This window comes from Rhizophagus irregularis, chromosome 27 (assembly GCF_026210795.1).
Source record: "Rhizophagus irregularis chromosome 27, complete sequence".
Lineage (NCBI taxonomy): Eukaryota > Fungi > Glomeromycota > Glomeromycetes > Glomerales > Glomeraceae > Rhizophagus > Rhizophagus irregularis.
This window is the reverse complement of record NC_089455.1, coordinates 2,788,543-2,932,721: the sequence shown is the minus strand read 5'-3', so window position 1 is coordinate 2,932,721 and position 144,179 is coordinate 2,788,543. Positions and strand designations below refer to the sequence as shown.

The window sequence follows — 144,179 nt, the reverse complement described above, 5'->3', positions numbered from 1 at the left end:
GAATTAAACAATTGAAATCATATATGAATATTATTTCAAAAGGAAATTCAAATGATTATTATAGTTCAGGAATATTTGATAAAAGAATTAAAATAACTAAATCAAATCCTAATAAATTAAAAGGATTTGTTATATTAGTAATTGGTTTTCGACGTATTTTATGGAAATCTGTTGAAGAAATAACATCTAATTATTTATATGAAAAAATTTAAATATTTTTATAATTTAAATTTATATAATATAGCAAAATTAATAAATTAATTTATAATTTAATTTATACAATTTTTAAATAATTAAATTTGCATATTATTATATATTTATTATATAATTTTTTAAAAGATAAAGGATTGGCAAAAATTTTAAATTATATTAATTATGTATAAGTTTGGAGTAGTTTAATATTAGAATAAAAAGAGTTAGTTTAAATTAGTTATATTATCTTTAGAGTGGTGTTAGTTTGAGTGGTTTAAAATTAAAATAAAAAAAATTAATTTAGATTAGATGCGTTATTTCTAAAGTAATTAGTCTGGAGTGGCTTAAAATTAGAGTAAAAAGATTAGTTTAAATTAGGTGTATTATTTTTAGAGTGATGTTGATCTGAAATAACTTAAAGTTAAGGTAAAAAAAGTTACTTTAATATATATTAATAAATCATTTTTTTTTATTTACTAGTTCCAATATCTTTTTTATTTTACTAAAATAAGTTTATATATGGGGACGTCCGTAGCAAAAGGAGGAATGGGATAATTCCGTAATTTTAAAAAAATCGCAATTTAAATCACGTGATAAATTTGGCAAATCATCACTTAATTGTGAAATAAATTGACTTTCAGACCTTTTTTTTTTTATCTAAAACTAAATTTGACAGGCAATTTACTAAGAGTATTGATTTTCTTTTAATAGGTTTATATTGCTTGTTAATTCTATAAAAGTAAAATGCAAATAATAAGAAAATTTCAAAATTAAACTTTTTTACTAATATATTATTAATAAAAACCCATATTTTCTTAATAATTAGACTAATAGACATATAATTATAATAAAATCTCAACTTTGAATTTTTTGGCCTATCCCCCTTTTTGCTACGGGCGTCCCCATATATAATTATAAATGTAAAATTGTATTAGCAAAAATTATTATTATTATAAATATTAAAATTACAGTTTTTTTATTTTAGCAATTTTTCATTACCTTTATCTTTGACTAAATTAATAAATTTTTCAGAATTAATATTTACTCTAGTAATTTTTTAAAAAATACTATTATATTTATACATACTGCTCAAATTATTTTGAGATATCATAATTCATTCAGTTTATATATAATCTACTATGTAAAGTGTTAAAATAATTTGAAATGCCATAATTGAATTTGGAATTTTACTTATAATTATGGCAGTTCAAAATAATTTGGTGTTATGTATAAATTTATATTTAACTGAGATAAAAATTATTTATTGACGTTTATTATATATTACAGTATGTTTTTCTTTTTTTGTATATATTATATATAGGAAATAAAATTTGTGCGCACCCGCGCATGTGCCATTTTTGGTAATTTTTATATAGTAAATTTGTCAATCATTATTTATCACGTGACTTTAGTAAAATCCCAATTTTTTTAAATATTCATGCCGCAACTCTTATGTACATATTATAGAGCCTTGATAATTTATTTACTATGCGTATTTTTGCCTATTTTACAACTTTACTTAATAAGCCATGAAGGGTTTAGAATGTCATTTTTGACTTTTATATATAATATATCCATAGCATGCAGTACGCGTATGTGCGTACAAATTTTAAACCCTTATATATAATAATATGATATACTTATCATCAAATTAACTATAATATATAAATTTTATATTAAATTACCATAATTCTTAATTATTTAATCACAGGTTGAAATGCTAAAAATCAGCAAAAAAAATGGCGTGAAAAGCAGTGGCTATTCTTGGCTATTCTTGGCTATTCTTAGCTGTTTTTGGCTATTTGTGAATTAACCTATACTATTTGTAAATAGTTTATATAAATTTGCGAACAGTTTATGCAATTCTAGCCATTTTTTTTGCCTGTTTTTAGTCATTTGACGTGTGAATGCCAAATATACAAAAATTACACAAAGAAAATTGTAATCCGTAAATTTATAATGCTGATCTTTAAAGATATTTAAATGGTAAAATCTATATTTTATAATACTGTAATTTTAATTCGTGCAATTTTGACAGCACTTATACAATGTGGATATGTATTTAATTTTTATTTTATATAACTAACTATATTTTGATACAGTTAATATTGAAAACTCATTTAAGTTAAAAAAAAAAAATATGTCTTATATGATATATATGATATGTAATAAAATTTGAAAATATCTTATGTTATTACATATATACTATAGTAATAATTACATAATTACTGGAATCATTGATTTCTCCCTTGCAATCTGAAATATTAAGACTTCATAGTGCAACTTATACATTTATTCGTTAATCTAATGTGCTTCAGCAAAATGGAACTTTTGCAATTAATGACAACTTCCTGTGATTCTATACAATGATTTTTTGGGAAGTAAGATATCATATCAATTAAAATATAATTAGGTATTTATTTTTTTTTAAAAAAAAATGAAAATATTTAATTTAGCAAATGTCGCTAAATTAAACGTGTCCTATAGCTAATAAGCATAGTTTTAGTTAATACTACGGCAAAATCTACAGAATCTGATCATCGATCATTTTTAATGTCAAATACTTTCGCAGTCAATAAATTCTTGAATATAAAATAGAGTAAAATGCGGTAAAATATACATATTATTTGTAACACCTACTGTATGTGTATCGTGTACAATATACTTCAATATATTTTAAATTGTTTCACTTTTAAACGTGGGATATGTTACTTTTGCAGTAGTATGTATTTGTCAAAATATATATGTTATTTGTAACAACTACTATACATGTATCATGCACAATATATTTCAACTCGTTTCAAATTGTTTCACTTTTTAAACGTGTGATATGTTACTTTCGCAGTCATTATGTATTTGTCAAAATATATCTATTATTTGTAACACCTACTGTACATGTATCGTGCACAATATATTTCAACTCATTTCAAATTGTTTAACTTTTAAACGCGTAATATGTTACTTTCGCAGTCAGTATGTATTTGTCAAAATATATATATTATCTGTAACATCTACTGTACATGTATCGTTCACAATATCAACGTGTTTTAAATTATTTCATCTTTTAAACGCATATATGTCAAAATGTGTCAAAATGATGAAAGTTGAGTCATTTGCTAAATAAAATAACTGAAATTAAAATGAAATTACCTTTAATCTTTTAAGCTATATATGTCTAAATTCTAATGACATGATTTTAATCAAGAATTATATTATACCATATTTGGCAAAATGATTAAGTTCTTGTTAATATGATAAATAATAGATTTAATTATTATAATTGTAGTGTTAATTTTTTTCATTTTGATATATCAATATGTCAGTCTGAGTCATACTATCTACAAAGGATTCTTTTTTTATTTAAGACATTAAACTCTTATCAATTTCTCTTTTTTTTTATATCAATCAAATTTTTTTTATATCTTAATCAATCAATCAACTTTTAAATTCAATTATCAATATTTTTTTACCAATTTCAAACATGAGCACATCTGAAAACTATATTGGTCAAAATGGTAAATCTTTTTTGTGAACTGTATTTTTTAACTTGTAATATTAACAACTAATCAAAATTTTCAATTTTTCTAGCCCTTATCTATTATTTATCAAATAAAAATAGGACAACAAAATCATATTGGAGGTTCTTAAAAAAGCACCGTGATACTATTATTGCTTCAATTGATATTACTTTTACTTCAACTTTCTTAGACAACTGGAAAAATCTTGATAATCTTTGGGCTGTTCGTTTTATGGATGAAGGAAAAGATTTCTCTAATTTAAAAAACAAGGTGTGTTTTTTTTTATTTTGCATTAGTTAGGGTAACCCCTAAGTTAAAGCATGCTTAACTTACGGAATTTACTGGATTTGACAAATGTTTGGTAACCACTCCAAGTTTCTCGGTTCAGGTGTCCTAACTTTTGTAGTTAATATAAGTCTGCTAATTCTGGAGGAGGAATTGGCTATGTACCTTCTTGTATTACTAAATAAAATTTTAACACACTACTAATAAACTGTTTCTTATAACAGGTAATTGCAGAACGATTTCGATATGCAAAAATATTAAAAATATTTTGGCAAGAAATTATCAAAGAATATAAAGAAAATTTAATATCTACTGAAGAATATAATGAAAAAGAAAATGTAATGCCTGCTAATTCTTCTGATAATGATCACTTTATTTCTATTAAAAATCAATCCATTTCTAATTCATCTCATTTAAGAAAGAATATTGAAATTCCTATTAAAAATCATTCTATTTCTACTGAAAATAATTCTAAAAATTTTCAACTTATTAACTTTTGTTATAATATTCTTCAAGAACTTGATATTAAATCTAATATTCATCCATTTTATGAAATTTCAAATGAAAATATAAAAAATTCAATGGATTTATTTACAATAATTTCAAAATTAGAAAATAATCAATATGCAAGTATTGAAGAATTTGAAAAAGATATTTGTCTTATATTTCGCAATTGTTATATATATAATGATATAGGAAGTGAAATGCATATTTTAGGAGAAGAATTGGAATCAACTTTTAATAAAATTTGGACTGAAAAAATTGATTTTCAAGTTAAACAAAAAGAAAATTTAAAAAGAACACGAAATAATGATACTGATTCTTCATCTGGTAAATTATAATATTTTTATTATTTTTTATTATTTTTATATTATTTATTAACTTTTTTTAATTATTATTTAGAACTTGTAACAAAACAAATTCGAATTTTAGAACAAAATAAAGATAAGTTAGTATATAGACAAGTTGTGAATGATGCTTTTCTTATTGTTTCAGCATATGAAAATCTTGTTGCAAATAATATTTTACCTTTTATTGAACTTTTAAAAACATTTTTATCAACAAGATCACAAATATCATTATCTTCTGCAAATGAACCTGTTCTTCAAGCAATTGTTGAAAATCTTTTACCATTAAAATATTGTATTCCTGAATTATCATTAGTAATGGATGGTACAAAATTAAAAGGATTTGGTCGATTTGGATATTCAGATATTTTTATTTTAAAAGGAATAGGAAATAATAATATTAGTTTAGAATTAAAATATATTCCATTAGTTGGATTAATTAAAAATCAAAAAAAGAAGTTTAATACAAATAATTTAGAAAATTTAGATAAAATTATTGAAAAAGAAGATGAAAAAATTCTATTAAAAAGATCATATGAATATTGGTCAAAAGAACATAATGAAACTAAAAAAATAACTATAGAAGAAATATTAAATAATGGAATTAAACAATTGAAATCATATATGAATATTATTTCAAAAGGAAATACAAATGATTATTATAGTTCAGGAATATTTGATAAAAGAATTAAAATAACTAAATCAAATCCTAATAAATTAAAAGGATTTGTTATATTAGTAATTGGTTTTCGACGTATTTTATGGAAATCTGTTGAAGAAATAACATCTAATTATTCATATGAAAAAATTTAAATATTTTTATAATTTAAATTTATATAATATAGTAAAATTAATAAATTAATTTATAATTTAAATTATAAAATTTTTAAATAATTAAATTTGCATATTATTATATATTTATTATATAATTTTTTAAAAAATAAAGGATTGGCAAAAATTTTAAATTATATCAATTATATATAAGTTTAAAGTAGTTTAAGATTAAGATAAAAAGAGTTAGTTTAGGTTAGTTGTATTATTTTTAGAGTGGTATTAGTTTGAGTGGTTTAGAATTAAAGTAGAACCCCGGACAATTATAAATTTATAATAGAGGTTATATCTGTGATACTAATAAAAATTTGAAAAAAATATACATAAATTTAGTCATTTTATTATATATTTTTATCCTATAACCTTTATATAATACTAAAATATACTTTTTTATCATATGACATTAATATATATTTATGTTAAAATTTTATTTTTTTATTTATGATATATCAAGATTATATATGTTAATCATCTTTAAAATAGGGTAAATTTAGATATCACCTCTATATAATGTTTAAAATCTAGCAAATCAATAAAATACACACAGTTTTATCAGGTAAAATTTATGCTGTATGATAAAATTTTATGATAACTATGTTATTTACAAGATCAAAATAAATATCAATTTTACAACAAAAAAACCATGTGTAAAAATCCCAAAATTTCCAAAGATTAAAATAAAAATTACCAAATCTATTATTAGAAATCAAAAGCAAAAATTGCCATCAAAGATCAAAAATAAGTTTGCTAAAGATTAAGAATGAAAGTTATACCATCAAAGAAGTACAAATTATTACCAAGATATGAAATCTAAGTACTTTCCAAGCTGAAATTTAGATTTTCCTAAAAAAAAGAAAGAAAGAATATTAATAATTATTCAAAATCAAAAAAAAAATAAAACAAAAAAAAAGCTAATTACCAAAGTCAATTAATAATGTTTTAAAATCAAAAAATACTAAAATGAGAAACATTTATTGCAATTTTAAAATCAATACTAAAGTTCAAGTTAAAATATCCCTAAATAAAAGAAAGAAAATCCATTAATAATGTCCTTAAATAAAGAATAATGCCAAAACAAAAAAGAGAAAAGAACTCAAATCCACTTGTAACTTTAAGGTTTCTTGAAGTTCAAGTTCATTCTAAAAAAAAAGAACATTAGTAAGGTTTATAGATAAAAAAATGCAAAAATAGTAAAAAAAAATTGAGAAATAATACCTTTATATATTCTCCATACTTATAATTTCAAAAATCTATACCAATATCCAGAATGTTTTGTCATAAAAAAAAAAAAGAAAGAATATTATATATTTCAAGTATGAAATGTAAAAATAATGAAACTTCCACTATTCCTATTTATTTTTATACTATTAATACTGTTCTAAAGAGAGGAGAGGAGAAAAAAAAAATTTTAAAATAAATTTTTTTCTTTATGCGTCACAAAATCAAGATCTCTACCAATGAAAACCTGTAATGTAATAAGTGATATTATCACAAGTACGATAAAAAGCAAAATACTAACTGTTAAAATATACATTTTTATAATAAATCTATATATGACATTGAATTTTTATCTGAAATTTTATACTTTTTTTTACTATAACCTATTTTTATAATATACTATTTTTGCATATAACATTTTCTTAAAATATACGTTTTTTTTATATAACCTGCTCATTAAAAATACAAAATTTTATACTTATTTTACATATGATCCCTATTATACTAATTATCCAGGGTCCTATTAAAGTAAAAGGAGTTAGTTTAGATTGAATGTGTTATTTCTAAAGTAATTAATCTGAAGTGGCTTAAAATTAGGGTAAAAAAATTGGTTTAGATTGGGACCCCGCCTACTATTAAGATAGGTCATCCTGTGGCCTAAAATAAAGTTTACATATAAAACTCTTTAAAGATCCTACTATAAAAGGAAATTTTATGTTACATTGTTATGATTTTTTTTTTAATCAATTAACGATAGAATTTAATAATCTGGGTATTTCATATGAAAGTGAAATTTCTACCGGTAACATATCTTAGTAGTAGGCGGTGTCCTTTTAGATTAGGTGCATTATCTTTAGAGTGATGTTGATCTGAAGTAACTTAAGGTTAGGGTAAAAGGAGTTACTTTAATATATATTAATAGGATTACAGAAGCATTTAGCATATAAGTTACAATGAAACTTTTTAAAAGAAAAGTCCAATTTGCTTTTTTATCTCCAGTAATCGATTCATACAATTTTTTTTATTTTATAGAGCTTAACAAGAACTACAAAACAGATAGAAAAAAGTTCGCATAAATCAAATTACTGGATATTGAAATAATCAGATTTGTTTTTTGAAATTTAGAGTTAATTTGTGAAAAGAAGTTATATATGTAATGTCCAGAATCTTATATTAATAAATCATTTTTTTTATTTACTAATTCCAAACTTCCAATATTATTTTTGTTTTACTAAAATAAGTTTATATATATAATTATAAATGTAAAATTGTATTAGCAAAAAATTATTATTATTATGACTATTATAATTAATATTTGCTCTAATTTTTTAAAAAATACTATTATTGCTGCTTAATTATAATTTAGAATGTCGTAATTCAATCAAATTTATATATAATTTACTATATAAAGTACCAAAATAATTTGGAATTCTATAATTGAATTTGGGATTTTACTTTATAATTATGGCAGTTCAAAATAATTTGGTGCCATGTATAAATTTATATTTAACTGAGATAAAAATTATTTATTAACATTTATTATATATTACAGTATGTCTTTTTTTTTTGTATATATTATATACAGTATAATAATATGATATACTTACCATCAAAATTAACTATAACATATAAAATTTATATTAAATTGCTGTAATTCTTAATTATTTTTAATGCCAAATATACAAAAATTACACAAAAAAATTGTAATTCATAAATCTACAATGCTAATCTTAATATTTTATTAAATATTTAAATAATATAAAATAAATAGTAAAATCCATATTTTATAATGCTGTAATTTTAATTTAATAATTTTAACACTTATATAATGTAGTTTTTATTTTATATAACTAACTATATTTTGATATAAAATTAATAAAATTGAAAATTGATTTAAATTAAAAAAAAAAATGTCTATATAGTGATATGTAATAATATAAGAAAATTTTAAAATATGTTATATTATTATGTATATATTAGAGTAATAATTAAATTATTAAAATATAATTAGATATTTATTTTTTTTTTTAAAAAAAAAAATGAAAATATTTAATTTAGCAAATTCACTAAATTAAATGCATCTTATAGTTAATAAGCATAGTTTTAGTTAATACTATGGCAGAATCTGCAGAATCTGATTATTAATCATTTTTGATGTCAATCAAGAAATTCTTAAATATAAAATAAAATCAAACTTGTCAAAATATACATATTATTTATAACACCTACTATACATATATTATGTACAATATACTTTAACATATTTCAAATTGTTTTACTTTTAAACAAAATAAAATATATATGTTATTTGTAACACCTATTGTACATGTATTATTAAAGTGTACTATCAATTAATTAAATCAAAACTATATATGGTCTTATATAAAATTTTATTAATAAAGATTTTTATTGATCATCAATTAATATGATATTAAATTCAGGAATTTTTTTTGTTTTTTACTAGAAAAATCTCCAAGTTTTAAAATTTGATAACTTTTGCATTTAATTAGGATTTAATAAATATTAAAAATTTAAAGAATATTCAATAACTTAAAGAATAACATAATATCTCGCTTTTTTAAAAAAATACTAAAGAAAAAATTTTATCTTATGGAAATGTATTTAAGAATAAATATTTATTATTGTCAAAACTTAAATAATTCTTTATTTGAAAAGCTTTCTATTACATGAAAGATGTAATTGTTTGAGATACTTTTGCTAAATTTCAAAAAAAAAAATAGTGAAAAGAATTCAGAGTTATGAGAAAACTTCTTAGAAAAATTCATTTAATAGTTAATATAACAATTATGAGAAAAAAATATTCAATAGTAAATTTTACTTTGCTGAAACCTCTAATTTTTTTAAAATATTTTTACAATATAGTTATATCATATGTGCCGATTTTTGGAATTAGTCTAAATTAAGATTTTTATAAAAATTTAATATTTTAGTAAGATTAACATTACACAAATCTAAATTAAATGTGTTACATATTTACGTAACTCAGATTTAATAAAAAATAAAAAAAATTTTTTTAATCAATATTCAAAAATAACGGTAATAACCACTTCTTTTTCCCCATCACTGCCCATCACTTTTCCATTATTTTTCTATTCACTTTTATTAAATATGACAAAAAAGTTTATAAGCAAATATAGCAGTTATTTTTAAGTGGTAAGTAAAAGAAAAAACTTAATATTTTATATACATAGATAAGATATATTTTTTCATAATTTTTAGCTTTAATTTATTGTTTTTTCTTTGTAAAAAATACATGCAAATAAAAAATAATTATGATGTAAAATAGTTGTAAAATGAATAATAAGATATTCTTTTTTTTCAAAATAACTAATTATATATTTGTTTTTTATATTTTAAAATTATTTTATTAGATTTATTCTATTAAAATCCTTAAATGGCAAATAAACTCTTTTAAATAAAGTAAAAGAATTTGGGATTCTCTTATGAAAGCATTTTTTGGTAAGAAATAAAATTTTCAGATCGGACTTTATGCAGGTGACAAAATCGTGCATTATTATTCCTGGAGATATGCTAACGTCATCATTTTACATTCATTTGAAAGCTGAGAATTTGCTCTATCGTAAGAATCAAAGATCAGGAAAATTGGATCACTGGATGAGGCGTAATTAACGATCAAAGTCAAATCAAATTTAAAAATTAAAAATAAATATATTAGACGTAATTATTCACAATCCAGTGATTCAATTCATTCGATTTTAGGCTTATTAGATAGACCTCAATTTTCTCTTTCAAATGAATATAATTTCATTCGTGTAGCTTGCATCTACAGGTATTTAATAAATTTTTTTATATCAGATTTTATCAAACTTATAAAATTTTATATTAATAATATAATTGATGATTTCTAAACATCTACATATATTAAACGAATTATTTTAAATTTATTTTAAAGATAAAAGTTGGCATCACCTTAGGGAGCAAAGATCATTCAAATTGAATCACTACATGTGAAGTAATTAATGATCAAATTCAGATAAAATTCAATAAATATACTGAACGTGATTACTGAACAACTAGTGATTCAATTCACTTGATTTTAGATTCATTAGATAGATCTCGATTTTCTCTTTCAAATGAATGTAAATTTATTTGTATAGCTTATTTCTACGAAGAATTATCAATGATTTTGTCATGAGAGTTATATTTGATCTTTTAAATTTTAATGATATCTTATATTAAAAAAAAATTAAAAATTATATAATTAATTAGTTTTTTTTGCATTATCTAGTATAAATTTATTATTCTTATATAAATGATAATTTATATTTGCTTTAATAAAATTATTTTTGTGTAAAAAAATTAGATTCCAAGGATCGGCCCATATGTAATAGTATGATATAATAACAATATTAAAACAATAAAAATAAAGATAATCTAAAAAACGGTGTCAAAATAAAATGCTTAAACAACATAAAAACAACATGATAAAAAGAATAATGAAAAAAAATTATTATTTTATGTGAATTGCAATACTAATACAATACTAATATAATACTAATACAATACTTTTGTAAATACGTTATTTATAAAATATTGTAAAAATATATATATATTTTTTACAAGAGTAAATTTATTCATCGCACGTGCGATGCATCGCCACTTTCCTTTTTTGTAAATTATTTATGTTGATCAACCTGCTTATACATCGCCACCCCCCTTAAAATGGCAATGATAAACATAAAAATTTGCATCGCACGTGCGATAAATAAATTATTTCTTTTTACAATATCTTTATAATATTATTTTATGATATTTTTTTTTGTCCGTCCAATTTTTTCTCAAGATCACACAGATCACAGATCAGTCACGAATAGTATTATAAAAATAATTATTGTATGGGGCTATGGGCATTATGCGATCTTTTTTTTAAAAAAATCAACCGCTTCCATATTTTTTTTTAACTTTGTAAATTGTGGCAAATTCGGTATAATTAATCTTGGAGGCAAAACATTATTACTTGGACAAAAAAAAACGGAATAAAAACTTTATTAATTTGAACCAATAAGTTAAAAGTCATTAAAGTTATTAATAAATTTACAAATTTATATTAATGAACTTTTCTTTATTACAAACGATCTTTGATACACAAAGTGCGAAAAAAAATTTATTTTATGGAGTATCCTGTAAAAATGTTGTTGTTCTGTGTTTTAAATTCCAAGGTACGTAATGAATGAATTTGTTTATTTCCATATTTTTTTCCGTGAATGTATCATTTTCATTAAAAATTTTTTATAGAGTGGTGACCGCAATTGCGATTTATCTTTGTGAAAATTATAATTCTGAAGAAAAATTACCAAAGAATGATCTTAAATTGAGAAGTCAAGTTATTCAAGTTATTCAATGGGTAAATATTTTTTTATTTGCACAAAAAATTTGATTAAAATGAGAAATGAACTATGGGCTTCTAACGAATGGAGAACCAAGATTCATATGAATCTTGGTTTTATTTATTTTTTTTATTATTATGGAACGGTTTACTAACCGTTCCTTTCTTTTTTTATAGATTCGGTGTCTCAGAAAGGCTTCCGAAGAATGGAAAAATCTAAAGTTTCGTAAGTATGAGTACGAATCTTTTGGGTTTTTTTTTATTTTTTAATATTATGAGAATGTGTAAAAAATATAAATTTCCCTTCATAAAAAATTTTTATTACATAAATAAGATTCTAATACTGTAATTGAGCGTTCTATATTGAAAAGCATTTGGAAGTGAAAGAATAAGGTGGCTCGTCTTGAAGATTCCGAAGACTAATTAATTTGATTAAAGTAGAAATTCGATTCATTTGTTTTTCATTTTATTTTTCTGTAATACTAAAATTTTTTATTTATTTATTAATACTTAAGAAAAACTAAAATTGGATTTGCATTTTTACAATAAAATGTCGCAACTAGCAATAAAAATATTATTTTTACTATTCTACTCTAAAATATATTACATTATTATTTACATTAAATTTTACATTAAAATATAAAAACATTTCCTATTTACTGTATTAAAAATAAACCAAAAATACTTTCTAGCGTATTATGGGAAGAATCAGCAATAAAACAACATAATATAGAGTTAATAGAATTGATCTATAACAAAATATTCGAAAACCCGAATAATAATATTCACTTATTATCACTGTAATGTAAAAATATGCCACATTCAACCCAAAATATGTTTTTTAAAAAGAAATACAACGTTTGATATCTTAATAATGAAGCTGTGAGGGGGGAAACAGTCTAATAATCAAAACTAAAATCCATCTCATTTGGCTGTTGAATTTCAACGCCATTGTTCTCACATGCTTGTTTGATACTTTGAACCCGATCGTATGCTGAAGACATTTTAAATTGCTTGTATCTGTTGTCCGCCTCATTATATGAGATTATTTCATTACTTACTATAATTTCGAGCCAGATTTCGAAATTAGTACATCCGTTGATCGTACTGGTAAAAAAACAAGGTGTAAGGGTGTCAATAGCATCTAGCACGTTCCACTTAGTTCCAATGGCGTTTAGAACTCTTTCGATGCGAAATCCTCGTTGTAAATTTAATGTCAAATCCTTTTCATTTAATCGTCCATCACTCCTCTTTAAAATTTTTTTTGTAACTTGTGATTTAATGGTTTAACCTTGTTTACGAGGTTTTAATGCACAAAGTAATTCCAATGTTCTGTAAGATTGCACCATGGAAACAAGGAACCTGAGCTGATATCTTCGAGCAACTTCTTGAGAAATTGAGTCCTTTATCAAACTATTGATTGAATGCCAAACGTGAGCTGATAAACTATTAATAGCTGCTTTCAACATAGAAATTCTTTCGCCTTCATTGACAGATAAAAATGATTGTAATGAATAGCTTGGCGTATTTAATATAGCTTCTACAGACGCTTGTCTGTCTCCAAAATCATTATTAGTCACAATGGATGTTGGTGTACCAGAAGGAGTCTTTTCATTTTTATGCAATTCTACCGCAAGAGCACCCTTAAAAATAGAAAATTCGTCCTTATGATTAATAAAGTTTAAGTAATCAATAAGTCAATTCCTGTAATCCCCGGAATGTTTAAATATTAAATTATCTCTCGTCGGAGGATTTTCGGGTAGCTTTTCGATATATTGAAGAAGCCGATATATGTCTTTGGCAACCAATTCAGCCGTAGTATTCAGCAGTTTAACAGATTTGTCAAAATATTCAACTCTAATCCCGAGATCTCTGGCTTTTTGTCTTTCCGAACCTATCTGACTAAAATTGTATGGAATTGAGATCTCGTTAACTTTCGCCTCTACAATCCTAAGATCACTAACTGATCGAACGTGCAAAATTCCATCTGATTTCGTATATTGCATCAACCTGGTTTCAACGTTCATTGTAAATGTCTTAATATTGGTTTCTTTTAGTATGCTCCAGAGCGCGAACGAGACGTTGAATACATTTGTATTCAACTTATCAGTGACTGTTTCCGCAAGTTTGGCATTATCTAAAGTTTAACAAATTATTAATGACCCAACCGAGTAAAATCTTTCATACTAATATTATACCTTTCTTATTTTTTTTAATATTATTGTTGTCGCTTGTACCTTAAAAAAAAAATCCAAATTAGTAAGATACTAATCAATATCAGTCATACAAATATATCAAAATCTTTCGTAATATTATATATACCTTTCTTGGTTTTTTTTGTATTTTTAATATCATTATCATTTTTTCTTTTTATTGTTGTTGTTGTCTATGGCAGCTTAAAAAAAAAAAATCAAATTAATAAAAATACCAATCAATATCAGTCATACAAATATATTAAACATACTTGTTGAAGAAATCATTTCGAGAAACCTTGTTGTGGATTAGATGGAATGAAGGTAATATGAGTTAAGGAAAGTAAGTATTAAATGAAACAAAGTAAGGTAATGAAACAAATTTTTTGAAAGAGAAATTCAGATTAGAATTCGTTCTTAAATAATGTAAAATTTTCACATAATCACATGCAAGTCAATTATCTCGGGAATGATTAATCACATTTAGAACTAACTAATTACAGAAAGTACACACCTAATTATTACACTAATTACAATTAGAATGATTATACATTTTTTATTTGCAACCAGTCATGTGACTTACAGTAATTACATTTGATTAATGTATTTTTTTTAACAAGATTTTTAAGATCGTTAAATTAAAATTTATATGAATTTAATTTCATCATTCAATCTCTTTATCATTGCGAATCTCGCTACCTTCAGAACAACTTGAACGATGTTATTACATTAAATACAGTAAGTCACGTTTTTAGGTATATTTATGAGAACCGAGTACGACGGTGTTCTACTTCAATCATTTCAGCAATCTTAGTTTGATCTTTCGCACATATAGTTGGTTCCATATAGTCATATGCACATCGCCATTTACTAATTGATTCATAAAATTTGAGGTATTAATTCCTAAGAGGTCACAAGAATTTTCACTGTAATTTCGCACTTTCTGAAGAAATCTTATTGTTGAACCCGCAAGGTTAAATGTGATCCACCTTACAGCAAGGGTGCTAATTGAGATAAGTATTACAAGTAAATCAACGAAAGTCCCCATTGTAGCGACATTACGTTATATTTTATCTAGAACTTTTGTAACTGATTGGACCATCCCAATAAATATAAGTTGTTTTTCATCCATAGTTTTATTCACCATATATCGATTACAGTCCAACATCCAACTGTAATTCCATGTTCTTCCACTTCTTCCAAAAGGGTTCTAATGCCAGATAAGTTTTACTAGTTGATGATATTTGGAATCAAGAACCTTCTTTTTGTAGTACTTGAGTAATTACTTTGTTTGACGACTTTCTTGTTTTTAATATGAGCGTTCATCAAAAGAAAAATTGATCCATTTATTGAAATTAGGCACCTGATTATATTCATGACGAATTGAATCTGTTATCGGCTGCACAGTCTTCGATATTATGGCTATCAATAGGGAGATCCTAAAATATGATAAGGAAGAAAAGTTCGTTCGAACTTTTCTTAATCGTGATTATTAAATGTGCCGGAGTTTTTTGATTGGTCTAAATGATTTTGACTAATATTACTGGATAAGGAAGAAAAGTTCATTCGAACTTTTCTTCAAAGTCTTGTGATTAAAGATCTTCAACGATAAGGAAGAAAAGTTCGTTCGAACTTTTCTTAATCGTGATTATATGAGGAAAGCACAAGTATACGATTACCACGTGAATTCTCCATTTGCATTTAATATTATGGCACAATCAATTTGAACAAGTAATATTTGTAACACCATTTTTTGGAACAATACCCAAGACATTTCATTCATGCTTTTGAAATAACCTTCTGCTTGATCTGACCCATCATATAAATCATCATTTCGGAGAATTGTATATTGAACTTTTGACTTTTCAAAGTGTCATATTTTGCAAAAATAGCATACTTTAATCCAAAAAATCTGTGTCATCTTTAAGGGTATTTGATTTGATTCGTTAAAAGAATTTTAGTTGGTTGATCCCCAGTCAAATCAATGATACCAGTATTCATTGTTGGCGTATTATAATTATCATTAAAAAATGATGTCAAAAAGGTGGTGCGCATTCTTTTTGATTCAATTTCTTGTGTTATTTTGGAATTTTCGATATGTGTTGGTGTAATAATATGTTCCTTTAATCTGGTTCCATCACTAAACGGTGCAGAGTTATTAATTTTTGACAACTTTGACAATAAACATGCTTATTATCACTAATAAATCGTAGGATTTATCCTCTAAAATCTTTTTAAATAAAAATTTTCCCGATAGAACAAGATTTTGAAAAATTTCTACTATCTTTTGTTCTGTATTTTCATCTCGAGTTCTTTTGGCTGATAAATTTTCACTTTGAACTACTAAAATTTAATATAAATTACTTAATTATTTTACACGTTTAAATTAATACATAAGAGCGACATTTTCACCAGTATTAGATGCAGTGCTTTTTCCTTTTCCTTGAATAAAGTTATTTGTTATTCCAAAATAATCAAGTTTTTTTTTGTTGTAAACTTTTTTTGGATGAACTTGAATTACTTACTACTTTCATTCTTTATGATTAAATTTATTGACAAAGAAAAAAGAGATAAATGATAAATAATAAATAATAAAAAGTACATCGAACATTCCTGATATGGATTTTTGTACGTCGAACCCCTTAATTCTGAACTAAATCTGTACGCGAAAGTAACGCCTTCAAACAAGCATTCAAGGTATAATAGAGATTAGTAATGCTATTATGTTGTCAGAACATAATTACCTGTTTAGAGAATCAAATTAGTATAAACCGGTTTTTATAGTATCAAAATGGTTAAACATTATGTCAGAAACCATAGAAACATGTGACAGAACTACCCGAAAATTTGGGTTCTATCTGTGTATTCAGGGGCTTTGAGAGAAGAAAAAAAAAATCTACAAATAATATAATAAAAAATGTTACATGAAGTGGAAGAGTAACACAATAAAATTACCAAATCAGTAAGATATAATAAATTCGGGGAATTCGTGAAATTTAAATTCGAACAAAATGATTTAGTAAAAAATTTAATTACGTATATGTCACGATAAAATCAAAGCCACATATATATTTGCACAAGTCATAGGATTATTTTAAAATCAGCATTCAGTTTATTTATTGAATTTCGTTAGTTTTTATTTTTTATATAATTTATATAAATACTACCCGGGTTCTAATACAAAACTTCAGTGAATTATATTCGGGTCTTAAGCCAGGGGAAATTTTTTATATCGAGTAAAATACCTAAAGTGGGTACGCCTAAAGGGTGATATTTTATGCAGTGCTTGTCATTTAATTATAATCACGATGGTGTACAATTTTGTATTAGTGCAGATACTTACGTTATCATAATATTTTAAAAATATAAACGCGACAGAGTATTCTCTACCAGGTTTAAAACAAAATGGATAAGGTAAAAAAGCAAATTAAACAAAATTTCATATTTTTTCTTTAAAAAAAATTACTAATTTTGATTATTTGATTAATAATATATTAAGGAAGAATTTAACAAAATTCTGATTGATGAATTAAAATTACTTTTCTTAAAAACAAGAAGCCCTTCAGACGATTTCTTAGAAATATTATTAAAATCAATAAATCCTGCAATGAACTATAGTCAAATTGAAGAATACATCAAAATTTGCAAGGGAAAATTTTCAGATTTTAGGTATAATTACAAAAAAGAAATTTTAAATAAAGCGCGAAATCTTGAGGGTTATTTTAGGTAATGCGAAATTAAAATTAATAACTGAAAGTATATTATATTTTTAATTTTAATTTTTTTTTTTATTAGAAATATTAAGTTAGAAGAATTCGAAAGTTTGTTAAATGATATTATTACTGAAAATGATTGCAGACAGATTCTTGCTTCACATCTTTCTTGTGTATATAAAGAATCTTTTGAGGGTAATGAAGTATCTTTAAATGAGCTTACTAATTTTGTTACAAAAAGTATGTTAATTGGTATAAAATCTTTTTACATACCAAACTTTAATGTAAAAGAGGAACTTAAAAAATTAGACTATTGTACTAGTTCAGTTAGACTACAATCAAGGTATCATACTAATATTGTATATAACATGGATTAAAATAAACTGAAATTATAAGTTACAGATTGAGCTTACCATATGATCAGAATTTTACTATGTAACGACAATTTTGTAAATAAAGTTTGTTTAGTAAAATTATCATTATATGACATTGACTGGATGATATATAAAGCTGTAAGATCAAATCCTTAAATAGTTCTTACACTCTTATATTGTAATAATATAATGTTCAAACAAATTAAGCCACGATGAATCAGTTGTACTACTCTATTTACCTGGATGCACATGATCGTTACGCGCATTACATCACATTTAAATATTTAATGTACGCGTCTAATATTTGATTTTTTCAATTTTTTCTCGTTCAATTTTTCTCTCAGAAAAAAAAATGCCACCCAAAAAATCTAATCAAAAAATACTACCTAACGCACAAAACACGTCAAAAGGTAAATAATATTACGATAAATAATCTCTTTTAAATATAAAGAGAATTCATTATATTCGTTATTATAGAATGTGAAAGTAACTCGAAAAGAACTTCAAATGTCGAAGACGAGGAAACTGTTAAAAAAAGAGGTTCAAAAAAACCACGACCTAATGCTGCTGAAAATAGTACCGTAAAAATTACAGTTCCCGAAGATCTTGACTATAGTGGTACGACTTAATTTAATTATGATTTTAATAATCTCAGAGTTAAACAACAATTTTTTTTTTTGTAGTGAGCGAAGAAAGTGATGTTGGTTTAGAGGAGGATAAACTTATTCCACTTAACCCGGATAACATTATTAATCTGGAAGAAAAAAGTGAGATTAAAAAAAACAAGTAAGAATATTATAATTCAATTAATGATAGCTTACAAGAAATGAATTTAAATTATATTTTTTTTTTTTAGTATTAATTTAGAATCATATAGCGAATTCCAAATCGCAAATTTCGTTGCAGATCATCTGTCAATTTTAAAATTAGCAAACGTACTTCGTGATTCAAAAGAAACGCCAGCAGGGAATTCAGTAAATGAGTCATTAAATATTCAAAATGAGAAGGTAATATTAATATTTTATTAGACTATAATGAATATGTAGTTCTCTAATACCAAACAGCTAGTGTGATCTTAAATAAATAAAATTTATTTTTTTTAGAAAACCATGGACAAAAATAAAAAGCTTTTGATTCAAGAATTGAAGCTGTTGTTCCTTAGATGTAGGATAGCAAATTCTCACATTTTTAATTCAATCATTTCTGCAACCCATCCACATTTACGAACCGAACTTTACAGAGATAAAGCTAAAGAACTTCGTCGTGAATGTGGCCTAAAAATGTCAGACTTTCGGTTCAAATTTATAGCAACTTTGACTGAAATGGCTCGCACTTTTATTGATAGTGGTGAAAAGTAAGTATTTGGAAGGTTTTAGCATTATCATTTAATTAATTAAATTTATTGATTTTGTCTATTGATTTTGTTTATTAATAGGGTAGAAGATTTTATTGGAGATTCGTGGAGAAATATTTTGGGCTTGCATCTTAAAGCCATTAATAAAACGAAGTTCGAAGCAATGAAGGAAGATCATAAAAGGCTCCGCAATTTTGTGCTGGAATCGTTTAAAGCTGTAGTAGATTATGAACAAAAAAAATCCACAATAAGTCCTAAAAACGTTATAAAAGATACTTTAAACCATATTACGATCAATATAAAAGTTCCTTCATCTTCGGGTCATGATATTGTAAACAATTTAAATATCGAAGATTTAATTAAGTAGCACCACTATAAGGAAGTGTTATTTGATTGAATCTTATGAAATTAATTAGTAAATAAACACAGAAAATATTTTTGAGAAATTGAAAAACATAGGAAAAAATTTTATTTTGTGATAAATTGCGCTACCTTAGATTTTCTACAAAAATTAAATTTGGTTTTTCTTACTAGATTTAAAATTTTGTATTTTAGAATTTTCACGTATTTCAATACCTAAATTTAAGTGGACACAATTACAATTTTGTTACATTCAGGGGTATTTATTCGTCACGAATAATCGCATATAATAGAGTTAAGAACACATGAAGACAGTAGATATTATGATCTGATCATTGTGATCATTATGTAAGGATTTGCAAAAATAGATAATCGATATTATATTAATATAACAAATTCGTATAATTGATTACATGATGATATATCGTTGATATCGTCTCATATTGATATCTTCAATATTGTTACTAGAACAACGAAATATTTATATTGTTATAACAAATTTAGAAATAGTTGACAATCAGATGACAAATCTATTTATTTTATTTATTTAGTACATTATATGAAAATATTAAATTTTTACATCAATCGGATAAAATGAAAAATACATTTTAAGAAAATATATACTAAACATCAATTAAAGCCCATATATTCAATTTCCAAAAATGTGTTGAACTAATTTAAATAAATGTCGACGAGTCACAAATAGATATCTAGATTTTTCATCAATCTATAGATGAAAATTCTTTATAAAATTATAAAATAGTTCTCTTTTGGCACATGAGTCGAATCAGTCGATACAAAACCAATAGCAGTTTTATTACAATTATTTGTTGTCACGTGTAAGTGGTTATAATCATATAAATAATGACGTAATATACTGTACCTTAAATAGCGCGTCATAACTGACAAAAAAAAATCTTCCCACTTGTTTTCGCTGTTTCTAGTTTTTGAAATAAATAAACAGTATTTTTCTTTAATTTCTTTAATAAAATGGAATTTGGAGGTGGGTTTACTTTTGATAAAGGTATTTTTTGAGGTGTTTACCTTCTTTTGATGAAGGTGTTATTTTTTACCTTCTTTTGATGAAGGTGTTATTTTTTTTACCTTCTTTTGATGAAGGTGTTATTTTTTACCTTCTTTTTGATGAAGGTGTTATTTTTTTACCTTCTTTTGATGAAGGTGTTATTTTTTTTACCTTCTTTTGATGAAGGTGTTATTTTTTACCTTCTTTTGATGAAGGTGTTATTTTTTTACCTTCTTTTGATGAAGGTGTTATTTTTTACCTTCTTTTGATGAAGGTGTTATTTTTTACCTTCTTTTGATGAAGGTGTTATTTTTTTACCTTCTTTTGATGAAGGTGTTATTTTTTACCTTCTTTTGATGAAGGTGTTATTTTTTTACCTTCTTTTGATGAAGGTGTTATTTTTTACCTTCTTTTGATGAAGGTGTTATTTTTTACCTTCTTTTGATGAAGGTGTTATTTTTTTACCTTCTTTTGATGAAGGTGTTATTTTTTTTACCTTCTTTTGATGAAGGTGTTGTTTTTTTTACCTTCTTTGATGAAGGTGTTATTTTTTTTTTGATAAAATAGAACCATGCCACCCAGATAATTGCTCATTATTTATTGGTGGTGATAATCTTGCCGGTATGACGTCATTAACTATTGAAAATTGGATCAAAAAAAATGAAACCATTCCACAAAATTTTGCGCATATTTTCAAAAAAAGAAAGGAGAAGTATGTATATACTTATTAATTATATTTTTTAATTTTAATATTAAATGAAATTAAATGAAGATTTAACTTTTAGTTATGGATTTATTCATTTCGTTGACGAGGAAACTAAAATTAATTTCTTTGAAGAAGTAGATGGAAAAAAATTTAAAATTGGTCAAGAAAGTGAGGAGGAATTAACAATCCATTTTTTTCCCTTAGTAAGAAAAAAGCAAGCTGAACATGTAATTTTAATTTATTTTTTTTAAAAAAAATGTAAGCAATTAATTTATTATTATTACTAATGTTTATGTTTATTTTTATATAGAAGACCGTAGATTCAAACTATGGTCCTTCTCATAATTTATATAATTTATATGATGACGGGTAATTATGTTTGTTTGTTTAACATGAAATTTTACTAAATATAATATTTATCTGATGTTTAGTTAATTTTTAATTTAATATAGAACGATATTTTCTTTATATATCAATATACCAACCATCAATAATAAAGATGAAATAAGTCTTTATGTAGATGATGATGATAAAGTTGTTATCATCAGTGGCGAATATAAGAACATCAATATAGTGGAAGGTAATCATTATATTAAAAAGTTAATTCCAACCGGCAGATTTGAAACTAAGATTCCATTACCATCAAGGTAGTAAGTAGTTGTAATTATTTTATTTAATTATATACTATAGTTATTCTAATTTTAATTGATATAATAGAATCGATCCAACAAAAAAAGTGAAAATTGAAAAAGTAGATGCTATCAGTTTATTTAAAATAACATTTACAAAGGAGAAGGGTATAAAAAAAGAAGATTATCAATAGAATAATAAAGAATAATAGTTTATTTTTTTAAAAAATAAAAAATAAGTATTTTAAATTATATAAAACAAGCAGTATCCAAATTTTGAACTTTAATTTCTTAAAATCGCACTTGAATTTATAAAGCAGTACCGATAGCGAATTTTTTTAACTATCGCAGAATTAATAAAATAAATATTGTGCAGTTCAACCGCATTTTTTTTTATTTTCAATTAAAGTCAAAGTTCTTACCTAAAACAGTCTTTAAACGCAAATGTATTCTTCTTGATCTGTGTAATAGTACAGACTAGACCACATTAGGTTTCCTGACCAACTGTGCTTTTTAATATATTCCCTTTAAAAATAAGGAAAACCAAATTAAGTTTTAGTTAATATTTTTATTTTTATGAATTTTCATTAATGACATTAATTAACGTGTACAATTAAGCAGGCTAGATATAAATTTCAGTAAATACGTTTACAAATTGCGTGAAGCAGGTCTCTTCTAACTTATTAAATAAAGACTTCTGGTAGCTACTGTATCTGAAATAAAGAATATTATTAATTTATTAAATTATTAGACCAAAAATAAATATATCTTGATAATACGCACTTTGACTTACCATTTATTTTGCTTATTAATTAAAGTTTTAAGTATAGTGCATTAAGAATTTTCATGATTTTTATTATTATTATTATAATAACAATGTCTGTATTTGAATGTTTCATTTTATCCGAATAATTATCGATTGATGTAAAAGCCTCACATTCAATTTCCAAATATGTACCAAATTGTGTTGAACTAATTTAAATGAATGTCGATGAGTAGTCACAAAATCAAGATCTAGATAAAAAGAAAAAAATTTTTTATGATTCTTTTTCAGCATATAGGAAAAAACATTTTTTTTTTAATAGAAACCGATATTATATTATTTAATTATTAAATTTTTAACGTACGTGATTGTAGCTAATACAGCCTCTCCTCACTATTGTTAAGACAAAATTTTTAACATGTCTTTAAAAAGAAGTATTAAGAGTAAAAGTAGAAGTTTAAATTTACGACAACGAGATGATAATTCTTTAAATAGTACTGAATTAATAATGAATGAGGGTAGGTAATTATATTGTGTAAACAACTTACTATAAGGTTGAGGAATTTGAAAATGCATCATGTTGGTTGACCATCCGTCTCATCCCTCTAATAATAATTTTTTATTAATATTCAGGTGATAGCGATAAAAACTATAACAACGATGATGTTGAATTTAATGGACCTATAGAGATTCCTTTTGAACGAGAAGAAAATGATTTTCCTGATAATATTGATGGGGAGCCTATAGAAATTTTTGAACAGAATGAAAATGAATTACCTGAAAATATTGATGAATATGAGAGTTTTGAAAACATTTCCGATTCTGATTCTGAAAATATATTTGAAAATAGTTCATTACTTAATTCTTCATTTGATGGCGAATTTGGTCCGCTATTTTTTTCGTTCAGAAATCTTTCTTCTGCCTCAATATTTGCTTGGATTACTAAACATATGATATGTAAGCAAATTTAGTAAATTTAACTATTATTTTTAATATAATTTTTTTTTAATTTAGTTGACTTTTTTCTTTAGCAACAAATGCATATGAAGACTTAATCAAAATTTTGAATCATCCGAATTTTGATATCAAAGATGTTCCTACGAATATTAGAAATTTTAAGGAAACAAGCCGAAATCAATTGCCATTATTAACCATCAAAAAACATACAATACCGATATCTGATATGAAAACGCAATCTACTTCACAACCTACTAGAGAAGCATATCCAGTATCATTGATTGATACTTTAACAAAAATTTTGTCTAATCCGTCTCTAGTTTCCAAAATGTACAATGGTCCAGGAATTGAAATAGAAAACAAAAGTGAATTTTGGCATGGCGAACTTTGGCAACAATCTCCATTATTTGGTGCACATAGCATCATAATAAATTCAGGTAATTATAATTCTTGGGTATTTTAATTAATTAACTATATATTAAATTATATTAATAGTGTGTTTTTTTTTAATAATACTTTTTAGTCAAATATTTTACAGGAGAATTTGTTCATATAATAACATCAAATCGTTTAAATTGCATGAGAATAACATCCATAATTTTTCATAATGAAAATGTAAAATTAAAATTGCAAAGGTTTTTAAGATTCGAAGAACTTCCAGATCGATTCAAAACATCTGAACGTGCTTCTAATATCAATACAAGGTGGTTATTAGAAGACAAACCAATAATAGTTGATCCCAGAGTTCTAGTTAATAAAACGTCAGTATGGTTGCGTGACCAACAAAAACCATCTTATTATTCATATGAAGTTGACGAAATTTTATACCGTTATGAAAATACATGGAAAATTAGAAACATATGTTACAGGATTAGGCACCCATCCGAATACTGTTCTTTTCCTCAAAATTCAAGTAATTTACCGATTTGGAAATTATTTATAGATCTCTATTATGATGATTTTGGTACTTATAGAAATGTTTATCACTCCCTTGGTGGTGTATATATACAAATTGGCAATATGCCATTTTCAATGCGAAAACTTTTGAAAAACTATTTTGTTATAGGTTTTGTCCCTTTTGGTGGAAAATTTAAAGATTTTATTCGCCCTTTCTTAAAAGAATTAAAGGAACTAGAAAAAGGGAAAATTATTAATATTCAAGGTGAAGATACATTGGTTGTAGCGGGACTTGGTCTTGTAACTGCAGACCTTCCGCAGGAAAATGACTTAGCGGGAGTTATGAGACATAATGCCAAAAAGGTTGTAGATTTTGTATGATTGAAGAACATGAATCTTTAAAATCCTTTGATGATTTATCTAAAGAACTACGTTATCACCAATTGATGGATCGTGAATTTGAAAAGATACTAAGTTCAAATTCATTAACAGAACAGAAAGTTTTATGTTCAGAACTTGGATTGAAAAATCAAAAACCTGTGTTAGATGATTTAATGTTTGATCGCTTACTTCAAACTCCTCATGATATTTACCACGCTATTGCTGGTAAAATATTAAGATTAATGGATTGTACTTTTAATATGTTTAGTTCAACTGGAAATAATGATTTTATCAAAACTTGGAAAATATTTGAAATGCCCATACAATGGCATAAACTACCAAATCCAGTAACACATCGACAAAGTTTTATGATGTCAGATCGGTTACGTTTGGCTATGATTTTACCACATATTCTTAGACGATTCTTAAAACTTAAACATTTAAAGCAACGTTCGATTGATGAATTACAAGAAAATCTATCTGTTAATTCTGGATTAGTAATCAACAGATTAATTCAATGTTGGGCAATCGTAGCAAAGTGTGCTAGATTTTGTTTTAATCTATCTTTTAATGATGAGTCATATGAAACTTTAAATAGTTTATTAAAGCAAGAAATTATTTTACTTACTAAGGTAATGATCATTGATTTATTTGATAATTTCACAATATTATAAAACGAACTTAACATTTTTCATATAATTCTTTTATTAATTGTTAATTTATCTTATAGATGTTCCCTCAAAATTTTACTCATCTTCCTAACCTACATATTAACGCTCATTTACAATGTCACGCTAAGACATTTGCTACACTAGTAAATAGTGCCGTTGGAATAAAGGAAATGGTTCATAGGACATTCAAAGGTGCTGTTCCACATACAAATGGCAAAATGATAGAAAGAGATTTGATAAAGAGATATAATACTTTACAAGCATTGCGTAATATTATAGATGGCACGTTAGATTCTCGTTACAACACTTTGGGAAACGGATATTATCAAAACAACATTTTTAGATCATTACTTTCTTCTTGGTATGCCACATCAGTAACTAATTATGACACTAGAGAAATAGGTATTATTATTTTATAATTTTATTTTATTTTCTTTTTTACTAACAATAAATCAATTATTTTATTAAATATAGACGAAGAAGAAATTAATTCTCCAGTTGATTTTATTTGTGAAATTCGTTGTCGAATTAAATGGAAATATTATGAAATTTCACAAAATAATTTTGAACCAAATATGTCAATTGATGGAGATATTTATAATGGACTAAAAATGGCTTACAAAGATTATTTCAATTTCTTAGAATATATTCATAATAAGAAAATTGTTTATTTTAATTATATCACTTACAAAGTGTTAAACGATAATGATGAATCATCAATAATACGAATACGTGTTGGAGATATAGTAGAAATTGAAGAAGAAAACGAAGGAACTTCATACGCAATAGTAAAGGCAATTTTTTTGCATACTTATAATAATGATAAAACATATCCTTTCTATTTTGTGAATTGGTTTGAAAAGGTTAAAGGAAGAAATGGGTTTGATACTTTAATGACGTGTCAAAAGTACAAAATATGTACAGAAAGAGAAAAATATCTTAATATTTTCCCTATATCTCTTGTAACTTCTATGCCAAAAATTCATTTTGTTCATCAATGTGTAGATAATTGTTTAATAGAAAGTCATGATTTATCGCAACCTTATTTGCTAAATGAGTTTTTCTATAATGCGATATGATTAATCAAACAATAAAATTATCCAATATATATTATGTAATTGAAAGAAAAACTAAATTTAGTTTTAGACAATGAAAAATTCTTGTAAATAAATTATTCATTTTTATTTTATTTCTAAACGTTGTCTGTTACATTAACAGGATGTTAAACCAATTTAGCGGTACTTTTAAGTTTTTTTTATCGAAAATTTTTAGTCATGTGGAATTTCGTGATTTCAATCACGTGTAATTTGTAATATAAACAAAGTAAACATTATTACTAATATTACTTAGTACATTACTTTTTTTCTCGGTAGGTTTTCTGGTTTTATTCCTTTTCGAATAAATAAATATGAGAAACATATTTATTTTTCTCGATAGGCTCTCTTTTGATATTTAAAAATGTAGTTTCAAACGTTCTTTTTTGTTTTTCTTTTTAAGTAGGTTTCGTTCCTTTATTTGGAAAAAAAAAATATTAACGAAAGTTTAAAAAGACAGTTATCACGTTTAAATATGTAGGCTTTCTTTCTTAGAAATGGTAAGCTTTTATTTTTTGTTTTATACTACAGGGGAACTCTTCCACCTTGGATCAAGTAATACACTTTTACGCTATTAAAGCTATAATATTGTTATAGGAAACAATTAATTATGAAGACTGATACACTGGCTGAACCTGCTTATTTGTTAGGTGGAGACAACTTTGAAGTTAATGTGTATTCCTACCTAGTAAAATAAAGAAACAAAAGTTAACTCAATATTTAATACATATAGAACAAATAGAACTTGATAAAGAAGGTGAAAGTAACACAAATATTCTTACGGGGTCTATTCTCTGGACGAAGCTGGAAGGTCTTGACTCAACACAATACCCTATGCTAAGTCAACCTTTGGAATTGTCCGTTGGTGCACAATTTAGTTTTTGGGAAATTGCCGAACACCATATAAGAGAGTATGGAAGGCAGAAGGGATTTGTGGTAAAACGATATAGAGTTTTGATTTTGTTTTTTCAGAAATAAAAATTTTATATTAAAAAGGAAACAGAAAATAAAGTTTCCAAAAAAAGAGAGAAAAGCAACGAAGTCGTAAAATTCAAGAGAGAACCTTCCTGAACCAAAGCTAGAAAAATCAATCAGTAGGTAACTGACATTAAATGATGCTTTTTTTTCTTACATACAATATCTAATAAGTCTTATTGGAACGGTCCTCACTCTTTAGACGTTAGCATGCTATCGACGAAAGCGTGATCAGAAGGCTTACTGCGTAAGGATCTATTAGGATACTAGATTTATGCATGACGTACTGTATATTTCTGGTCCAACTAAATATTATTTATCTAAATATGATTTTAAATTTACGAATTTTGTGTAATATATTATAATTTACTTTACAATATAATAAAGTTATTTCCACAATACTTTTATGATACTTTTACGATGTAGTAAGTTATTTCCGCAAGTCTTTAAAATATTTTTACAGTATAATAAAGTTATTTCCACAAGTCTTTAAAATACTTTTACAATATAATAAAGTTATTTTCACAAGTCTTTAACAATATAATAAAGTTATTTCCACAATACTTTTATGATACTTTTACGATGTAGTAAGTTATTTCCGCAAGTCTTTAAAATACTTTTACAATATAATAAAGTTATTTCCACAAGTCTTTAACAATATAATAAATTTATTTCCACAATACTTTTATGATACTTTTACGATGTAGTAAGTTATTTCCGCAAGTCTTTAAAATATTTTTACAGTATAATAAAGTTATTTCCACAAGTCTTTAAAATACTTTTACAATATAATAAAGTTATTTCTACAAGTCTTTAAAATACATTTACAATAAATGTACAATATAGTAAAGTTATTTCCAAAATATATTTACAATATTTGCAATATTTGTATAATATTACATGATTATAAAACTATATATATACTATATTAATACAATATTGTATAAAGATCTAAATTATATTCTTATGAGTCTCAATTATTTATAGTTTTATGATTGCTATTGTATAATTGCAATATCATAAAAATATTGTAAAAATATTGTAAAAAAAATTAAGGGTTACAGTAAAGTATTATATAACCAGATATAGTTTTGTTAAACTATGCTGCACAATATATTTCAAATTGTTCAAATTATTTTAATTTAAATATATACAGTATATATTACTTTTACAATCAGTATGTATTTATGTTATTTTGTAACACCTACTGTACATATATCGCTTACAATATCAACATATTTCAATATTTCATCTTTTAAATACGTATATATCAAAATGCGTCAAAATGATGAAAGTTGAGTCATTTGCTAAACAAAAATAACTGAAATTAAAATGAAATTACCTTTAATTTCTTAAGCTATATATATCTAAATTCTAAATGACATGATTTTAATCAAGAATTATATTATACTATATTTGGCAAAATGATTAAGTTCTTATTAATATGATAAATAATAGATTTAATTATTATAATTGTAGTGTTAATTTTTTTCATTTTGATATATCAATATGTCAGTTTGAGTTATACTATCTACAAAAAATTCTTTTTATATTTAAAACATTAAACTCTCATCAATTTCTTTTTTTTTTTTATCAATCAATTTAATCAATTATAAACTTCTTAATATGAATACATCTGAAGATTTCATTGGTCAAAATAATAAATCTTGTAAACTGTATTTTAACATATCTGAACATTTTATTGGTCAAAATGGTAAATCTTGTGAATTGTATTTTAACTTATAGATTATAATATTAATATTTTTTTCTATCTTTCTAGCTCTTATCTCTTATTTATCAGATAATAATAGGACAACAAAGTCATATTGGAGGTTCTTAAAAAATCATCGTGATATTATTATTGCTTCAATTGATACTACTTTAACTTTACTAGACAATTGGAAAAATCTTGATAATTTTTGGACTATTCGTTTCTTGAAAAAAGGAAAACATTTTCCTAATTTAAAAAATAAGGTGTGTTTTTTTTTATTTTGCAATGTTAGGGTAATCCCTAGAGTTAATTGGAACTTAACTTAGGGAATTTACTGGATTTGACAAGTCTTGGTAACCACTCCAAGTTTCTCGGTTCAGGTGTCCTAACTTTGTAGTTGATATAAGTCTGCTAATTCTGGAGGAGGAATTGGCTATGTACCTTCTTATATTACTAAATAAAATTTTAAACACACTACTAATAAACTGTTTTTTATAATAGGTAATTGCAGAACGATTTCGGTATACAAAAATATTAAAAACATTTTGGCAAGAAATTATTAAAGAATATAAAGAAAATTATGTATTTACTGAAGAAAATAATGAAAAAGAAAATATAGTGCTTGCTGATTCTTCTTATTCACAAAAAATTATTGAAAATTCTGATAATAATCATTTTATTCCTATTAAAAACCAATCCATTTCTAATTCAAAAAAGAATATTGAAAAATATAATGAAAAAAAAAATATAGTATTTGTTGAAAATTCTGATAATAATTACTTTATTTCTATTAAAAATCAATCTATTTCTAATTCATCTCATTCAAAAAAAAATATTGAAATTCCTAATAATCATTTTATTTCTACTGCTGAAAATAATTTTAAAAATTTTCAACTTATTAACTTTTGTTATGATATTCTTCAAGAACTTGATATTAAATCTAATATTCATCCATTTTATGAAATTTTAAATGAGACTAAAAAATTCAATGGATTTATTTACAATAATTTCAAAATTAGAAAATAATCAATATGCAAGTATTGAAGAATTTGAAAAAGATATTTGTCTTATATTTCGTAATTGTTATATATATAATGATATAAAAAGTGAAATGCATATTTCAGGAGAAGAATTGGAATCAACCTTTAATAAGATTTGGACTGAAAAAATTGATTTTCAAGTTAAACAAAAAGAAAATTTAAAAAGAACACGAAATAATTATACTGATTCTTCATCTGGTAAATTATAATATTTTTATTATTTTTATTATTTTTATATTATTTATTAACTATTTATAATTATTATTTAGAACTTGTAACAAAACAAATTTGAATTTTAGAATAAAATAAAGATAAGTTAGTATATAGACAAGTTGTAAATGATGTTCTTTTTATTACTTCAGCATATAAAAATCTTGTTGCAAATAATATTTTACCTTTTATTGAACTTTTAAAAACATTTTTATTAATAAGATCACAAATATCATTATTTTCTGCAAATGAACCTGTTCTTCAAGCAATTGTTGAAAATCTTTTACCATTAAAATATTGTATTCCTGAATTATCATTAGTAATGGATGGTACAAAATTAAAAGGATTTGGTTGATTTCACTAGTCGAAATAGGAATATTCGACCTCTAAAAAATTCAGCCTAAATTCGGCCAATTTTAAAAAAAATCGACCTAAATTAGTAATGATATACAATTCAATCTATATTCGACTCTGATTCGATCCTGCAGAATGATGGTCGAAATGCGTATAATAAAATTAAACTATATTCAACCTAACAGAATAATGGTCGAACTATAACTTTTTTTTTACAAAAAATATAAAAAATAATGGCCGAATTGCATGCTTTTTTTATTCACTTTTCTAGATAAAATAGTGGTTATACTATATTAATAATACTAAATATAATAAAAAAATAATTTGTTAAAAAATGTTTTGAAATTCGAATTGGTGTAAATACCAGTTCGAATGTTATATTAAATCAACGCAAATGGAACTTTCTATTTATAGGAATAACGGCTAAATATTCCCTGGCATTACATCGATCCGATTTTTTGTATTTTACAGGTATAAACCGACCTAAAATGTTGTGTATCGGGATTATATTGTCTCTACTGCTTGGGTAGAAATTATCTTCCCATAATTCGACGTTGCAAGTTTCGACATCATCGTCAATACTGAAATGGAATCGAGATGTCAAATTTGCCGGTTTGTACCATTTGATGTAAGCCAATTTGTGTGTCAAATTACGGGAAGATAAATGAACGCTATGTTCGAAAAAAAATTGGATTTGACCTGGGTAAGTATCAACGCTATTCCCATCACGATTAATAAATTTAGCTAAGACGAATGAGCTCTTAATATGTCGGGTTGCAGCAGCAGATCCAAAAGTTTCTGCACAGATTTGACATCTTCCATATCGATTCGCTCTGTTGATAATGATCGTTGAATTGGGTAAATTTTCTGTGAACGGTTTTCTGAATATAGAATCTACATATGTATCCTCGTAATATTCGATAAGTAAATCGTAGATTTGTTCCTCAAGATGAATATCTTTGGATTGCGGTGCTAAAAATTTACCTGGAAATTCCTCGCAACCAGTAATTGGTGACTCCGATATATTTCTGGAATTCATCAAAAATCGATACATTTCATCTGTTGGAAATTCGGAAAGAGAACTGACAGAAGGTCGTTTATCGAGTAATTCGAGTCCTATTACTTCTGAACTTGAACTATTAATAATATCATTTATTTGCGCTTCGGTCATCAATCGACGCATTAGTTCAGGTTCGATTTGGCGGTGGCTATTAGGCAAAGATCCTAATAAATAATTTATTATTAATCTTTGCTAAATGAAATAATATAATTCGAAAAATCGACACAATTAAATTTGAATTACCTAATAAGCCATTTATTCGTTCAAAGCTAAAGCACCAGAACGAATACAGAGGTCCGTAATCGTAAGAGCACTCGCATAGATGTAATGATAGGCACTGGTCAAATGATGAAATATCGGGTAATAACGTATTGGTCAAATATCAGGAAATAATCAGAAACCCGATATGGCATGATAGGCAATATTAAACATTTACAAGTATCGGTAATCCGAAATGTTTAATAATATTTTATGAAAAAAATCTGATTTTTTAAAGACATATCATTAAAATATCAGAAAATTTTATTATACCTATCAGTAGTCTGATAGGTCATTGGAATAATTTACGGCATGTAATTATTTCTATTCCCACAAAAATCTTCGATCTTTTTTTTAATCGATAAACTTTTTTTTTTTTACACTTTAAAGTTAATTTTTTTTTAACTTTTTTCTTACAATACTTTAAATAAATAAATTTTTATCACACCTTTTGAAGAACCAAATATTTAACTCGAAATCAAATTTCTAACTTCTGGCAAGCTCGTCCAACGTTCGGAATATAATCTGCAACATGCAGAAACGGATTAAAAAGTTTCACTTTAGTAGTCTCCGGACTTCTTTTCTTTTGAAGGAAACGCCGGACTCTTGGAGACTTTAAGGAAGCCGAAGACATATACCGGTATCTAAATTAGTTCCAGTCTTCCGGAGTAAGCAAAAAATTTTTTTTTATTTGTTTTAATGAACGTTAGCACTAATATTCTTTTTTATTTTTTAGGTCCAGAACGCCGAAGGTATAGGTTCGGAATTCGACATTTCGAAGGTATACTTCTTCGAAATAATTTATTTTTTTATTTTTTCGACTAGCGAAACGTTTATTAACGCTTCGTTTTTTTTGCTTTTTTAGGTTCGGCTGGGCAGCTCCTTGGAGACGGAACTCGATATTTCGAAGGTATACTTCGAGATACTTCGAAATAATTATTTTTTTGTTTTTTTCGACTAACGAAACGTTTATTAACGTTTCGTTTCTTTTTCTTTTTAGGTTCGGCTTCTTTGGGCGGCTTCTTGGCTTCTTGGACGGACGGAAATCAATAAGACATTTTGAAGGTATATATACTTCAAAATGTCTTTCTTTTTTGGGTTTTTTTTTTCAACGAAACGTTTATTAACGCTTCGTTTTTTTTGCTTTTTTAGGTTCGACTTCTTTGGGCGGCTCCTTACTTTCGACATTTCGAAGGTATACTTGAAGTATACTTCGAAATATATTTTTTTTTTGTTTTTTTTCAACGAAACGTTTATTAACGTTTCATTTTTTTTTCTTTTAGGTTCGGTTTCTTTTGGGCGGCTCCTTAGACGGACGAAATTAAATTCGACATTTCGAAGATATACTTCAAGTATACTTCGAAATATCTTTTTTCATTTTTCAACGAAACGAACGGTAAGTTTCGCAATGCGTTGCGAAACTTACAATTTTTTTTCTTTGAGAGTTTGAGAAACGTTATTCTGACGTTTCTTTTTTTTTTTTTTTTTTTTTTTTTTTTTTTTTTTTTTTTTTTTTTTTTGCTTTTTTTGTAGGTTCAAGTGGGGAGCTTCGAAATGGCAAACCTCGAATGGTAAGTTTCACAACGCGAAACTTATTTTTATTTATTTTTTTTTGTAAGAAACGTTATATTAACGTTTCTCTCTTTTTTTTTGTAGGTTCAAGTATTTCGGCCTTGTGAAATTCGAAATGACGGTGAGTTTCGCGACATTTAGTTACGTTACGAAACTTAAAAAAATTTTTTTCTTTGAGAAACGTTATATTAACGTTTCTCTCTTTTTTTGTAGGTTCAAGTGTTCGGCTCAGTGTTTCGAAACGGTAAGTTTAAACGTTGCGAAACAATCTTTTTTTTTATTCTTTTTTTTGTAAGAAACGTTATATTAACGTTTCTTCTTTTTTTGTAGATACTCTCTGGATATTGGATTTCGGTTAGGTTTCGAAGTTTCGTTTTGAAACTTCGATTCTTTTTTTTTATTTTTTTTTTAAAGAAACGTTACTAATGTTTCTTTATTTATTTTTGTAGGCTCCCTTCGACTTTTATACCGGACTGGGATGCTAAGGCCTAAGAGAGGGTAAGTTTCAAACTTTCAATATTTTTTTTATTTTTCAAAGAACGTTTCTAACGTTCTTATTATTTTTTTTTTGTAGAATCTGTAGGCTCCGCCGCTCCGGTACTCTAAGGTCGAAATGGTAAGTTTCGTAATGAAAATCGTTACGAAACTTTATTTTTTTTATTAAGAAACGTTTTAACGTTTCTTTTTCTTTTTTTTTTGTAGGATTTGTTGAGCTCGGTATTTAAATTCGGTAAGTTTTTTTGTCGAAACTAAATATTTTTTTTCAATAAATCGGATTTAGATATATGGGGGCTGTTAAAGAAACGTATCAACGTTCTTTTTTCAATTTTTTTAGGTTACCGGACTCCTAGGAACTTGGAAGTCTCGGTATAATATATGGGTGGCGTATGACGTTTGATTGTGTTAAAGAAACGTACTAACGTTTCTTTTTCATTTTCTTAGGTTACCGGACTTGGAAGAATCCGGTAAAATATATGGGAGGAGTGTATGGCGTTAATTGTATTAAAGAAACGTATTAACGTTTCTTTTTTTCATTTTTTTAGGTTACCGGACTCCTAGGAATTTGGAAGAACCCGGTAAAGTATATGGGGAAGTGTATAGCGTTGGTGTTTAATTATGTTAAAGAAACGTATTAACGTTTCTTTTTTTGTTTTTTTAGATTACCGGACTCCTAGGAATTTGGGAGAACCTGGACTTAGGTATATGGGATAATGCGGTGTATGGTGTTTAATTGTTTTAAAGAAACGTACTAACGTTTCTTTCTTTTTAGTAGGAACGCCAGACAAGATTACGAACTGGACTTTGGACGAAAGGTAAATAGAAGGGTTTTTCTATTTTTTTTTGTAACATTTTTAACGTTACTTTTTTTCGTTTTCTTGTAGGTAATTCGCTCAAGATGAAATTGACACAAGGTACCAGAACTTATTTTTTTTAATATTTTTCGTTAAGAACGTTTACTAAACGTTCTTTTTTTTTATAGAGAACGAAATAATATTTCACTCACAATTTTACCAAGTCAAAATCAACCTAATCCACCACAATCTAATATCCATCTTCTGCTTAATTCGTTTGGTATTAGTAGGCAATAGTTCGGAAGAGTTGGCATAAAAACTTTGGGAAAAATAGTTGTTTGTTGGAATCGAACCAACTGGAATAATATTCCAAACCATTAACAACATAATGTAGATAGATAGAATAGGATAAATTAACGAATATAATTTTTAAAAATATAATAATAAAATAAATATATATATATGTTATTATGTTAAATAAATAAATAAATGAATAATATATAGTATATATAAATGAATAAATAATAAGTTTCGGGTTTCGATGTAGCAAATATACATCTAATATTATAAATAGTTCGGAGAAATATCGGATTGCTGAAATTCTCCCGATATTCATATAGCACTTTACCGTTATGTTCTAACCTGAAAGTCACATGACTTATACCTGATCTGCGCCGAGAACCGGTCACAAATCGGGTGGATCGATCAGCTGCCATTCAGGTTAAAATCGAAAACATATAATAGGGCTATCGGGTATATGAAATTTACCCGGTAGCCCTTCATTCGACCAGTGAGGTGGAGGTTTGGCGTTATTTTTTCTTCGCCATAGCATTCTTCGATCAATTTAATTATCTTTATCAAAAGTTCATGGGCTTCTTTCATATCGTTAATCTCCACAATTCGTCTAACCAAAATCGTACAAACTCTTACGAAATACGTAAGAATTTTGCGATCTTTACCCGGAAGATGATTCCATAAAGCAACAGTGGCATATATTAGGAAAAAGTTGCGCCATTGGTCAGCGGTAAAGTTAGAAAACCCTTCACCACAATGGATTTTACCAGGAATTCATCCCAAATCTGATGGTACTTTAAATTCGTCCATTTTCTTTTGAATTGATTGAAGATCTTTTTCTGTTAATACACCTTCATCAATCCATATTCGTTTTGTTATCCATTTAGCGATTCCTAGAAAAAGGCAATGCATCGGATCTACAACAACAAAACGAATCGGATCAAAATACGGCAGTCTTAATATTTCAGACCACCTTACGCCATTCTCCTTGACGAATCTCTCTTTCTGCGTTAGATTTGCATCGTCGCCATTCTAAAGCCTTTTGACGATGCTCGACTGGATCTTTCATGATAAACCAGTCGCTCATATCCGCCATACCACCAAAATTGCGATTATTGGCCCTTTTTTCGCATCGATGGCATGATGCAAGGGCAGAGATGTGCCCGCATAATTTTCGAGCTCCAGGAATATCGCACGAAGCAATTATTAATGCAGCTCGAATATTTTTGCCATTTGGACATTCATAAGTGCGATTAAGAATCACGCCTTCCCAAAGTGATTCTAATTCCGTGATTATTGGTGAAAGGTAATGATTTACTCTATGTAATTTAACCTCATTGGGCCCCGGTAATATGCCGAGTATAAGCATATTTTCAGGCTTAAATCGAACATCCCGAGGTAGATTACATATTATTGCGTATATTACACCTGTACTGTAAATCGTTCCTTCGTACGGCTGGAACCAATCCAAATTTATCATTAATCCTAGATGAGTATCAGCCTTGTCCGGTCGGAAAAAGTTATTTGACTCTTGTTCGTTTGATTCCTTAAGATTTTGCCAAATTTGCCCGTCATATATGTCTGATAAAACATTATCAATTACTGAACGACGAGTTCAATGCCGCAATAATTCTTCAAATCCTGGTCGCTTGAACATACTAGAAAGCTGCTGTTGTATACTCGAGACCGGATAAATTAATTCAGGAACAATTGATATACTATTATTTAAAGAAATTTTCTTTCCTAAAGGAGTTTGACATTGCTTTAATCTCTTTGTGGCCGAATTTGGAAATTCGACATGGCTGCATTTCATAATAGTATTATCATCATTTGATATTATATCCTCTTTTTTGTATAATTTGTGGCATTTTTGGCAAGCTGCAAATTGCGTAAATCGATCGATAAGTCCTAACGCTTTTCTTAACATATATAATGAATTTGGAAATGATTCGGAATTGATATTTTTACACACTTTCAATATTATTTTAATAAATTGTATTAATTCTTCAATTGCGGTATTTGGTATGTTATGACTCGACCTGAACTTCATAATCCATATCAAAATCCCCTTAATTAGTTCATCTGTTGGTAATTCTGAAATATTCGGTGTGTCTGAAATATCTGGTATGTCGAACATAGGATGAGAATAATTCTCAAAATTACTTGAAAATTCGTTATCATCATTATTAGGAGAATCTTCTTGTGCCGAAGATTCACTAGTGTAGATATCATCCGTGTCATATTCAGTTGATTCAGCGACTTGCTCAACTTCAGTAATATGACGAAGTGTGCCTGTTTTTGACCTTTTTTTACGTGGAAGAAATACATATTGTTGTTCCTCATACGTATCATTATCAGAATATGTATCAATAGATATTGTCGTATCTTGTAGTTCTACTAACGGTATTGTCGTATTTTGTGGTTCTACTAACGGTATTGTCGTATCTTGTGGTTCTACTAACGATATTGTCGTATCTTGTGGTTCTTCTAACGATATTGTCGAATCAATCAGTTCTACTAACTCTTGAGATGTTGGAGCCTTATCGGAATTTAATGGTTCTAAAGAATTCGTTTGCTCGTGTCTCCTTTGTGCGCGGATCAATCATTTTCCCATTACAATTGCTGCAATAGCACGGAACCTTCGATCTTGGTTTTCTGGTCGTAAATTCGGCATAAGTTCGTTCAGAGGTTGAAGAACTCGAATTATTATATTCGTCCAAGATATTAGCAGCAATGCGTTTTCTTCTCCCTTTATTCATTTTTTGATAAAAGTCAGATATGATAAAGTTGTAATATGTTTTTACGTTGAATAAAATTGTAATTATTAATATCAAATTTTTAGTGATGTCGAATTTTTAGTAATATTGTGATTTTTTATATTCCGTTTTTAAAGTGATATTGATGGTATAATTAAAAAAACCATACGAAAATTGGACGAAATAGACGAAAAAATTGAACGAAAATTGAATAAGTATAGGAATTTAAAAATAAAACATACGTATCACCATACTATTTAATTTGATTTAACAGTTTCATTAATTGAAAGTCTAATTTGATGCGAAAGTTTAAGTCTGATTGATGAAAAAGTTTAAGTCTGATTTGATCTGTTTAATTAATTGAAAGTCTAATTTGATGCGAAAGTTTAAGTGTAATTGATCGTTGATTGTTGAGAGTCTAATTTGATACAAATGTTTAAGTGTAATTGATCGTTGATTGTTGAGAGTCTAATTTGATAGTAAAAAATAGATATAAAAGGTGGACCAATTTCCTCGTCCGTACAAAAAATCTCTTTCTTTTTTTTTTGAAAAAAAAAACCAATAATGACTCGTAAGAAACCATCGAAACCAAATACTCCTCCACCAAATATTGCTGAGTCGTCAACACCAGCACCACAAAATATTGCCACTTCGTCAACACCAACACCTCCAAATATTGCCACTTCAACACTGGCATCACGATCGTCAGCATCAGCATCACGAAATATTGCTTCTTCAACACCGGCATCACGATCGTCAACATCAGCATCACGAAATATTACCACTTCGTCAACACTAACACCACAAAATATTGCTTCTTCAACAGCAACAGCTCCAAATATTGCCACTTCGTCAACACCAACACCTCCAAATATTGCCACTTCAACACCGGCATCACGATCGTCAGCATCAGCATCACGAAATATTGCTTCTTCAACACGTAATATTACCACTTCGTCAACACTATCAACACGTAATATTACCACTTCGTCAACACTAACACCACAAAATACTAATACTACAGTTTCTTCATCTCCCTTTAAACTCGTTATTCTGCCAGATATTTCAGCCTCAATAGGTCGAACTCAATCTCAATCTCAACGAAATTTAACGGCTTCGGATATTATTAAAAAATATCCTAATATTAATGTACCAAAAAGTTATCGTTCACATCACGAAGAAGGAGCACCAAGAAGTGATCGACCAAGTAATGAAGAAGCGGGTAAATCGAATTTGTTATTTTTATATTTTGATATTTATTATATTACATCTGTTTGTTACATATCCTTATAATTTAAAATAGGTAATTTTGAGTTAGGAAATTTAAAAAAAGAAACCCTTCGACTACAGAACGAATTAAAACAAGAAAAGTCCAAAGTAGCCAGAATGAAACGAAAAATAGATAATTTAGAAGACCATGTTCGTAGGATCGAGGAGGAGAACTCCATGTTACGGGATTTTAATGAAATTTTTAGTAACGAATCGAATGAATTATGTGAAGAAAATAAAGCTCTCCGAGAAGAACTTCAACAATCCAAACAACTTCACATACCTCGAAAGATTATTAATCCTCCGCAGCAATATTCACCAAAACGTCCCAATAAAAGATTAAAATCGAGAGAGGAATCTCCTGATGAAGTTGCCGCTACAGATGCAAGAGTAAGAATTTTACAAGACTATTTGCAGCCGAATTGTGTTAATGTATATATACAGCTTTTATTATTTTATTATTTCCTCTTATTGTTTAGGCTGAAATGAAGAACCTCTTGAAAGGTCAAATACCCGAAGAATATCGGTTGGATTATGGTAAGACTTTCAGTGAACAGACAGCAAAGATATACGAAAAATTGATACCTGAATTAAAGAAGTTGATGAGTGGACATTATAATCCGTCGGTAACCCAATTGTCAGACTGGTTACGATTGATGCACAAGCATAAAAGAGATAGACAACGGAAATGACAATCAGGCCAATTAGACAAAGTAGATCGAAGAATGCACGTAAATGCGCGATTGTCCGAAGTGAGGAGTATTTTATTTTAATACACTTCTTTTTTTTTAGTCATTTGAAATTAATCTTTATATATTCGACAGAAAAAAAATAGACGAGTAAAGGCCGCAATAAAATTATACGAAAGAAATAATGCCAACATACAGGAATTCGATAAAGATGAATTATTACCAATGCTCCTACAGAATGATTGTCATTCGATTGAGCAATCGGATTCCGAAGACGAATCAAGACAGAAATTGCCTAATAACAAGCGGTTCCTGCATGTATACGATCGGGAATGGCGTTCGAACAAGGTATTAAAGTGATTATTGCTATTAACCTATTTTAATATTTATTCGATATATAAAGTTTATCTTTGTTTTAAATAGTTAAAACACCTATTACGAAACGTATTGGACCCCGAAGCAGAATATATTCAACACGCAAAAAAGCAAAGAGAGAGAATTTATGATGATGACATGTATTTTACGTCTAGTGAACCTTCAAGAATGCGCCCGAATGGGCGCTCGATAAAGCGAAAATGTACGAAACTGATGAAACCAACGAAACAAACGACGTTAGCGAATATGACGTGGCTGATGATGTGATTGATGATTTGATTCAATCTTACGAAGATTGTGAGCCAATGGAGCCGAATTTAACGGAGCCATATTCGGATTTCTTGTTAAATTCAGCGGAAATGAATTCGATTAGACCCGAAGATTTGGATGAGATTGGTGAAAGTTCGACGACAGTAAGTTGAATTGTTTTTAATATTTTTACATCGCAAATATCGCTAATTAATTTTGTTTATATCATATTAGCAACAAAGAGCCGAAAGGAGTCGAAAAGGCAAAGAAAAAGCCACAAAAGAAGCAAAAGAAGACGAGAAAATTTATGAAATCTTTGAAGCCGACGAATATTATTAGTATATTTTATATTTCTTTTTTTTGGTTGGTTTATTGGGTTTATTTTTTATTATATGGTATTATTAGTATATTTTATATTTCTTTTTTTTGGTTGGTTTATTGGGTTTATTTTTTATTATATGGTATTATTAGTATATTTTATATTTCTTTTTTTGGCTTAATATGGTTGGTTTATTGGGGTTTATATATTATTATGTACATGGGTTGATTTATATAATTACTATACGTCAATATATATAAAATATAAAATAAACGGGTTTTATTTGCTTATACTATGCTTTATTATTCGTCCTTGAAAACTCTATTTATCAATAATATTCGGGTTACATATAGTAGTCGAATATGGTTTTTTTTTAGGGTCGAACAAATATGTAATAACGTCCTAATATAGGTCTAATTTTAGCCGAATATCCTTTCCGAATTTGAGACGATTGGCACCCTAAATGCGCCCGAAAATTCGACCTTAATTTGACACAGGTTAGATCGTCATTCGACCTATATTCGACCTGGTCAAATTTAGGTCGAATTGTCCTATTTCGACCAGTGTTTGGATATTCAGATATTTTTATTTTAAAAGGAATAGGAAATAATAATATTAGTTTAGAATTAAAATATATTCCATTAATTGGATTAATTAAAAATTAAAAAAAGAAGTTTAATACAAATGATTTAGAAAATTTAGATAAAATTATTGAAAAAGAAGATGAAAAAATTCTATTAAAAAGATCATATGAATATTGGTCAAAAGAATATAATGAAACTAAAAAAATAACTATAGAAGAAATATTAAATAATGGAATTAAATAATTGAAATCATATATGAATATTATTTCAAAAGGAAATACAAATGATTATTATTCAGGAATATTTGATAAAAGAATTAAAATAACTAAATCAAATCCTAATAAATTAAAAGGATTTGTTATATTAGTAATTGGTTTTTGCCGTATTTTATGGAAATCTGTTGAAGAAATAACATCTAATTATTCATATGAAAAAATTTAAATATTTTATAATTTAAATTTATATAATATAGTAAAATTAATAAATTAATTTATAATTTAAATTATAAAATTTTTAAATAATTATTTTTTTTTTTTTTTTATATTTCAAGTTTATTAAAAATGACACAAGAGTCTATACAATATAGATGTAACTACAGTCAGAACTCGATATACCGATATTTGATATACCGATACATTATTAAAAACTTGATATACCGATAAAATTTTACATTCCCACTATATGTGAGGACATATAAATATTGGTATAATTTGATATAACGATATTTTTTAAATTTTTTCTTATGAGTCCCGACATATCGTTATATAAAGGTTTAACTGTACATCACAAAAGATACAGAAAATAAGTCAACTACCCCCGGATTGCAATGAGGATGCATTAATAAACCTGGTGCAAATGCACCTTTGAACTAAAGAAAAATGCAGGAAAAAATAAAACAAAAAAAAAGAATTCCACATATAAAACGAAAACAAAAAACAGTAAGTAACGAAACCACCCTACTACTATTACACTTCTAAAACTAAGACTATCTGACCATTCTTTCAAACTTATATCATGATGCTTCCAGTTTTTTAAGCATCGACCTTATTTCTGCTAAAATAGTAAGCTTGTCAATACCGCTCAAGGCCTTATCTATATTCTTGATTTCCTTGGTCACCTTTTGCTTCTTACTCGACTGAGTGTTAGTGTTATTTGTTTGAACTTTAGAGTCACCTTCTTGATTCATCTTCTGAAGATTTCTCCTTCTTTGCTTCAAGTTAGGGGTAAAGTACCTCATCCAATCACCAGTAAATTCGTCCAAGTTAAATGGCTTACCAATAACCTTATCCAAGTCAGCCTACGATTTGAAGTAAGTTATTAACTTGCAGGTGCCCTGATCTTGAATTAATTTAAATGCTTTACACCTTAAAGGTGCAAAAATAGAGTGAGCAGGATTATCCAGGTATAATCTAACTATGATCACTGAAGTAGGAATTCCTTTAACCACAGCTTGAAATCATTTTCGTTTTTTTCTTTGTTTGAGATCCCAATTAGCCAGAAACTATCGTACAGGTAGACCTTTAAGTGGAGCCGTCCATGCTCCATCATTTCATACACTGGTCAAATGATGAAATATCGGGTAATAACGTATTGGTCAAATATCAGGAAATAATCAGAAACCCGATATGGCATGATAGGCAATATTAAACATTTACAAGTATCGGTAATCCGAAATGTTTAATAATATTTTATGAAAAAAATCTGATTTTTTAAAGACATATCATTAAAATATCAGAAAATTTTATTATACCTATCAGTAGTCTGATAGGTCATTGGAATAATTTACGGCATGTAATTATTTCTATTCCCACAAAAATCTTCGATCTTTTTTTTAATTGATAAACTTTTTTTTTTTACACTTTAAAGTTAATTTTTTTTTAACTTTTTTCTTACAATACTTTAAATAAATAAATTTTTATCACACCTTTTGAAGAACCAAATATTTAACTCGAAATCAAATTTCTAACTTCTGGCAAGCTCGTCCAACGTTCGGAATATAATCTGCAACATGCAGAAACGGATTAAAAAGTTTCACTTTAGTAGTCTCCGGACTTCTTTTCTTTTGAAGGAAACGCCGGACTCTTGGAGACTTTAAGGAAGCCGAAGACATATACCGGTATCTAAATTAGTTCCAGTCTTCCGGAGTAAGCAAAAAATTTTTTTTTATTTGTTTTAATGAACGTTAGCACTAATATTCTTTTTTATTTTTTAGGTCCAGAACGCCGAAGGTATAGGTTCGGAATTCGACATTTCGAAGGTATACTTCTTCGAAATAATTTATTTTTTTATTTTTTCGACTAGCGAAACGTTTATTAACGCTTCGTTTTTTTTGCTTTTTTAGGTTCGGCTGGGCAGCTCCTTGGAGATTCGGAACTCGATATTTCGAAGGTATACTTCGAGTATACTTCGAAATAATTATTTTTTTGTTTTTTTCGACTAACGAAACGTTTATTAACGTTTCGTTTCTTTTTCTTTTAGGTTCGGCTTCTTTGGGCGGCTTCTTGGCTTCTTGGACGGACGGAAATCAATAAGACATTTTGAAGGTATATATACTTCAAAATGTCTTTCTTTTTTGGGTTTTTTTTTTCAACGAAACGTTTATTAACGCTTCGTTTTTTTTGCTTTTTTAGGTTCGACTTCTTTGGGCGGCTCCTTCTCGACATTTCGAAGGTATACTTGAAGTATACTTCGAAATATATTTTTTTTTTTGTTTTTTTTCAACGAAACGTTTATTAACGTTTCATTTTTTTTTCTTTTAGGTTCGGTTTCTTTTGGGCGGCTCCTTAGACGGACGAAATTAAATTCGACATTTCGAAGATATACTTCAAGTATACTTCGAAATATCTTTTTTCATTTTTCAACGAAACGAACGGTAAGTTTCGCAATGCGTTGCGAAACTTACAATTTTTTTTTCTTTGAGAGTTTGAGAAACGTTATTCTGACGTTTCTCTTTTTTTGTAGGTTCAAGTGGGGAGCTTCGAAATGGCAACTCAATGGTAAGTTTCACAACGCGAAACTTATTTTTATTTATTTTTTTTTGTAAAGCAAACGTTATATTAACGTTTCTCTTTTTTTTTTGTAGGTTCAAGTATTTCGGCCTTGTGAAATTCGAAATGACGGTGAGTTTCGCGACATTTAGTTACGTTACGAAACTTAAAAAAATTTTTTTTCTTTGAGAAACGTTATATTAACGTTTCTCTCTTTTTTTTGTAGGTTCAAGTGTTCGGCTCAGTGTTTCGAAACGGTAAGTTTAAACGTTGCGAAACAATCTTTTTTTTTTTATTCTTTTTTTTGTAAGAAACGTTATATTAACGTTTCTTCTTTTTTTTGTAGATACTCTCTGGATATTGGATTTCGGTTAGGTTTCGAAGTTTCGTTTTGAAACTTCGATTCTTTTTTTTTATTTTTTTTTTAAAGAAACGTTACTAATGTTTCTTTATTTATTTTTGTAGGCTCCCTTCGACTTTTATACCGGACTGGGATGCTAAGGCCTAAGAGAGGGTAAGTTTCAAACTTTCAATATTTTTTTATTTTTCAAAGAACGTTTCTAACGTTCTTATTATTTTTTTTTTGTAGAATCTGTAGGCTCCGCCGCTCCGGTACTCTAAGGTCGAAATGGTAAGTTTCGTAATGAAAATCGTTACGAAACTTTATTTTTTTATTAAGAAACGTTTTAACGTTTCTTTTTCTTTTTTTTGTAGGATTTGTTGAGCTCGGTATTTAAATTCGGTAAGTTTTTTTGTCGAAACTAAATATTTTTTTTCAATAAATCGGATTTAGATATATGGGGGCTGTTAAAGAAACGTATCAACGTTCTTTTTTCAATTTTTTTAGGTTACCGGACTCCTAGGAACTTGGAAGTCTCGGTATAATATATGGGTGGCGTATGACGTTTGATTGTGTTAAAGAAACGTACTAACGTTTCTTTTTCATTTTCTTAGGTTACCGGACTTGGAAGAATCCGGTAAAATATATGGGAGGAGTGTATGGCGTTAATTGTATTAAAGAAACGTATTAACGTTTCTTTTTTCATTTTTTTAGGTTACCGGACTCCTAGGAATTTGGAAGAACCCGGTAAAGTATATGGGGAAGTGTATAGCGTTGGTGTTTAATTATGTTAAAGAAACGTATTAACGTTTCTTTTTTTGTTTTTTTAGATTACCGGACTCCTAGGAATTTGGGAGAACCTGGACTTAGGTATATGGGATAATGCGGTGTATGGTGTTTAATTGTTTTAAAGAAACGTACTAACGTTTCTTTCTTTTTTAGTAGGAACGCCAGACAAGATTACGAACTGGACTTTGGACGAAAGGTAAATAGAAGGGTTTTTCTATTTTTTTTTGTAACATTTTTAACGTTACTTTTTTCGTTTTCTTGTAGGTAATTCGCTCAAGATGAAATTGACACAAGGTACCAGAACTTATTTTTTTTAATATTTTTCGTTAAGAACGTTTACTAAACGTTCTTTTTTTTTATAGAGAACGAAATAATATTTCACTCACAATTTTACCAAGTCAAAATCAACCTAATCCACCACAATCTAATATCCATCTTCTGCTTAATTCGTTTGGTATTAGTAGGCAATAGTTCGGAAGAGTTGGCATAAAAACTTTGGGAAAAATAGTTGTTTGTTGGAATCGAACCAACTGGAATAATATTCCAAACCATTAACAACATAATGTAGATAGATAGAATAGGATAAATTAACGAATATAATTTTTAAAAATATAATAATAAAATAAATATATATATATGTTATTATGTTAAATAAATAAATAAATGAATAATATATAGTATATATAAATGAATAAATAATAAGTTTCGGGTTTCGATGTAGCAAATATACATCTAATATTATAAATAGTTCGGAGAAATATCGGATTGCTGAAATTCTCCCGATATTCATATAGCACTTTACCGTTATGTTCTAACCTGAAAGTCACATGACTTATACCTGATCTGCGCCGAGAACCGGTCACAAATCGGGTGGATCGATCAGCTGCCATTCAGGTTAAAATCGAAAACATATAATAGGGCTATCGGGTATATGAAATTTACCCGGTAGCCCTTCATTCGACCAGTGATAGTCTTGATGCCTCTTGATTGAGTTCAATCGAAACAGTAACTGTAATGTATTTCTGTTGAGATTTAAATTTAATCGCAACTACTTGACTCCAGGCTTTAAGATGATTAAGCATATCAAGTTGAGACTAGGTGGAGGGGATATCATAAACTGTAATTTTCCGAATAAGGTCCTTGTTTGCAGGCACATATTCAGTCATAACGGTACTAATTGTTTTAGGTGAAGTAGCAGCGGGTTGTTTCTTGGTAATCTTAGAAGGACTTTAGTTCAGTTATTATTAGCTTTTAAAACAGACGCAATTTTTCTCTTTTTTTCCATAGAAGGTGAAGGCGAGTTCAGTCTGCTGACATCATCTTTCAGGTCCTGTTTAACCATATTAGCATATGAAACTCGCTTTTGTTTACCTTTAGACGTAAAAGGAGTGGCTTTTATTGAGAGACCGCTTATTGATTCCTCTTATTGTGCTGCAACTTTTAATTGGTATTTGAGCATTTTTGGCGCTTCTAAAATTTCTATTTCTATTAATTGATCCTCTACAGATTCGAACGCGTCTGGCATTTATTTTGGTGATATCATCTGTTATTGCACAAACTCTTTGCAAGCGCTTTCCATCCCTTTACTAACGCTGGTTTAGATAAAATCAAAAGATTCATAAAAAAGAAAGAATAAGTGATATAAAGATTGTATGTCACCGATATCGAAGGTTGAGAGCGCTTTATGATGTTCCATTAATAAGTTTGTAAGGTATTCTCCATCACCTGAAGATTTTTCAACAGTTCAAGCAATATCATCTTCAGTTAAACCGAAGGCGCTATATTTTCTCAAGGTGTGGCTAACTGGTTCAAAGTAAAGAGCTCTATCTATAGCTGTGTTAAGGTCATCACCTGCAGAAAAGACTTTGGAAATGTTTGGGATCGACGAGAAAGCCATAGTTTCAGAAAATTTTCCTTCAAAATTCCTATGTAAAAAAATGGTCCATGCGATCAGTGAAAAGAGTTTTCAATTTTTAAATAATTAAATTTGCATATTATTATATATTTATTATATAATTTTTTATAAAGGATTGGCAAAAATTTTAAATTATATTAATTATATATAAGTTTGGAGTAGTTTAATATTAGGATAAAAAGAGTTAGTTTAAGTTAGTTGTATTATCTTTAAAGTAGTGCTAGTTTGAATGATTTAGAATTAAAGTAAAAAAAGTTGGTTTAGATTAGATACGTTATTTTTAAAGTAATCAATTTGAAGTAGTTTAAGATTAGAGTAAAAAGATTAGTTTAAATTAAATGCATTATCTTTAAAGTAATGTTGATCTGAAGTAATTTAAGGTTAAGGTAAAAAAAGTTACTTTAATATATATTAATAAATCATTTTTTTTATTTACTAGTTCCAATATTTTTTTTGTTTTACTAAAATAAGTAATATTATAATTAATATTTACTCTAGTAATTTTTTAAAAAATACTATTATATTTATACATGCTGCTCAAATTATTTTGGGATGTCATAATTATAATTTAGAATATCGTAATTCATTCAATTTATATATAATCTACTATGTAAAGTACTAAAATAATTTAAAATGCCATAATTGAATTTGGAATTTTATTTATAATTATGCCAGTTCAAAATAATTTGGTATCATATATAAATTTATATTTAACTGAGATAAAAATTATTTATTGACATTTATTATATATTACAGTATGTCTTTCTTTTTTTATATATATTATATATATGATATACTTACTATCAAAATTAACTATAACATATAAAATTTATATTAAATTGCCATAATTCTTAATTATTTAATGCCAAATATACAAAAATTACACAAAGAAAATTGTAATTTGTAAACCTATAATGCTGATCTTTGAAGATATTTAAATGGTAAAATCTATATTTTGTAATACTGTAATTTCAATTCGTGCAATTCTAATGGCACTTACACAATGTGAATATGTGGATATGTATTTAGTTTTTATTTTATATAACTAACTATATTTCAATACAGTTAATATTGAAAACTCATCTAAATTAAAAAAAAAAAATATGTCTTATATTTAATATGTAATAAAATTTGAAGATATGTTATGTTATTATGTATATACTATAGTAATAATTACATAATTACTGGAATCATTAATTTCTCCCTTGCTACCTGAAATATTAAGACTTCATGGCACAATTTATACATTTATTCGTTGATCCAATATGCTTCAGCAAAATGGTACTCTTGCAATTCATGACAACTTCCTGTGATTCTATATAATGATTTTTTGGAATTTCTTTACAGTAAAATATATTAATTAAAATATAATTAAGTATTTATTTTTTTTTAAAAAAAATGAAAATATTTAATTTAGCAAATATTATTAAATTAAACGCGTCTTATAACTAATAAGTATAGTTTATGGTTAACTGAATACTACAGCAGAATCTGATCATTGATCATTTTTTATGTCAAATACTTTTACAGTCAAGAAATTCTTGAATATAAAATAGTGTCAAAATATACATATTATTTGTAACATCTACTGTATATGTATTGTGCATAATATATTTCAACTCATTTCAAATTATTTCACTTTTAAACACGTATATGTTACTTTCGCAGTCAAATATCAGCGGATTTGTTTCATCACATGTCATTTGCTATAACAAATTTATTATAGAAATGGAAAAATCTAATTCTCTAATTAATTCACTATGTTTAACTTAGAGTTCTGAACAGGTTGACCAAATTCAGGTAACCTGACAGGTTGACCTGAATTTATCAGGTCAGGTTATACTTGCCGCCCATTTACCAAAAAAGGAAATTGTAACATATACTATACTTGCCGATCATTTATTGTTATAATTTCCTTTTTTGAATATGAGCGGCAAGTATAGGTCAGGTTTAGCAATTGCAATTCAGCATCAGTTCAGGTTGTAACATCAGTATAACCTGAATGACCTGTTAACCTGAAACTATGATTTTATACACTGGCCTACAAAAAGTATTCAGATTTTTTTTTTATTTATAAAATTTATATGTAAAATTTATAATTTTATGTACATATAAAAAATTTTTTCGTACTTATTAATTGACAAATAAATTTTATTATATTAAAATATAAAATATAAAGTTATTATACGAAAAATATTATAGCTAAAAAATTAATATTTAATATGGCCACCTTTGGCCTTAATTACTGCTTTAACCCGATTAGGCATACTTAAAATTAGGTTATTGGCATGTTTCAATAGTGATTTTTCGCCATTCCTCTTGTACTGCCCAATTAACTTCTGTTTAGACTTAAACAAAGGCTTTCTTTTACGAACCTGATAATCCAAATAGTTCCACAGGTTTTCGATCGGGTTTAGATCGGGCTCTGTGCCACCCAGTCTAAAATCGGAATACTATGCGTTCTCATCCACCAAACACTGTAAGTTGAAGTATGACAAAATGCTCCATCTTGTTGAAAAATGGAGTTAGGTAATTGTCAACCCATGGGATAAAATGGTTAGCCAGAATATTAACGTATTCATCAGAATCCATATTTCCCTCCACTACAACCAAAGGACCAACTCCACGCCAACCAAAACACCTCCAAAACATTACCGATCCTCCCCCAAACTTAACTGTAGTTGAATACAATCTTTATTGTATGTTTCTCCAGGACTTCTCCATACTCTTGCTCGACCATCTGATTGAAAAAGAGCAAATCTTGACTCATCTGACCATACCACTTGTTTCCACTCCTCTATCCAATTTTTTTTTCTTTACACCATCTCAAACGGTCAGTTCGATGTTTTGCAGTCAAATGAAGTTTTTTTTGGACAGTATAACTTCCAAGACCTTCACTATGAAGGTAACTTCTGACTGTATTATGGTGTAAAGTTGCGTCAAGACTGGTATTTAGCCTGTTTGTCACATCACCTAGAGGAGAAAACCGGTCAGTTCAGATGATACATTTTAAAGCTCGGGTATCACGTTCAGTGAGAACTTTTGGTCTTCCAGAACATTTCTTAGGTTCTGTAGAACCTGTTTCTTTATACTTTTTTATAATATCATTTACAGTACTGGTCGGAATACCAAACTGAGTAGAAATAACTCTTTGCCTGATACCACTAAGATATGCGCCAATAATTCGTTCCCAGTGGGTCTTTGAAACTTCTTTTCCACGCATTTAAAACTAGAAGAGGAGTGAAAAATAAATATTTTGTTATCTCCTTTATTTATATGTGCGATAGGGAGAAATCGCCGATTGTAACACAGATGCGCAAAATCACGTGATGAAAATCCGAATACTTTTTGTAGGCCAGTGTATAATAAGTGAGTTATGGTATTATAATTCACTTTTTATATTGATTTTATATAATAAAAGTGAATTGCGATATTAGGATTCACTTTTTTATATCGATTTTATATATAAAAAGTGAATTGCGGTATCGGAATTCACTTTTTTATATCGATTTTATATATAAAAAGTGAATTTCGGTATCGGAATTCACTTTTTTATATCATTTTTATATATAAAAAGTGAATTTCGGTATCGGAATTCACTTTTTTATATCATTTTTATATATAAAAAGTGAATTTCGGTATCGGAATTCACTTTTTTATATCATTTTTATATATAAAAAGTGAATTTCGGTATCGGAATTCACTTTTTTATATCATTTTTATATATAAAAAGTGAATTTCGGTATCGGAATTCACTTTTTTATATCATTTTTATATATAAAAAGTGAATTTCGGTATCGGAATTCACTTTTTTATATCATTTTTATATATAAAAAGTGAATTTCGGTATCGGAATTCATTTTTTTATATTGATTTTATATTTAAAAAGTTAGTTGTGGTATTGTGATTCACCTTTTTATGCGATTTTAATATAAAAAACTGAATCGCAATATTTCAAAAAAAATGTTTTGCACCATTTTTTTTTGATATTTTAATATAAATCCTGAAAATTTTCAGGTTTCAGTTCAGGTCAGGTCAAACAGGACCGGGAAAACTTATAATAAAGGTCACCGGACAATAGTAAAATGATGGTTTTGCCCAAATTAATAAAAATTTTTCTTAAGTAATTAAACTAAAAATCTAACAAATCATACAGAAATGTCTGAAAAATAAAATGAATCATAAATTATTCTTTTAATATCAATATTAACTGAGATCATTAAATTTTCCGAAAAAAATTTTATAATAACGCGAACCACTTTTTAAAAAATTTACTAATTATGCGAACCACCTTTTTGTGTTATACAGAATATATAAAAATCTAAATTGAGTGTATAAATCATGCATTTAACTCTAAACTTAAACAGATAAGTTTAATCCACACATTTTGGCTTCATTAAAAATTGTATATATAAAAAATTCAATGGATTTTACTAGTGTGCCGGGTACTACAGTGACCTCCATTATAGGTTTTCCCGGTCCTGGTCAAACAGATAACCTGACCTGACCTGACCTGAAAAAAAATTTCAGGTCAGGTTTATCAATTAACCTGACCTGACCTGACCCATTCGGAACTCTACTTCAGAATAGTTAATAAATAATAATTAATATGTAATTAAAGTATAATATACAAAGCTATAAATAAATAAAATGACATTAAAGAAATTTAAAGCGAGTAAATAAGATTTTTATTAAATTTTTTGAAAAATTTTTTTATTTATATTATCCGTTATCTATTATAGATTTATTCAGATTTATTTAATTTTTTATGGATAGTCATCCGTATCCGTAATGTGACTCACAGATTAACTGTTTACAGATAAACAGATATCTGGATTGAACCACTAATGTTTGAAGTTGAAGTAATAGTAATATTTGATATGGAAAACATATCTAATTCTTTGGATTATATACAATTTGCTAATAGGATCTTTTTTCTCTCTCATTAATCATTATAGTTTCAACATTTATGTAATTTTGTTTCTTCTTTTTTGGCTAAATTAAACAAAAGGTGATTGAAAGAAGGTATAATAAAAACTGAAGAACTTTATCCAAAAATAATTGTAAGATCAATACCATTCTAGTAATATATAATATATATATCATATTGTTTTAGTGTTAATGGTATTTAATATAAGATATATAAGCTTCTATTGTCCTTTAAATATATATAAGAAGTTTATAATTCTTGTTGTTAAAGAAAGGTATGCTATATTTTGATTAGTATAATTTTTTTTAATTTTTATGCTAATTAAAAACCTTTGGTAAAAAATTATTAATCTGACTTTTATAATAGTTTTATACATTTACAAAATAACTTTTATCATTAACTTTATATATATATTGAAGAATTTTGCATGGATTTTATTTGCTGTAAGATACTATTAAAAACTAAATTCTTTTTTATCAAAAAAGTAATAAAATATAATAATCCACTTGATTGAAATAAAAATAATTGAAAAAATACTTTAAACAGCTTTTATTTAATTTTACAGATAGAAAAAATATTTCTACTGCAAAATCAGATTATATTAGTAATAAGAATAAGACTATTTTTTGTTATAATAAATTAATAATTAAGAATTTAATATAGATAGATAATCTATACTGTTCTAATTCCAATATAATATATTAATAAAATTATTTTTTTTAAATAAATATTAGAACATATAAACATTTTCGCCTATAAAGGTTTGTGAATCTTATCTAATTTTTCAATCAATATTATTGTTAATATAATTTCAATTATTATTTATAATGATCAATTTTTCATATCTAGGTTTTTATATGTATTTTTAAAATACCAAATGGAAGCATTTAAAGGTTTTCATTATTATGTATCAAACTGATTTTCTTATTACTAGATATTAAATTTTGGTGACAATCATAAGTTTAAGATGATTTTATTATTTTAGTAATAGAAAAGCTTTATTTTTATATTTCAATTACAGATAGTGGGATTATTATTTATGATTTTAATTTATTAATAGCTTTGTGAATTTTAGCAGTTACTTTCAGTTTTACTTGTTAAATCCTTCTTTTGCTGTTCTGCATTGATTATAGTAAAATGTTCACTAACTATTTATCCTTTCTCATATAAAAGATGCACAAATACTCAAATAGATAAGAGTACTATATATGTTTTTTCAATTATCATTTAGTTAGATAAATTAAATTTATCCTATAATTAATAGGATATTTTTCAGTAATTAAGTATAATAGACTTTCTTCTTCTTGTAAAATGTGGTTATAACAGGATCTCGAACAATACATATAACACTGGAATCCAGTTTTGTATAAACTTATTATATAATTTTCCAATAAATCATATGTTTGATTTTGTATAGCCTGTTGGTAATTTTTCGGTAAGTCAGATATGTATTTGTATAACAGTGATAATCTTTAAATCAAGTGAGATTTTTATTTTGTACAATGATACTTGTGTAAATAAATTATATATTATATATACATATATAAAAAATTTTAAAAACTTTGTAAATTTACAAATTAGCACATATTAAATACTTTTGTCTCAGTTTTTATTATCTGTATTTTGTGAAGATATGGGTATTTTATATAATTCATAATACATTTATTCCTAAATTTTTTTTTTTTACTTTCATCAAACTTTGGAGTGTAATTTTACTATTTTAGAAAAATGAAATTGACTTTCTTTATTAAGAGAAAGTTGTTTAGCAATATCAAAACTACTTGAATCTAAATTTTCATAGCAATTGGAGTAATACTTATAGAATACGCACATATTTTTATAATTATATTAATTTTAAATTTGCTTTTTTTTGTTTATTAATTTTGGAGCATAATTACGGCATTTTAGTCAAATGAAATCGACTTTCTTTATTAGAGAAAATTGTTCACAGAGGTCAGAACTACCTACACCTAAATTTTTATAGTAATCGGAGTAATGCTTATAGAATACGAGCCATTTTTGCACTCTTAATTTTTTTTTAATCACCTGATCAGTAACTTCAGAGCATAATTTCGGCACCTTTATCAAATGAAATCAACTATCTTTATTAATTGAAAGTTGTTCAGCAGGTTCGAAACTACCTAGATTTAAATTTTTGTAATCATTAGTATAATACTTGTGGAAACATTTGTATTTTTCACAACAGTACTAATTTTTGAATTATGACAAGTAAGTTTTTTTAAAATTTTTTTTAAATTATGAATTTTTGAATTGATAAATCATTATTGAAATAATTACATAAAATTAATAAATAAAATAATTTTTGTTTTATATAAACTCAGATTTGAAATTGTATAATTTGTAGTAAAATTTGAACTTATATGATAATTTTGTATAAAGCTTTTAATAAAATTAAGTGTATAAAGTTATATTAAAATTTTTGACCTTAGATCTGAGTTATGTATATAATGTTCGGGGTTCTATTATAACAGTACTTTTAATGATATGAATCAATTGATTATTGATAGTAATTAATAAGTATTAAATCATAAAAAAATATAATTTAAAATTTTTCTATCAATCAATGTTATCTAATATATTTGTATATAAAAACTTTTCATTTCCAATTGCAATCTTTGGAAAATTCTACTAATATTAGTTATTAATGATTTTAAATAAGATGAAAAATAATGTTAATTTCTTGTTGATAAAATTAAACTTTTTTAGATTAATTCATTTTAGAATAATGCTTTAATAATATATCAAATTTAATAGTATTGAAAACTTATATTAATAACTCTTCTTATAGACTTTATCTAAGGCTTTATTTATTGTTTTATCTTGTGAAAAAATTAGTTTTGCTTATAAAATATATAGTATAGGCATTAGGCAAAAAATAAAAATTTCAAAAAAATGTTTTCTAATATCTATCTATTATTTTAATTGTATCAATGAATTTTATTTATTATTAAAATATAAAATCTTGTTTGTGTTGAGATTATTCTTTTATTAGCGATTAAATTTGTAACGAACAATACAAATATATTGTATTGAGATTATTCTTAAAATTAGAATGAATGATGATCCCTCCAATATTTTGTGCTGCAATATTAATTTAATTTATTTTTTAAGAAGTATCTGTGAGGTATTTTCAACATATATACACTAACTTTTTTTGTAAAGATTGTAACTTGAGTTCTATATTATTCAATTTTGGGAATTATTAACATGTTGTAAATATGATATGGACTTTTTTGCTTGATTAAAAATCTTTTATTTGATATATTATATAAAAGATTTTTATTTGAATTAAGAATGGTTTTGCAAAGTCATCAGTATGGTTTTCTTAAGTATAACAATGCTTTATAGATTTCCATTTTATATCTGATCTATCAAATTCATTAATCTCCATTTATATTTATTAATTCTTGCATTTAGAATACTAATAATTGAAGGTGTGAGTTACTTATTAAAGAATTATTCCTTGAAAATAATCTTTTAGAGAAGTGATGCGTGTATTTAAAAAAGAACTTTAATAGCAGTCAGTCTATTTATATAATTAACAATTTAATGTAAATACATATGGAATCAAAAAAACATACACAGCCTATAACCATAGCCCACGGCCCACACAGCCCAAACTGATTTATTTCAGGGCTTAAAATCAAAACATCCAAGATCCTACAGCCGGTCGGTACGACACAAATTCGTTGTAAAATATGTAAAATATCAAAATTTCATGAGTTATTTTGATATTTAATTAGCACCGGGTGTAAAAAGGATTACAAGAAATTATAGAAAACATTTAAAAACTAAGAAACTAAATATAGAATGTAATAAAAGGCGCAATATGTCTTTAAAGAACGGAGTTAACAACTTTTAATGATTCATGAAGTTGTTTTGATATCTTCAAAAGATTTATTTCTAATTTTTTTTTTTTTGTAAGCCACATACACTAATTAGTAAGGTTTCGCGTGAAATATCATATGATTAACAATAAAAAATATTGATAATGCAAATTTATAAAGATATCACTTTTTAATAATAATCAATTTGTTAATGTGTTATTTATGTCACATTTAATATGGCTTTGTTGATCAAAAAAGTTTTTACCGAACTTTTAAAGGCAAGAGAGAAACTTCGAAAAATCGAAAATTAATTAGTGTCAGATTACAAATTAAAAATTTATTCTCACAAGCCATCAGCCAGGTATTACAATCATGATCCGGGGGCAAAGCAATAGGGGCTTTGAAATTTATATATTTCATAATAATTAGTTTATTTTAAGTACAAATAAATCAATTAGATACAAAACGTTTCACGCGATAATAAAAACAATGTTTTGAAACGTCGGAATTTTCCGTGAAAAAAAAAAGATATATCGGTAAGTAAAATATATGCATATTTAAGAAATGTTGATGACTTGATGATCAAAAAAAAATTTCCTATTCTTCGATCTAATTTTCACAGGAAAGAAAGAAAATTCGAAAAACAGTTAATTGATGTTTACAAAAGAGGCCATTGAGATTGTAACCAAGATCGGACACAATGCAATAGATTTATACATACCACAGGTTCAAAAAATCTAAATTATTATGTTATTAGTAACTCATCATGTATTGAAATCAAATTCTGCAACGAATTTGACATATATGTTGACAAATAATATAATGCATACAATAAGTTTCGTATTTCTTTTTTTCGTTTATTTGCTTATGTTATGTTAGATATTTTTTTTTAACTACTTTTGCTTTTTTTTTGTAGGATGACTGCGGAATGATTTAGGTTTTGCTTTTTGTAGGACGATTTCTTTTTTGTATGCTACGTCCTCGTCATGCAACCTGGGTATCGATTATATCGATAGCCAACTTTTTCAATTTTAATGGTCAGTGAAATGATTTTTGATGAAACGACTGTCAGTATACTTTGTGTTTCATCATCTAATTAGATCTGAGGAGATTTCAGTTTGTAATGTTCCACAAATTTCTTTAACGCAAGTTTGTAATAGTAATGTTTTATTAATATTAATTAATAGATAATAAATCCTTTCCCATTTTCGTCTTCATCATATTTTTCTTTGAAGTACAACTATCTTTGATAAACCAATATTTCATCTATGAAATCATCAATCCTTGAATCAGGCTACATATTTTAATATGCAACGCAATAAAAAAAATGCATTTAGTCTGTAAATGACAAACTGATTTTGCAGGGACTGAATCAATCTCTATTCCCTACCCAAATATTCTCAAAGCCTCCTTTTTCGGCTAAATAAATGCACGTCTTAAATTTTTTTCATTAGTTGCACTAAAAAGTCTGTATTACACGCATACGCGCAATTTTTATGGAAGATGATGAATATTCACGATAAATATTTAATTACAGACATTATTTTCTCAAGAAAAATAATTATAACAAAAAATAAAGAAGACCTTATTTTTTGTTTTTTGAGTCTCTTGGTTTTTCTCATCTCCGGTAGCTCTGCTGTTAGTAGGTGCATATCACGAAATGGTTGTGATTGTAATGCAACAAACATCGGAGGCTGTGATGCTACAGGTTTTGATACTGTACGTATCTCCTATGGTAGTGAACTTGACTGCGATCTTATAGGTCATCGTTATATGGTTTTCGCTGACGAGCCCTTTTGTCATCTTAGCTCTTTGTCATTTTTGGCTGTAGATTTGCCAACCCTAATAGTTTGTGCACTGGCCCTCCCTAATAGTTTTTGCAATTAAATCCAAAAAATTATAACAATATATAGAATTTTACAATATAAAATATATAGAATTTAACTGATCCCAAGTCTACATTTCATTTTTTATTTATTTATTTATTTGTATTAAATATATTTTAATGATTTAAACTTTATTAGGAAGATATTTAGTTATTATGTTATTTATTATGTAAACCTTAATATTGCTATCATCTATGTCCTAGTTTAATAAAATATTTTTTATTTCAAGATGATAAATTTATTTAATATACGTTCCCCTTAATTTCAAAACAAATTACATCATTTTATTACCAAAAAAACGCGTAATTTTGAATCTCTTTAAAATGAATATTTACACTTACAATTAAAATTACAGTGATAATGAGGGTTTGTCAAAAATATATTTTACGTGAATTGGTTATTTTTTTAACTAGCTTACTGTAAATTCGATTAACAGACTGCAGCAAAATTTCCCTTTGACACGTTTTACATGTAAAATTGTTTTAACCAATCAAATTTATGTTTACGGTGAAATTTATTATTTAAAATTCATTGGCGCATTTAATTCCATAAATTTATCATCTAAAACTGTAATCAGGTAATTACAAACTTTTAGAAAGAACTTCTGTTTTAGAGAAATTAAGCTTTAAATTCGATAAACTACTTGTTAAAGTCCGTCGCGTTTATTTATTCAGTAACATTTTATTAAAAAAAACAAAATGAAAGTTAATAAAAAAAAGATGTCTTGTATGTGATTGCGGTAATAAAAAAAAAAATTTGAAGATATGTTATTATGTATATAATAACATAATCATTTTGTTGTAAAATATACATAGTAACTGCATTAAATAATAAGTTATTAGTAAATATTTATATAAAATTAATAATACTATGTATCGATTCGAAATATTATAGGAAATGACAGTTTTATAAAAAATTTTTTGTATATTTTAGCAAAAACTTTATATGGTCAACAGTCATTAGGAAAACTTTGTTAAAGATAAATTATATAGTACTCAACCATGGTACGATGAATTGAAAAATATTATTACTGAAGATTGTATTAATATAAAACAGGAATTTGGGGAAAAAGATGATTCTCATATGAAAGGAAATAATATACAAGTGCTTCCCAACATACCATTTTTTAGAATCCTTTGATGTCGTTATATAAATATAATTAATTTCATTATGAAGACAATTAGAAAAAATTTACTAATGTCCTGAAGAGTGTCGTTATAACGGGAGGCACTTGTAGATAGAATATCACAAATTAAGTTAAATATGAGTTGCTGGAATAAAAAAGAAGATCGAATAGAAATAGGAATGTTTAATCAGTGAGAAGGAATAATTGACGAATGTAATAATATAGTTATTGATCATTTTAACATTCTGGAACAATGTTCGATACAAAGGAAGAATTATTCGCAGTTTTTTACTAATTCACAAAATATAATTACAGGAAATTATAACCGTTCGATACCTTCGTTTATTAATTGAAGAAATTTCTACGGTCGAAAAACGCAAATATAATTTTTTTGAAATTTATAGAACATGAAAATGTCCTTTATGTGAACAGGATGATGAAACGTTCGATCATCTATGGACTTGTAATAAGATTAAATTATTTAAATTATTTTTAAATAATCAACCAGAATATGAAATGGACGTATGGGATTTATTATATTCAGTTTACGTTTATTAACCTAGTTAAAGGTGCAAGGATTTGTGGTAACCCGTGGAATTTCCTCACTAATTACCTCTGCTCTTTCCTTTTTTGATCATGTATCACTTTTTTTACTGATAATCAACTTCTTTTGTATCCCCGTTTTTTTTCGCGAGAATAAAAAATATTAAAAATTTATTAAAAAAACACCAAACAAATCCTTATAGGAAAATTAATAATAGAAATTTTATTTTTAGAATTAGATCGAATATACTGATATTTTGGAACAAATGTAATTACTACGCCACATTTTCAGGGAGGCTCAGCGCTAAAAGGTACAGTCATCTGACCGCTGTGCTGTTGGGTTTTACTGGATTTTGGTTAACTATGATAATATTTTTCGTTCTTAGAGTCCTTTTAAGGACTTCTTTATCGTAAAAAGGCTTGTCCTTTTTTTTACCGAGAGGTTTTTAGGCATCCTTTCAAACTTAGGCCATGCTTAGATAGGTTAGTATCCGTTAATCGTACCTACAGCCAGTATTGTAAATTTACTTTCTTTACAATATGAATCGCATAATAGAAATAAAAATAAAAAAATATACTGTATATATATATATTTTTTTTTGTACATTTTTGAAATATCAAGGCTGACATAATATACTAAAAAGTTTTCTGCTGTCCTAAAGTGCGTATCAATAATCCGATACGATTTATATGGAAATGTCGTAAAATTTTTCTCTAAGTTCCGAATTATAACATTCATTACAGGTTATATGGGTTTTCAATTTCATCTATAAGATATAATTTAATATTCAGATATAAAAATAAACTAAAAATAAACTAAAATAAGCTAATAATAAACTAATAATAAAAATAAACTATAAATTAAATAAGCTATATTAAAAATGAAACTTTGCTGGATCAATGCCCCACATACAGCTAATACTGTAATAGTAAATTTTTTTTTAAAAAATAAACTTTTATCGTTTCAATTAACCGAATATGACAGTATCGTTTCTAGAATTCTAGAAATTTTTCTTAGCACCCCACCCTTGACTACCAAGACACTAAAACAGATCAATTCAAATTTTCCAAATAAGTGTACATAATACATAATGCAGCGCGGCCAATCATTGACTAAATCAAAAAAGGAATTTTGCGACAACTTTCATTTTGACAATCATTTTGATAATCATTTGACAATTTTAATCATTTTGACAATAGTTAGTAGTTTGTAACTTAATTAATTATTTGATTTTTTATTTAAAAGGATCGTTTCCTTGGGATCAAAAAGCATCATCAAAAATCATCATTATTATTATTCTTTGAGATCAAAATCAATCTTTTTTTTTAACTGACCGATCAACAATGAAGTTATCATCCATCATCACCACTATTTATACACGCACTGCTTCAACTATTTATAGTTTTATCAGCATTCGGAGCAGGTTATCAAACAATTACCGTCTTTGCTATTCTTTATTATCCTCTTTCCGTATATTATGTAAGAAATTGTAAACGATGGTGGTGGATATTTTTATTTTATATGATGAATAGTATAGGCTTTTTGTTGGCGTATTTGGAATCATTTAATTTGGGAGCTAAAATGGCAAAAGTTTATGCAGGGGTAATTTATGGTATGGGATTACTGATAGGTTTTGCATTGCTTATACCGTATATTTTTGATAGAATTGCTCAATATAGACTTTCAAGTGATGGATGGGCTAGAGTTATGGTATTTCCTTGTATTTGGACCGGAATGTCGACAATTTTGTTATTTGCAAATCCATTGGGAGATATTGTAGATTACGCGTAAGTAATATAATGGTAATGATTTTAATACAAAAATTAATATTTACTGTCTTTAATTAAATTAATTTTACGTCTTGGTATTTGTAGGTTCACTTTCTTAAATTACGATGAGATTATGCAATTTACATCATTTGCAGGATTAGGAGGAATAAATTTTATGTTGGCATGGTGGGGTACGGTAGGATGTGGTTTTGAATTTCGATGCGATATTAAATCAAGCACTATTGACAATCGATCGTCAACTGAAGATAATAACTCAGATATCATATTAAAAATGCCACCTACTCACCCTACAAGAAAGCTCTCAACCCTACCAACATTTGTTAATTCATTTAGCATTTATTTGTTTGTTCTATTTTTAGTGCTCAGTTATGGTAGTATTAGATTAAGTACTAATTATGTACCATTTTATCAGCAAAAAATTGAAGTACTTTCCCCAAGAATTAATAAATGTCGGTTGTGTTTTAAGACAAGAAAACATACTTGAAGTCAATTACTATGTCGAATTAACGCGAGAATTAGCAGCTTCAGCAGGAAATAAAATTATTCTTTGGTCAGAAGGGTTATCCGATATTAGTTCTGCAGAAAATCTCACCTTATTATATAATTCGATTCAAAATATCTTGACAAGCTATGGTGCAATTATTGGATTTACTTACATTGATTACACCACTCAAAATTCATATAATAAACAAGTAGTGTTTGATAACAAAGGAGCTATGGTTGTAAATTATAATAAAACTCATCTAGTCCCAGTCTTGGAAAATGATTTTGTTAAAGGTGACAATAAATTACAAACTTTTCAGAGTGAAGTATTTGGAAATATTGGTGCTGCTATTTGTTATGATTTTAATTTTCCTATATTAATCGGTCAAGCTTCTTCAAAAAATGTTAATTTAATGTTGGATTCTGGTAATACTTGGGGTAAGTAGTCTCAATTCAATCTTGAAATTTGTTAAATCAAATTGAAATCTCCTAATTTAAATTCTCCTTTTTGGTATATAGGCATAGTTGCAGTACCAAAAGCACGTATAAACATAATAGAAAATGGATTTGCAACATTTCGTTGTTGTTCGTACGGAATTTCAGGAGTATGGAATCAATTCGGACAACCGTTACTTATGCTCCTGTAAATACACCTAAAACTTCATTTCAGGTTCCTATTTCGATGTTAAAGTATAGAGTTAAAACTGTTTATTCGGTGTTTGGTGAAACTCTTGGATGGATTTGTGTTGGTAGTATTGGCGTCATTACTATTTTATTGGTGGTAATGGAAATAGGCGGTCAGAAATTGAGAGATAAAATTAACAATTGGACATAGAACTTATGACGGAACAAAATTTTCCTCCTAAAGCAATGCTTTATGACTTTACTATTTATAACAATTTATTTGTATTTATTATATATATATTTATTAAATAAATCCATTTTAATATATTAATGGAACATTGCCAAAGACTTTTATTAAATAAAATTATCTATAACTACTATCTGTTCGATCTTATTGGTTTTTTTTTTGCGCGATGAAAATCCAATCAGCAGAATCTGGTTTAAATCCGATATACAGTATATGCATCAAAAAGTAACGTATTTTCTTGACTTATAATCCGCAGATGAATGTGTACTTTTTCAAGAATGAATTTAGGAACGGGATGTTCTTGTGCGTTAAAAGAGCTCTGAATATGTATATTCCGTGAAGAGGTTTTGTTTCAAAACCGTTGAGCCTATACCTATAAGTTCAGTTATTGTGGTCTTCAACAGTTGACTTTCCAAACTCTGTTATCGGGAACTCGGTTTTTTAGACTTTTTCTTATTCTTATGCGGGTATTCACATATCTAAAAGATTGTATATAAAGATGGGGAATTTAATATTTATTGCACTGTATGCGACTCCTTAATATTTATCAGTGATATACTGAGGAATGTGGCAATTGATCACCTGAAGAAATGCATTAATAAAAGAATACGAAAAAGGAAGAAGAGTTATCGAAGGCAACTCTTCATTAAATATAATGTTTCGATCAAAGGTACTTTTACCACTAATGAGATACTATCAAGATCGGTTTAAAAATTTCTATGCAACAGCGCTTGGAAAAATTGCAAGAAGAGGTCTAATCATTATGGTACCCCTAGCGAGAAGAAGGCTATTCATAAAGGTTATTATTTCATTAATGGAAAAATAATAGAATTTTAATAATGTGGCTGATCGATTTCACGATTTGGCAGAAAAGAAGAATAGTCAGTTATCATTGTGGTTGTTTAATGTAACATTTAAGGTTATAGACTTAAAAATCCTTCAGGATGGGTTGATATGACAAAATGGGTACAGAATCCTGATTATCTTAATAGTACTATCCGAGAGACTCCCATAGTATGTTACGTATTCATGTATCTTATAATGCATGTCCGATTCTCTTAAAGTATGTATGATGTAATAAATAATAAACCGTAAATCTATTACTGTTTGTGCGACAAAATATTATCGGGTAACTTTTCACGTGAAACATATAGTGTGCATAATGATCGACAAGTAGATGTTAAAGTTCCTATTTCATTATCTGGTATGTGGTAATGTAGAGGAATCGATGGTATTTTCCGTATTCTCCTTCTCAAACTGATAGTTAAGTTGGGATTATTCCTCTCACCTAGGTAATATTTCTAAGTAAGATGCGCCTCTCGAAGAGATGATTTAGCTTTATGGGTGTTCCTATGCTTTTTAAGTTTCTGCAGGATCATTTCTCGTACTTCAATAATTTTAATTTTGCTTCGGCAATTATTAATAGGACAGGATTTTAGAAAAATTCAATGATGTAGTCAAATATATAACATGTGGTCACATTCTGAGACTGATTGGTTTCTAATAATAGGTTTGTTGCAAAGATAATACGATTCGTCTGGTATTAGCAGAAAATGATTACATATCCACAATTAAAATCCAACCTGATCAACTAAAAGATTAGCGATATTAATGATAATTTAGAGACAGGGATGTATGGTACAATTGGAAAAAGCAATCAGGAATATTCAAATATTTGATGATGGGGTCAATTAACATTTCTTCAAGAGATAACTTTAGTTAAGATGTACCAAACTAGAGATTATTGTGGTATATAGTTTCTTTATTATTGTATTAAATAGTTTATTTTTATAATATATTTATAATAAATACTTTATTTTTTAATCGTATGCATACATTTGGAAATTTACATTATACTATTAAACAATTTCAATAAAATATGTGTATAATTTTGACTCGATTTTCATAATTTTTTAAAAATAAATAAATGAAAAGAAATCATCTTAAATTCACAATTCGCACTTAGTTTATAACTTGATAACCGACATTAGCATTTCGTCTATTCTCACGATATCGGTAATAAATATGAAACAGAATAGCGCTAATAATAATACCCAGTACAAATCCAATTGATCCAGTAATTATGGGAAATCCTGGTTGATTTTCCAATAAATCCAATAAATGAATATCCACACGAGTAAAAGTCATATCAAAATAGTAGACATTATCTAGACCAACGCCTACAATGAAGTCGATAGGCTCATCTGCTTTTACAGAAATCCCTTTATCGGTTGTTTTGAACGATTTTGAATCTTCTGGACCGGCTAGGCCTGTTTCCCAAAGCGTTATTAGGTTATTATATATTATGTAAACTCCTGTATGTGATGCACTTGTATCAATATGTGTAAACGTTGCGTCTATGACATAATTTCCAGCCTTCGGTGCAGTGAATCTTATGACAGAGAATCTACCATCGTCGCTTGGATGCGTGGCTATACCGTTAGCAGGAAACATTACGGAGCCCATGAGAATATTCGTTGGCTTTGTGTTATAATAAACACCCAGCCCGTGAGTATACCATACGTTATCACTCCCAAACCAGGCGACAATTTCACTACAGCATTTTGGTTCCGGATCTAAGTGTGTAAATAAACTGAACATACCGGTTACGTGATAGCCGGCGGGCTTTGAGCCGTAAGACCATACTGAAGAAGGATTATGTATAAGAGAAAAGTCAGAATTTAATGACCACTTTGGCATTTTTTCAAATGATTGTAAATTTGAAGTTTTTTTTTTATATGTATATATCACAGATCAGTTCATCCGTTAACAAGTGATCGGCATCTTGCATTAGTAAAAAAGATGTAAAATGATTTTTTTTGCATAATAAAAAAATTTTAATAAATAATTTAAATAATAAAATCTTAAAAATAATCTTAAATAACTGTCCAATAATATATAAAATATATAATATTAGCATATAAATTGCATAATAGTAAAAGTATTCTCACTTGTATTACATAGAAATAAAAGTTTATTCAAAATCATCTGGGTTACAAAGATTTTGCTTATTAATGATTGGCATTTTGGAAAAATGAGAGATTTTTATTATTTGTAAAATTAATTGCTAATTTTGTGTAATACAAGTGAAAATATTTTACTAATATACAGTTTTATATTTTTTTTACATTTGTTATTAAAATTGAAATTTGCAATATACAGAAATTTATATATATATATATTTTTTTTAATCGCGGCACATTATTAAATTTATTAAAATAATTAAAGTAATACATAATAAAATTACTAAACTACTTAATTAAACTAATATTATTAATTTATAAACTGCTCATCATATTATTAAAATACCTCACGCGTGCACTGTTGAATGATCTATTATGCTTTACAGGTAAACATATGTAAAATATGAAAATATGTTTTCTTAGCCAAGGGCCCTGTAGTCAATGCAAGGGTGATTATGGGACCTACTATACTGCAACTATATTTTCCATATTTGTGAAGAACCTTTTGTTAGAAGTAAATGGATATAGTTTCTGCAGCATGTCATAAATTCAAGAAATTTATATTTGATAATTATATAATTTAAAACTTTATAGGATTAAATAAATAAATGGAAGACCAACTTATAAGTTATATAAACTATTAATAATAAGGTAATGATATATATTAGCTAATATTAGTTTTATAAGAAGTTTTACTTTTCACTTCAGAGAATCTTTTATAAACTATTAAGATTAATGTAAATATAAAAATCATAAAATAAATGTATTTTGATTTGTTCTACAAGTTTTATTTAGTGAAAAAAGTTGATTTTTAAATACTGTTTTTGATTTTACATATGAATAAATAATCTTTTTTGATCATATTTAAAAATGAATAACAAAAATGAAAAAAGTCGAATAAGTTAAAAATAGCTAAAATACATATATTATTATATATATTGTATTTTGCAGTATATAAACACTTTTTTTTGCATTTAATACTAGTTAAGATTCTTATGATTTTGGCTAAAATAACTATAATTCTGGTTAAAGATACTTATTTTTGGATGTTTATAGTAAAATATGGTAATTTAAAAATTTATATATTGGCAAAAAATTTTATTTATAAAAATAAATTTTTAAAAGTTATATGATTGAACCTAACTTTAAACATCTCTTTAATTATTATATATATAATACTAATTAATAAAAATATTTAATTTTGTATCATAAAGTCCACCTGAACTTATAAAAAAAAAGAAAGAATAGTTAACAAACCATTCATAATAATAATTAATAAATAAAAAATAAAAATAAAGATTTGTACCAAATCTTTTTTTTCTTATTTTCTATAATTTCAAATTTTAGCTCATTCTTTCTATTTCTTATATATCCACTATTTCTTATTTCATTATTTTATTATTTTGGTACTTTATATAGTAAATTATATATAAACTGAATAAATTATGGTATCCAAAAATAATTTGGACAGCATATATAAAATTAAATTATTTTTAACCAAATAAATTATCAAATAATATATTTGCTTTTTTTCATAATTATTATCTTCAAGATTTTTCTAAATTAAACTTTCAAAATTTATTTGTTTTTAACATTTTTTGGCTTTAATTAGTAATCCATGTACCAATCGGACCACCCCTTAAATCTGCATTTCCAATATAGGAATATCCACCAATTTTTAATCGAATAGATTGAAATTTTTAATGAAAAAACTTTGACATTTGCTTTATTTTATTAAAGTATCAAAAATAGCTCTTAAAAAAGTCAAACTTTCACCAATAAACTTTAAATTTCTTCAATTCGTAATTTGCGTAACCATCGACACAAAACCGAAAAATTTTTTCACTTAATAATTTGAAAATAAATACTTTAAATATGTTCAGAACTTATATTTTAAGATAAAATTACCATTTTTAAATTCCTAAAGATTGATTTATAAAAGTTTCATATAAGCATTAAAAATGGGAAAATGGATTATTGTTAGTTAACCTTAAAGTAGGAAATATTTTTACATTTATTATATCATTTTTTTTTAAATATTCTATTAATATATGTCCAAAGTATATATGTGTGAATTTTGAGACTTCTTGCTAGTACTTTTATTAGAAAAAAAAATGATAAATAATTTTTACTAAAATTTCGCTAATTGATGATATTTAAAAGCAATTCGCAAAATTTTGAGTTTTGAAATACTTAAATTTATATTTTTACAAAATAGATTTAATCTCTAAGTTTTTTTTAAAAAAAAATTTAATTGGTTTGGCTAAAAATTGACCGACTTTACTTTTTTTGGAAGTGGAGATTTGATTTTGCCGATCACTAGGTCCGATTCATTCGTGGATCGGCAATTAAGCTTTATCAAATTTGAAAAATTACAACCAATTTTAGTAAGTGTCATACTTGATAATTTTAATTTTAATTGCTATAGTAGGTTACTTGTCATATTTAAATAAGTTTTAAGATTCCATTTATTAAAGAGATCTTCTACTTATTATTATTAGTAAACAACAATATGCCAAATTCTATTTTTTACAAATTCAAATAGTTTGAAAAGCTAGTTTAAAAGTTTTTACTCTTGGATAAATTGGTAAAATATATAATTAAATGCTGAATTCTTAAATAATGCAACTGATAGATCAAAGTCACTATATTTATAAATTTTATATAACATAATTCTCACAATGAAGGTATTAATAGCAAAGGCATTCCTAAAACAATATATGCAAAGCTTTGTATAAACTCTTGTTCATATTTTTCACCTAGATGATAAAAATGCAATTAACAATTTAACCATTTTTGGTAAAGTTTTAACACTTTTTAAGCAGCACACTCAATATCCTAAATTAGTTTATTTATTTAGTAATTATTTAACAAATTAACAGGTTAAACACTTAAAACAGGATAAACAAACTTTAAAGAAGAACAATTATTCAGATTTACAGGAAGATCAAATTGCAGTACTTGATGATATTTCAATTGAGTTGGATTCAGTGCAGTCTGAAAATTCATTAAATGAAAATCACATTATATCAAAGTGTTATAGAGTGGGAAAAAAAGCTCAAGATCAGATGAGTTTACTAATTAGTAATAACTGGTGGTATAGCTGGGCATATAAGAAAACAAAAAATATTATTAACAATGTTATAATAGATCTAATAACAACATAATTAATTTTACTCTGAATTTAAATTCATTAATTTTGAAAGGAAAAAAAAAAAAAACCTCAAATCTTGTAGTTCAAATTAATTGGTATAGTATCAACTATCATTTTTCTTTTATTATCTATATTTTGATGATTGCATCCTGCTGGGTGGATATAGCTCATGATAATTTGTTTGTATGGTATATAAACTTAATATCAATAAAGCATATATAAATCATTAAAAAAAAAAAAATTATTTAACAAATTAGTATTTTCTAATAGTTCAGTTTTGAAAAAAGAGTAGATATCTTTATTAGCAATATTTCAAAGTTTTATTATTATATATAATACAATATCAGATATTTAATATACATTATTGATCAGAAAGAAGATTTATTGATTTAAAATTTTGAACTATTTGTAATTCAGAATTATATTCTATAAAAAACTTAGTTATTAAATAATAAAAGACATTTTTAAAATAAACTAGTAATTTAATTTAAATTGTAGTCTACTTAAACAACAAGATTTGCTAGAAATATGACTAAAAAACTTTACGGATGAGAACTGAGAATTGAGAAATTACTAGCTGAAGCCAATCCTGAAATAATTTCCACTTTTTAATATATACTTTTGGTGTTTTTTTTAGAATTTAAGATAAGATAAAAACTATTCTGTAAATTATTTATGAATATTCTTTTATTCTAAATATTATTTAGCACATATTAATTTATAAAGTCATTTTAATCAAATAGACTATTAATATTTTGTAATATTTTGTTAATTTATATCCAAATTGTTTATCATAAAGTCTGCAAATATAATCTGATTGAATTTGTCTTTATCTGTTTTATTATAATCATTATAAATTTTTCAAATTAAATGTAAAAAATTTGCTGCAAATTTTTTTTATGAAAATTTACTAATATTAAATAATTTATCAAAAGCAACTTCTTCAAAATTATTTATTATAATATATGTAACATAAAGTTTACAAAAAATTCAGAATAAGTTAGTACCATTCAACTTATTAAATATAAAATTGCATCTCAGTTTTTCCATTTATATAATTTGTATTATTAGAGATATATACAAAACATTGTTATGGATTTACTTTAAAATGATCAAAAATATTATATATTGCTTAAGCAACTGATTTTTCTATACAAGTTAGTAAATCTTTCAGTTCTAATACTTGAAAATTTGGTTTATTATTTTTTGAGTTTTAGAATATAATATATAGTGAAATATCTTATACTCATCTCATGTTAATCTATTATTTATCTAACATTATTCTAAAAGTAAAAAATTTTAAAAGATTATTTTGATCAAAAATCTAATTAATATGAATTTCACTAATTTCTTTGTTTTCTCGAATAATAGATTTATATACTGTAAAATTGAACTTTTTCCAGTTAAAAAACCTAAGATTATTTATACATCTTAATAGTATTTTAAAATGACATTTTACAAATTTGTAATACTTGTATAATTGATGTTTATTTTTTATAGTAATTGCTTGTATACTTTTAAACTTTAAGATTTAGTTGATAAAGATTTATTTTTATGCTGCAACATGTACTTTTAATATACATTGACATTGTTTACATTTGTATTGTAACATTATTTCTATTATTTTTTGACTTTGTGATTTTTTTTAAAATTGGAATGTTCTAATCACATTATTTGCTTTTAAAATTCTTAATTATTTTGAATTAATAAGCCTGAATCTTGACCTACTTTATAAAGAGAAAAATTTACAAAAAAGGTAAAGTAAATTACTCTTATTTGGTCCTTTTAAATATTGCATAATATCAAATAAATGAACTGCAGGTCATCTGATAAATCTTTAATTATTTTAGTTAATTTTTGACAATATGTATTGGTTGCCACCTTTTTGTTATTAGTTTCCACTTTATCATCATTAATATCCTTCTTATTGTTATTTGGTTGTGATATTTTGATAAATTAGATTAATATTACTAATTGTCTTTTTTTGCTGTTATATATTTATGGAAACTTGGTTTGCTTTATATGATTGAATTTTTCTTTTGGAAATCTTTGGCATTTTGAATATTATAATAGTATCATGTTACAATTGACACATTTTAAAATGTTTCACCATATGATGAAAATATAGGTTTACCTTCAAATTTTTATGATAAGTCTATAAATGGTTTAAGAACAAAGTTACATTCAAATATTTCTCTTTATCATATAAAACTTTAGAGATTTGGTGCTTTATTGGTTCAAATTTTCTTTTAAGCAAATATATAAAATCATTTTTAAAACCTTTGTAAAAAAAAACATAATTACTTTGAAATGGTTCTTAAGAACAGTTTTCAACCAAAAGAAAGTTGAAAAATGTACACAATATTTGCAAGAAACTTTTAGTCTTGAGTTTTATTTCATAATAAATTATTATAAAAAAGTTTAATAAATTTTATAGTTTTGCATAGTATAAAATCTGATTATAGTAAAATAATCAATGTTGCTGCATAGTTTTGATTAATTAGGCAACGTCTCACCCTAATTTGACATGTTACGCTGTATTTTTTGAAATCTGGCTAATTACATACTCAATTTTATCCCAGCTTAATTTCGCTAAGCTCGAAACAGAATAAGATCTTACTCGTTGAATCTTATCAGAACTTATACGACGAAACAGATCATAAATTTTTCGCGCCTGCTCTATTTTCTTTCAGAGCGTAGTTTTCTTATTATTCTTTCTAAGCTGATCCCTAACTTCATCGTTAACCTGTCTCTGAGCCTCGTGCTCTTCCATAGTCTTTTTGTGATGATCAAGGCGTCATGATAATGCTTCATTAAAGAAGTAATATGCGCGTATAACTTCCTGATTTGAGACTTCATGTTTATCTTCGGCATTGACGATTTTGACGTATAAAGTTAAAAAAGTCCTGGCGTTGTCTTCACTCCCTTCCTGTTGTGACCTCTTAAAGAGGTTTTCCTTTTCTCTAACCTCCGAAACTTTAGGCGAGCCAACACACAGCTCCTGTATAAGTTTTTTTCAACACAGGAGAGTCTTCATTCTTTGCCTGCTTAGCTTTCTTGTTAGAGGGAGGATTCGTAGCTTAGTTAGAGCGCTTCTTACTATTACTATCTGGCTGGACAAGTGGTACCTGGTTCCTTTGTCCTTTTAGGGTGCTCTATAGAAGCTGGGTCCACATCTACTTCATCCACATCCATGGTTGATTGCAATGATGTTACGGAGCCGGCTGGAGGCGCGGCATCTTGCGCTTGCGTGGCAAGGTTGTCTGACGGGACAATTGTTTTGATGAAGCAATACTTTTTCATTACACCCCTGTGAAACACATGAGCACAAGATAACACAGAAAGGATGTCTTTATCACATTGCGGACATTTCTCAAGTTCAGTAAATTCGATGTCCTTAACGATATCGTCTCCTAATTTCTTTAGGATGCTGTAAGCGAGGTTTCGAATGCTAATCAGAGACGGAAGCTATACGAAAAAAAGACTGTTAATATAGCACTTTGAAATCCGCAGGTGCCCTAGATCTCCGTCAGAAATTACGTACTGCATTTCGCGGATAAACAGTTTTTTCTTAGATGGTCATCGTAAGAGAACGGAGTAAATTTCCATATTTTTCTGCAAAAGTTTTTCCGAGTATTATACTGCGCATTTCAGGTGATGGTTTCACATGACTGACCGAGGAATGTCTTCCAACATTCAAACGATAAATCTGTTCTCCATAATGATTACCACACCCATCGACCATCTTATATTTTCGCTTCATTATATAGGGGAACAGGGCGGACATCCTCATATTATCACATTTTTGCAGATCATTTTGCCGATCATTTGTTAATTATCTATTCGATATTATCACTATTATGGGTTTTTTTGCAAATTCTGTTATACATAAAACTAAAATAATTTGAATTGATCATCTTGAGGGTCAAAATGGTCAAAATTAGCCAAAATTACATCATATAATTAGAAAAATTAAAAGTAATTTGATGATACTGCAGCAGCCAGTGATCAGAATTTAATGTTTTATGGCTTGTTGAATTCGTCAAATCAAGACGAACATTTTGATTATAAGTTCATAAATATTTACACAAAATTGATTGAGAAATGATATTTTAAAAACTTCTATTTATTATATAAATTATAACAATATGATTGCCAGTATAATTTCGGCCATAACTTTTGTGTTACCTAAAATTTTACTGTGTTACTTTGGCCATTAATTCTAAAGCTGTTAATCTATAACCCATAAAAGTTTCAAGTTTCGCCTGAACTTCTGTGGCTTCGCCCGAAGCCTTAAAGTCTGATATCACCAAATTACTATATGATCGGCAAATGATCGGCAAGGTGATATAAGGATGTCCACCCTGTTATATAGGGGGCAAGAACAGGGCGGACATCCTCATATTATCACATTATTGCCGATCATTTTGCCGATCATCTATTTTAATATTATCACATAAAAAATACCATTTTTTTGCAAATTTAACTATATAAATTTTATTTGTTATCAAAATTCATCCAAAGTCCGAAAATTAATGTTTTCAAATCCAAAAATTAACTAAAACCCAAAAATGGGCTGAATTTTAATAATAATTAGAAAATTAAATTATTTTAATGATATTGTGACAACCAGTGATTAAAATTTAATTTTTGTTAGTTTTTTAGATTCATCTCGTCAAGACAAACATTTTGATAGTAATTTCATAAAATTTTTACACTAAATTGATTGAGAAATTGCATTTTGAAAATTTCTATTTATTATATAGATTATAACAAATATAATTGCAAGTATAAATTTAGCCATAACTTCTTGATTACCTAAAATTAGGAATGATTACTTCGGCCATTGATTTTAAATCAGTTAAACTATGACCCATAAAAGTTTCAAGTTTCGGCCAAACTTCTGTGACTTCGGCCGAAGCTTTAAAGTCTGATATCACCCAATTTACTATAAGATCGGCAAATGATCGGCAAGGTGATATAAGGATGTCCGCCCTGTTGGGGGCAAGGTACTGAGAAATTTATCCTTACTGGACTGTGTCTCAAGGATAGATAGGAAACCGATCACAAGTGAAATAGGGAGTTAAGTATGTCTGAGGTACAATTGCTACATCTGATAATTTTCTAGAAAAATTTTCCGGATTATCAACCTGTGTTACCAAATGGATCAAGTACGACCGAAAAATTGCGTAATTCTTTTAATATATTAAACTTCGCATACTGATACACTGATGCTGATGATTCAATGAATCACTAACTTCTATTATTACGCTATTATATCAATGATTGAAATGATTGAGGTATTTGAAGTCCATATTTTTTTGTTCTTCCTCAAGAAATTCCAAAAATGTATACTTTTCAACTGCTACAAATTCTTTTTACCAGTTTTCAACAACACCACGAAATTCAGAACTCAAATTGTCCCAAGGACTTCTTGAATCAGCAAAGAAGCGTTTACTTGGACAAAACCCTCCTGAAAAAGGAGTGGTTCTTGTCAAAAATGTCTCTTTTGAAAGTTACGTGAAGTTTTGCGAAGCTGAAAATAATCTTCCTATTAAAACACGCTTAATTAATGGAAATGTTGTAGCCTACGAGTCAGCTCTATCATCTCATGGAACGGCAGCAGGTGAGGTCTTTGGACTGATGCGTGTATGGAGCGACCAAATGACCGGTACAAATAAAGAAGATCTTATTGTGGCTCCAAATAGCTACTTTACCGCCGACTTCTCTATTCGACCAAGAAATCTCCCTCCACCTCGAGCTGGTCTGTCGTGTAATTCAGATGGGCTTCCATATCCAAATATGGTAATTGAAGTAGGTTATCGTGAGTCGCCCCGAAGCTTACATGGACTGGCGCCATTTTACCTGTCTCCGCGTACAACAATCATGATTTATCTAGCTATAAAGATATATCCTGTTCGCACTCACTATCCCGGTCGTAAGCCGATGGTCGCAATGCTATATCAAAGGTCAGGTCAAACTCCTAACATCCCGACTAGAATGATTTCATTTGGGAATGCACCACTTGATAACAGAGTAGTAAATTACTTTCTTGGTATTGGCGTTAATGTCACTGGTGTTGGGATACTTGGTGCACCCCCTTGTAATACCCCTAACATTCCAACATATCAGTTACAAATCCCTGCAGCTGAGATCTTTAATCGTACTCCATTTATCCTCCCTACTATTAATTTCGATTTGATTTGTGGGAAATCCAAGACAGAGTACTTAGACCTTAGGATAAATAAGTAAACGGGAAAATATTTCTCCAACAACTATGCAACAAAAGTAATGTGCATTATTCAAGAAATTACTTATCCAGAAGTTATATTCAAAGAATTCGTTTAATATAACCTCATTATTTCTCAAAATTCTGAATTGTATTAAATTTTAAGAATAAATAAAAATAGAGCTATTTTTGCATTAAAAATTTCTTCAGATCTTAATGTTAAGATGTCGATCAGGTTATAAGTTATTGATCAAACCTTTTGGATGCTAGACAAACGAACTCCTTAATTTTTTGGATCCTTTTAGGAATAACGATTTCCGGTTTTTCGTCGTACCATACTTCAAGAAGGGAAATTCCATTATCTTCATTATCTTGACATATGCATCGTTTTTGCCGATCACGATTAACGATATCTTCGAGTTTTTTAACATCCTTATACCAGCTAGTGCTGTCGATGCTGAGCCCCTTGCACCTCCAATGCAATTCGATATTTTTGGAGAAGGTATCAAGCCCTAATCCATTCAAGAAAGGAGGGTGGTAAGTTTCTCATTAAGAATTTCCTTAGCTATTTTGATGCACCTAGTCTGGAACTTGTGATTTTCCTTAAGCTCATCGATATCATGCCTTAATTTTGCTATCTCAGCTTTAAGCTCAATATTCACAGCATCACGCTTGACGTTCTCGACATCGGTATCTACTTTACCTTTCTCCAACTCCTCGATTCTGCTCCAAGTTCTTCTGGTTCTCGTTTTTAAGGTCAAGAATTTCTTTCTCATATAGAGTAACACGCCCTCTCCACCTCCAAGTCCTGTCCCTGCAAGAACGAGATAAGTTCAGTCGTTTTATACTTTTTAATTTCGTCCGCCAACGTAAGCGCGTCTTTTCCAGTGGCAGTAGCGGAAGTAGAAGTGTATTAGCTTCGGACATAATGCTTTATAGGGATATTTGGCTCGGATAAAAAAATGCGTTACGTTCGGAGTGTTTGACCGATGTGGAATAAAAAATTTACCCCAGTATCACCGACACTTTTATAATTAAAATTCCACCCCCACGTGACCGGTGACATTTAATGGGATGTGAAAAAAATAATTTTGCGAGGCAAAAAAAAACTAAGTCCCTCAGATAAATATAAACAGTGAAAACGCGGTGGGGTGTGATGCCGGTGATGAATATTACAAAATCACGTGGGGGTGGAAAAAGTGTCGGTGATACTGGGTAAGATGGAATAAAAATGTACGGCGGGCTGATTTTATGTCGCACAGAGAAGCAAATGTATCGTTCTTGTGCTATTTTCTTCTACCACCTTACTGTAAAAATATATTATGCGGTGAAGATCGACATGCATATGGTAGAAGAAGATACAGAGAAGGCGGTGATTTTCACTAATACGTAATCACACGTGACACGTATCGCAAGAACAGTGTCAATGCTTTATTTAATATAATATATCATTGCCGGAAGTCGGCTTACAGTACATAAAAAATGCGAGCATATCGCGTTACAAGGTATATAAATTATATGCATCCTCCTCTATAATAACGTGGTAAGGTTCCGCGTTAGGACTGTCGCCGAAATATTGGGAAATCGGATCCCTTGTCGCATAACTCTGTATTCTGTGAGCGTAAAACGAAGTGCGCGAAGAAAAAATGAAATATTTCCGTATGAGTGTGGTAACAGTTGCTGAATCTGAGAGTGAAGATTATCGACCGAATCTTCGTTGGAGATTGTAATAGTTCCTTCTGCAACGCTGCGCGGAGTTCCAATAAAGCGCCCAGTAAGGTATGTGAAAGTGATAATAGCCATTTTTTGATTTCCTGAAACGAGAACCACCGCGGGCAGTGAGAAATTAATTCACTCATTCGCACGAAAGCATAACTTCTGGCATACACGCACCTTGATTTTTAAGCACGCCCGTACAATAACATACAAATAATATAATTATTTTAATTAATTAGGATATATAAGCCACATATATTTTACAAGGTAATTTAAATATTAAAAATATTTTTATGTAAATAAATAAGAAATAAAAAATTTTATTAAAAGTCTAATACCCGACAACCCGACATGTTTACGGTAAATGACCAATGTGGAAAAATATTAAAGTCATGTGATTAAAGTAAACATTATATAAAAAAATTCATTTTCGAACCAAACCAAATAAGAAATACAACTTTTTCTTAAAATACAAGTTTTTTTTTTTAAAGAATTTTAATTCGTTTTTAAATAAATTACAATTTTACTTTTTTAATAATTCTGCTATTTTATTCCAAACTTCGATTACAATATATGGTAAAATTATATTACAATTACGGTAAAAATTTGTTAAAAAACACATTTTTTCTTTATGCATATACACAGAAAATTAGCTCATTATTATTTGAAAAAAAAAATATTTTTTTTTTAATTACCTTTTTACTATTGCTTATTAAAGGAATAACTAACGAAAAAGGTGTATTAATTATAATTCGTGTTTAAAAAAGTATATATTATCCATATTATTATATTTCATATTGAAATTATGTAATATCAACTCTGCAATCTGTATGAATGATTTATCAAAACAAACTGTAAGAAATTATTTTTTTTTTCTCCTTTAAATGCAAATTTATTTTTTTTATACGATTATGTAATTTAAAGTTTAAAAGATCTTCTGTATGGTACCATCGAAAATGAGCACGAATAAATTAATTTCATTTCAAAAAAAATAATAAAACATGGATAATAACCGATAACGATATATTGAAGCATGAATAAGTAAGAAATAAAGACAATGGATTATGACCAAAATTGGTTTAAAATATGACGGTAAAAAAAGAAAAAATAAAAAAAAAAATAAAAAACAAATTTGAATAACTTTTGACTATAACTCTGTTTTGTTACTTTATTGAGATAAAAATAATTTATTTTACCCAACCAAAAAATTTTCCTGTTATGAATCAAAATTATTACAATTTACAAGAGATCCAAGTAAAAGAACCTTCTTAGTATAGAGAATCCGGAGTTGTTACCTATGATTAAGAACTTAGTCGAAAGTGTTTTTGAATTAAAAGGTTTAAGATAAATTCGGTTAAACATTTTACCCTTTTTTTAGGGGTTCTAGATCTCTTATCAATGTCAATGAAGATTGATTTGGGGTGTAACTTGTAAAATTTTATACACAACAGATATTTATACTCCGCCCTATACTTATATACTTTGACAATATGTAGGTTTTTACAATTTTACCGAATATATATGTCAGTTATTTATGTGAGTTTGATTTTTTTTTTATTGTAATACCTTTATTGCTATATGCAATAAAGAAACTTATACTTACATAAATCTGATGTATATATTCTATATATTCGGTAAAAATCTTTGTTATGTTCAAACAATATAAAAACCGACTAAAATCGAACTCGAAAAAAATTCACTTTAAAATATTAAAATTTCGTACATATTGCAATAACGTTAATAACGCAATTTCTGATCAGCAACTCATGATGTCAAACACTATCTCCAATCAGCAACCCAATGTCTCTTCGCTTAATCATGATCAGCAATACCAGCAGCCCACATCTATTCGCCAGCAGCAATATGATGCCAACTATGCAAACTATGCTAACTATGCTAACTATCAACAATGTAATAATCAAAAATCCTCCATTTCTAACTACTATAGCAATAACGACATTATCTCCCCCGATCAGCAACTCAATGCTGCATCACCTAATCATAATCAGCAATATCAGCAGCCCAATGTCCCTTCACCTAATCACCAGCAGCAATATGATAATGCCATTTCTAACTATAGCGATAACATAACTAACTCTCCTGATAAGCAACCCAATGTTTCTTCACCTAGTCATAATCAGCAATATCATCAACATAGTGTTGCTTCACCTAATCATCAGCAGCAATATGATGCTAGCTACCAACAATACATTTATCAAACCGCCATCTCTAACAACACTGATTCTATCATTCCTGGTCATAATCACCATCAACAACCCAGCAATAATAATAATCCCGATTCAAACAATACTAATCACAACAATAATCAGCAATCTTCGTCTGCTGATATACCTCCTTTGTCGCTTAACATTACCATTAATTCTCCTCAGACAAATTTTATTATTATACCTAGTTCGGATATGATTCAGCAAGTACTTGCTTGTTTGAATAATTCTTCTTCAGGATTTCAACGGTAAAATTTTGTATAACCATGTAATATTCTATTCTTTATTTATTCTTTATTTCTTTATATTCTGACATAATTAGTAGTTGTTACAGTAGAAATATTTAGTGAAAATAAACTGTATAATCATTTTATCTTATTTCTTACATTATTTAAATAAAATATTATTTAATTTAAAAGAACTATATATTTAATTATCCGTAACAAAAAAATCCTTTCTAATAAGGAGATAAGTCTAAAAAAAATTAAATATCCGAAAGAAAATTTCCACAATCTCATAATTTTTATTTTAGTTTATTTATTTTATTTCATGTCATCAATCTTCGCTTCTTATAAAAACATAATATTAGCGTAAATTGTGAATTATGAATAATAATAATAATAATATTTGTAATAAATCTGTTCATAAAAAAAATGTACAACATCCACTTTTAATTAATTTCGGCGAGAATCAAGATGGTGATGGTTTCGATGAATTCATTCTCGATACTTTTCGTTTTGTTGGTGGTAGAAGATATCATAATGTCTCCAGTTCAAAATATTTTCTACCGAATGATTTACCTGAAATGGATCGTTTAGAAAAACAACATTATCTTTTTCGTCATATTTGGAGAAATAATTTTTCTGCTCCTGTGCGTGAAAAATTATCACAAAAAGAAAATCATCCTTGCGTTCTTGATGTTGGGTAAGATATATAATGTATAAACTTTCTTTATATAATCACATGCATGGTCTTTTCTAAATACCTGTACCATTACTGGTTAGATGTGGACCCGGAACTTGGATTTATATTCATTCGACTTTAAATAAATAGGAATAAATATTGAAACCTTTTTGTAACAATTTAGATAATTTATGAATGAAATATTAAAGTTATTTAACCATGAGAATTTCAAATTCAACGTGCTTCGATATAAATTCTTGTAATAATTATTATTCGAAATTTAAAATATCAATTTATATCACGTGATACGTTAAACTTGCAATTTTATTGGCTAGATTTATATAGTTTAAATTATAATTCTTTAATTCTGGACATACTTATATATAATTTTAGCTAGATTTATATAGATAAAAGAAGTTACACATAATTTTAGTCAGAATAAAGTGGCCAAATAATTAATTTAATAGTAAAATATTTTATTAAAAAATATTTTATAGAAATTTAAAACTATAGCTTTATTAAGCTTGTTTTATTTTATCATTGTATGGTTATACTTTATATTTATCATTTTTTTTGAGTAGGTAGTAGTGATTTGAATTTTATTAATCTTAGTTGTTATGACTAAGTTGTATATATAGTGATAATAAATAGTATACAGTATATAAGTTTATTCAATACTATAAGTTTATAATCAGTAAAATATCTAAAATTGAATTATATTATGGTTATATTACTTATATGATAAATAATAGATTTAACTATTAACTATTATAAATGTAGTGTTAATTTTTTTTACCTTAATATATCAATATATCAGTCTGAATCATATTATTTACAAAGGATTCTTTTTTTATTTAAATATTAAACTCTCATCAATTTCTCTTTTTTTTTATCAATCAATTTAATCAATTATAAACTCCTTGATTTTTATCAATTAATTTAATTAATTATAAACTTTTTAATTTTTAAATTTTTAATTATCAATATTTTTTTACCAATTTCAAATATGAGCACATTTGAAGATTTTATTGATTAAAATAGTAATCTTGTGAACTGTATTTTAATTTGTAAATTATAATATTAATAATTAATCCAATTCTTTCAATCTTTCTAGCTCTTATTTCCTATTTATCAGATAATAAGGGAAGTTACATATACAGTCAACTCTCCTTATAGTCACACATTTAGGACAGTCCATATTTGATGATTATTTTACAAGTGTATTGTACGTTCAGTGGCCACTACTTTCTGCACCCTTTATTGAAGGTTATGGAGGTAGGTCGTTCGTATCCTCGCCATCCTTGAACCACCAGTTGTCATCAAGGCCACCTTTTAACCAAGACAACTTATCCAGCACGTCCATTAATCAGGCATACCCCAAGGTGGCCCGAAGGCCTCGGACGAAAAACACCACCCTACTCGTCCTTTAATCCGTCGTACGATACTCGTGAATGACTACTGTCTCCGCCCCTCACCACTACTACTGTCACAGAGGACTTTCGTCAGATAACCTTCAAACATCTAGACCCCTTCCATACCATCATATTAGGTAACAGGTCTCACTCAAAGGCCACTACAGCCCACGATTACTCACCACCGATAGTACAGTTGTAATCCCCAAGTGGTATACTTTGTAGTGACCACCTGGACAGTAAGCTTGTAGGTGTTACCAGGATCATCCCTTATGGTGGGTATCAACCACCAGGAATCACCAACCAGGGCCCATCAGAGAAGGGAATCGAACCCAATCACCAAGCTATCTGTCTGTGCACGAACACCTTGGTTGGTCTATGACCTAACAGAAGGTCAAACTACCACTAAGACATTGCACCCTCAGCTTTACCATCTAGGACGACCATCTAGCCATTACTGACCCCAAGTGGTATCGTAGAGTGACCACCTGGTATAAGGCATTCCCCAAGACAAGTATAGTAGTGACTCCGCCCAACAAGACTGCGCACATGCCAATGGCTGCATAGGGAACGTTGTTAAGACAGCAATGACCGAATTAGTTGAAATGTGCGGCCTAACCGTACACACTAATTCACCATGATGCAGTCCAACTACACTAATCCCCGTACCTTCACGCTATTGGTTGTAGCGTCTGCAGTAAAATTCTTTTTATTTCTGTGGTCATGGGAATCGAACCTGCGACCTCACCATACTCAGGCTTAATGAAGGTCTCAGTGACTAACCACTGAGATAGGGTGACCAACCCTATATATTTGATGATTATAAAGAGATGTGACTATATAAAAAATTTCTTATATTTGTATATCATAATTCTGGCCAAAAATTAACATAATTTTAGCCAGAATTATACTTAAAACTTTATTGTATCGTAACTTCGCCAATATTAATCGTAGAGAGATGATCTTACTGCCATTCGATTCGTCTTGATGAGACGGTTCTAATGGTATAAAATACGTTGAAATCCAATCACTAGATTAATTTCTGAAATTAAAAAATATTAATGGTTTTTGTGTAATAACTCTGTCAATATTGATCCTAGAAAGACGATCTTACTACCATTCGATTCGTCTTTATGAGACGAATCTAATGGTATAAGATACATCGAAATCCAATTACTAGATCAATTTCCGAAATTAAAAAATATTAAATGGTTTTTAAGTAATAACTCCGTCAATATTGATCACAGAGAGATGAGCTTACTACCATTCGATTCGTCTTGATGAGGCGATTCCAACGAGCTATAAATCATCTTTTTATAATTACTAGGTACCGAGAAATCTAGCAAAATGTTAAATGGCACAGTAAACGTAAATCAGGAAATATTATAATGCTGATGTTTAACATTTTGTTGAATAACTCGTCAGCCATGCCAGTGATCGGAAAAGTATAAAATACCACCATTCGATTCGTCTCAGTGAGACGATTCTAACAAGCTATGATACATCTTTGTACGATTATTAGATGCCAAGTTATTTAATATATTTTTTATATAACTGTGATTATAAACGGTTCTTTTTAATATAAGATTTTTGAGGATAGATGTGATAGTGATTATAGATAGATTGTGACTATATAGGATAGATTTTAATAATAAAGTATTTTGAACATTTAACTGGTGTGACTATATAGTAGAATGTGACTATAATGGAAGTGACTATAGAGGGAGTTAACTGTATTACGTAATATTCAGTTTAATATAAACTTACTTCCCCCTCTTGTCAGATTTAATAACCAATCAAATTATAATATTTATAAATTATATATTTTATTAAGTGTAATGTAAGATTTTGGTTACCCCCTCCCCCTATTAATAATTATATAATATCTGTAAGCTCCCTAATAGGATAATAAAATTATTATTTGTTTTTTGAGAAAAGGAAAACATTTTTCTGATTTAAAAAATAAGGTGTGTTTTTTTTATTTTGCAAAGTTAGGGTAATCCCTAAAGTTAATTGGAACTTAACTTAGGGAATTTACTGAATTTGACAAGTCTTGGTAATCATTCCAAGTTTCTCGGTTCAGGTGTCCTAACTTTGTAGTTGATATACTTTACAGAAACTAATAAATTTGAAACGACTAAGCCACAAATGTGCTACAATTTCGCCACCTATTTGTGGCGGTAAAATCACAACAATTACATTACTTTTTACTTAACGTAACTGCAGCAGTTCGTATCAAACGGTTAGGTAGAGTACTGGTAGAGTATACATTAAGTAGTCCATATCGGCTAACTATCAAAATTGGGCCTAATTTTATATAGTAATTTTGATCAACGTTACACAGTTACAATTAGTAAAAAAAAAATTTTCATGATCAAATTTAGCGAACGCACCCTTAAAAAAAAAATAACATATTAAAAAACGCGTCTAACCGATGAGCGCAGTCTAAAACCGATGAGTTTGAGTAGTGGAAGACCAGTAGAAGGCAATTGGCATCTCGCAATTTCGAATGTTACCAGTTATTAGTTGTAAATAAAATTAGTTTTTGCAAAACTATTTTTTATTTTTATTAAAATATTTTATATTTTTTTCAGATTCAATTACTAATATGTCAACACTTACAACGTCTTTTACTACTTCTGCATCAGAATTTATCTGTCCTACTTGTCAAAAAAGATATAAGAAACAAGGTGGACTTTCACGGCATTTGAGTATTGTGAAAAGATATAATATTTCACATAGTGATTTGGATAAATTACCAGAAACAAATAATGAAAAATTCAAAAGTATTCTGGTTTATTTAATTCACCGCAAACTTTCACATGGATTTAAAAAGGGAGGTCGTCAATTAGTGTCGCTTGCATGTACTGAACATCAGTTTTTTGATATTTTCAAAGGGTATATCCATCATCATAGCAATAGAAATGTCTACAAGTGTATTTTCTGAGGATCTGCTGGATATCAAATATTAAGTGAAATCTTGAATAATCCATTGTGGGGTCGAAAATTTTATGATGAAGAACAACAAACTTATGTTGTTTTATTTAATGATCCACCTGAGCATTTGAAAAATAATCCACTGGCTATTGCAACTCGTTGTGCTACTGAAAGTATAGCCACTCATAGACGCAAATCTAGATATAATCCTGGAGAAGTTATTATTGAATGGAAAATTAAAGGTGAAAAAGATGCAAAAGAGAATTATTGTGAAGCAGGATTTATATACATACATTTTTGGGTATATATTAAATCTAAAATTTTATTGTAATAGAAAAAAAAATTATATACATATGTTTAGAATTTTTTCTTTTAATTAAAGACAATTTTTTCAATGTATATAAAATGTATTAAAAGAAATTATAAAATGTGAATATATTGAGGTTTTGGATAGGAAAGAGAGATGTTATTTTGAGTATAAAATAAAAGTCAGTTTTCATGTTCCAAAATTTCACAAATTGCTGATGTTTTATTTTGAAATTTTCCGCCATTCTTGAGAGTTTTCTTAAAAAAATAACAGACATGATCGTGATTTTTTTTTTCAACAGCACTACACGAAAATGCGTTTAATCCCCACCTTTTATGGATAAGCATAAATTCCCAAACATGTGATACTAAAACATGTATATAAGGGGTTATATCTGATGATCGATAAAGTCCTTGTTCTAAAATAGTATTAGTTTTAGAATCTATTACCGTTTTTTTCAAAAATAATTCACACCATACTTTTGCTTTTAAACAAAAATATTGTGGATCTGTTGTTTTTTCTCCTAAAAGATCATATAATTCAGCAAATCCATCCCACAAACTTTTAATTAATGCGGCTCGTTCTGGATCAAAAAGTTTTGTCAAATTAAAGTTTCGAAGAACACAAAGCTTATCATCACCCATTAAGGAAGTGTAATTCCAATTATTAGTACCATGAATATTCCAAAACTCAAACCTGATTTTTAAATTTTCCATCTCCTTAATTATAATATTCCGAGTTATGTCCATTAAATAATCCCTCATTTTTGATTTCTTGTAAAACTAACTCCCATAAACGGTCAGTAATACGTAACATTATATGAAGTTTATCTGGAACATGATTTTTAAGTGAAATCATATTGAAAAGTGGAGGTAATTTATGACCAGGGTATGCTGTTGGATTTTCATTTAAACTACTCATTGATTTACTAATTGTCCAGTCATTTTGCCCATTTCCGCGTTGATTTTTTGTTATTTCACACTATGGGCAAAAATTATTGGAATTTGCAGCATTAAAACCTAAACAGGTAGCGAGAAATTTCCAATCTGAGTTAAAAAAAAACTCAAAATTCCAAAGAGTATTATTGATAACTATTCCTACATTACTCAGTTCTTGCAATTCCTGAGTAAGAGCATTTGCTGCAATTTTTAAAGTTGGATAATTTTCACTTCCCGGAAATAAGATAGTTGTATAATGGTAATTGGGCTTACAAATGTTTATTGAATCATCCAATAGTGCTACGGTAATCATCACATGCTTCACCTTTCGTCCTACGTTCCGCCCATCACCAGATATTCGAAGATGAATAGTTGGTATTGCAGGATCTAATATTCCCTTTTCAACATATAATGGTATTATATACTCAAGAATTTTTTTAACACTTCGGTAAGCACCTTTTCCAGTTGCATTAATAACTTGTTCAATAATTAATGGATCAGTTATATCAGGTTCTTCCGAAAATCCTTCTTGCATAATGGTAGAATTTAAATCAATGAAATTAATGGGTATTAATTCTTCCATATATGCATTAATCTCTTGACGGGTTTGAGAAATAGCATATTCTCGTGGTAATATTGATTCTACAGCTGCAAGATGACGATATGCATCACGAGGTATATTTTCTACGTCTTGTACATATGCAATTGATTGCAATTTTTGTTTTTTTTTAACATAATTCTCATCACCAAATGTTACATGGTATTCTTTATTTTCTACAGTAAAATCTATAGCCTTTAAAACTACACGATCTTTGGGATTGTAAAAATCTTTAATTGTATTTTCAAAGTGCACCTGTTCTTTTTTTGCAAGACCTTTTGCACGCTTAATTTGTGTAGTTTTGCTTGATTCTTTATGAAGTTTCAATTCACGTGGTCTACCTTTGCGATTTCTATTAATGCATTTTAATTGAAGTCCAAAAAGATGAACTTCAGAAACAGCAGTTCTCCTATCTGGTGTTATAATCTAATAAAGTATGTATATATTAGAATACCTTCTTTTATGATTTTTTTTAAAATTTTCTAAATAATAAACATATAATAACTTACTTTGTGTAGTTCAACAGAAGCATCAAATGGTGATTGAGCTGAAAAAACTTGATATTGTAAATTATCTCCAAAACAAATTAAGTAATGAGGTTTTTCTTCTACATAGTAAATAGAACATTGAATAGTACAGCTGTTATTAGCCCGACCCCAGGTAGTTTTAATAGTATAATTATCAGGTATAGGAAAATAATTAGGCGCTTCAGTATAATTCACAGCCGGTGGGTAGATACCTTCTTGAATGACAATATAAACAAATTTTCGGTCACCATAGTATATTATTTCAGGTGAAATAGGGTAATTTTCTTCTTCATAAGGTCTTTGCTGATTAGAATTTGACATTTAGAAAGTAACAGTTTTTTTGACGCGTTAAAAAAAATTAACATGATATAAAAAATTGTACAACAGATCTACAAAAATGTGATAAGTACGGTAATTAAAATTCAGTACGAGTCTCAATATCATATTTCTTTACTGCTATAAGAGAAAAATCAAAACAATATATAAAAAATTATGCGTCATTGGTGTTACCATAATGTCAGGTGATTTGACTATCATTATGATTGGTTTACAAAATTTGGGGTTATCTCAAAAATTTAGGGTTAGGGTATAGATTAGCGCATATGCATAGCAAATTAAAGTTATAATTAGGTAGAGATTACGCAGAAACCACATTACAATTAAGCAATAATTTATAAACATAATTGTCACAATATAACAATAAAATCAAATATTATATTAAACGCATTACTATATATCTATACTAAAGTTCTTATACAAAAAGTAAAATTTTAGTCTAACGGCATTTTCATTTGCCCTTTGCTCATTCGTTAAAGTAAATAATTTAAATAAAAAAATAACTTTCATCTAAACATCTAAAGAACCAAAAATCTATCTAAAAAAAATAAAAAATGAAATTGTTAGTGTAATTAAAAAGTTTAAGCAAATAAATGGTTCATTAAAGAATAATTAAAAACTGTTAATATCCTACCATATTTCCACGCATTCAAATAGTCAAAAAGCCAAGCTGTCTACAAAAAAATAAATGCAACGTTAGTAATCATTTCATTAAAAGGACTAAAAAACAACCTCCTCTTTCTTACCGAGTTTCACATGTCCAAATATTCCAAGAAGAACTGACTGTTTACAAAAAAGAATAAATGAAATATTAGTGAATGTTTCGTTAAAATAGATTAAAAAATTTCAGCTTTCTACCAAAATTCACGCATCCAGAAAAATTGGCTGTCTAAAAAAAAGAATAAAAAATGAAATGTAACTTTCGGTAAATGTTAAAATAAAAAATTCAAGAAAGATTGCTGAAATACCCACTAAAATTCCATGATTGTACGTATCCTAGTATCCAAAAAACTGGTCACCTATAAAATAAAAAAATATAACGAAACATTAGTAAGTTTCATCAAAATAAAAGATAAAAAAGAAACTCACCAAGGAATATGCTCCAGAAAATTAAACAAAAAATCCAGGTTTTGAACGTCTAAAAAGAATGAATAAAATGTTAAAAAATATTTTATTGAAAGAAATATATTAATTAAATCCTTTCCCACATGTCCAAAAAAATTCAATACCTACCTAAGAGAGCACCATTCACGTATTTAAAGTGCCGAAGACCCGCTAAAGAGAATAAAATGAAATAATCGTCAGATTACTTTTGGAACTTGTCACTGGTCAGAATAGTCCATTTCGTCCAAATTTCAAATTGACAAATGTTGGACGAAAGTTGATCTAATTTTGGCCGATCATTGCCAAAAAAATCATCAAAATTATTATGGACGATTTGCACAGTTCGCCTGCCACTTGGCAATCACAAATCGGCAAAAATTCATTAAAAAATTGGAAATAAACTATTCGTCAACCTTTTACTAAACATTCATCCAAATTTCAAATTGCCAAATGTTAGACGAAATTAAGTTTAATTTTGTCTAATTGTTAATGATTTTTATGTATTTAGCTTATTTTTAATTTTGTAATAACAATCAATTAATTATATTTTGCTTTATTAATAAAATTACACATTAAAAATTATCATATTAAATAACTAATATCTACAGTATCTGTCTATTTACACCTACTATCCACCATCCACCATCTACCATTCACCATTCACCATTCACCATTAACCATCCACCATCCATTGTCAACCATCGTCAACCACCATCAACCATCGTCTACATCTCATCTACTACCCATCATCCACCATCCAACAACTTATTCAGCAATCTGACAAAAATCCGAAAGAGAAATCTACAAAAAAAAATAAAGAAACAGTTAGTAAACTGTTATTATTTCAATAAAAAAAATTAAGTTTCAAAATATATTTCGAAACTTACCCAACCAAAAATCTGAAGTGGAAACCTGCAAAAAAAAAGAAGAAACAATTAGTTAAAGTTTCTTCGATAAAAAAAAAAAATATGCTTCAAAATATGAAACTTACCCGATCCATTCAATATAAGTTCGAAGTGAAAACCTACAAAAAAAAAAAGAAAGAAATGATTAGTTTTTTATTAAAAAAGTTTCAAAAAGAAAGTGAAATTTTGAAACTCATCCATCCAAAGTCCAAGGATATCACAACCGACACCTACAAAGTAAAAAAATAAATAAATAAAATTAAAATTTTTTTTTTTAAGTTTCGAAAAGAAACAAAGCTTTGAAACTCACCCGTATATCCAATACCCAAGAACCAAAGGCCAAAACCTACAAAAAAAATAAAAAAAAATTTTTAAAAAATAATTCTTTTAAAAAAAAAGTTGCGAAGTTTTTACTTTGAAACTCACTCATACATCCAAAGCCCAAGAACTGAAAGCTGAAACCTACAAAATAAAAAGTAAAATTATTATTCTTTTTAAAGAGTTTCGATTCTTTCACTTCGAAACTCACCTAAATATCCAAACGCCCAAGAACCGAAAGAAATCTACAAAAAAAAAAAATTAAGTTAAAAAAAAATATTTCTTTTAGAATAAGTTTTGAAGTTTTACTTCGAAACTTACCCATATCCAATGCTCAAGAACCAAAGGCCGAACCTACAAAATAGAAGAAAAAAAATTTTTAAAAAAAATTAAAAAAAATAATTTTTTTTAAAAAAAGGTTTGAAGATTTTACTCCGAAACTCACCCATATATTCAACATCCAAGAACTGAAGGCCAAACCTACAAAATGGAAGAAAAAAAATTAAAATAATTTTTCTCAAAAAAAGTTTCGAAGTTTTACTTCAAAACTTACCCATATATCCAACAAATAAAGAACCGAAAGCCGAAACCTACAAAATAAAAGAAAAAAATAAAAAAAAATTTAAAAAAAATAATTTATTTTAAAGAGTTTCGATTCCTTCACTTCGAAACTTACCTGTATATCCAAAGCCCAAGAACTGTACTTACGAATCTTGGTTCATCTATTTATCAGAAATCCCACCCGACCTATAAAAAAAAAAAGAGGAATGGTTATTAGTAACCGTTCGTAATATTAAAATAAAAAAAATAAAACCAAGATTCGTATATACTTACGAATCTTGGTTTTTTCTGTACCTACAAAAAAAAAGAAACGATTAGTAAATCGTTCTTTAAAAAAAAGATAGTTTCGAAGAGATTCTTTGAAACTTACCTTTGGGATTCAGTATTCACGCCAGAACTGATATCCCTACAATAATATAAAAAAAAAATGTTAGAAATTAACGTTTTTTTTATTAAAGTTTCAAAAATCTCAAAACTTATCTTGGGATTTGGTATCCACGCCAGAACTGAATTCCTATATAAAAAATATTGAAAAAAAAATGTTTTTTTTATTAAAAAACGTTTTTAAAGTTTTGAAACATTTTGTTTCAAAACTTACCTGGAATATCGACGTCGCCAAATTCCTATATAAAAAAACAAAAAATAAAAAATGTTTTTTTATTATTAAAAAAGTTTCAAAATATTTCGAAACTTACCTGGAATATTGGCGTTCACGTTGGAGCTGAATTCCTAAATAAAAATGATAAAAAAAACATTTTTTTTATTAAAAACGTTTTATTAAAGAAGTTTCGAAACTTAGTTTCGAAACTTTACCTAGGAAACGGTATCCATGCCAGAACCGATTTCCTAAATAAAAATAATAAAAAAACGTTTTTTATTAAAAAATGTTTCATTTTTAAAGAAGTTTCGAAACATTTATTTCGAAACTTACCTGGAATATCGGTATTCACGTTGGGGCTGAATTCCTATATAAAAAAGTAAAAAAAAAACATTTTCTTAATATTAAAAAACATTTTTAAAAGTTTTAAAATATTTTGAAACTTATCTGGAATATCAGCGTCCACGTTGGAGCCGATTTCCTATACAAAAATGAAAAAAAAAAATGTTTTTAATATTAAAAAACATTTTTTTTTATAAAGTTTTGAATTTTTTTTTCAAAACTTATCTGGAATATCGGTATTCATGCTAGAGCCGATTTTCTGCAAAAAAAAACAAAAAAAAACGTTTTTTTACGTTAAAACGTTTTTTTTTAAGTAAGTTTCGAAATTTTTCAAAACTTTACCTAGAAAAACGGTATTCACGCCGGAACCAATTCCCTAAACAAAAAATATTTAAAAAAACGTTTTTTAGTTATAAAACGTTTATTTTTTTAAGAAAGTTTTGAAACTTTTCAAAAATTTACCTAGAGAAATGGTATCCATGCCGGAACTAATTCCCTAAACAAAAAATATTATAAAAAAGACGTTTTTTAGTAAAAAATGATTTTTTTTTAAAATAGTACTTCACCTGGGAAATGGTATCCATGCCGAAACCAATTTCCTAAACAAAAAATATTTTAAAAAAGGCGTTTTTTAGTAAAAAACATTTTTTTTTTAAGATAGTTTTGAAAATTTTTCGAAACTTTACCTGGAATATCAGTATCCACGCCGGAACCGATTTCCTATATAAAAAATATTAAAAAAAAAACATTTTTTAGTATTAAAAACGTTTTATTAAAGAAAGTTTCAGAATTTTTTTTTGAAACTTTACCTGGAATATCGGTATTCACGCCAGAGCCGATTAAACAAAAAAACCATTTCGAGAAAAAAAGATTTTTTTTTCGAAATAGTTTAAACTATTATTAATAGTCTAAATTTGGTAATAGATCAACTAATTACTGTGGCTGCGGCTTAGTACATTATATGTCACTGATCTGCTAAACTTTTGCCATTATTGATATTAATTAATTAAAAAATCGTTTAAAAATCGTCAAAAAAGTTTTTAAGTTGATTGTTTGTTATTAATAAAAATCAATAAAAAAAAATATTGGTCGATTTATGGATTTTTTTATGTTACAACTCAACCAAAAATTGACCTAAAATCGACCAGTTGATTTATGCCGAATTTTTTCTGATGCTGAATGTGTGATGAATCATGTGATCGATTTGCCGAATTGTTGCCGAAAAGTCTTATTGACGAAATAAATGATTTCGACCAGTGTGTTTCCTGCAAAATAAAGAAAATGTTAGGTAATGTTATTTTATAAAAAAAAAAACTTAATATATTTAAGTAGTTTTCAAAACATTCCGAATACTTACTTGGGATTTAATTTTTTTAAAATCTTCGAATTGAAGGGAGCTATGCTTCAAAATCAGACCTGAATTCCTACAGAATAAAAAAAATTAATGAATAATTTTTTTTATAAAAAATAATAAAAAAAAAACAGAACGAAATGTTAGTAACCATTTTGTTAAAGAATTAAAAAAGTAACCTTCTCACCTAAGGTTGCTTGCCGAAACCTAGGGGTTTAGGCAAGATGGCGTTTTGCCGAAAAGCGAAATTCTGCCAAAACTATATTAAAGTTATATTAAAAAACTGGCAAAACTTTGGAGAAAGGCGAAACTGCCAAAACTTATTATAAATGCCAAAACTGCCAAAACTCTCCCTATAAAAAATATATATACGGTTAGTATACTGTATTTTCGTATTTTGCGAACAGTATATTTATAGTATTATTACCGTATAATTACAGTATTTTCACATACTGTATATATTCAGTATTCTGCACACCGTATCATATATACGGTTTGCATACAGTATATTTTTCCAGTTTCACCCGTATGTTTTATACTTGTAAACAGTAAAAAACCCGTATGTTTTTTACCAATAAACAGTATATTGTTTTATATTTTATATTGCAAACAGTATACTTTTCCAGGATAAACCGTATATTTTATACTGATAAACAGTACTTTTTTCCAGTTTAAACTGCATATTTTGTACTGATAAATAGTATATATTATTCAATTAAATCGTATATTTTATATTTGCAAACAGAATTTAAAATGCATTTATAATCAATAAAATTTTTATTAAATAATATTAAATATACAAATATTTTTTTATAAATAATATAAATAAAAAACTAGTATAAAATAATATACTATTTGTAAAAAAAATAATATTAGCAAAATATAAACAAAAAAAAAGAAATTTAATTAGTAATATTATCATTATTTTAAATATAAAAAAGGAATAATAAAAGGTTCGTAAAAAAAAAGAAATTTAATTAGTAATATTATCATTATTTTAAATATAAAAAAGGAATAATAAAAGGTTCGTAAAAAAAAGAAATTTAATTAGTAATATTATCATTATTTTAAATATAAAAAAGAAATAATAAAAAGTTAGTAATAATATTAATATATTAGTTAGATATAAAAAAGTAATAAAACGATAGTAGTAATGTTAGTAATATATTAAAAAAATTAAATAAAATACATAAAAGTAAAAAAAAAAATATAATTAATATATGTTAACATATAATATTAATATAAAAATAAAAACATAAAACGGTGTACATATAGTTGTTTAGTTAAAATTCACCATTACAATTCCAGAGAGATATTAGTGAAAGTAATTGTTAATTGATATACGTGCATATCACTTTTTGTATAACTAGTAGTTTGGTACAAATATATATATTATATATTATCAAAATAAGTTTTTTATTTAATTTTTATTATTATATGTTAAAATAATTTTGGTATTCATTTTTATTGTCTTTTTTTTTCTAAAAAAAAGAAGAGAAAAGAATATTTTTGAAAAAATAAACAAAAAATAAACAATAACGTGTTATTAATGCATGTGATCAGCGATCAGCTGAATTTTAATTGGTTAAATGTAGAAATGCGAAAATTAAAAAGCAGAAGTATTTTTTTTAAAATTTAAATCATACAGATTGTTTTTAAAGTTTAATTAGTAATTTAAAAGTTCTTTTTTTTAATAAGAAAATTTGTAAAAATTTTTCTTAATACTGCTTAATTTTTAAATTAAAGTCTTAATACTAAATTAGCTAAATTAGAATTAAGAAAAATTTGTGAGAATTTTCTTTGATACTGCTTAATTTTTAAATTAAAGCTTTAATATTAAATTAGTTAAATTAGAATTAAGCAGTATTAAGAAAAATTCGCAAGAATTTTCCTTGATACTGCTTAATTTTTAAATTAAAGCCTTAATACTACTAAATTAGTTAAATTAGAATTAACATATGGACTGATTTATGGAATTAAGTTTTTATATTCAAAAAACTAACTTTATTAAGAAAATGCTAATACAATTTACATGAAAATGATAGATTCACACCGCTGATATAAATAAAATTGATTTGATTATATTATTTTTTGATTTTTTTAATAATATCATTAAAATTAAAAAATTTAAATATAATTGTTATGACAAAATATTGAATAACTTAACGTATATGTGTGCTAGACGAATGAATTTATATTCATTAGAAAGAGGTAATCAAGAGCTATCCATAAACCAAATATCACATGAATTGGATCACAAGTTGCTGAATAATTACGTTCAATATATTTATTTTTAACCTTTGACTTTGATCGTTAATATCTTCACATCTAGTAATTCGATTTGAATAATCTTTTTTCGTTCAGGTAGAGTAGATTCTGGGCTTTCATATGAATATAAATATATGTGTTTAGCATACATGTACGCCAAGATATTAACGATTTTGTTAATTGAATAAAACTCTGACACAAAAATTTTTAAAATTATAATTCTTACCAAAAGATGATCTTTACAGGTATTATTGGGCTCTTTTTACTTTACTTAACAAGTTTTTATTTGCCATTTCTGTTTTAAATTGAATAAATTAATAAAATCAATTTTAAAAAGTAATTAACAAGTAGAATAAAATTAGTATAGTAAAAAACAAAAACAAATATCTCAAAAACTCTAAATCATAACTCTCATTTTTATTTTGTATATATTTTTACTAAAAAAAAGAAGGAAATAAGGTTAAAAATAAATGAAAAAAGATTTTTCTTATTAATAAAAATTATTAATATTTGTTTTCTTACTTACTGATTAAAAAAAACCTGCTGTATATGCCTATAAACTTTTCTAAGTCACCTAACAAAAATCTGATTGAAAAGTGATTGAAAAGTGATTGAAAAAAAAGTAGTTGCCATTGTTATTTTTGAATAAACGTTAAAAAATTTTTTTTTATTTTTTGATAGATTTAGATCATCTGATTATGTAACACATACAATTTAAACTTGTGAAACATAATTCTTGTTAAAATATGCAAATCTTTATGTTTGGCTAATTTCACGAATTAGCAGATATAAGCAGTATTAAGAAAAATTCGCAAGAATTTTCCTTGATACTGCTTAATTTTAAAATTAAAGCCTTAATACTAAATTAGTTAAATTAGAATTAAGCACAATAAGCAGTATTAAGAAAAATTTGCAAGAATTTTCCTTGATACTGCTTAATTTTTAAATTAAAACCTTAATACTAAATTAGTTAAATTAAAATTAAGTAGTATTAAGAAAAATTCATGAGAATTTTCCTTAATACTGCTTAATTTTTAAATTATAATTTATAAAAATGATTTATAATTGAGTTTTGAATTTAGTATTATCAATCGGACTTTGAACTTAAAAATTAAACAGTATTAACAAAAATTCTTGTGAATTTTTTAATAATTGTGATTTTACATCAGTGAGTTTTTGGGTAGTACATATTAGCAGATACTAGTATTGTTTGATGCTTTAAAGTGTAGAAAAACTTACTCTACCACACGTCAAATAAATAAAAATTGGCTGATTTTAGCTATATTTGTCCAATTTGTGACTTTTTACAGCTGTATTACCAATTCTTAACCACATTTTTCAGTTTTTTCACTATACAAAAAAATTGTATATACATTATGAAATATATATTTTTATAAAAAATTATATTGTAATATTGAATTAAAATTTAAAAAATATTTTATTAAGCAATATTAAATAAAAAACTAATCTTAAATAATTAAATTTTAAACAAAATACATTAAGAATATAAATTTACTTGTAATTTAATGTAATACGCACAATTATAAAAAATTAATAACTTCACAAATATTAACTGTGCCTTCATTAAAATAAATATTCAAGTAGATTCTAAGCTGCTGAACAATTTTTAATTAATAAAAGAAGTCGATTTACTTTGGCTAAAGTGCTTAAAATACGCTCTGAAGTAACAAAATGGAAAAAATAAAATTCGTAAATGAGTACCATTGTGAAAATCGTGAATAACTCATCAAGTATTAACTGTACCTTCGTAAAAATTAATATCCAAGTAGTTTTTGACCTGCTGAACAACTTTCAATTAATAAAAGAAGTCAATTTACTTTGACTAAAGTGCTCAAAATACGCTCTGAAGTGACAAAACGGAAAAAAATAAAATTTGTAAATGAGTACTGTTGTGAAAATCGTGAATAACTCATCAAGTATTAACTGTACCTTCGTAAAAATTAATATCCAAGTAGATTTTGACATGCTAAACAGCTTTCAATTAATAAAAGAAGTCGATTTACTTTGACTAAAGTGCTCAAAATACGCTCTGAAGTGACAAAACGGAAAAAAATAAAATTCGTAAATGAGTACCATTGTGAAAATCGTAAATAACTCATCAAGTATTAACTGTACCTTCGTAAAAATTAATATTCAAGTAGATTTTGACATGCTAAATAACTTTCAATTAATATAAGAAGTTGGTTTACTTTGGATAAAGTGCTCAAAATACGCTCTGAAGTGACAAAATAAAAAAATAAAAGTCGTGAATGAGTACTGTTGTGATAATTGTAAATAACTCATCAAGTATTAACTGTACCTTCGTGAAAATTAATATCCAAGTAGATTTTAACCTGCCGAACAACTTACAATTAATATAAGAAGTTGATTTACTTTGGTTAAAGATCTCAAAATACGCTCTGAAGGTAAAAAAATTTGTAACTTAATACTACTGTATAATATAAAAAATGTAAATAATTCCAAAAATATTAACTGTACTTTTATGATCTTAACAGTTTTAAACTTACTAAACTACTTTTAATTAAAAGAATAAGCTTTATTTCAGCCAAAATGCTCAAACCATACTTTGAAATATATGTAAAAAAATATAATATTTGTTTATATTTTAAATTATGAGTTATTTAATTTAAATGTATTTATATTTAAGAAAAAAAATATTTTAATTCTATTTTATAAAGTATTTAAAAAGTATTTTAGTAAAGTTTTTAAGGCAAAAAAATAATTATAACTGAAATAAAAAAAAATCCAAGTTAATAAATAAATATTAAACTGTAATACATAATCACATGTTATATATTAAAATCGAAAAATCTTATTACAAATAACCAAAAATCGGCAATTTCATGTTAAAAATCAGAAATATTATATTAAAATCAAAAATATTTATTAAAATCGGAAATATTATATTAAAATTGCCAAAAAATCAGACAGCCATATTAAAAAGGGCAAAAATCTGATTTTTATTTATTTGACCTGTGTATATCTGTAGAAAATACGTTATAAACGTATGAATTTTAATATACAGTCAACTCCCTCTATAGTCACTCCCATTATAGTCACATTCTACTATATAGTCACACCAGTTGAATGTTCAAAACACTTTATTATTAAAATCTATCCTATATAGTCACAATCTATCTATAGTCACTATCACACCTATCCTCAAAAATCTTATATTAAAAAGAACCGTTTATAATCACAGTTATATAAAAAATATATTAAATACTAACTTGGCATCTAATAATCGTATAAAGATGTATCATAGCTTGTTAGAATCATCTCACTGAGGCGAATCGAATGGTGGTAGTTTTGTCCTTTTCCGATTACTGGCTGACGAGTTATTCAACAAAATGTTAAACATCGTCATTATAATATTTCTTGATTTACGTTTACTGCACCATTTAACATTTTGCTAGATTTCTCGGTACCTAGTGATTGTAAAAAGACGATTTATAGCTCGTTGGAATCGCCTCATCGAGACGAATCGAATAGTGGTAAGCTCATATCTCTGTGATCAATATTGACGGAGTTATTACTTAAAAACCATTCAATATTTTTTAATTTCGGAAATTGATCTAGTAATTGGATTTCGATGTATCTTATACGATTAGATTCGTCTCATCAAGACGAATCGAATGGTAGTAAGATCGTCTTTCTAGGATCAATATTGGCAGAGTTATTACACAAAAACCATTAATATTTTTTAATTTCGGAAATTAATCTAGTGATTGGATTTCGACGTATTTTATACCATTAGAACCGTCTCATCAAGACGAATCGAATGGCGGTAAGATCATCTCTCTACGATTAATATTGGTGAAGTTACGATACAATAAAGTTTTAAGTATAATTCTGGCTAAAATTATGTTAATTTTTGGCTGGAATTATGATATACAAATATAAGAAATTTTTTATATAGTTACATCTCTTTATAATCACCAAATATGGACTGTTCCAAATGCGTGACTATAAAGAGAGTTGACTGTACTGTAGAATAATACATATACCGTATCCTTTATTTACAATATTTTTGTGAACTGTATATAAAATACTGATATACAGTAAAAATGATATACGTTATAGACGTATGAATTTAATATACCGTATCACACAGTATGTTTACCGTATACTTTATTGTATTTTTTACTAAGTACATTTTGCGAACAGTATACATTATACTGATATGCCGTATGTAAAAATGCAAACTGTATCAAAAATACGTATATACATACAGTATAAAAACCGTATACATATTTTTTATAGGGTCTGCCAAAACTATAATAAATCTATAGTAAAATTTTGACGAAACTAATCGTAGGATTTTGAAGAGGTTTAAACAAGCAACCTTATTCTCACCCCCTTAACAAGTTTTCCATATGTCTGAATACTCCAAAGAATTGGCTGTCTAAAGAATACAGTAAAGAAAACATTAGTGATCGTTTTGCTCATTTCGTTAAACAAATAATGAAAAAAAAAATAGCTTACCTTTTTCCAATAATGTATCAGAACCTGAAGAGCAAACCATCTAAAAAAAGGAAGAAAATGAAACATTAGTAGCCGTTTCATTGTCTTGTTAAAAGTAAATAACTAAAAAAAAACCCTCACCGTTAATCAATACAAAAAATAAAATAATTTTTCTTGCCATACGATTTATCTCATGTGTTGTCAGGCTGAATGTGTATATTGCAGGTTCCACCCATCTCAGCCTCACGGCCTTGCAGTATCTATATGGCCTCTATGGGGCTCAGGCATCCCCCATATATCCTTCACAATTCTCCACATAGATCCTCCACAAAAATATATGCTAAAAAAGGATAAAATAAGGGAAAAGAAAGGAAAATAAGAGGGAATCAGAAGAGTGTGGAAGATGTGGAGGATGTGGAAGATATTTTAAAAATATCAGGAAAGGACATTTCCCCAGAAAAAGTTTTGATTTTACCCCCCAGATTCTCCACATCCGGAACATCTTCCACATGTACAGGATTCCGTCCGATCATCTGTATAAGCTGATGAGATAGCAAACCAGGTAGATTAACAGGTAAGCTCTTAGAAGGTCTATAAAGCCAGTAAGACTAATCCCGTCCAGCCCCTGTCAGAAAAAATAAGTAATTGAACAATAAGTATTAGGAATAGAGCATATTCAGATAAATTTAGAAGACAGTACTAATTCGTCTTCCTTTTTTTTGCCTCCTTAAGACATTTATCAATACACTGCTTGCACATGTCATCAGCATCTAAAATTTTCTGTCTAAGTTTGCATTGTCGATTGTAAGCTGTCTGCTGCCTTTTGGCAGCAGTTTCTTTCTTCTTCTCCTTAGACTTCTTTTTAATCACCCAGTCTACCATAGTAAAAGTATTCTTATGCATTCCACAAACTATACAATCACCATGTAGTCGATAACGCCTATTTGTGGTCATATCTTGTATTTAACTAGCAGTCTCAGTTTCCTTTTTACACTTTAGACAGTAAAATCGTGTCATCTTGAGATTTGAAGTCTGAAATCTTTCCTTTAATTTGTTGTAATATGTCACACTTAAAGAATTACTATAAGTACTACAATCTCTCCGGAGTATCAGCACGAATTCTAAAAGGTGAAGAGCATTACAACTTATACAAAAAGCCCCTAAAGGAGAAGTCATCAGAGCGTCCACGAGTAGTTGTATGGAAACCAAATGTGACGTATCAGGCAGATCTCGCAGAGATGCTAGTTGACCCCAAAGGATTCCATTATTTTCTTGTAGTAGTAGAAGTTGCAGGAAAGAGAGTCGATGCAGAACCCCTAAAGGATAAGAATGCAAATAGAGTTCTCAATGGATTTGTTAAAATCTACAGAAAAAATTGTATCAAGCCTTCTACACATCGACTAGAAACAGACTTTGGATCAAAATTCACTAACAACCAGGTACATGATTTTTTCCTGAACAGCCTAGGGGTGATGATGAGGTTTGGAGAGTCAGGAAGACACAAACAGCAATCATATGCTAAAAGAGCTATTCAAGCTATTCAAGAATCCCTTCTCAAACGAATGGTGGCACAGGAGTTGAAAACTGGGGTGACATCTGTGGAATGGTCAGAAGATTTCCATGATGTAGTTAGTAAAGTAGATAAACTCTGGCAAAGAAATCCTCCAGACATTCCAACAGGGTCACCCAAAGTGTCAAAAAAGACAGACCTCCTCTCTGAAGAAACATATGTCAGAATTAAGTTAGATGAACCTATTTCTGTACTTGGTAACAAACTTCACAGAAAATTCTGTACAGGAGACATAAGATGGAACCCAAACATTCGTGTAATCAAAAAAATGATACTCTCACCCGAACAGCCTCCTACATACCTTCTTGATGGACCACATGGATGATTAGATGTAACCAGATGTGCATACACTTGAAAAGAGCTGCAAATTGTTCCAGAAAATGAACGTCCTCCACCCGACTCTGTGATAAGAGAACAACCTGAAAGATTTGTTCCTGAGCAGATACTTTGGCATCACATTAAAAAAGGTCAAGACCAGTACCTAGTTAAGTGGGAGTGATACCCAGATACAGAAGCCATTTGGGAACCTGCTGACCGGTTGGAGAAGGATGTCCCTGACTTAATTCGCAAATTTTGGGAATAAAAAAAATAGAGGAATTAAAGGTTCTTATTTTTTATCCTTTCGATTAGCATCAGGAACTATCAAAATAAAAACATTCTTCCCATCACAGGTAAGGGCAACATGTTTACATGATTCATGGACATTATAGTTGTAATATTTCAAACACATCTGGCTCAATCCAATTTCCCTATGCTTGTAATCACTTAAGACTGCAAGGTCCTCAGTGATAATACATTCAGGAGTGAGTTTGATTGAAACTTCTTTTACCATGCCGAATGTTTTACCTGTTTCTGGAGCACCAGATATGTTGTGTGTAATATTCTTGTCGATATTCAACCCTAATTCCTTAGCAGCTTCTTTCTGAATAAAAGATGCATTAGCACAAGTGTCTGCTAAACACTGAATTGCTATCCCATTAACCTCTCCATCCAGTGCTAAAAGATCTTTAGTATTCTCCAAATGAGCTATGTCAATATTCATAGGATCATCTTCCCTGATATCCTCTTCTTGTTCCTCTTCAGCCAAATCCTGAACTTCTGGAATCTCTGTAACTTTTCTAGCAGATATCATCTCCTCCTGAAGAATTTCACAGAGTAATTTCCTAAAGTCTGCAGACCTTAACAGGCTTAATAAGTCATTCTTAGTAACAGCTTTTGTAGGTGTAAACTTACTATCAGTAACTTTCACAGGAATCTTAACAGGGGTTGCTTTGCCCCTTAAGGGCACACTAGGAGAGCTAACTGCTGTCTTATTTGGGGATGACTTAAGAAGTTTTGAGATACTCGAACCTACTTTTTTTTTGACCCAACACGAACCATATAGACATCACCATCTTTTTCTCTCAATTCTACTTTTTCACCAAAACTCGCAGTATCAATGTCTATAGCATCATCATTAAGATCAAGGTTTCTCATTGCTCAGGCTAATTCCCAATCATCACGTCTATCTTTAGCCTTCTGAAGTTAATTTGTAAGTATTTTAGACATCTCACGTTTATATCCTATAATAAGATCAATAGCATTTTGATGATCATCCAAAGTCCAAGCAGAAGCATCAGGATCATCACCAACATCAGGTAATGAGTTATCCCAATCGGGATCAGGATAATCATCATCTTCTTGTTGGACAACGTGTAGCCGTAGCTTTGGTCGAACAGGTTTAATCTGTTGTCTATAGACTAGTGGCTTACGAACTGGCTTAGATGCTTGTAATTGTTTAAACTGTGCCTGGAAATTCTTAGTAAGTTCCTCAGCCTGAGCCTTAAGCATTTCTTATAATCATTCTTGAGTAATAACATCTGTTGACCTTTGTACTACAGCACCTTCATGTGGAGTCATAGGATGAATATAGCCAGCCAATTCATCATTTTTGGCCTTTTCAATGCCTTGACATCTTTGTAATCCATAGAACATTTCACCCTTTCATCTTTTAAGATCACTTAATTTATCAAGTAAAACATCAAGAGACACACCTCAACTCTAGAAGCTTCAATGACGTTTTCTGGTAAAAGTGCTCTATAAAACTGGTAAGAAACCATGATTTGATCATATCCTACAATACCCCCAGCCTTCTCAACTCGTTTATAGAAAGATCGAATAAGTTCACCTTGTTCCTGATAAAGATTACTAAATCGTATCTGAAATCTTTCTTTCACGACGGTTGGAAAATTTGTGCGCATATGCATAAATGCTTGATCCAGGAGAATTCCCTGTAAGACTATAGGCTGATTCTGGACAGCAGCATTAAATGGACCTCCATGATTTTCCAACCCATTAACAGGACGATTAGTAGGACGTCCACCTGCACGTCTCTACTGCTTTTTAACTTTAAAGTTAGTTCTAACAACATTAGCATGTGAAGGGAAAAATGCATCTCCAACAGTTATTGCTGCATTACCTGCAATCCCTGCATATGTAGCAGCATCAGATCCAGGTAAGTAAGTACCAATATATATTCCATTAGCAACTTCAGGAATAGCCAAAGCTCTAAATGCTCGACGAGTAGCACCAGCTCCACCATTTACAGCAGCTACTAACCGAATACTCGAAAGTTTCCAATTTTTTCCAGTAAGTTTAGCATCAAACTACCTTGCCGCTTCATCTTTCATACAGCTACGAAGAACCTCCATTGCTCTCACTTGACCAGGAGGCGCACCGGCATCATCCAATAGATCAATACCAACAGTATTAATACCTTAAGGTCTTCATCCTCTCGACCATGAAATATGGGAGCAGCTATACCAACGGCAGTCATATCGTATTTTGTGGATTGTTAGGAGGAATTGGAGGAGGATTCAATTGTCTAATCCGAAATCATTGTACCTGAATTCTAAGAGTAGCTATCTGTTGGAAAAGTCTATTTTTAAGCCGTCCTAATGTCTGAATCCCAAAACATACCCTATTATTAGCATGTGCTAACTGTGCATTAACCTGTCCAAGTTGCGCATTAGCCAATACAAGTTGTCCTCCAGTCTGAGTAGCCCTCAGCCGCCAATGATTTAGAAGGATATTACCACGATTCACAGCATTTTGAGCCTCATTACGATCTCTTACTGCTTGAGTATAATCTGCTTGTAATACATTACGTTCATATCGTGCCTGATTACGTTCACCTATAGCCCGTCGACGAAGTTCTACTATAGTATCATAATCTCTTTGCAGGTTATGGTTTTCTTCTATGAAATTATCATTGGCAGCACGTATAATAACTAATTGTCATTCTAAATTAGTAAACGTTTCATCAAATGCATTTATCTTATACTGTGTGAAAGCTAACAAATCTTTTGTAATACCAAGTTCTTCATGTTTTGCTTCACAGCGTTGCATTAATATATTAATAATATGTTTGATTTGATTATTTGCCTCCTGTATTTCTAAATCAACAGTTAAACGACCTCTGGTAGTCAATAAATTTGCATGAGCTTAAGTATTCCAACTAACTTTTTATCATCTTCTTTATTGGCCAAGTGTGCAGGAGGCAGTCCAGTAGGTTCTGAAGGAGTATAAACTGGAATTGGTGTTGATGTCGACATCGTATTTAAACTAAGTTAGAATGAAATTCAATTGGATCTCTATGTATACAATTTGGACGAGTACGTGGCGATTCGAAAGACGAGGCAATGAGTTTGCTTCATCATGGCTCTTTTGATTAGTCGTAGCAGAAGTTTACTGGTAAAAAAATGGTCTATCCTACACCATAACTTACACATATCTTATATATATCGCATCAAAATGTAGAAAATCATCTGCCAAATAATACGCATATATCGCATGCTCAATTGTTATATATATAGTATACCTATCAGGTACCTGATATATATATGATATATATATTAGTACCCGATATGTGTATGATATGTGTATTATTTGTGTATGATTTTCTACATTTTGAGTATCCAATATGTGTAAGATATGTGTAGGATAAATCATTTTTTTACCAGTGGTTCTGATTCAGATAAGACAACTATGATCATTAACTTGTTAATGGGTGACAAGAAAGCAAAGGAGAATGGCAATCGATACATATTATGTGATGCAGTACTTTTAGTTGGCAGATATCTTGACGAGCCGAAGTGGGCAGTTGTACATGATTTTTTCGAAGAGAAGAAGATCTCATTCACTGCAGTAACCCATAGTGAAATTCCAGAGATTAATTCCTTTGCATCGGAAAATTTTTTGGGGTGCAGATCTGCACAGATCTGCAGGTGACATTTTTGCGCAGATCTGTGATCCTGTCGGCAGTTTTTGGAAAAAAAATTCATCAAAAACTGTGCAAAATTTCAAGAAACAAAATTCTGCGAAAATTTTTAAAAAATAAATAATGAAATTCTGTGAAGATTATAAAAAAACAAATAACGAAATTCTGCAAAGATTTTTAAAAAATAAATATTTGAAATAATTCAAATATATTTAATTTTACTGATCATCACAATTATTACAACCAATTTTATATATAGTAATTTATTTAATATGTAATTTATTTAATAAAATATATTCAAAAAAAATTGAAGAATTTCAAATACAAATTTCTGAATTCTGAAAATTAATGTAATATGAAGAAATTCGACGAATGTTAAGAGAATTTCGAATCTAAACTCTTGAGCTGTAAATTTTTTTGATTTAGATTAGTAAAATAAATTAACGCAGTGTAAAAATCATTATATACCAGATAATAACTTTGACTTACTAATTTTTCGTAACTACTACTATTACCATCATCAGCATCGCTCGATTCTTTGATCATAGACGAAATCTCTAAACTTTGTTCTGAATCTTCTTTCACCGCTAACTCCTGCAACAAACGCAGAGTTACAGTAACTTTATTTTTGATCGATTGCTGATAATTGATTATACATTAATATTTGCGAATTATTTTAAAATTTTTAACTTCAAAGTACTGATGAACGTTATTATTACCATAAGAAAATCAACTCTCTTTAAAACTAACTTATCGTTGCATTTAATCCCAGGGCTACTGGAATTTAAGATAATATCGCAGATGGCGAGTACATAAACCCAGTGTTCTGGAGGAAGCTCACTGCCTTCGTATGATTTGAAAACAAAAGAGGTTATTTTCGTGAGAATACCTTGATTTTCGAAAAGTTCTCAATATGCTTCTCGCGTTTTTGCACTTTTTTTCCATTCGGCAACTTTTTTAGAGGACGCACTGCTATCCACACATTCTAACTTTTGCTCACCGAAGTTAGAAAATATAGTATTTCGAATATTTGCTGCTAAATCATTTTGCTTGCTTTGGCATTTGTTTTTTATCTTAATAATCAAATAATTTCGGATTATTATATTATTATTATTATTATTATTGATTATTATTAATGATTTCACGTACTTCTGGTAATAACTTTGATTCAAATAGGGAAACCCACATATTTCTTCCGAGATTTTCAATATAATGACTGGCATGTTCAGCGAGGTATTTCTCTAAAGCTTTATGGTACTCTGTATCTGAGGGAAATAGGATCTTCAGAATAAGTTCTTTGGACACCTTTTTATATGCGCACTGTAAAGACAATCAGTTATTTTTAAATATTTTGAGATCAAATAAAGTTGCTAAATATATTAAAGTAACTTACGTTCCAAAATTCATCTGAAAGCTTGTTGATCACCATAAGTCTCTGTATCGTTTGAGAATCTAATCGTTGTTGCTCACTAATACATCAGCACAATCGATATATTGAAGTGATTTTTTCGTCTAATAATTTCATAGTATAGTTGAATTTCTCGATTGTAAGGTAACGTTCGTTACGTTCTTCGAAGTTACAATATTCGTCATCAATTTGCATAAGTGTGATAGGTGTAGAAGCTCTGATAGGTGTGGGTGCTCTGATAGGTGTGAAAGTTTTTTGGTTTAAATCATCATCAGGTTTAGTTGGAGAATTTTCAAGATTTCTTGTTAAATTATTACCAATAATGGGCATTAATGATCTACCCCAATTTTTTTTTGGCTTGCCACTTTTAATACTTTTTGTAGGATTATTGGATGTTGAAGACTTGAGAATTTCATCTGGAACAACCAACACGAATGGTCCTTCGGTATGGGGTGTTGAAGTTAAAATATTATTGTAATCAGGGCCAGTATGAGTTTCAGTATAAGATGTTGAAGCTGAAGCATTATCATCAACATTTCCTGTATCTTGTGATGATACATCATCAGCTATTGGTGTCGATTGAACTAGCGAAGATTAATTATAATATTAAATTAATGTAAGAAATGCAATTCCTTGACGGACTGTACCTGATAAAATTTGAAATAATATATTTCCAGTTTTTTGATAAGCTTCATCTTTTTTTTCTGAACTATTATGGAAAACTTTCGTTTTTTTCTTTGCATTTTTTCCAGTTTTTTTCTTAGTATTTTTTGTTGACATTATTAACAACTAATTTAGAAAATTGTATAGGAAAAAATATACTTGAAATTTACGAAACAATTTAAATAAAAAATTGATTACCGAAATTGATAAAAAAATCCAAAATCTATAAATTAAATAATTTAATTATCAGTAAAAATATTAATTAAAATGATTAAAATCTGTAAATTAAAATGATTAAAATTTAAAAATAGAAATAGTTAAAAATCTGTAAATTAAAATAATTAAAATTTAAAAATAGAAATAATTAAAAATCTGTAAATTAAAATGATTAAAATTAAATAAAATAATTAAGAAATCTGCAAATTAAAATGATTAAAATTTAAAAATAGAATGATTAAAAATCTGTAAATTAAAATAATTGAACCTCTGCGCCAAAAATGTAAAAAAATCAAAAAAAATCAAAAAAAATTGAGAATTCACACAAACGAAAGAAATATCAAATTCTTCATTAAAATTCGCAAATTCACAAAATTCATAATTTCGCATTAATTAAAATAATCATTAATAAAATCACTAAAATTCGCTTAAAATTAGCAAAGAACAAATAAAAACAAATATTTACTATACCGCAAATAAATCCTCATAAATTGTTCTTCAAATAAAAATGGTTAGATATCAATGCCAAATTTGTAAAAGAGAATTTTCAACTTACGGCAGTTTAAAACAACATGCCAATGCTAAACATCACGGGAAAATGAGATCCTCCCAACTAAATGAGTCACCAGTACAGCAAAGATCTTTGTTGCAGCCATTAAGAGAAATGATAAGATCAGAACATGATGCAGAACTTTGGAGCACGTCAATTATTATGCCAATGAATACTTTGCAAGAAAAGCTTACATCACAGGATGATAATAATGAGATGAAGCAATTTGAATCTTTATCTCAAGATGAAGACTTAGTAAATATTGCAGATGAGTTAGAAGATGAACCACGTTATCATTTGCGAAAAAGGTTACAGTTAGAAGAGAGGGTTGAAGCAAATTTTGAAGAATCAGAAGCAGAATCAGAATTAGTAAACTTTGAAAATACTGAATTCATTAATCCTGAAGACCTTCAGGGTGCGTCATTAGATGATGCCATAGATGTAGTTGATGGAAAACCCACACCAGAGCACGTAGTAAAATGGCCGAATGATGCATATCACGACTTTTTGGAGTTGATAGTAGAAGGTAATATCTCTAATAAGATAGATGATAAAATAATAAAGTTTTTCAACAAACATAGTAATTTAGACAAATCACCATTACCAAGTTCAACGAAAAATGGCAAGAATTATCTTAATCAAATAAATTCACCTTTGATAAACTTTAAAGAAAAGGTTGTTGCGACCTATAATGAAATTAATTTTACCCTCTACTATCGCCCACTTTTTCGTGCTATTCAAGCTCTTCTGCAACGACTAGAAGTAGCCAATAACTTTGTCCATAAAGGAATCCAAAATAAAATGAAGGTCTGTATAATAATTTGATTTCCGTCTGCAATGATAAATTACATTATTTATGCTTATTTAGTTGTTTATATTCTCAGGATGATAGAGGTGAAACAAGAATATTTGGTGAACCTTTCAAAGGTAACTGGTGGTTAAAAACTGAAAAGAATCTTCCATCATTAAATCGACTATTGTCCATCATCTTATACTCAAACGCAACAATTTTCGATAGACTTGGGAAATCATCAGGCCATCCAGTTTTTTTAACTCTTAGTAACATTCCAAATCGTGTTCGAAATTTGCCAGAGACTAAAATTCTTTTAGGATTTCTCCCTAAAGTCCAAGATACAGGAATCAAAACAACAGAAAGTTTTCGAAGCTTACAGCACGATGTATATCATAAATGCTTTAAAATTATGCTCCAACCTTTATTAGAAAAATCCGAAGCGCTATATTTTGGAATTAATGGACAAGTGATTACTTTCGCTACACGGATATCTTTTTTCTCGCAGATATGCTTGAAGCTGATGATATAACTGCGATATATAAAGGAGCGTGGTGCAAAATGCCATGCCATACTTGCATGGTTTTGCAAAGTGATCTGAACAATATGAGTCTTAAACTAGAGAACGTATCTCATAGAACTCATGAAAATATAAAGCAAGTAATCAACGATGGCCAAGGAAAGAAGTATTTTGTGCATTCCGTTGAAAATTCCTTCTGGAAATTTCCGTAAATATCTTTATATTTCTGTAATGAATTTCAAAGATGTAAATTTTTACGCACGTATAATTTGTTTCAGAAATTTGAATATATACAAAGTCTGCATTCCTGACCGTATGCACTATATTGATCTTGGACTCTTCAAATACCAATTGGAATTTACACAAGATATTTTGAAGGCAGTCAGAGAAACAGAACTACAAAAAAAATTTGATGATCAACTTCATCAGATTCCTCGCTTCCCGGGTCTTAAACTTTTACATAAATTAGGACATTTAAACGTACTTACTACGTCAGACTATCGTAATATAATGAAAATTGCCCTTTTTGCCTTAGATGAAATTTTTGAAGGGAATGAAATAACCTGTAAAGAACTTTGCGAACTTTACGCAAAGTTTAGTAAGATGTACATAATGAGTAAGAAAGAAATGTATACTGAAAAAGATCTGAAAATTTTTGAAGTAAGTCAAAGTTCATAAAGTCACGTTGGAAATCATCAACACACTAAAGATTATCAATTATAGTCAGCAATTATTGATTGGTGTATTGATTTCAAAAAGATCTTCTCTCCATTGTCCACTACTGACTGCAATTTTCCAAAGTTACACAGTTGGCGGTATCACGCAGGTATATGATTTTATCCTAATTTATTTTGATTGTTTTCAGTGCCTGCTATTAGAAAATATGGTGCATTGAATGGGTTGTCAACGGAAACGTACGAAACCCTCCACAAATCATATGTCAAAACCCCATATCGGTTATCAAACAGAAAAGACATAATGAGACAATTGGTGAATACTGTTAGTTAAATCTGACATGACTGAAATCAATTTCTTTGAAATATACATACATTTAATAATATTTTTTATAGGTAAAACACAAAAAATTGACATCTTCTGCTAAAAAAGTTATTCATCGTAAAGCCAAAGGATTTGGAAAAGTACTTTGGGAACTAACATTAGATAATATCGACTAAAAAATAAAATCATTGAAAAAATCTGAAAATCCATCACATTCAAACTTCATTGAAGGGTTATCGCAATTAATTTCAACTTTAGATACCTTTCTGGACACATCTTCGCAGAAGTCTGAAAGTGACGAATTTTACATTAAAATTTATGATTCAGTACACCTGGAAGATAGACATATTTTAAGAACGACAGGAGAATTCCAAGGTAAAGAATGGTTCGGTAATATTGCAGTAACTCCTGTGAAAAATCAAGAGCAATACAATTCGGATGAGAAAGCTTGGTATGGAAAAGTAAGTGAATAATTAAGATTGATAAAGTGTTGTATGTCATTAATCAATTTTCTTTATAAGGTGTTGTTATTATTTAAATTCTTCTGGGGTTCTTTCAAAGAGCCATATGAACTTGCTCTGGTTCGTTAGTTTGATATTATTACAGAGGAACCCGAACTGTATGGGTGTCCGCAGTTGTATTACACCAAAGAATACAACACAATACCAATCGGTTCAATTAACTAAGAAGTTCATATAGTTCCAAGGTTTGGCAAAGTAAATCGTTATTTGTTAAATAAATACATGTTTTAAAAATTACTGGAAAACTTTAACAAAAGTAAAGTCAGAAAGTTTAAAAAATAAAATTTGTAAATTTGTTGAAAAACTTTAATGAAAGTATTAAAAAAAAACTATTAAAAAACTTTAGCGAAAATAAATTATCAACAGAAATGATTGAAAAGCTTAATTAAGCTTAATTATTAATTGAAATCGAAAAGTTTAATTAGTTAGTTACTCAAAGTTTAAATGCAATTATAAACCCGCAATTTTAAGTTAAAGAATTTCGCAGAGTTTCGCAAAAAAAAAAGGACAAAAAGCGAAGATTTGCTATTTCGCAGAACTTCGTAAAACTGGCATGTTTTAAATTTTCTGTTAAATGAAATTCTGCAAAATTGCAGAATTTTGCTGATTTTATAGATAAAAATATTCAATTATCTGCGAAGTTGCAAAGTTTACAGAACTTCGCAGAAATACACAAAAAATGACAAAAAAAAAGTGGAGATCTGCTAATTTTACAGATCTCCGCAGTTCTGCACCCCAAAAAATTTTCCGATATTTAACCAATTATTTTTGATAATAAGTTATAAATTATATGTCAACCCTTAATTGTAATTTAAACTTTTAAACTAAGGAACAAGTTCCAGAACCATTGTTAGAGAAAACTATCTTTTTTTTACCAGTCATAAATAAATTAAGCATTATAAAATTTTTAAAATTTAAAGGTGTGACTAAGGTTGCTTGCCGAAACCTAGGGGTTTAGGCAAGATGGCGTTTCGCCGAAAAGCGAAATTCTGCCAAAACTATATTAAAGTTATATTAAAAAACTGGCGAAACTTTGGAGAATGGCGAAACTGCCAAAACTTATTATAAATGCCGAAACTGCCGAAACTCTGCCGAAACTATAATAAATCTATAGTAAAATTTTGACGAAACTAATCGTAGGATTTTGAAGAGGTTTAGACAAGCAACCTTAGGTGTGACAAAATATATTTCATATGGAATAAATACAGGATTTTTTATTTTTTATATTTATGTTAAAGACAAGGTTACTAAGGAAATAATGAAAGATAACAGGGGAAAAGAAAAAGGAATTAGCCCTTTTAAGACAGAAAAATTGGTCCTAAAAAGGACTAAACTAAAAAAAAAAATGCCCAATCTAAATGTTAACAATCTATATAAATATAAAGACCAAAAATATAAATCTTTTTTTTTTATAATTAAAAATTATTTTTATAAATTTTCTTTTTTTTTGTTTGTGGCCAAAGGGTTTTTTACAGTAAAAGAAATTTTTTTTAATTTTTTACTTGAGAGTTTTTATTATTTCTCATGTGATAGATGATGTTATTTAAATTTTTTTCGTGTGAAATTTTAGGGCGAGTAAGCCTAGAAATAAATTTGTCCATTTTGTCAGCAAAAATTAGTTTATTCACAACAACAGCTTCAATAATTCCGCTTTTTTTATCAAGGCTGGAGTTGGAATTATATTTACTGTTTTTTTTAAATAATTTTTTTTTTTGACAATTTAAAAAAATAAAACAATATTAGTAAAAATTTTATGCACTATGATTAGTAGATTAATTATTGGTACATCAGTACAATTGGTACAATTAATTGGAGTATATAGTATTTAGTTACGGTACTATATTATATGATAGGTAAGGTACGATTGATAAGATATAGGTATGATATAAAATTATGCTAATTATACTTATCATACTGATATACAATGGAAAATTTCAAACCTCTAGGTATTTTTAATCATATTTATCAAATAATACCTGTACTCTTAGCTCTTATTTGATTTGTGAAACATTTCTGCAGATGTAGTACCAAAAATGATTAGATTTATTAAATCTTGATAAGGGGAGTGACACATATTACATCATATTCATTTTACTATAAATTCTACCCCTCCCTCCCTTGTCAGATTTAATAACCAATTAAATTTAATTATACAATTTATATAAATAGAATAAGTGTAACATCAGATTTTAATTATCTCCCACCCCCCTCTAATAATTACGTCATATGTGTCACTTCCCTAATGATTTTGCTGATTTAAACTTTTTCTTCTTCGTCCCTAATTTTTTCTCAACTTATTAACTTTATTATTTTTTATCATTTTTAATAAAATGTCTACACCATATGAATATATAAATTTAGATGAATTTGATGAGCCATTGAACTTTGATCTATTTGTAGTTTAATTAATATTAAATTATCATTATATAAAAAAATTGTAATAGATGTAAATAATAAATACATTTTTATTTAGACAGCAGAAACCAACTTAGATGCAGAAGATGATACAGAATCTGAAATAGCAGTATTTACAAGAGATACTAAAATCAAAGATATTGGACACTCTTTAGTTCAATTGAATATCTGAAACATCAGAAGAAGGAGTTGCGTATATAAGGATTCTTGGAGTGGTATATGATTTTTATCAAAATACTCAAGAAATAAAGAATTATATCAAAAAAATTAGTAAGTAAAAATGTTATTAATATATTTATTATTTACTTTACACATAATATAAAATAATTTAATATATATTTTAGGTTTTTTTAATAATGATTATATAATGATTTTATGTATGACTAATGAACAAGTAGCAAAATGCATTGAATTTAAATATTTCGAAGTTGATCTTTCATTTAAATGTGTTTATGGTGACATTAATGAATTCGAGTTTAATGCATATGAAGAAAAATCTAGGATTAGTAAGTTAACAATTTTAATTTTTCAATTTGATTTATTAATTAATTTAAATGCATTCTTTATAGTTTTAGCATTTTATATAATTTTTACTAATATTGCAACTAAAGAGGAATATCAAAGAATGTTTGAAGCCTTTTTTGAAATGGTTGAAAAATTATCTAATAAGCCTGCCTATTTTTGGCATATACATGGTGATGGTTGGGTTTGTGTTTTAGCTGATTTAGATCAAGCCCAAGCCCTTGGATTAGGAAAAACTATGAAAAAAATGGATCCTACACGAAAAGCTAAAGAACATTTACAATATGTATTTAAATCATGTTGTATCTATTATAAAAGGTAAGATTTTTATATTTTATAAATTAATAATATAACTTTTGCTAATAATTTTATAATTTTATAGAAATGTTGACCATTACCCTTATTGTGCAGATACAAAACATGATATGCTTGAAATTCTTAAAGCAAATTCTTCTGAAGAAATTAATCAAATATTTGGACAAATTAAAATGCGTAATGAAAATGATATACAAAGTAGGTATATATTGTTTTGCTTTATTAGATTATCAATCGTATTAATTATATTAATTTATATCAATTTAATTTTTTTAGATTGGCTAGAATATTATCAGAAACCATGGGTTCTGGGTTCGTTAACATATCATTATTCCTTAATGTCATATGAAGATTGGCAGACAACACCATTTGATACTAATATTGCTGAAAGTGCTCATGCAATGATTAATTGAACAGGCAAATCATTGAAATTAAAAATTGCAATTCTAAGGTAATTTTTTACTATCTGCATAATTATATAATAAATAATTTAATACCTATTTTATTTTTTATATTTAGGGGATGGAAGCATAATGAGTGCATCTATAAAAAAATAAAAATACATCAACAAACAGGCATTTATATGTCTAGTAAAGATAGAAGTGACTTTGGTAAAAAAATGCAAGCTAATAAAAGATCAGATAAAGTAATAAACTTTATGATTTGATTGCTATTTATGATGGGTATTATCATGTTTTAATGTTATAAAAAAAAATAGTTAGAAAACTATCCAAAAGAACAACCAGTAAAGAAAAGCAACGCGCTTCAAAAAAAGGCAAAGATTGATTATGATGATGATGACACTGAAATGGAAATTGAAGAGCGCAAGATCGCATTAGAAGAGAGGAAAATGCAATTCAAACAGAATGAAATTGATCTAAAATTAAAAGAGTTGCAGATTAAAAAGTTGGAAATGGAATTAAATAATAATCAATGAAATATGCTATTATTACTTTGCTAAAAATTTGTATAAGATTTAATATGTATAATATAATATGTAGAGCTTTTTTTTAAAAAAAAATATTTCAAATTTCAATATGCTACAGTTGAAGAATAATAATTGTTAAAATCAAAATAATTAATGTAACAATATATTGTAAAATAAATGTAAATAAAATAATTAATACATAAATTAGCAACTGTTTATACAAATCGAAATCTTTTTTATTAATTTTTACATAGATTTTAATTTCATTTTTCCTTTTAGACTTTTCAACATGTTTATTTTTGGCAAGATTTATTGTATTACTGCGGTTTACAATATTTACAATACAGGTACGATATTTGTATGGCAGTTTGTACCGTACCTGTAACTTTGGTTGTATGAATATTATACAACCAAAGGTGTAAGTACAGTATGATGCACAAATGGATCTTCATACCGGTAAAAAAATGACCATACCGTAACAGAGTCAATCGATGATACCGTAACTATTTAAATAATACCGATACTTTAACAGTTAATTTCACTTAATTTCATAGTATGACTTATTTTCCTAATTTCTAATAATTTTTTGGGAGAAAGCAAAATATTTATTTTAATTAAAAATATGTCTTGTTACGTTGGAAAAATAACTTTACTCAAACTAATGGTAAGTTGAACTTTTCCTTAATATTAAAGCTCTTATTTTTGATGCTCTTTTTCATTTTACGATATTGGTTAAACATACTCAACGGAAATATATGAAAATAATTTCATCACAAAATTTGCAATATAATTGAAATCAAAAGTCAGGATCCTTTAACCAATTTTTGCTAGTAATAGATCGTTATCACAAATTTATAATATTTTTCTTTGAGATTTTTCTGACATTTATAATTTATCAATAATAGAACGAACCCAATTGAAAATTTAGAATGTTACAAAACTCTGTCATTTACTTTGAAATCCCAAAGGTGAACTATGTGGTCGAATATATCAAAAAATACACGAACTGAAGTTCAACAGGAAATTTTTTGCATGCTTACGTGATATGGATGTAGAAATATTTTAGTTTACGATGTATTTGATGGAGGTGTTTCTCCCCTTTAAGCCATTGATTATATCTATCTTGTCCTAATGTCCTAATTATTACTTATTAAAAATGGAATGAAATATACATAAAACAGCAATTTAATGCTACGCTTAAATAATAGTTTTTAATTCAATGATTTGGGACCCTACTTCAAATGCGTATATTGCCTGAAGTATATATAAATTTTAAATTTATACTGAAATAAATAAAAAAAAGTTATACATCGAATTATTAACAATGAACTCAATTAATTATTCATTATTCATTTTGTCAATACTTTTTTTTTTTGATCATTTCTTTGTATAATAATTTTTTTACTACATACTATTAACTATACATTTTATGATAAATAAATCTTTTTTTTGATTATTTCAAAATTATCTAAACTTTGGAAATATTGAAAAGTCCCTATTTATATGACATTGATAATTTAATAACAGAAATGTCATTCGCGGTTTTTTATTTTTATGACTCTGGTATTTCACATCATTAATCTGAAATGTCAAATGAGAAGGTTTAATGTATAATTTTAGTTAGCATCGAATTCTATTTCATTACCGAAAATTCTGCCACATAATTCAAATAGTTTATGTATGCACTTTAGTAAAAGTTCTAGAATCATATCTTAAAGATTGCAAAGAGAATTGTATTTGATACTTTAATTCCTAAATTTAAACGAATTCGCATGTCAAAGAGTGGGTATATTGAAAAACTTTTTTTTGCTAGGAAGCAAAAACTCACATATGAAATACATTATATAATACAACTGCGACTTAAAATAATTGGTCAGATATGTATAACTTTATTAAACAATATAATGAAAATGATTACATAATAAAATATTTAAAGAATACAATTTAAGAAAATATTAAATTAGAAAAAAGAAAAGAATATTGTTTAGTCACTAAAAGTTATTAAAATCAAATGAATCATTTAAACCAAAAGTATTTTGAGAGTGAGTTTGCAAGTTTTCAGTAACGATATTTGGGGTTGAAACAAATTTTGTAAATCCAAATTAGCTAAATTTACAGAATTAGGTATAACGATAATTCTAAACCCGGGAATATTAAGTCTAAAGATTTCGGAATTATTCGGTTGAGGAGAATTAACTGATGAGAAGTTATTTTGGAATTGAAGCGGAGAGTTATGTTGCGGCACGTAATACGATGTAGTGAACGTAGGATGATGGTATTGAGCTGAAGTACCAAGTTGATTATCCATAAAAGAGGACTCTTTGTAATTGCCAGTTATGTAAGTTGTCGTATCTAAAGGGTCGCTAGAAATATTAAAGTTATTATTATATGAAACATTTGGGATATATCCCATTTGATTATGTTCTATTTGGTTATGTTCCATTCGAGTATGCTCTACTTGGTTCACATCTGTTGGTGATTGTTTCCGGATCCATGAGTCATTGTAAAAACTTCTTGCGTTAAAGATGTTTCTCAAAATATATTATTTTTTTTTTCTTCAAAGCAACAATTGAACTAAATATGTATATTATCGGTATAACACTTTATATATCTTAAGAAATAACCAATGGAATTCGTAGAAGAAATGATTTGAACGAGAGAAACTTTCAATTTTCAGAACGAAAAAAATATAAATTTCTTTTAAAAATTTGCCAAAGGGTATTTTTATATTATTTTTTTTTATATTGCGATCTGAACTTGTTCCAATAGATTAACTATTACCATGTTAACATAATTAGAGATCATTTGAAATCGGACTGGACTATCTGATAAACCATAAATGGTTAATTTTGATTATTTGCTCTACTCAAAATACTCAAATGACTGGAAAAGAAAGTTGAGAAGATAAAGAGTAAAATATTAAAATTTGAACTGGTAAATTAGTAAACTTTGTAATCAAAAAGGTTAATATTATACGTAACTGTTAAGGTTCATTTATTTGTTTTGGCATTTTTTTTTTTTCATGTACATAATTAATAATTTTATTTAATGTATAAAAAAAAATGTACTTGAGTCATAAGACTTCTCATTCTATAATTTTATTCACGGTTCATATATAAAAACTTTCTTTATTGTAACTACATAATTTATTAAAGAAAAATTATTAAGATTATTCCAAATTTGTTATTCAAATTTATTACTTTATTATTAAACAAACATGTTTATAATATTCCCATTGCTACATTCGAAAAAAGAAAGATAAAAAAGAAAAAGAAGAAAATTTCGTTTGGCGTTATCAACTCCCATAACGTCTTTTTCCTAAAGAAATATTGAAGCTTATGAATATTATGTACGGAAATATCTGAGCATTTTATTTTTTTTATTGCGAGTTTATATAAAAATCTTGTAACACTATATTCTAAGGAAAAAGAAGAAATGTTGAAGTTTCCGTACGAAAATATCCCACCTCCATAGTAAGGTCCTCGAAATTTCTGAACAAAAAAATAGAGATTAGCTTTACAAGCTATGAATCACTCCCTTGCAAATGCACAGTCACAGCCAAAAAAATATATTTCATTTATACCTTAATTGTGAAGTGTCTCGTCCGGACTTTAATAATTTTTTCGTCAACACTTCTTAAACTGCGATAGGTTCATGCTCGGAGAAAATAGCATGACGGCTTGGGGTCGGAATAAGAAAAAAAAAGTTGTATACGTAAAATCTTACATCAGAGAAAACGCTTTAGATTTATCGTTATGACATAATTTAAAATTAATTTTATTGGCTACTAATTGTTGTTGTACAACCGAAGAATTAATAAATACTTCGTGAATGCAATCTGAGTAATGATAAAATCGTATGAATCACCTTGTTTCGCTTGCCGACAAGTTAATTTTATAAACTTTTTTTTTACTATGCTTATATCATTTATATCATTATATCATATTTCGTGTCCCCAATTAAAAGTTTATAAAGATCATTTTATAATTAATCATGATGTATTCAGAAAAGTATATAAAGTATATATATACCTTAGACTTCTCTCAAACTTTCTCAAGTTTCTCAAGTTTTTCTTGAAACCTTTCTCCAACTTTCTCTTAAAATCTAAACTTATTTTATCATTTTATAGAAATATTATTGAGATGGATATATCATTCAAACTTTACATACTTTCAAGCAATGGTCCTCAAGTTTATGCGGTTAACATTTGCAAAGACGATAAGAATAAAGATAGATATGCCATACTTGATAATACAAATGTCTCCTTACACCTACTCGAAGTTTTACACCTCAGGGACCATGTCTGTGGTATTAAAGGAGTTGGTGATTCCGACAAAAACAATTTGAAACTTTGGAAAGTTATTGGTGTTAAGAGTAAAGATATTAAAGAGCAAAATATTTCTACTGAAGAAGACATTGTTCAAAAACTTCGTGGAAAAGAAATGGAACTTGAAGAACCGTTTAGTACATATTTTCAAGATGAATTGGATAATAAAAATAAATCTGGAAGTTCCATCATCACCATCATCACCGACACTGGTAAGTGTCTCCAACGTTTTACCTCTCGAACAAGAAATTTGCAGTAACAAAATATCGATTTGGTCTGACGCACGAATTTCTGTTATTTATTTAATATCGGATATTCCAGATTATTACCCACCAAAAAAGCGCCCTAAAATAATTAAAGGTATGTTATAACAATTTTAAGCGCCTATCTTTTGTGCTGAACACAATGCTAATCTTCACTTTCCAGCTCTCGAAGAAGGACGCGTCGAGTACTGATTATGGAGCGATAAATCGTATAGTAAGTTTTCCTTAAAAGCTTCGTTAATTAATTAATTACTATTATTTATTAACATATATTGTACAATAAAGCATTCCAAAGCGTTTTAGATGAACCTCCCATAATAATCAACAATGAAGTCTATTCTCTAGGCGAATCAGAATTTGAAAAGTTTGTGACTTCGGGTACTTTCGTCGATAAATCTCTTTTTATAATGGAATTCATGATCTTTGGAAAACGGGCCAATCTGATTATTCGCCCTCGTCGGTTTGGAAAATCAACCAATCTTTCAATGCTTGAAACTTTCCTTTCAACGGATTATCCTCCATTAAATTATGTACCAGATGTAAAAACATTGTTGTTTGGGAATTTAAAAGTTGCTAGATTCGAATGGTTTGCTAAGTTGTACTACAAACAGTGGCCCGTAATTCACATTAGCTTCAAGGTAAGCAAGCTTGGTGTAACCTACTATTACATAAATAGCTAACAAGACTTACTTTTACTAGGATCTTCGCAGTAAATCCTGGGAAATAATGCAAGAAGACATAAAGGAAAGAATTTCAGTTCTATACGAAGAACATAAATATCTTATTGACTCTTTCTCTCTTCCAGAGGATATGAATATGAAAGATAATTTTATTAAAGTACTCAGAAAAGAAACAAAAGATAGTGCATCTTGGACATATGCTCTTTCTAATTTAGCACGTTATCTTAACAAGTGCTTTGGAAAGAGTTCCATTATTCTAATCGATGAATACGACTGGCCTATGGAAAATGCAAGAGGATTTTATGATAATGTTCACGATTTTTTTAAAACGATGTACTCAAGTGTAGCTAAGGTAAGCATATGTATTGTAATTAACTGATTGCATACATGCTTGTTAAAACTACAAAATTTCTATGCAGGAAAATACTTACGTGGATAAGGTCCTGTTTGTTGGGACTCACCCCACTTTAGGACGAAACGAAGCTTTCTTTCCGGATTTAACAATGTAGTGGTCTATCCAATGCATGAAAAACCAAGCTGTTCTGGCCGTGCTATTTTCTCTGATACATTTGGATTCACCGAAAATGAAATTAAGTATTTGCTAGAAGAAAAAAAACAAAATGAAAAACTTGATGAACTACGCCTTTACTATAATGAATACCGAACGAGCACTGGAGTTTATATTTACAACCCACATTCAGTAATATCGTATCTAGACAAAGATGAAATTGATAATTATTGGATCGATAGCGGTTCTACAAAGACACTTGTAGAAATCCTAAAAAAGTGCGGGTCAGGAGTCAAAGATCGGCTCAAGAATATAATCCATTCCCATTCCTTCTGTAAGGATAAAGATGTGGTTGAGTCTGTAGGTCAAGATGAGTCTGTAGTAAGTCTAGATGTGGAATTAATGCCATATCTCCGATACAATGACCTTGATACGAAGCCAGAGATAAACTCATTATGTACTTTATTATACTATAGTGGTTACTTGACTATGGTTCCAGGATCTTTGGTTGGTCATACTGTGAAAAATGTTAAACTAGTAATCCCAAATAGAGAGGTAGCATGCCAATGGATTTTGTGGATTTTTGAGGTTATCGGTATGGAATATGCGAAGACAAACGAAATATACGAATCATTGTTTAAAAAAGATATTGCTACATTTTGTACCAAATTTCCATCGCTTTATATGGAGGTAGTGTCTTGTTTTGATATTGCTGATCTCAAAAGAGGTAAATTATATGAAACCTGGTACCATATATTTGTTCTCGGAGCACTCGCTATGTATCATGGTGTTGAATACCGGGTTGAATCTAATCACGAAGCTGGGGTTGGCCGTCCAGATGTCCGAATCATTCCAATTATCCAAAATAAAACCGTTAGCATAACGTATGAATTTAAGCGTTCTGATGCTGTAGACTTCCATATAATGAAACAAGACACCACAGATGCACTAAATCAAATTTTTGACAAGGGTTACCGGATGAGTCTTCCAGATCATGTTAAGGAAATAGTTGAAGTTGGCATAGCCTTCTGTGATAAAGTAGCTTTTGTCTCAGCCCGTTGCCTAAAGCGTAATAAAGAAGGAATTACAACGAATGAAGATTGGACAGTTGTTAGCGAATGGGAAACTGGAAAGGTGAAATAATGAAAGAGTAGGAACCATTATCACATTGCATTACTGCGTCTGTCAAATTAGTCGTTTACATACTAATTTTTATATAGTTTTAATATTGCAAATTGCACACTTCATTAATTAATTATAGTAAAGTTGTAAATTAGCATTTATTGAAAATTGTAACAATCAAATAAAAATTAGCAGAGATAGAAGATAAAACAATACTTCTGACTCGCTACCTTTATATTTTTGCATTCACTCAGCCACATTTACAGTGAACATCTTTGATCACAATTTCCTTTTTTTTAATGCACGTAAAACTGAGTATATGCAGACAATTGCTTGTTCTCTCATCTAACTATGGCACATTTATTTTTTTAATTTCCGAATCGATAGCATTAAAACACGTACGTTGTCGCATTATTACATTATAGGTGCAACCGTGAAGAATCTTCACAATAGAAAATCACGTGAGTATTCGGGTCAAAAATTCAGAATTAATAAAACGTTTCTTAAGCATCCACATCTCCATCTTTTTTTTTACAGCAAATAAGAGCTTTGACAATTTGAACAAGGTTTCCTTTCACTGTCTAGCGTACGTTCTATGAAGTACCATTTTCCGCATCTGTCACAATCCTATACTTTAACCATATCGGCATCTTACCCAGTATCACCGACACTTTTTCCACCCCACGTGATTTTGTAATATTCATCACCGGCATCACACCCACCGCGTTTTCACTGTTTATATTTATCTGAGGGACTTAGTTTTTTTTTGCCTCGCAAAATTATTTTTTTCATATCCCATTAAATGTCACCGGTCACGTGGGGGTGGAATTTTAATTATAAAAGTGTCAGTGATATGGTGCGGCGCATCTATACTCATCAAATGAAAATTGGGTATTTTTAAACTTCAATAACTCATTAAAATTTTATGTTAAACTGAAAAAGTAAACTGATACAATTATAGATTAAAGGATTCTCTTTCATTCTATCAGATTTAATTTCCTCTAACTTTTATAGATTAAAAGTTATTAGCTTTTTAAGTTGGAGTATTTTTTATATAAGTCTATGTAAAATAGTGAAATTTCGGAATCAATTTTTCACGTGATTACGATTTGAGCCAATCAGGTAAATCTAATTTAATAAATCACGCAATGATCAATGGGGATGTTACCAAATAAGGCTAAACTATTACTTAATTTGGTAAAGATCGGCCTAAAATAAATTTTTGGACTGTTGATGAGTATAGATGCGCCGCACCATACTGGTGAAATCGATATCGGACGATCGTCACGTTTTTTCATAACCTAAAAGAATCACGTGCGCCCCCATTCCAATTATATAACCCAACAGCACCCAGAAAAATTCTTTGATCACGTGATCTGTTTTTATTTATCACATCGTCACACCCTGTCCAAGTTTCACTGTTTATATTTATCTGAGGGATTTGGATTTTTTCAAGTAGATGAAATTCTATTTGTCACGTTTTATTCATCACATCCTAAATTCTTCGATCACGTGTTAGTGCATAACGCCAGCCAAGTTCGAAGAATTTTCTGGGTGCCGTTGGGGTAGTTGTTCCAATTTGGACTTTTGCCAAGAAAAATTTTTTATTATTACATGCGAAAAATAAATACAAATGTTCTTGCCCAAAATACATATTATTTTTTGATAATTTTTTTGATTTTAGCCCTCTTGCTAGCTAGAGAACTATCTACACTAACACAATCTTTTAACAGCCCAATAATAATACCTATTACCCTTTTCACATTGCTTCAGAGTAACTCTGGATTTTCTTTGATGGCAGATTTTGTAAGATTAATCTGATATTCGCTTCCACTCGTAGAGTATATACTATCAGGAGTATATATGATAAAATGTCACTCTGTGCCTGTAGTCACAATACCATATATATAATCAAAATAGTCATTTCCAAATGCTTGATCATTCACAGTCCACTTCTTTTTATTGGTCTGGAATGCACTTTTAAGTTGTGCCAGATTCTAAGAAATAAAATGCGTTAATATTATTGAATCTCTTTCGGCTTGGTGTGATCACATATGACATGCTCTAAAACACAAATCTGAGTAGTATTTACCTGCACATATCTGATTTTAATATTACGAGGCTTTCCTTTGGTGATACATAGGAGGTCTTCTAGACTTTTGATTACATAGTCTACTCTGCCTGTTGCATCCTCACCAGATATATTTTTCTGTAAAACTATAAATATATTTTGGGAGGTAAGTTTTTTAGCTATAGCGATGGATGCATAGAGAATCAATGAAATAAATTCACAGTGCGTTACCTTGTTGACATCAGTCATAGTTTCCACATTTGAAAATTTTAAGATTATATCCTTCATACAGTGATTGAAGGCCTTATCTTCATTATTAATTTCCTTGAAAATTACAGAGAAAAATAAAGTTAATATGGCTATCTAGTCAGTTTGAAAATTAATTAATTACCTACTAGGAGTAAACTGCTTGATGTTTGTTATATCTTTCCCATTGACCTTATTTCTACATAATATTTCTTTCAAGTCATCAAGAGTCTTAAGCAAGGAATAATTTCGTAACTTCTGGCTGAGACCTTCAATAAATTTTGCTAGTGTTATTGTGGGACCAGCTTTTAAGCCATAACTTTGAAAATCCTCTTTAGTTATATCAAGAAAGGTAAAGCCAGAAATTTCTTCTTTGCGTAAAATTTCAAAATAGGACTTTTCTAGCTTCAAGTTTTTCTTTTTCAAATCTTCTCTGTATTAAAATCTTTAACCACATCCGATATTGTTCTAGTGGAAATTTCTTTCGTTATTGAAGCAGACAAAGCGGGTGAAGAAGCTTGTGAAAACATGGTTTTTATATGTGTATGTTTGTGCTTACGAAAAAAATATGCACTTGACTGCAGTTACAGGTAAAGCTAGTTTATAAGAGAAATGATTTATATTGATTCATAATGCTTTTGCCAAATATATATGCAATTAAGATGTAATACAGAATTATCAGACGATTATATTATATCATTACATGTGACATTTTTCAAGATTTATGACAAGATTAACATAATATATACTTTATTTAAAAAATAAAAAAAACCTTGCCAGAAGCTGGCTTATTACATTACATAAAAATTGTAAATATATTGCTATATGATACAGAAAATTATTTGGGGTAAACAGTGAAATGGAAGTGCTCTGCTTTAGGTTTCTTGGTAAAAATATCAATAAAATCCTTATGCATATCCATTTCCATTTCAATAATACTTTCAGCTCGAATTATACAAATTTTGAGAGAGATTTTATTAAATGGTACTCCTAATAGGACCCTGAATAATACATATAAAGGTCACATTAAAATCAAAATTTTTTACTATGATCAATAAGCAAATGATTTTGGATTCTGCTAAGCAAACTTTTATTATAACATTAAAAATTTTATACTTATAATTTTTTATAAATAATTTACAAAATTATATACAATAATTTCTTTATAAATATTATATCCACCACATAAAAATTAAAATATAACCCTGTTAAACAACTTTACTTAAGCATAGAAAATGAAATTACCATATAAGCTGATTTGTCTATCTTTAATTAAAATATTAATTTTATTACATTTTTATTATACAAAATACTATATAATATACAGTAAATTGGAAATGAGTATTAAAAAATTTTTATTTAATCTTATTATACTATAATTTGGTAAATATTTCTTTTAAATTAATATAATTTTTAGCACTTACTATATATGTTAAAAATTTGTATCTCAACTTAAAACGTAAATATCTCCAGATCCAGTAATCCAATTAGCAAGCTCTTTTTTTGTTCATATAGACCAGATCAAAGGCTTTTCAAAGAGCCTAAATTTATAAAAAATGAATCAGTGGATCCCAAGATATTTGCATTTAAGCATGTTAAAAAGTTCGTACCTCAACTTTAAATGTAAATATCTCCGGATCTAATAATTCAATCGGTAAGCTCTTTTTTTGCCTATAAAGTCCAGAATAAGGGCTTTCCAACGAGCCTAAAATTATAGAAAACAGATCAGTGAATCTTGATATATTTGTGTTTAAAGATGGTAATACAAACTCTGACATAAAATAATTATTTTTATTGTTTGAAAATATTTATTATGATACCATCTTTTATATGATATTTTTATTATACTTTTATAAACATTTATAGCTACTAAAGCTATATAAATTTTTATTTTACATTATATTTTATTAAAATATACTTACTTTTTAATAATATATGTTAAAAATTCCATATATATGAGAAATAGGTTTTTTATTAATGAAATGGGTTTTTTCACAGCTCTTTTACATTTAATAATTTAAGTTTCGCAAATGTAAATTTTTGTTCAACTTATTATTTAGTCAAGTGATCATCAATCAGATGATTTTTTGGTATTACAAAACAATTTTGAGTAACAAAAATTGTGAAAATCAATCAATAACTCTTTTTAATGCAGAGTAAACAAATCAGCCCATATTGTAGTGATAATAAGATTTGCCTACTGACACCAGTTGGATGGTAGTCGTTGGTAAACGTTGGACTACCATGCTATAAATAGGTTCTTAAATGTGAACCTTTACCTTGAATCAAATAACAAATCAGCCCATATGATTAATATAATTCAATATTAAACTAACTGTATGTTACTAATAAACATTTATTAATTTCACTTCATGCATAGTAGAAAATTACTAATAAATAAACACTTTATTAATATAAAAACACCAAATTTTACACTAATTTATTTCTTTTACATACTATGAATAATATCTAGTATAGTTAAATTTTTTACATATCAATTTGTTGCAATAGAAAGCATTAAAAATATCATGGTTACTAAAATATGGTTTTAAAAATCAGTGAGCAATTAGAGAGAAACATCAGGAAATTTTATAGCGCGAAAAATTGCGTAAGTTTACGATTTTGTAAGTTTACGAAAGTTTATGGCATAATATTTCGAAAAATTTCAAAATATTACGTAAGTTTACAATTTCGTAAGATTTATGTGATATTACGGTTAAAATATTACGTAAGTTTTCAATATCGTAAGATTTACGCAATATTACGGTCAAAATATTCTGCAAATTTACGAAACTGTAAACCTGCGTAATATTACGGTTGAAATATTTCGAAAATTTACGAAACTGTAAACTTGCGTAATATTACGGTTAAAATATTTCAAAAATTTACGAAACTGTAAACCTGCGTAATATTACGGTTGAAATATTTCGAAAATTTACGAAACTGTAAACCTGCGTAATATTACGGTTAAAATATTTCGAAAATTTACGAAACTGTAAACCTGCGTAATATTACGGTTGAAATATTTCGAAAATTTACGAAACTGTAAACCTGCGTAATATTACGGTTAAAATATTTCGAAAATTTACGAGATTGTAAACTGCATATGCAGTAGAACATATACAAGGGGCATGTGATACTATTGAATAATCAAAAATAATATAAACACCTTTTCTTTTATATAAATACCTTTTTTTTTAAGTTTGGGAAAGCAAATTTATTTTTATTTACGAATTTTTTATTATTTACAATTTTTATGTTAAAAATTAAAGTAAATTCTAATTTTTATTATAACTTAATAAAAAAAATACACATTTGATACTTGTTCGCTACTATTTTATAAAATAGTACCCAGGCTGTACGGCGTGGACATCAGTATCAGTCACAGCCCAAAAAAAACGTGAGTCTCCAGCCGATATTTGGTACGGACTGGGCCTAGCTACTCACTTAATAAATAATAAAAAAATAAAAATAATTATCTTTTTCTACGATACGTAGGTAAGTTTCTCCTTGCCCTACGATTGTCACGCGTGACTAAAATTGATCAAATTTATCAAATTTAAAACATGAACGTAAATATTAATTATAAATTTTATTATAGTATAATTACCCGGCCTCTCCCAAAATCTCGTTCTAAATTCGCGATAATATCTTGCGCCGGTACGCGTCCACGCAGCCGCCGCCCAGGGTTACCATTACGATAAAGGACATAGTTCTAAATATCAAAATCAGTTTGAATATTCGGTAAATACATTTAATTTATATGAATGTAATTTTATTTATTTACTTACATGGTAATCCCTGACGAGGTTCCTCCACTTTTGGCTGCACTGTTGCCCGGAAACCCTCGTTCGAAATATTCTATTTATTCTGATTCAATTAAATGGATTGGTTAATTTGAATTTAAATTCTTTCTTAAAGAAATTATAGATATTAGTCATATGAACCTATTGGTAACAGAGTCCCAAAAATCTTGGCGGCTTCTACCATTAATATTGTGGTAGGCGCGGTTTCTGTCTCGGCGTATGTCAACAAGTTCGTCCATCATAGCCCGGTTCCAATGGATGTTATAGTGGGAACGATGACGTGTGTGGCGAGGCATTATTAGTAATTTGATTTTGGGATGAGTAAAAATTTGAAAGAAAGTCGTAAAATGTCACTTTAAATAAAATTTGAACAATACCTCTTTGGTTTGATTTTATTTCTCGTTTCAATTAAAATTTAATTTATTAGACTTTTCATCATTAAACATATTAATTAAATCTCATGCGGATATGGATTATCTAAATATAAATATCATGATTCTAAATATAAATATAAATCACTTAATTTATTTTAATTTTTTTTTAAAAAAAAAATCTTAGTTTGATTTCAATTAAAAATAATTAAAAATCATGTACATGTTTTGGTTATTTAAATATAAATATCAATATATTATATTTAAAAATAAACCAATTTATTATTAGCACATTCTATTGAATTTTTAAAAAAAAATCATCAATATATTATATTTAAAAATAAAACAATTATATTCTGATTAAATATTTTGCGTACATTTCTTAAAAAAATCATAAAAAAAAATCTTGTACGTCGTACATGCAATTACTAAATATCATCCTCTTGTGATAAATAAAAAATTACGCAACACAAATTCAACACAAGCTCAACACAAATTTAACAAATTTAATGAAATTTGGCCAAAATTAATAATTTTTTACCAGAATTATCAACACAAATTGAACACAAATTGAACACAAATTTCAGTCACGATTTATTTATGTCACACCCGCTATACGATGTACATGATTTCTGGCCAATCAAAATTAGGCTGATCCTTGCATGTGATTTAATCATTTAATCGTTTAATCGTACGCGTTTTTGTCTTATTTATTTTTGTTTCTTATTTCTTTATTCTTTTGTTCAATATTTTTAATTTTTTTGTCTCTTCTTTCTATTATTTCTTTAATTATATACAATATATTTACATATATTTCATAATTTATTGCTTTGCAGGTATAGAAATATTTGTTTATTAATACTAATTATTTTCATTTTTTTTTACCTCTTTGTTATTTTGTATCGTAATACTAACAATAATATCCATGTTTCCTTTATTCCTTTTTACTTGTACTTTAATACTAACGATACTAACGATACTAACAACATGTTTATTTTTTCCTTTCTCTTTATTTCTTTATTCTTTTGTTCAATTACTTTGCAGGTATAGAAATATTTATTTATTAATACTAATTATTTTAATATTAACGCATTTTTTTTTTACCTCTTTGTTACTTTATGTCGTAATACTAACAATACTATCTACGTTTTCTTTATTTCTTTTTACTTGTACTTTAATACTAACGATAATATCCATGTTTCTTTTACTCCTTTTACTGTTTCTTTAACTCTTTTTACCTTAATACTAACAATAATAACAATATTTCTTTTATCTTTATATCTAATACTAACGTTACTATAGCTGTTTCTCTTCTTTTTACGTCTAATAATATTGTTACTCTACTCTTTCTTTTTTACTTTTATGTATTCTGTATATATTAATAAATACTTGTAATTTTTTATGATTATATCTAATAAAACATACATTATATAAACTTATAGTACAGAAAATGAAGTATTATTTATCGAAATATTTTGAAATATTACGAAATATTAAGTTGTGTAAAATCACAGAATATTACGAATCATCAAATTATGGAACATTACGCATCATAGAATTTCGAAATATTTTAAAAAGTTGCGAAGTATTACGCAGTAAAATTACGGAATATTACGAATCGTAAAATTACGAAGCCTTGCATACAGTAATATTTCGAAATATTTTAAAAAGTTACAAAATATTACGCTTACGCAAACTTGCGGCGGGTCTGAAAACTTACGAAATATTATGTAAAATTACGAAATATTGCGAACCGCAAAATTACGGAATATTACAAATCGTAAAATTACGAAGCTTTGCATATCGTAATATTTCGAAATATTTTAAAAAGTTACAAAATATTACGCTTACGCAAACTTGTGGCAGGTCTGGAAGCTTACGAAATATTATGATGTGTAAACTTGCGCAACTTTTCGCACTATATAATTTCCTGATGAATATTATGTGAAATTCTTTTCAAATAATCAATAAGTATGTAATCATTCTGATTATTAAAAACTGTTAAAATTCGATTTTCATGATCTATTAGATGCTTGTGTTTATATGGTAAAAGTTCTCCATGAAGAACACTTTCTGCTAGCAAATGAGTTTAATGTTGCTCTTTGCGCATCTCTATAATTGTATAAATGCCAACATGTTATGTGTAATTTGGCTTTTCAAGCATCCCTTGCCTGTATGAGTATTATGATCAAAAATATGAAGTAAACATAAGGAAGTATACAATTAATTAGGAAATATTGTATTTTTGGGATCCGTCCCTATAAAAAATATGTATACGGTTTTTACACTGTATATACGTATTTTTGATACAGTTCGCATTTTTACATACGGCATATCAGTATAATGTATACTGTTTGCAAAATGTGTTTAGTAAAAAATACAATAAAGTATACGGTAAACATACTGTGTGATACGGTATATTAAATTCATACGTCTATAACGTATACCATTTCTACTGTATATCAGTATTTTGTATACGGTTCGCAAAAATATTGTAAATGAAGGATACGGTATACGTATTATTCTACAGTATATTAAAATTCATACGTTTATAACGTATTTTCTACAGATATACGCAGGTCAAATAAATAAAAATCAGATTTTTGCCCGCTTTTTAATATGGCTATCTGATTTTTTGGCAATTTTAATATAATATTTCCGATTTTAATAAATATTTTTGATTTTAATATAATATTTCTGATTTTTAACATGAAATTGCCGATTTTTGGCTATTTGTAGTAGGATTTTTCGATTTTAATATAAAATTTCTAATTTTAATATATAACATGTGATTATGTATTACGGTTTAATATTTATTTATTAACTTAGATTTTTTTTTATTTCAGTTATAATTATTTTTTTGCCTCAAAAACTTTACTAAAATACTTTTTAAATACTTTATAAAATAGAATTAAAATATTTTTTTTCTTAAATATAAACACATTTAAATTAAATAACTCATAATTTAAAATATAAACAAATATTATATTTTTTTTACACATATTTCAAAGTATGGTTTGAGCATTTTGGTTAAAGTAAATCTTATTCTTTTAATTAAAAGTAGTTCAGTAAGTTTAAAACTGTTAAGATATTAATCTTCATAAAAGTACAGTTAATATTTTTGGAATTATTTACATTTTTTATATAATACAGTAGTATTAAGTTACAAATTTTTTTACCTTCAGAACGTATTTTGAGATCTTTAGCCAAAGTAAATCAACTTCTTATATTAATTGTAAGTTGTTTAGCATGTCAAAATCTACTTGAATATTGATTTTCACGAAGGTACAGTTAATACTTGATGAGTTATTCAAGATTTTCACAACGGTACTCATTCACGAATTTTATTTTTTTCCATTTTGTCACTTCAGAGTGTATTTTGAGCACTTTATCCAAAGTAAACTAACTTTTTATATTAATAGAATGTTGTTCAGCATGTCAAAATCTACTTGAATATTAATTTTCACGAAGGTACAATTAATACTTGATGAGTTATTCACGATTTTCACAACGGTACTCATTCACGAATTTTATTTTTTTCCGTTTTGTCACTTCAGAGCGTATTTTGAGCACTTTAGCCAAAGTAAATCGACTTCTTATATTAATTGAAAGTTGTTCATCATGTCAAAATCTACTTGGATATTAATTTTTACGAAGGTACAGTTAATACTTGATGAGTTATTCACGATTTCCACAACGGTACTCATTCACGAATTTTATTTTTTCTATTTTGTCACTTCAGAGCGTATTTTGAGCACTTTAGCCAAAGTAAATCGACTTCTTATATTAATTGAAAGTTGTTCAGCATGTCAAAATCTACTTGGATATTAATTTTTACGAAGGTACAGTTAATACTTGATGAGTTATTCACGATTTCCACAATGGTACTCATTCACGAATTTTATTTTTTCCATTTTGTCAATTCAGAGCGTATTTTGAGCACTTTAGCCAAAGCAAATCGACTTCATTTATTAATTGAATATTGTTCAGCATGTCAAAATCTACTTGAATATTAATTTTCACGAAGGTACAGTTAATACTTGATGAGTTATTCACGATTTTCACAACGGTACTCATTCACGAATTTTATTTTTTTCCGGTTTGTCACTTCAGAGCGTATTTTGAGCACTTTAGCCAAAGCAAATCGACTTCATTTATTAATTGAAAATTGTTCAGCAGCTTAGAATCTACTTGAATATTTATTTTAATGAAGGTACAGTTAATATTTGTGGAATTATTAATTTTTATAATTGTGCATATTACATTGAATTACAAGTAAATTTATATTCTTAAATGTATTTTGTTTAAAATTTAATTATTTAAGATTAGTTTTTTATTTAATATTGCTTAATAAAATATTTTTTAAAATTTAATTCAATATTACAATATAATTTTTTATAAAAATATATATTTCATAATGTACAGTATATACAATTTTTTTGTATAGTGAAAAAACTGAAAAATGTAGTTAAGAATTGGTAATACGGCTGTAAAAAGTCACAAATCAGACAAATATAGCTAAAATCAGCAATCCGATTTGAATATGCAATTTAAAAATTGGCATATCCAATTTTTGTCAATTCGTACTAAAAAATCAGCTACAAAAAGTTACAAATCGGACAAATATAGCCAAAAATTGGCTATCTGATTTTTTTGCCAGTTTTTATTTATTTGACGTAAGTTTTTCTACACTTTAAAGCATCAAACAATACTAGTATCCACTAATATATACTACCCAAAAACTTACTGATGTAAAATCACAATTATTAAAAATTCGCAAGAATTTTTGTTAATACTGTTTAATTTTTAAGTTCAAAGTCTGATTGATAATACTAAATTCAAAACTCAATTATAAATCATTTTTATAAATTAGTATTAAGATTTTAATTTAAAAATTAAGCAGTATCAAGGAAAATTCTTGCGAATTTTTCTTAATACTGCTTAATTCTAATTTAACTAATTTAGTATTAAAGCTTTAATTTAAAAATTAAGCAGTATCAAGGAAAATTCTTGCGAATTTTTCTTAATACTGCTTAATTCTAATTTAACTAATTTAGTATTAAGGCTTTAATTTAAAAATTAAGCAGTATCAAGGAAAATTCTTGCGAATTTTTCTTAATACTGCTTAATTCTAATTTAACTAATTTAATAGTATTAAGGCTTTAGTTTAAAAATTAAGCAGTATCAAGGAAAATTCTTGCGAATTTTTCTTAATACTGCTTATATTCGCCAATTTGTGGAATTAGCCAAAATTAAGATTTTCATAAAGATTTGCACATTTTAACAAGAATTATGTTTCACAAGCTTAAATTATATGTGTTACATAATCAGATGATCTAAATCTATCAAAAAATAAAAAAAAATTTTTAACGTTTATTCAAAAATAACAATGGCAACTACTTTCTTTTTTAATCACTTTTCAATCACTTTTCAATCACTTTTCAATCAGATTTTTGTTAGGTGACTTAGAAAAGTTTATAGGCATATATAGCAGGTTTTTTTAATCAATAATTAAGAAAACAAATATTAATAATTTATATTAATAAGAAAAATCTTTTTTCATTTATTTTTAACCTTAGTTCCTTCTTTTTTTTTAGTAAAAATATACAAAATAAAAATGTGAGTTATGCTTTAGAGTTTTTGAGATGTTTTTTTTTGTTTTTTACTATACTGATTTTATTCTACTTGTTAATTACTTTTTAAAATTGATTTTATTAATTTATTCAATTTAAAACAGAAATAGCAAATAAAACCTTATTAAGTAAAGTAAAAAGAGCTCAATAATACCTGTAAAGATCATCTTTTGGTAAGAATTATAATTTTAAAAATTTTTGTATCAGAGTTTTATTCAATTAACAAAATCGTTAATATATCAGCGTAAATACATGCTAAACACATATATTTATATTCATATGAAAGGCCAGAACCTAAACTACCTGAACGAAAAAAGATCATTCAAATTGAATTACTAGATGTGAAGATATTAACGATCAAAGTCAAAAGTTAAAAACAAATACATTGAACGTAATTATTCAGCAACTTGTGATTCAATTCATGCGATATTTGGTTTATAGATAGCTCTTGATTACCTCTTTCTAATGAATATAAATTCATTCATCTAGCACAGATACACGTTAAGTTATTCAATATTTTGTCATGACAATTATATTTAAATTTTTTAATTTTAATGATATTATTAAAAAAAATCAAAAAATAATATAATCAAATCAATTTTATTTATGTCAGCTGGTGTGAATCTATCATTTTCATGTAACTTGTATTTGCATTTGCTTAATAAAGTTAGTTTTTTGAATATAAAAACTTAATTCCATAAATCAGCCCATATGTTAAGAGGAGTTACACATATCACGTAATATTCATTTTATTATAAACCTTACCCCCCCCCCTGTTAGATTTCATAACCAATCAAATTATAATATTTATAAATCATATGATTTAAATAAGTGTAACGTAAAATTTTAACTACCCCCTATAATAATTACATAATATGTGTAAGCTCCCTAATTCTAATTTAACTATTAAGCAGTATTAAGGAAAATTCTTGCGAATTTTTCTTAATACTGCTTAATTCTAATTTAACTAATTTAATATTAAGGCTTTAATTTAAAAATTAAGCAGTATCAAAGAAAATTCTTACAAATTTTTCTTAATTCTAATTTAACTAATTTAGTATTAAGGCTTTAATTTAAAAATTAAGCAGTATTAAAAAAAATTTTTACAAATTTTCTTATTAAAAAAAAAGAACTTTTAAATTACTAATTGAACTTTAAAAACAATCTGTATGATTTAAATTTTAAAAAAATACTTCTGCTTTTTAATTTTCGCATTTCTATATTTAACCAATTAAAATTCAGCTGATCGCTGATCGCATGCATTAATAACACGTTATTGTTTATTTTTTGTTTATTTTTTCAAAAATATTCTTTTTCTCTTCTTTTTTTTTAGAAAAAAAAAGACAATAAAAATGAATACCAAAACTATTTTAACATATAATAATAAAAATTAAATAAAAAACTTATTTTGATAATATACAATATATATATTTGTACTAAACTACTAATTATACAAAAAGTGATACGCACGTATATCAATTAACAATTACTTTCGCTAATATCTCTCTGGAATTGTAATGGTGAATTTTAACAATATTAATTAAACAACTATATGTACACCTTTTTATGTTTTTATTTTTATATTAATATTATATGTTAACGTATATTAATTATATTTTTTTTACTTTTATGTATTTTATTTAATTTTTTTAATATATTACTAACATTACTACTATCATTTTATTACTTTTTTATATCTAACTAATATATTAATAATATTACTAACTTTTTATTATTTCTTTTTTATATTTAAAATAATGATAATATTACTAATTAAGTTTCTTTTTTTTACTAACCTTTTATTATTCCTTTTTTATATTTAAAATAATGATAATATTACTAATTAAATTTCTTTTTTTTTGTTTATATTTTGCTAATATTATTTTTTTTACAAATAGTATATTATTTAATACTAGTTTTTTATTTATATTATTTATAAAAAATATTTGTATATTTAATATTATTTAATAAAAATTTTATTGATTATAAATGCATTTTAAATTCTGTTTGCGAATATAAAATATACGATTTAATTGAATAATATATACTATTTATCAGTACAAAATATGCAGTTTAAACTGGAAAAAAGTACTGTTTATCAGTATAAAATATACGGTTTATCCTGGAAAAGTATACTGTTCGCAATATAAAATATAAAACAATATACTGTTTATAAGTATAAAACATACGGTTTTTCTACTGTTTACAAGTATAAAACATACGGGTAAAACTGGAAAAATATACTGTACGCAAACCGTATATATGATACGGTGTGCAGAATACCGAATATATACAGTATGTGAAAATACTGTAATCATACGGTAATAATACTATAAATATACTGTTCGCAAAATACGAAAATACAGTATACTAACCGTATATATATTTTTTATAGGGCGTCCAAAATCGCGAAATTCAGAATCTCGCCACCATATAATCCTGATCTACAAAATCGCAAAACTACAAAATCCCAATTTGAACAAAATATCAACTAGTTCAAAATCCTGAAATATAAAATCTTGACGGTTCAAAATCTTGACAGATTAGATACTATTAATAATTCGTTTCTATCTGTCTTTTGCAAAATAATTTAATAGAATATTTACATCAGGAATTTAAACACGGCATAATGTTCCGTAAGTTTACGGATTTTTGTAAAATTACGTACATTTACGACATAATGTTCCGTAGATTTACGGATTTCCGTAAATCTACGTAATTTTACGATCGAAATATTCCAAAATAATACATGATCGTAAATGTTCCGAAGCATTACGGTCAAAATATTCCGTAATAATACGTGATCGCAAATGTTTCGAAACATTACGATCGAAATATTCCATAATAATACGTGATCGTAAATGTTCGAAGCATTACGATCGAAATATTCCGTAATAATACGTGATCGTAAATGTTCCGAAGCATTACAGTTAAAATATTCTGTAATAATGCGTGATCATAAATATTTAGAAAGCATTCACGATCAAAATATTAAATAATATCGTGATAAATAAATATTAAAAGCATTCTGATCAAAATATTCCGTAATAATATGATATCGCAATTGTTCAAGCGATACGATCCAGAAATATTCCGTAATAATACGTATTCGAAAATGTTACGGCGATTCTGATCAAATATTCGTAATAATATGTAATCATAATTATTCCAGCATTGATCAAAATATTCGTAATATCGTGATCAAAAATGTTCAGCATTCTGTCAAAAATATTATATTAATAAATGATACTTAATTGTTCAGCATTACGATCAAAAATATTAAATGTCGTATTCGAAAATGTTCAGCATTCTGATCAAATATTCCGTAATAATATGATATATAATTATTCTGGCATTACGTCGAAATATTCCGTAATAATATGTAATCATAATTGTTCAACATTACGATAGAAATATTAAATATCGTGATCAAAGTAATTACGGCGATACGATCCAATATTATTAATAATATGATATGCATTTATTCAAGCATTAAATCAAAAATATTAGTAATATCTGTGTCGTAAATATTTAAATAATACGATAAATATTCTGTAATATCACGATATAGTAAATGTTGAAAACATTTTGATCAAAAATATTAGTAATAATAAATGATCGTAAATATTTTAGCATTACGTCAATATTCGTAATAATGCGTATTCGTAAATATTTTAGCATTACCGGTAAAAATATTCGTAAGTACGATACTCGTAAATGTTCAGTAATGCAGTAAATATTCCATAATAATACGTGATCGTAAATGTTTCGAAACATTACGGTCAAAATATTCCGTAGAATTATGATATCATAAATGTTCCGAAGCATTACGATCGAAATATTCCGTAATAATACGTGATCGTAAATGTTTCGAAGCATTACGATCGAAATATTCCGTAATAATACGTGATCGTAAATGTTTCGAAACATTCTGATCAAAAATATTAAATAGAATTACGATATCGTAAATGTTTCGAAGCATTACGATCAAAATATTCCGTAATAATACGTGATCGTAAATGTTTCGAAACATTACGATCGAAATATTCCATAATAATATGATATCGCAATTGTTCCGAAGCATTACGATCGAAATATTCCGTAAAATACGATATCGTAAATATTCCGAAGCATTACGATCGAAATATTCCGTAGAATTATGATATCGCAATTGTTCTGAAGCATTACGATCGAAATATTCCATAATAATACGTGATATTAAATGTTTCGAACGTGCAAATTAAAAATATTCGTAATAATACGTGATCGTAAATATTAGCCCTGTTCATTTCCGGTCGGGTACATTTTTCGGTCGGATTTTGTTGTACAAAAATTATCCAATAAAATTTTTTTATTTTCGATCGCAAATTGAACTGCTTTAGATTGAAATTTAGTTCAAACTCCTTGTATTTCCTGTAACTGATTTTGTTAGGATTAAAAAGGAAATTATAACTTATGTCTTTTTCTTAAATATCACGTAAACAGAAATTATCTAATTTTGGTTGGTTGTTTTTGGTATTCAAAACGGGCTAAAAGTTCAGAAAATGGTTGCGTTGTACACTGAAAAATGTGATCGACCGGAAATGAACAGGGCTATTTTGAAGCGTTACGGTCGAAATATTCTGTAATAAATTCAATAACTTATATTACGCTACGTAACTTATCTCATCTGGTAATTCAAGTTTCTAAAATAATCATTCTTATTTATTACAATCGTAATATTTCACATTTACACAAAATAAAGTGGCCAACTACATAATGATCAAATATATTTTACCCGAACATGTATTTATTTATTGACTTGAAAATTATCTCCTTTATTAAAATAAATGGGATATTAAAATATATGGGGGGGATATTAAAATATAAAAAATATATGCGTAGTCAATTATTATTTTATTTTTTATATTGTTTTTTAATCGCCTCATTCTTTCTTTTGTCTCTTCATCCGTACTACTTATATAAATTCTTCCGCCTTCCTCCTCGTCTTCTTCTCTTATCTCGTTTTCTTCCTCTTCTTATAATACTTCTTCTGCTTCGTCAGCTACTTCTTCTGCTTCATCAACTTCTGCTGCTTCATCAACTCCTTTGTTTGTCTCTTCAGCTTCTTGGAAAGCTTCTATTTCGTCATTATCGGAATATGAATAATTATCCTTACTTGTAATTTTTTTCTAAGAAGTAAAACAAAATTAGTTTTTAAATATTACTATTTATTCAAATTTCTAATGCTTACCAAATTCTTCGTTAAAACGGGTTTTATGATAGATTCTGTAACCTGAATATGTAAATTTTTCGGATTTAAAATAATTTCACAAATACTTATTGCATATGCAATTTGCATATTAGATAATTGATTTTTGCCTTTAAGTATTTGGAGGATTCTCGACATATATGTCTCCGGATCCGGATTCTTGATTTTTTTGAATAAATTACCGTAACAATTTTTCACAGCTGGGCTCCCTTTCCATTTTCTTATTTCGCTTTCCTTTAATGCCGTGTTTACGGCAGGGATTGTGGGAAGGTTAAATTCTTTAAAAACGACATACATTATGTCTTTCACTTTAGAAGCTAAAGAACCCCGGGCACTACGATGTTTAGCTAGAAGCTAAAGAAAAGATTTTAAATTTAAATTTCAATAAATTAATGTAAAATCGTAATTTCTCAAAACTTACGGGAGAAGCAATGTTTTTTTCATAAAATATAATCCATTTATCATATCTTTTAAACCGTTTAATAAAATCATCGTAGTTTTCATTCATATAATTATTAGTGAACTCTCGAAGTTCATCGTAGGATATATTAAGCTTCAAGTAACTTTTTAGCAACTTCTTTGATTATTTTCTATAATCAAGAATATAATGATTTAATGATGAATTACTACTAAATGTTCAACCATGATTTACGTAAATATTTGTATTTTTGGGTCTTACCTTTATATATTCTTCATCCCCTTGATTACTATCATTATTTTTATCGACCGATTCTTCTACTTTCGATACTCTGTTTTCTAAAGCCTTTTGGTTGGAAATAATTATATCCAGTTTGGATAAAATTTTTATATTCTGGCGCAATATTTTCGTTAAAGCTTCTTTATAACAGTAGAATATAAATAATATAAATAATAATATATTAGTAATAATTATTTTTATTTTTCAAAAATATATAATTTAACCAACCATTAATTAATTCATCGGAAGATTCGTCGGTTTTTCTCCGTTTGTCTACATGCTCGACTGTTTCAGTGTTTTTTTTTTTTTATTATTATTATTTTTGTCCATGATTGAAAAAATGAAAAAAAAGAGAAATTTAACGGATAGAAGAGAAGAAAGGAGTTTAACGGATGAATTGAGAGAGAAAAGAAAGGGGTTGGTTAATGGATAAAGGAGAGTTTGAAGGATGCCTGTGAAACAATAGCATGAGTTTTTTTTCTGTTAGTGGACTTGCATTGCGTTGCAAAATTTTTTTTTTTTTTTGAAAGGATTTGTTAAGGGGTGTGAAAAAGAAATAGAAAAGACATGAACTTGCATATATTTCTAAAAAAAAAAAAATCTGGGAACATTTGCAAATCCAGTAGAAGAAAAAAGGCATGAAATGAAAAATGAGCAAGACGCTCGAGAGACTAAATCTGCAGACAAAAAAGATGAGGACCAAGCCTAAACGGATAGATTGAAAGGGGTTGGTTAATGGATAAAGGAGAGTTTGAAGGATGCCTGTGAAACAATAGCATGAGTTTTTTTCTGTTAGTGGACTCGCATTGCGTTGCAAATTTTTTTTTGAAAAGAATTTTGTTAAAGGGTGTGAAAAAGAAAATAGAAAAGACATGAACTTGCATATATTTCTAAAAAAAAAAAAAAAAATCTGGGAACGTTTGCAAATCCAGTAGAAGAAAAAAGGCATGAAATGAAAAATGAGCAAGACGCTCGAAGAGACTAAATCTGCAGACAAAAAAGATGAGGACCAAGCCTACAGAAGATGAACAGAAACAATGCATATTTATATATTTTATTGTTTGTAAATCTTTCTATATACTGTTGTTTGTTAAAAAAAATTATTTGATCATTATGCGTAATGATCGACTACACAACAAGTTTAATTTCATGCAAAGCCTATATATTTCTAGATCGCAATAAATATAAGGTTTTCGTTACATTTACAACAAAGTTAATAGATAAATGACAATCTTTCATGCAAAGCCCTACAATATTTCTAGATCCGAATAAACATTCAAATTTTATAAGGTTTTCGTTTACATTAAAGTTAATAGATAAATGACAATCTTTCATGCAAAGCCTACAATATTTCTAGATCCGAAATATTTCGCAATAAATATTCAAATTTTATAAGGTTTTCGTTTACATTTACAACAAAGTAATAGATAAATAATAATCTTTCATGCAAAGCCCTACTATATTTCTAGATCCGAAATATCTCGCAATAAATATTCAGATTTTATAAAATAATAAGCTGTATGATTATAACGAAATTTTTCTAAGCTTATTAATTGATAAATATATAGAAAAATGCTTGTGGTCTTTTGATGCATAACTATTGACCGAAAAAATGTATAACCAACCAGATCACAGTTACAATTGAGCACAATTTTTGATTGATCGGGTTGGTTATATATCCATAATAGCCACTGTTTATTATAAAATTAAAATCGATCGGGGAAAACCAATTTTTGTAGATCTGATTAACCGGCTTATGTTTCCATTAACATGATCTGATCTATAGAGTTTCAAAAATAGGATTTTAGAGATTTTGGCTTATATTAGGCGAGGCTTGTTTCAAATTTGAAATATAGCTTCGCCCGAAACTCACTTTATGATTATCGAAATACGCCACTTTTCGTAGAAAAATTTAAAAAGAGGTAAACTTTTCACAATGATCTACGCCTGAGCCGGATCGTGTTGTGGCTAATTATTTTTCGGCTAACTACACCATTATGCAAACGTTTATAAATTGACATAAATGAGCAAATAATTTTTTAATTAATTTGTAAAGTTTAAATTCAAGTAAATAAAATACTCTTAAAAATGTCATATAAATGCCCTTTTTTGTCCAAGTACTTCAGCGCAAGGTCTGCATACACTCAACATAAGAATTTTTGAATACTCCGCCTAATAACGATAGTAGCGATAGTGAAGAATTAGAAGAATTTGAACATAAAACTAATAATCATGATATCGAGGTAAAGAAAATAGGAAATTATAAAATTTTTTGAATTTCTTTTTTAACATAATTAATTTTATAGATGGTACGTGAAGATTCATGCGAAGATCTTTCTGATAATAAAAGTACAGACTCGGAAATAAATAATCAGAGTTTTCAAAGTATAATGTCAATTTCAGAGGTTGGTGAAATTGATCAAAATATAGAAGAAATAGACCACGATGAAAATGAAAATGTCTTTGAAAATATCTTGGAAGATTCTGATTCAGAATTGAATGAAGAAGAATCCAAATCAGAAATTAATGTTAATTACCCAAGTGAAGCATATGGTGATTTAATGGCATTAGTTACGAAACATAAACTTAACAATGCGACAGGAAATGCTATAATTAAATTCTTTAATAAACATGCAAATTTAGATAAATCACCTCTTCCAAGATCTATCGAACAAGGCCGCAAATATATGGATAATATGAAACTACCAAATTTAAATTATACTAAAACTAGTATAATGAATTATAATAATAATGAGTATTTTCTTTATCATCAGTCTTTAATAAACTGTATAAAAAATATTTTGTCAATTTCGGACATATCACAAAATTTTGCGTTAACTTTTGAGAAAGTTGAGGTAATTATTTTATACTTTCGTATGAAATATACAACTTAATATTATAGGATATTTACTAATCTTCATATAAACTTAAAGCATAACGGTGAAAGGGAGTTTAGCGAACAAAATACTGGGATATGGTGGGAAAATGCGGAAAAATCCCTGCCACCTGGTGCCAGCATCAGGAAGTCACAGAAAAAATGTTCATCAAATATACATCAGTCATTTGATGTACAGTCGCGTCGGAAAGTATTGCCCGATTTAAAAATAATGCCAAAATCGGCAAAACTTTATTAATTCTCATTAAAATTTACATAAAAAAATAACTTTTAAAATGGCTAATAATGTGTTGGCCCTCCTTTTGCTTCTAGTACTGCATTGATTCGTTGTGGCATTGAGGCAACAACTTCTTCAAAAACGGAGCAGTCCAAATTTTCCCGTTCTTCACTTAGTGTGGCTTTAAGTTCACCCACAGTTCAATAGGAAAGACCTCCCGACTCTGGATATTGTCTTTTAACTGCTTCCAAATGTTCTCTATCGGATTTAAATCAGGGGAATTGGCTGGCCAATCAATAATCGCAATTTTATTCTTCTTTAACCAATCTTTAGTTATTTTCGCGGTAT

General features: G+C 27.4%; 32 protein-coding genes across 32 annotated transcripts in view; 21 read left to right on the top strand and 11 right to left on the bottom strand.

Annotated features, from left to right (window-relative positions):
- OCT59_018516 (uncharacterized protein) overlaps window positions 1-212 on the top strand; it is a gene marked incomplete at both ends in the record, with an annotated part of 1,983 nt that extends 1,771 nt beyond the window's left edge. The window contains one exon of the mRNA XM_066148832.1: window positions 1-212. This exon is cut by the window's left edge and continues 543 nt beyond it. Within this exon, the coding sequence (XP_066004720.1) occupies window positions 1-212 (212 nt within the window).
- Window positions 213-3,673: 3,461 nt separating this feature from the next.
- Window positions 3,674-5,656, top strand: OCT59_018515 (uncharacterized protein; the record flags this gene model as incomplete). The annotated part of the gene is made up of 4 exons (XM_025311364.2): window positions 3,674-3,707; window positions 3,781-3,980; window positions 4,220-4,826; window positions 4,899-5,656. 4 exons carry the CDS (start codon window positions 3,674-3,676, stop codon window positions 5,654-5,656), a joined length of 1,599 nt encoding a protein of 532 aa, XP_025172476.2.
- A 7,890-nt stretch (window positions 5,657-13,546) lies between these two features.
- OCT59_018514 (uncharacterized protein) lies at window positions 13,547-14,287 on the bottom strand (the record flags this gene model as incomplete). Its single annotated transcript, XM_066148831.1, has 2 exons — window positions 13,547-13,924; window positions 14,066-14,287. The coding sequence occupies 2 exons, from the start codon at window positions 14,285-14,287 to the stop codon at window positions 13,547-13,549; spliced, it is 600 nt and encodes a 199-aa protein (XP_066004719.1).
- A 3,570-nt stretch (window positions 14,288-17,857) lies between these two features.
- OCT59_018513 (uncharacterized protein) lies at window positions 17,858-18,542 on the top strand (the record flags this gene model as incomplete). The annotated part of the gene is made up of 3 exons (XM_066148830.1): window positions 17,858-17,866; window positions 17,952-18,178; window positions 18,248-18,542. 3 exons carry the CDS (start codon window positions 17,858-17,860, stop codon window positions 18,540-18,542), a joined length of 531 nt encoding a protein of 176 aa, XP_066004718.1.
- Window positions 18,543-18,891: 349 nt separating this feature from the next.
- Window positions 18,892-20,260, top strand: OCT59_018512 (uncharacterized protein; the record flags this gene model as incomplete). Its single annotated transcript, XM_025327656.2, has 6 exons — window positions 18,892-18,949; window positions 19,017-19,157; window positions 19,223-19,325; window positions 19,396-19,546; window positions 19,643-19,893; window positions 19,975-20,260. The coding sequence occupies 6 exons, from the start codon at window positions 18,892-18,894 to the stop codon at window positions 20,258-20,260; spliced, it is 990 nt and encodes a 329-aa protein (XP_025170161.2).
- Window positions 20,261-22,033: 1,773 nt separating this feature from the next.
- On the top strand, window positions 22,034-22,806 carry OCT59_018511 (uncharacterized protein; the record flags this gene model as incomplete). Its single annotated transcript, XM_066148829.1, has 4 exons — window positions 22,034-22,210; window positions 22,294-22,352; window positions 22,436-22,630; window positions 22,701-22,806. The coding sequence occupies 4 exons, from the start codon at window positions 22,034-22,036 to the stop codon at window positions 22,804-22,806; spliced, it is 537 nt and encodes a 178-aa protein (XP_066004717.1).
- A 987-nt stretch (window positions 22,807-23,793) lies between these two features.
- OCT59_018510 (uncharacterized protein) lies at window positions 23,794-27,360 on the top strand (the record flags this gene model as incomplete). Its single annotated transcript, XM_066148828.1, has 8 exons — window positions 23,794-23,893; window positions 24,009-24,332; window positions 24,407-24,769; window positions 24,856-25,245; window positions 25,453-25,592; window positions 25,697-26,242; window positions 26,341-26,683; window positions 26,756-27,360. 8 exons carry the CDS (start codon window positions 23,794-23,796, stop codon window positions 27,358-27,360), a joined length of 2,811 nt encoding a protein of 936 aa, XP_066004716.1.
- A 2,616-nt stretch (window positions 27,361-29,976) lies between these two features.
- OCT59_018509 (uncharacterized protein) lies at window positions 29,977-31,087 on the top strand (the record flags this gene model as incomplete). Its single annotated transcript, XM_066148827.1, has 3 exons — window positions 29,977-30,064; window positions 30,131-30,324; window positions 30,563-31,087. 3 exons carry the CDS (start codon window positions 29,977-29,979, stop codon window positions 31,085-31,087), a joined length of 807 nt encoding a protein of 268 aa, XP_066004715.1.
- Window positions 31,088-31,172: 85 nt separating this feature from the next.
- Window positions 31,173-31,666, top strand: OCT59_018508 (uncharacterized protein; the record flags this gene model as incomplete). The annotated part of the gene is made up of 2 exons (XM_066148821.1): window positions 31,173-31,299; window positions 31,413-31,666. 2 exons carry the CDS (start codon window positions 31,173-31,175, stop codon window positions 31,664-31,666), a joined length of 381 nt encoding a protein of 126 aa, XP_066004714.1.
- Window positions 31,667-33,515: 1,849 nt separating this feature from the next.
- On the top strand, window positions 33,516-34,036 carry OCT59_018507 (uncharacterized protein; the record flags this gene model as incomplete). Its single annotated transcript, XM_066148820.1, has 5 exons — window positions 33,516-33,546; window positions 33,604-33,651; window positions 33,720-33,764; window positions 33,849-33,893; window positions 33,984-34,036. The coding sequence occupies 5 exons, from the start codon at window positions 33,516-33,518 to the stop codon at window positions 34,034-34,036; spliced, it is 222 nt and encodes a 73-aa protein (XP_066004713.1).
- A 1,132-nt stretch (window positions 34,037-35,168) lies between these two features.
- OCT59_018506 (uncharacterized protein) lies at window positions 35,169-35,955 on the top strand (the record flags this gene model as incomplete). Its single annotated transcript, XM_066148819.1, has 8 exons — window positions 35,169-35,171; window positions 35,258-35,272; window positions 35,391-35,422; window positions 35,498-35,520; window positions 35,599-35,631; window positions 35,715-35,754; window positions 35,826-35,868; window positions 35,938-35,955. 8 exons carry the CDS (start codon window positions 35,169-35,171, stop codon window positions 35,953-35,955), a joined length of 207 nt encoding a protein of 68 aa, XP_066004712.1.
- Window positions 35,956-38,105: 2,150 nt separating this feature from the next.
- Window positions 38,106-38,900, bottom strand: OCT59_018505 (uncharacterized protein; the record flags this gene model as incomplete). Its single annotated transcript, XM_066148818.1, has 3 exons — window positions 38,106-38,112; window positions 38,181-38,680; window positions 38,781-38,900. 3 exons carry the CDS (start codon window positions 38,898-38,900, stop codon window positions 38,106-38,108), a joined length of 627 nt encoding a protein of 208 aa, XP_066004711.1.
- Window positions 38,901-39,461: 561 nt separating this feature from the next.
- OCT59_018504 (uncharacterized protein) lies at window positions 39,462-41,818 on the top strand (the record flags this gene model as incomplete). The annotated part of the gene is made up of 6 exons (XM_066148817.1): window positions 39,462-40,119; window positions 40,201-40,556; window positions 40,646-40,792; window positions 40,991-41,203; window positions 41,398-41,643; window positions 41,714-41,818. 6 exons carry the CDS (start codon window positions 39,462-39,464, stop codon window positions 41,816-41,818), a joined length of 1,725 nt encoding a protein of 574 aa, XP_066004710.1.
- A 2,739-nt stretch (window positions 41,819-44,557) lies between these two features.
- OCT59_018503 (uncharacterized protein) lies at window positions 44,558-45,764 on the top strand (the record flags this gene model as incomplete). The annotated part of the gene is made up of 7 exons (XM_066148816.1): window positions 44,558-44,639; window positions 44,724-44,770; window positions 45,013-45,052; window positions 45,344-45,378; window positions 45,465-45,501; window positions 45,596-45,626; window positions 45,716-45,764. The coding sequence occupies 7 exons, from the start codon at window positions 44,558-44,560 to the stop codon at window positions 45,762-45,764; spliced, it is 321 nt and encodes a 106-aa protein (XP_066004709.1).
- Window positions 45,765-45,997: 233 nt separating this feature from the next.
- On the top strand, window positions 45,998-46,780 carry OCT59_018502 (uncharacterized protein; the record flags this gene model as incomplete). Its single annotated transcript, XM_066148815.1, has 8 exons — window positions 45,998-46,000; window positions 46,084-46,098; window positions 46,217-46,248; window positions 46,324-46,346; window positions 46,424-46,456; window positions 46,540-46,579; window positions 46,652-46,694; window positions 46,763-46,780. The coding sequence occupies 8 exons, from the start codon at window positions 45,998-46,000 to the stop codon at window positions 46,778-46,780; spliced, it is 207 nt and encodes a 68-aa protein (XP_066004708.1).
- A 15,491-nt stretch (window positions 46,781-62,271) lies between these two features.
- Window positions 62,272-63,855, top strand: OCT59_018501 (uncharacterized protein; the record flags this gene model as incomplete). The annotated part of the gene is made up of 5 exons (XM_066148814.1): window positions 62,272-62,534; window positions 62,622-62,879; window positions 62,950-63,458; window positions 63,540-63,663; window positions 63,717-63,855. The coding sequence occupies 5 exons, from the start codon at window positions 62,272-62,274 to the stop codon at window positions 63,853-63,855; spliced, it is 1,293 nt and encodes a 430-aa protein (XP_066004707.1).
- A 1,260-nt stretch (window positions 63,856-65,115) lies between these two features.
- OCT59_018500 (uncharacterized protein) lies at window positions 65,116-66,757 on the bottom strand. The gene has a single exon (XM_025322118.2). It carries the CDS (start codon window positions 66,589-66,591, stop codon window positions 65,854-65,856), a length of 738 nt encoding a protein of 245 aa, XP_025167082.2. The 5' UTR covers window positions 66,592-66,757; the 3' UTR covers window positions 65,116-65,853.
- Window positions 66,758-73,113: 6,356 nt separating this feature from the next.
- On the bottom strand, window positions 73,114-73,753 carry OCT59_018499 (uncharacterized protein; the record flags this gene model as incomplete). Its single annotated transcript, XM_066148813.1, has 2 exons — window positions 73,114-73,476; window positions 73,685-73,753. 2 exons carry the CDS (start codon window positions 73,751-73,753, stop codon window positions 73,114-73,116), a joined length of 432 nt encoding a protein of 143 aa, XP_066004706.1.
- A 1,537-nt stretch (window positions 73,754-75,290) lies between these two features.
- OCT59_018498 (uncharacterized protein) lies at window positions 75,291-76,437 on the top strand (the record flags this gene model as incomplete). The annotated part of the gene is made up of 2 exons (XM_025322119.2): window positions 75,291-75,308; window positions 75,394-76,437. 2 exons carry the CDS (start codon window positions 75,291-75,293, stop codon window positions 76,258-76,260), a joined length of 885 nt encoding a protein of 294 aa, XP_025167084.2. The 3' UTR covers window positions 76,261-76,437.
- Window positions 76,438-79,722: 3,285 nt separating this feature from the next.
- On the top strand, window positions 79,723-80,430 carry OCT59_018497 (uncharacterized protein; the record flags this gene model as incomplete). The annotated part of the gene is made up of 1 exon (XM_025322121.2): window positions 79,723-80,430. The coding sequence occupies one exon, from the start codon at window positions 79,723-79,725 to the stop codon at window positions 80,428-80,430; it is 708 nt and encodes a 235-aa protein (XP_025167086.2).
- Window positions 80,431-80,782: 352 nt separating this feature from the next.
- On the top strand, window positions 80,783-81,231 carry OCT59_018496 (uncharacterized protein; the record flags this gene model as incomplete). Its single annotated transcript, XM_025328328.1, has 2 exons — window positions 80,783-81,102; window positions 81,183-81,231. The coding sequence occupies 2 exons, from the start codon at window positions 80,783-80,785 to the stop codon at window positions 81,229-81,231; spliced, it is 369 nt and encodes a 122-aa protein (XP_025167087.1).
- A 3,870-nt stretch (window positions 81,232-85,101) lies between these two features.
- On the top strand, window positions 85,102-85,761 carry OCT59_018495 (uncharacterized protein; the record flags this gene model as incomplete). The annotated part of the gene is made up of 2 exons (XM_066148812.1): window positions 85,102-85,391; window positions 85,467-85,761. The coding sequence occupies 2 exons, from the start codon at window positions 85,102-85,104 to the stop codon at window positions 85,759-85,761; spliced, it is 585 nt and encodes a 194-aa protein (XP_066004705.1).
- A 158-nt stretch (window positions 85,762-85,919) lies between these two features.
- OCT59_018494 (uncharacterized protein) lies at window positions 85,920-86,381 on the bottom strand (the record flags this gene model as incomplete). The annotated part of the gene is made up of 1 exon (XM_066148811.1): window positions 85,920-86,381. One exon carries the CDS (start codon window positions 86,379-86,381, stop codon window positions 85,920-85,922), a length of 462 nt encoding a protein of 153 aa, XP_066004704.1.
- A 76-nt stretch (window positions 86,382-86,457) lies between these two features.
- OCT59_018493 (uncharacterized protein) lies at window positions 86,458-88,121 on the bottom strand (the record flags this gene model as incomplete). Its single annotated transcript, XM_066148810.1, has 3 exons — window positions 86,458-86,718; window positions 86,839-87,699; window positions 87,783-88,121. 3 exons carry the CDS (start codon window positions 88,119-88,121, stop codon window positions 86,458-86,460), a joined length of 1,461 nt encoding a protein of 486 aa, XP_066004703.1.
- A 2,518-nt stretch (window positions 88,122-90,639) lies between these two features.
- Window positions 90,640-92,820, bottom strand: OCT59_018492 (uncharacterized protein; the record flags this gene model as incomplete). Its single annotated transcript, XM_066148809.1, has 14 exons — window positions 90,640-90,708; window positions 90,785-90,817; window positions 90,909-90,943; window positions 91,017-91,053; window positions 91,298-91,318; window positions 91,623-91,647; window positions 91,720-91,753; window positions 91,838-91,870; window positions 91,956-91,981; window positions 92,307-92,340; window positions 92,427-92,460; window positions 92,531-92,563; window positions 92,651-92,684; window positions 92,774-92,820. The coding sequence occupies 14 exons, from the start codon at window positions 92,818-92,820 to the stop codon at window positions 90,640-90,642; spliced, it is 495 nt and encodes a 164-aa protein (XP_066004702.1).
- A 13,451-nt stretch (window positions 92,821-106,271) lies between these two features.
- OCT59_018491 (uncharacterized protein) lies at window positions 106,272-108,084 on the bottom strand (the record flags this gene model as incomplete). Its single annotated transcript, XM_066148808.1, has 8 exons — window positions 106,272-106,301; window positions 106,386-106,535; window positions 106,616-106,785; window positions 106,867-106,969; window positions 107,046-107,216; window positions 107,290-107,348; window positions 107,478-107,888; window positions 107,952-108,084. 8 exons carry the CDS (start codon window positions 108,082-108,084, stop codon window positions 106,272-106,274), a joined length of 1,227 nt encoding a protein of 408 aa, XP_066004701.1.
- A 6,261-nt stretch (window positions 108,085-114,345) lies between these two features.
- On the top strand, window positions 114,346-115,752 carry OCT59_018490 (uncharacterized protein; the record flags this gene model as incomplete). Its single annotated transcript, XM_025328330.2, has 7 exons — window positions 114,346-114,484; window positions 114,548-114,818; window positions 114,883-115,013; window positions 115,092-115,127; window positions 115,233-115,266; window positions 115,335-115,461; window positions 115,534-115,752. 7 exons carry the CDS (start codon window positions 114,346-114,348, stop codon window positions 115,750-115,752), a joined length of 957 nt encoding a protein of 318 aa, XP_025167091.2.
- A 2,011-nt stretch (window positions 115,753-117,763) lies between these two features.
- Window positions 117,764-118,156, bottom strand: OCT59_018489 (uncharacterized protein; the record flags this gene model as incomplete). The annotated part of the gene is made up of 1 exon (XM_025328331.2): window positions 117,764-118,156. One exon carries the CDS (start codon window positions 118,154-118,156, stop codon window positions 117,764-117,766), a length of 393 nt encoding a protein of 130 aa, XP_025167092.2.
- Window positions 118,157-119,038: 882 nt separating this feature from the next.
- On the bottom strand, window positions 119,039-120,160 carry OCT59_018488 (uncharacterized protein; the record flags this gene model as incomplete). Its single annotated transcript, XM_066148807.1, has 5 exons — window positions 119,039-119,061; window positions 119,210-119,234; window positions 119,327-119,384; window positions 119,470-119,581; window positions 120,013-120,160. 5 exons carry the CDS (start codon window positions 120,158-120,160, stop codon window positions 119,039-119,041), a joined length of 366 nt encoding a protein of 121 aa, XP_066004700.1.
- Window positions 120,161-120,222: 62 nt separating this feature from the next.
- OCT59_018487 (uncharacterized protein) lies at window positions 120,223-122,664 on the top strand (the record flags this gene model as incomplete). Its single annotated transcript, XM_066148806.1, has 5 exons — window positions 120,223-120,430; window positions 120,619-120,971; window positions 121,033-121,365; window positions 121,433-121,458; window positions 121,551-122,664. 5 exons carry the CDS (start codon window positions 120,223-120,225, stop codon window positions 122,662-122,664), a joined length of 2,034 nt encoding a protein of 677 aa, XP_066004699.1.
- A 17,124-nt stretch (window positions 122,665-139,788) lies between these two features.
- Window positions 139,789-140,529, bottom strand: OCT59_018486 (uncharacterized protein; the record flags this gene model as incomplete). The annotated part of the gene is made up of 3 exons (XM_066148805.1): window positions 139,789-139,941; window positions 140,004-140,375; window positions 140,443-140,529. The coding sequence occupies 3 exons, from the start codon at window positions 140,527-140,529 to the stop codon at window positions 139,789-139,791; spliced, it is 612 nt and encodes a 203-aa protein (XP_066004698.1).
- Window positions 140,530-142,806: 2,277 nt separating this feature from the next.
- OCT59_018485 (uncharacterized protein) lies at window positions 142,807-143,612 on the top strand (the record flags this gene model as incomplete). Its single annotated transcript, XM_066148804.1, has 3 exons — window positions 142,807-142,835; window positions 142,904-142,961; window positions 143,025-143,612. The coding sequence occupies 3 exons, from the start codon at window positions 142,807-142,809 to the stop codon at window positions 143,610-143,612; spliced, it is 675 nt and encodes a 224-aa protein (XP_066004697.1).
- Between the last annotated feature and the right edge of the window lie 567 nt (window positions 143,613-144,179).

What these genes read in the sequence shown, in the direction of transcription:
- OCT59_018500 (XM_025322118.2), bottom strand. Translation starts at nt 66,591, where the DNA reads ATGCCAAAGTGGTCATTAAATTCTGACTTTTCTCTTATACATAATCCT.